General features: G+C 33.8%; 2 protein-coding genes and 1 pseudogene across 2 annotated transcripts; 1 reads left to right on the top strand and 2 right to left on the bottom strand.

Annotated features, from left to right (window-relative positions):
- Positions 1-50,868: 50,868 nt before the first annotated feature.
- On the bottom strand, positions 50,869-51,243 carry LOC118199005 (histone H2B-like). Its single transcript, XM_035370782.2, has one exon. It carries the CDS (start codon positions 51,241-51,243, stop codon positions 50,869-50,871), a length of 375 nt encoding a protein of 124 aa, XP_035226673.2.
- A 15-nt stretch (positions 51,244-51,258) lies between these two features.
- On the top strand, positions 51,259-51,766 carry LOC146995616 (histone H4-like; annotated as a pseudogene).
- Positions 51,767-57,446: 5,680 nt separating this feature from the next.
- On the bottom strand, positions 57,447-117,563 carry LOC118199006 (uncharacterized protein CG3556-like). The gene is made up of 8 exons (XM_085822891.1): positions 117,538-117,563; positions 117,000-117,241; positions 95,373-95,551; positions 84,210-84,405; positions 83,527-83,532; positions 73,960-74,122; positions 59,995-60,134; positions 57,447-57,799 (listed from the first exon to the last, which is right to left on the bottom strand). The coding sequence occupies exons 1-8, from the start codon at positions 117,561-117,563 to the stop codon at positions 57,732-57,734; spliced, it is 1,020 nt and encodes a 339-aa protein (XP_085679017.1). The 3' UTR covers positions 57,447-57,731.
- Positions 117,564-144,179: the final 26,616 nt, after the last annotated feature.

Below are 144,179 nucleotides of genomic sequence, written 5' to 3'. Positions count from 1 at the left end.
TTCAGAAAATCAATTCGTTTTTGATCCAGATTTAGTGTACCATCCCAGACAATTTTTGGCTATGATTTTTGTATGTTATATAATCTATTTTTTGGACGATAATCTGATTCAAAATTTTCTTTTGAGCGATAACGAGAGGTCTTCCCTGCACGCGCGTTTGAGAAATGTTTACAGGTTCGCCAGTTAATAAAACAGTTCAGAGAATAAGGGCTAAATACATAGTGTCAAAGAGAGAGCAAAAGTGTTCAAAGAAAGAGATAAAGTATCCTAAGGGGATTCAAAGAACAATATCGAGTATGGTACAGAAAGACAAGGGTGTCAAGTACAGTTGCCGAAGACAAACCGCTGGGACGGATGTTGTCCAAGGTTCAAGTATTATGGAGAGGAGCCAATTCCATGTGATTAAAAGCTTTAACGGTTTCGTCGTTTGTGTTCAAAGAACTCTTCCTTCAAAATGCAAAGAAGTGCTTGATTATAGAACTTTTTAGCTTGCGGTAATTATGACTTTTTGTTTCTGGTCATGAGGACTTCATTGATAGAAAGTTCAATCGTTAAAGGGGAAGAGAGCTGTGATTTTAAATAATTATTTTAAAATATTTTTTTATTTGCTTTTACTTATTATATTAATTTTTATCCATTAATATTATTGTTTTTCTTTCGACTTGTTTTTACTTATTTACAGTTATAAGGTATTTCTCTCGTCTTCTTAGCATGCCTTCGTAGTGTAGTGGTCAGCACGCTTGACGTGTACTCCAGAGGTCCTTGGTTCTATTCCCGACGAAGACGTTGTTGATTTTTTGTCTCTCCGGCTTTCAAAAAAGTACCGAATGTCTCTACAGTGGCGCCCGAATTGAAAGGGGGGGACTGATGATTCTTCATCACCAGGATTTGGCGACTGGGGCCCCTAATCCTCATTCGCACTTTAAAAGGGGGAGTATATCTCCCGCCTTCTTAGCAAACCTTCGTAGTGTAGTGGTCAGCACGCTTGACGCGTATTCGAGAAGTACGTGGTTCGAGGCCCGTCGAGGGCATTGCTCATTTTTCATCTCTCCCGCTTTCAAAAAATACCTAATGTTTCTACACAATTAATATTTACTTCTTTTTGCATGTTATTTCAGTGTAACCTAGTGCATATTTTTCTCATCACTTTAAAATGTTCTCTATTCTATTTAATTTGAGAAGAATAATTATATTTTTGTTCTATATGCACAATATATAAAAAAATGAGGTAAAAAATCTGCCAAAGAATCACACAACACATACGGCATTCTCAAACATTCTATCGGAATGGCTGGCTGCTTTTGTTACGTATGTATATTGGAGCATACCAGTATGAATTTGAAAAGGGTACTACCAACCAAATACACACTATTAAGCAAATACTCTGAAAAACAGAATAATATGACATGACATTGATACATACCACCTTTTCACTGATTTTAAGATTGCTTACAATAGCATTAACAGGAAGAAACAGTTTCAGGCGATGCTGGAGCTGGGAGTCCCTGAAAAATGGATGAATCTGATAAAGATGGATCCTTAGGAGAGTTAAATGCAGAGTTGAACTGGGAAACGAATTATCGTATGTATTTTATACTGAAAAAGGCCTAAAGCAATGGGATTCTTGTTCCTGGCTATTGTTTAATATCTTCCTAGAGAAAGCAATAATAGACACGAGCATACAAATACAGAAGATTGTTCAGTCTGTTCAGTTATTGGCCCAAGAAAACTAGATCTTACAATATGTATGCATGTACGAGTCTTTTACTATACTGAACAAAAGAGTTTTGTTAAATCATAAGCCAGGTTTTTAATTTCTTTAGCGAGAAAACAATTATTTATACACGTTCTTCTTAAATTGCTTGAATTATATTAAATTTTTATATAAAATATAAAACGTTTTAACAAATTTGAAAAATATAATACTTATTCCTTTTCTTATAGTACACTGCAAGCGGGAAGGAACTGGAAATTATTGTGAAGAAAATCAGCAATAATATGCCTTACAATCCAGAAACTGTGATCAATCCAGAATGTCTTCGAAATTTTTATAATATACCAGAATTGCAAGGTTTTTGAAGAATGAGCGGCACACAAATTAGTAAATTTGAATAAAATGTGTTTTCTGGTAGAAGCAAGTTTGGCCTTTTTTAGCATTATTCTTAAAGCGGTAGTAAAAGTTTGTACTGCAGTTAGTAGTCATGCAGAGTATGAGCATGATCTCTGCAGGCCTTTTCAGATATTTTCATGTATACAATTTTTCATAGATTAGGTAACATGCACACATTGAGAACTGGGTTAAATAAATTGCTTTAGAATATTTTAAAGCTACACAGAATGCGTTACTGAATAAATTATTGTACTGACATATAAACTTGTAAACGAAAATTACTAAAGACATGAAACAAGTCTTTTAAAATTTTATCAAAATTGTTGTTATTTATTTCCTGTATTTTAAATAGTTTAAAAAATTTTCAGCTGATGTAAAGAAACATTTTGCATATATTTTTTAAAAAGGAAAAGGCTAAAAATAAAACACTTCAATTTTATGAGATTTACAATTGAATGTCAATTAATCACAAGTACTAATTCTCATGTGTTAGAAATTTTTCAGTTTCCTTTTCTACTCAAGCTCCGAGAATTGAAATATAAAGCTGTAAAGTCAAATGCAATTCAGTGTGTTCAGAGCTCAGTTATGTTATGTTATGTAGAAGTGAAGGGGGCCACTTAATATTAACCCTAAGTAAGTAGGTATTAGTCCCACACACTAACTAGAAACTAACAACATTCTGGCATCGTTCCTGAAGTCGTGATAGAAAACAAGCGTCTACGGAGAGAAGGCAACTTTTGGGATCATGAATCTGATCCTCCCGTCTTACGCGCATCTCAGTTTGCGCATCATGTGACGTTAACAGATACGTCAAAAATGTGTCTGTTTACATTTTGCATTTGACTTCGTGCGTTTTATGCTTCGTTAGTATGTGAATTTTGCTTTCACATATTTATAATGAACTGAAGAATCTCTCAATAAAAGACCCTTCTCACGGCCAAATACTTAGGAATATTGTGAGGATTCTGCTTCAGAATATTAGAATATATAGCACCAATTTAAATGAGCTGGGTGGTGATATCAATGATCATTCAAGACAATAGATCTGAAATTCACATTTCTGCTTTGATTACGATTGGTAACATCTTTCAGAAAACTGTAATTTCAAAATCTTACAACTGTTCTATTTGCAAAAAGTGTTTTTCAAATGCCAGCAATTTATAGCATCATTTGAAGAACATACATTCCAATAAAAAGCATATTTCTACGGCTGAAATATTTAATTCCAATTCAGATCATGCATTTTATAAAGTCGTCAATGGTAATTCGATTTCATATACTTTTGCTTCAAAATCCAGTATAACTTCAAAAAAGTTTTAGCTGCCCTGATTCCAAAAAAATGTTTCTCAAGTAACAGCAATCTAAAATGTCACTGCATGAAATTGCATATATCACAACAAACAACATTACTCAAAGCAAGTAAAAATAAAGTTTTCCAATTTAAATGCAGTTTATATAGTCGTCAGTTCAACAATAATAAAAATTTATTATTTTCACAATCAGATAGTGCATTTACTGCCCTTGAGTGTTCATCATTAAAAAATTATATAAATGCACATTATGTGATGAAGGTTTTCCAAAGGAAAACTTTTCATTACATTTGCAAATGGAACATGAAATAGTCATTGAAAAAGAAGAGAGAGATTTCTCTGTGTTTAATGATTTCATGTTGTGAAAGGAGAATTTTGAAATGGAAACATAATCTAAATTTTTTTAACTTACAGAGAAACATGACCCATTACATGTAAAAGATATTTATTTTGTATGCCATCATTCAGGACATTATTTTATATCTAAAGTGCAAGGCATGGGACATTTAAAAATACAAGGGAGTAACAAAATTAATGCTTATTGCCCAGTAAGCCAGTTTAATAATGGAAAATGTACTGCTTATATAGAAAAACCCATTGTAAGTCATAGAAAGGGTATAGGGCATCTGTCTCTTACAAAATTAGAATGGCAGTTATACCATTCTAATGTTAATTTATGTAACTTAAATTGCTGGAAAAGTATCTTTTAATGAAATTTTAGATAAAATTCAAGATTCTGCATATGATACTGCATCTTTTGACAAAGAATGATTTATGGAATATTGAAAATTCGGTACTCTTCCGTTATCAGAACCAGAATCAGAAATGTATGCATGTATGGCTGGATGGATGTGTTCATGTATGCATATATATGTGTACATATGAATGTATACATTTCTGAATCTGGTCCCAGTAACAGAAGTGTACCGAAAATTCTTATAATCCACAATCAAATGCTGTAAGGCATAAAAATGATTGTATAAATGTTAATGAAATGCCTGGGGTTAATGAAATTACTAGTGAGGATAACAACTCTTTTATTTTATAAGCCTTAAAATAAAATTTTAGAAAGTTATCCTGAATTTTAAAATGATGATTTCACATTAATGAAAATGAATGACTCCCAGAGGCACTTTCTTCAGAAGTTGGGATCAGACTATATATGTATAAATGGTACACATAGGTTGAACGGTTACAGAATTGAATTAATCACACTGCTTTTACTTGATGCTTTGCTTCACGGCTTTCCCTGTGCATTTATTATTACAAACAGAACTGAGCAGGAAGTTTTGTCTGTTTTCTTTGCACATCTGAAAGATAAATATGTCAGTTAACACCCGAAGTATTTATGAATATGAATACAAGCTAGTTTTGGCTCACCAGCGGCCGAACGGTAAAGTCACTGAACGCTGGTAGTTTGGTCCGAGGTTCAAGTCCCTCAAATGGGCTGTCTGCATGGGCATTTCCACGTTTTTCCCCATGTGTAATGTGTATACGAGCCAGTTTCCCTTAGAATGCCCTCCACAAAGGCATTCCTTCCCTTAGGCAGATGGCCATCAAGTGCTTTGCCATAATAAAATAAACCAAACCAACAAACTAGTTTTGATTAAAAAGTCTTCCATGAAGGTATTTCTCCCCCCACATGATCTTTGCCATATTCCAGTTCCAACAATCAAATCAACACATTGTTATTTAACTACTTAATTTGAAGATTTTTGGGCCCACCAGCGGCCGAGCGAGCGATAAAGTCGCTGAACACTAGTAGTTCGGTCTGAAGTTCGAATCCCATGAACGGGCTGGCTGCATGGGCGTTTTCGTGGTTTTCCCCATGTGTAACGTGTATAGGAGCCAGTTTTCCATAGAAAGTCCTCCACGAAGGCATCCCTCTTCTTAGGCAGATAGCCCTCGAGGCTTTGCCATAATCACACGCACACATTTTGAAGATTTTATAGCAGATTATGAAATATACAATATTATATTGATGCAAAAATATATTTTTTACTCAATTCTGGAGGAGGGGGCAAGTGTTCATTTTCCCGTTTCCTGCAGATTCCTACAGTCTAGCATTTTCAAACCTAAAACATGATAACCCTAAGTAACATATCACCATCATTGGTACGCATTAGAGCAAACAGATCACTAGAATTTGCATATCTTCTATGTCTATTTGCTTCAATATTAAATCAAAGTCTGTAATAGTTAATGTGAAAGGCTTGAAATAAAGCAGTATGCATGATTGTTTAGAGCTCATATTAGCAATATCATTATTGTTTAGAGCCTGTTCTCTGGAAGTAATTTACAGACTTGCTGGGAATTTTATTAAAAATGATATACTTTTCTGTAGTTGCTGCATAAAAAGTAAAAGCCGTGTGTTGGCCATCCCTGGTGTAGGACGGTAAGGATAAAAATTGCCTTTCTCTCGACATGTTGCAATGCAGTGAATATAACTGAGCTTTAACTTCAAATATCTTGAGTTATACTTTGTGCAGCAAATGAATGACATATGTGTTATCCCTGTTTCATTCTTACTTTTAAGCAATTCTACTGCAGAACGTAGCTTGAGAGTTATACACCAGAAATATGAAATACTTGTCAGCTGGACTAACACCACAGATTTACACCAGTGGACAGGGCCGTCTCTAGGCCATTGGCTGCCTGTGTACTTTCCTAAGAATACAGTGCCCAAATTTAAAAAAAAAATTCTTAATGATTAGTTGAATTTTTATTTCATACTCACTAAGTACTTATATGTGACAAATTGTATAAAAAGTATTTACATGTGACAAGTACAATGAATTAAAAATATTTAGTCGTGGTATCGCGAGTGTTCAGCTGTTGCATAATTTTACAGCTGCACCGCGCTAGGAACGGCCCCGACAGTGGAAGATAACCATATTCAAATCATGACAAAATTACTTTGGCAACAACACAATTAACTGGCTATTAAATTGCTGGTGAAGGTTACTTATCAAGTTCCTATAATTAATAAATATCCTTATTCAGGACTTAATTTCTAAACTTAGAAGTGCCAGAACCCTATGCTAAACTGTCAGCAAAGGGGAAGAAAAGTAAATAAATAAATAAAATGACTGTTACAATCATTAATAATTTAAAAATTAAATAGTTAATTAATACCAAATTAATTCATTATTATTTAATTAATATTAATAAGTATCAATTATTTTTAATTAATGATTGTTATTTAATTAAATAAATTATTAAAGTAATTAAAATTAAGTAAAATGTAAAGAGATAAATTAAAATTTAATAAGCGATTTGTAATACAGTTTTACTGCAAAAAATTAAATGTTTGAGATCAAATTTTTGTTCAGTTGCATAAAAGAAGTGCCGGAGCCTTCTTATTTAGGGCTCCGGCTATATTTATGATTTATTCCAAAAACTAAGAAGTACCGGAGCCAGGCTCCAGTGCAATTTAAGCTCTGTCTCTATTAACTTTTTAATAAACTTACACATTTAGTCATTATGAATATCTTAAACTTCCATTAAGTTATAAGGTTATTCTTGGTCTAATAATGGAATTTTAGTCTTATAACCCTAATATAATTATCACTTGAGATATTATGACAAAGCTTTATGAAAGATTTTAAAACAACCTTTTTATTTAAACTGAACTTTTAACAAAACAGAGCATGGCCTGAACTTAGAGCATAACCACGGCTAGTGGCGATGCAAATAAATGCGAACAATCAAATAAATGAAAAATGTTGATCAGTAGTCTAAGACTACATAGTTAATTATTAAGCTAGCCACTAATTTACTGGCACATCAGATTAAAGTATCGGTGGCATGAGAACACAAAGCTGATACTTTTAATTATACTAGAGCTGGAAGAATCTGACCATCCAACACAGATGCCAGAAACACTCTCTAAAGATCCAAAATCCTCAATTTAAATAATGGAGGTAGAAATAAGAGGAGAGGTCTTAACTGGTTTTCCTCGTGTACTGCCCTGAAGCAGTAGTGCACCTCTCGTGGAAACCAAACTATTCAGTGACTATCCATTAAGATCAATAGGTTTTAACATAATCGGCGGTAAACATTTTGTAATTACATCGTAAATATACATATAAATATATATATTTTCTTTTTCCGTAATACTTCAAAGTCATAAGTATGTAAAAAGAAAATATTTTAAAACAATGTTTTATTCTGAGCGGAATTAAATGCTATACTTTCCCAGAAAAGTTTAATTTGAATGAAATATTTTCACACGTTCTTGTTAATTACATTACAAAGAAATTTTAAGTTAATTTGATTTTATTTGGTTAATGATTACAAAAATTAAGATCAAAGTTTATTATAATACTAAAATCAAAATTATGCATTATTTCTTTCCTATTTACAGAGCTTCTTCCTGAAATACCTTCTCAAATGCAGAATGATTTTTTAGCTTCTGAGGCATCCTTTAAAAATCAGAGTTACTTTATAATTAATGCTCAGTTCAGTTAATTTCAAATTAGAGCAGCTGTTATTTCCATAGTAAAATACGTTAAATATTGCTACTAATTTCCATGTACTTAACTTTCTATGAGTATTTTTGAAACGGATTAAAAAAGTTTATTTTTAATATTGTTTAAAACTTGTAACTGATTTATTACAAAATGTAAGGAAAGAATTCTTTTGATACTTACAGTCAAAAGTCTTTAATCTGGACGTCCATAATCCGGACCTCAAAGCTACAAACTTTCTGCGCATGCGTCAACACAGAAATTATGGTTTCATATTTTTAATTGTATAATTTCTGCATGCCATCTTCCCAGATTTAAATTTATGATCTATAATCTGGAAAAACCCCTAATCCGGAATCACTGAAGTCCCGACGAGTCCGGATTAAAGACTTTTAACTGTATTATATTTTTTTATATCCTTAATTTCAACAATGCATATTCTAAAAATTATTTTTTACTAATTCCTTAAGTACACATCTGTCTACCTCACTTTTATGTACTTTGTGTGTTTCTGGACAAGTCATGGACACTGCTCATCTGGACATGTGCTCTGCACTTTAATGGTCAATAGCCAGGCATTTGATAGATAAAAAGTACACATCTTGTAGACTGTGCTTTACAGCACTTTTTAACAGATTGCTTTCCAGTATGAATAATTCTTGCTGAAATAGCAAATAAAAAATTCCTGCTAAAAATTTTCAATTTATGTTTACAATTAAATGTTAAGGTTATTATATATTTAAATAATATTTATAATCATTATAAATTTAGATATATTTAATAACTAGATTTCTTCACAATAACGTTAACAGGGGTTTATGAAAGAATAAATCCTTCATTTCCAAATACATTTATAATAATTTAATAAATATTTATGTATTTTATGCTTTTTACAAGGATAATGTATACTCATATATTTAATATTTTTCGAAATGTGCAAATCTTAAATTTCTGTGTATTTACTATATTTTTCAAGTCAAGTAATTAACAGTAATGTAGCATATATCAGAATTTTTTACATATGAAATATGTATAAATTGAATGAAAATTAGATGTATTATTTTTTAATATGCACTCAAACGTCAGTTTTGCCTTGAAATTCCTCCATGAAGGCATATTTTCCTTTAGGCATATAGCTCTTGCATTCCTTACCTTATTTAAAAAGATTAACCTGACCTATGTGCCTAATTACAAAGTATTTAAACATCCATAATTTTATATTTACACTCAGCCATCAAGTTTCAAACTTTTGACTCAAAACATGTGTTTGGATACATTCATTATGAAATTCAAATTTTTTAGTAAACATATTTTCACGTAGCATTCAATACCTTCCTTGGCGATTATGCCCAGTTTAATAATTCTCTGATAATATAATAAATAACAACTTTCCATTTCACATTTAAACATTAATCTCATTGTCATCGGATCACAATCTTGATTTCCTTACTCTGCATAATATTGCTTCATTTTTTAAAACAGTTAAAACAACTAATTGATCTGAATTCACAAGTGCATACATTATACAAGTAATTAAAAATATATAAATTATACAAATTTTCACACTTAATACTATTTAGATGTAAGGAAACTGAGGTTTAAAGAGTGTTATATTTTTCCGAAATTTTGACATTTTAAATGTATCTTAAGGTATTTTTCATTTTTTACGCATAACATGAACATTTTGCTAAAATCTATATTTTTGTTATCCAGTAGCTTAGAATTTCCTAAAACAAATTTATAATCAAAATCACTGTTGCAAGTTATTGAAAAATAACCAACACATAATTTTTACATAAATGCCACCAAACTGTACAAAGTACTATTATCCATCCAACAATTGAATGTTTCTTTTATGTAGAAGTGTCCCCCATTTTCGATTTGTGTTGAACTGTCATGTGTGGAAAAAACACTATCAAAGAGCTCTGGATGTAAAAACAAAAAATACTGCCTCTGGAGACAGTAAGTGAAAATACATGCAAGATCGAAGTACTGTAGGCAGTTCAGGTAGAATGTTATAGCTAACATTCAACCTGAAATGGTCTTTACTAATATCTCAACTATGAACTAGCAATAAAAATGTTGCAAATTTACTAACTGTAGTCTACTACTATACTGTTATGTTACATAATCATTAGCCATTGAAAGGCTCCTCAATGATAAAATCACAAATATCTGAATTATTAAGTAAACTGCAGCTATGGCTCTTACAGTTATTTTAAAATTAGATACTTCTATTTAAGCTTCATGTCTATTAATTTCATTTTAAAATCCAGGTTGATGTATGTTTTTTAAGACAAAACACAGAGCATCAATGATAATTCTGAGCACCTTGTTCTCCAGCTGTTACACAGACAGTCGATTCATTGGCAGCAACCATCCAGTAAGATAATGTACATAAAAACACGTTATTCATGGATTGATAAACCTCTTTATTTTAGTACTGAGTAGTGAATCATGTTTAGTTACAGAAAGAATTCTTATACTTTCTTTGTCAACCTTGTCCTTGACATATAATATACCTCTTTTAAAATGATAAATTATCACAAATAATACTTAGGTATTATTAGCTTGACATTGTAAATATATTGAGAATAACATGATGAATATGAATGTCTAAAGTATTTATTTTTTCCAAAAAGTAACAGTTTTTTCAAAGAAATTGACTTTAATTTTCTTGTTTTCACACTATTGTAATAACAATTTAATGCATTTGTCTCACATGCACGACTTAATGATATAATTAAAATCTCTTGTACAGATGATGAAATGTCAATAGTTTAATTCATAGTTGAAATGCCACTTGTAACACCAACTTATCACATAGCTGATGCAACAGAATGTGCTCATATATGTCGTAAATAAGCTTTTTAATACACTTTAACGCATAAGCTTAGTATAAGCAATAAAGAAATTTCAGGAACAAATAATAGACACTCTCTATCATGGTCCTGTGATTACCTGCTAAGAAATAAACTAGCATAACGTATATTTCCTCATTATTTGCACATGTTTTAGCAATAATTTACAGAAGATAGGCATGCTTAATTAACAACAATCATAGGTAATATTTCATTATTTTTTAATGTATATAATTAATTTAATGTTTAATGTGTAAAAAGAAATAAACTTTTTTAATGAAAAGTGCACTACTTAATAACTTTCATTAGCAAAAATTTTATTTTTTTATCTCCAAGCATAAATTAATTTTTTTAACAAACACCGATTTATTAATTGAACTGTATTTCACTGTAGATCAAATACAGATGTAATACAATTTCATCCATTCTCAACACATGACGCAAATTTCAAAACCACAAAGTACTTCACGTAAATAAACAAAATTTCACGAAGTGCACGGCAGCATATGCGCAAATTGAGATGCGCACAGGAGGATCAGATCACGATCCCAAAAGTTGCCTTCTCTCCGTAGACGCTAGTGTGATAGAAATTGTGACTGCAGCCAACACTACAAGTTCTGCCACCGCCGGCAGCATCAACGGCACTCAAGGTTCTTTAATATACCAAGGTTACCTTGAATATACTAAGGTTAGGCCAGGAACGGAAAAAGCGTGCCATTGGTTGCTGGTAGTGACGTCACCCGGGAGACAAGACGCATCGGCCGACGCGTCTGCTACATGATTTTGGCAATGGAAAAAATGTAAACTAAAGCAAAATGATCATTTTATATGTGGTAGATACACCGGAAATACCGGGTATGTACTTTCCGATTAAGTATTTTGTTAAAGAAAATGTTTATTTTATGCACAGAATTCGTACAAATGCTGAAAATAATTGTAAACATTAAATTCTTTTCGTAAAGGAAAGCATTAGAAAATGAAAAATGATATTTAAGTTAATTAAGGGAAATAAATATTGTAAAACAAGGTATTTTTCAATATTTTTTCGTAGTATTGTTTGCACTAAATAAATCTTGTTGAACAGAACACATGATGGCATAACTGCTAAGACCATGGTAAAAACATAATCAAAAACTATTATTCTATTTATTTTCATTGCTCATGCACTTTTTTTGATACAAATGAACTTTGACATTCCATGAAAAATATATGATCTTGATTTTCAGTTTAAATTACATATCTCAAGCAAAAATATATATAAAAAGATTTGACTTAACAAATTCATATTTAAATACCATAAAATTCTACAAATTTCTTAATATCCGTCATTTATACTTTTAAATAGTATACTTATCACATTCTTTTTAAAGTGAAAATTCACTTCATACTGATTCACTTCAGATTTTAGCAGAAGTGCGTATATTTTCAGTATAATCTAAAAGTACTCTTATAATCCCTTACACTCCCAAGATTTCTATACAACATTTATCCTGACGTGATTATTTGCTATAGTAAATAATCTTCGATATTGGCATCCTATTCTTCCTTCCATACATTAAAAATGGAACAATTAAAATACATTTTCTTACACATATACGCACAATAATAATAATAATAAACTTACCCTACATCTTAGTTTCGGCCCACTAGCGGCCGACGGTACAGTCGCTGAACACTGGTAGTTCGGTCCGAATCCCGCGAACGGGCTGGCTGCATGGGTGTTTTCGTGGTTTTCCTCATGTGTAACGTGTATACGAGCCAGTTTCCCTGAGAAAGTCCTCCACGAAGGCATCATACCTATTACGCAGATAGCCCTAGTGTGCTTTGCCATAATTAAATACACCACCACATCTTAATTTCAATTCAGCCTGTACACAAATTAATAAAAATATTTTTAATTACTAATGTATTTTTATCAGGTTGTTTCTTAAAATACTTTTGTTATACTCGAAATATGTGTTCAATATTGAATTATTTTTCTTTCTCTTATAATTAAAAACAAGTTATATGGAATCAAAATTAAAACATATGCAGCAGTTAAATAACACTGAATAGAATATCTTACTTACTCTTTCGCTATTTGTATTCTAGCATTATACACACATTTTTCCTTCAGGTTCAAGCATCTGTAAGTTATATCAATTAAATTACATCACACATACCTGTATGCATCAGTTAAATAACACTGAAGGAAATATGTCACTCACTCATTCGATGATTGCATCATAGTGTGGTCGAGAAATTGTTCTTTCCTCACGATGAGTGAGGCATGTATCAGTTTACTTAGTTCGCAAAGCTTAACCCAGACGCTGCTTCAATACATAGAATTACGTTTAGGATGTAAAGAAAGTAACCAAAACATGTGAATGAAGTTGGATACGCGAATTTATTAACTAATCATTCAGGTATTCAGTATTGGTAAACATGACATTGAGTTTAAATATCTCACTACGATGTAAGGCTCATACACAAAATGAAGATTATGATAAAAAATGATTTAAAATAAGAAATTTTTCAATTTAAATGTAAAATAGCAGTAAAATGAAAAATAAATGTAAAATTACATCACAGTTATGTATGAAAACTACATAAATTCATTAAAAAAATAGTTATTTTATCTGGTTGTAAAGAGTGTTTTCCGCCAAAAAACGTATTAACGTGTATAATTCTGACACAACGCTATAGCACAATTTGCCACTTCCGCCTAGGTATAATAGCAAATTAACAACACAAATCAAATCAAACTGTTGATGCAACGAAAGTAAACAAACGCCAAGAACTAACGCTGTCACCCACATCACGTCATGCGTATGTGGCATAACTTTCTCCCTGCACTGCGCATCGCTCTTGCCCCCCTAAAGGGCACTCCTACCTTTCAGCGTTAAATTAGCTCAATTACAGCTTGTCTATCATAAGAAAAGCTCTCGCCAATTAGTCTGCAGCTGTCTGTTGCCGTAGAAACGAGTCTTGACCCATTTTCTGCAGGGGTGTCTTGAAAACGAATTTTGACGTTTGCTGACGTTGAAGACGACGTTTGCTGAGGAACTCTTTTTTCCTCAGCAAACAGTCGCCAGAAACAAAATAACAATAAAGCAAACCTTGGTTCACCCCTTTTTGAAATATACTAGCCCTGTTGCTATAGCGACAGCCATCCGCCAGACACTGTGGCAGGAGCTGTTCTTCTCATAGACAGACAGTAAAATGGATTACACTTCATGATACACATTGTGATATGCATAGTTGTACAGGTGCATGTTCAAGATGTTATCTACTGTAGTGGGTACAGGCATCATTTTTCAGGACATTATATATTGCAATAGAAACAGGAGTGATGTTCCCATGTTACAAATCATTTTTGCAAAGGTGATCTATTTACTATCAGAATTAAGTTAGAACTAAAAAATTGTTTACAAAGCTTACATTTAAGTATTGTTGTATAGTTGTGCTGAAATTTTAGCAGCTCAATTTTGACGATTCATTATGTACTGTAACGTATGTTTTTGTGATAACTGATTTTCAGAAATTAAATTATATCTAGCAGTATACTTTGTTTTAGCTTCCTGATTTTTTAAAGGGAAAATAGATTGATGTGTGTTTAGGGCAGTGCGCAATGCCTAGTTTGTGCCATTCTCTGATTTTTTTTAAGTGAAAATAGATCGATTCGTACATGAACACCGAGTTTGTCCAATTCTTTGACTTCTAATTTTGGTTTTGTGTAGTGGCCATCTTGAAATTGTGCCTTCCTGGCGCCGATCTTGGCGTCAAAAAAGAATCTCCAAAAAAAAACAAGGGGAACCTAATTGTAAACATTTTACCGTATATTGTTATTCACATGTAAAGAATGATCATGACATTATAAATTGTGGTGGCTAGAAGCAACTTATTTCTAATTTACATATCATGTTTACAATCATGACTTGTTTACATCATTATTTACAATCAGCAGTCAAAATTAGAAAAGAATATAAAATAATAATAAAAAGTATATAAATAAGTAAGTTTTAATAAGTTTGAATGAAGTCAGATGAAAAAAAAATAGCTTCATCTGCATACTTATGTGTACTACGTACTTTTAGATATATCTGCATACATATGCTGATACATTGCCAACTTATTTTTATCAGTTCATTGTATGCAATTTCGTGTGTTTTTACAATAATTAGTTTACAAGAATTACATTTCATGATGCATTACATTGTTAATATTTTGCCAGCTCAATGCTGGCAACTTATTCTATGTGCTCGCTTTTCAGGTGATGTTACCTTATGTTGCATAGAAACGTAGGGGGTCATCTATTATTTACTCTAAGTAAATAGATAGTAGCCCCTTACCCTACTTGTGAGTGTCCTATGTTGTGTTTCATATGCAGTGCTTATTTCTCTCCTGGCAAGGTACGCCCGCCCATGGTAACTATTATTCTTGCATTAAATTGCATTGTTTAGCTGTTGCTGGAGAATTTCAAGGCTAAATTACAACTACATAGCTCTTGACTTCAAGCAGCCAAAAATTCAAAATCCTTTCGTAATTTAATTCCTCAAGTGCTTATTCTTGACTGCATATCTTAGAAATGGGAATAAATCCTCTTCTGAATTCGGCTTATTTAGATGAAGGGAATCTGTAAGCGGGCAGGAAAACAGATAATGTTCGGGGTGACCTTTTTCACCACATGCACAGGAGTCTGATGAGGAGAGAGTTTTTGCATAGAAGCACACTGCGACAGTTCTATATCTCCCGTTCTACTGGGCCGATTGATGAAATTAAAATTGCGTTTTTCATTTCTCGAAAGGGCGACTTAGGCTATGTATTAGATTTATATATAGCATTGTTCTAATATAGATATTTTGACACAAAATCGGACTTTTTCTGAAATAACATACCAACATTTTCCCATACTTCGATTCTACTACTCAAATTACGCCAAACTACCAAGTTTTGTAAAACCATCTTAGATCCTCAATATTAATTGAATTTGGCATATATTTGTTAATCTCTCGTCTACTGTTAAACTTATTTGATTCTTCCTTTCACATTTCGAAATTCAGGTTCATTCCAAATCAAATTCACCCATTTTTTATGATTTATTTTTTAAATTTGTATTTTTAAATAATTTTTATAAATTTTTCAAAAAAATATTTTCAATTATAAAATTTTTATCACCATCTTAAAGTAGATATATTTTTAAGCACACCTGCAAAGAACTAAAGTTTTTTATTCATATTTTCCGAAGATATGCGTGAATTTATATATTGTCGCATTTTGAAATTTGGCATATATATTGAAAGCGATAAAACATCAAATGCGGTTTAGACACTTTGCGAATATTATTTGAAAGTTAGAACGATGTGACTTCCCCCCTGCCCCATGCACAATGTAAAAAGATAGGAACGAGGTGCCTTTTTTCCCGCTCCGGCATAATGGAAGGGAAAACAAATTTTGTTGCCATACATTAAGAAGTTCGCCAAGTGAATTATTCTTGGCGCAAACTAAAAAAAAAATGTGTCAAGATAAATATTTTAATTTCTCCGTAAATTTCGCACCAAATTTTACAAAATTTATTATATAGGCATAATTTGAGTCGTAGAATCGAAATATGGGGAAAAAATTGGTATGTCATTTCAGAAAACGTCCAAATTTCTGTCAAAATACCTATGTTAGAACAACGCTACATATAAATCTAATATATGTCCTAAATCGTGCTTTCGAGACATGGAAAATGCAATTTGAATTTTGTCAATCAGCCCAGTAGAACGGGAGATATAGAACTGTCCCTTTTTTTTTTTCGCAGTGTACGTGGGAAAGGGGCCGTGCCCCGTGATGGAGAGATCATGGAGGTCGGAAGTAAGTACCTCTCTTACCTCCATGGGATAGATGAATGGGGGAAGAGTCAACTTTCGGGAAGAGGCTTGTAAACTCTTCTTCCTGTATCTGCAGCGTCCCTCCATTGTTGCCATAATTCTTTAGTTGTGATTTGTAATTTTATTTTCAGATAAGAAGCTGGCCAGGGGATGTTTATTTTCTTGACATTGATTCCCTGTGCTGACTCCTTGGCTAATACGTCAGCCTCTTCGTTTCCCTTGTGAATACGAAGAGGCTGATATATTAGCCAAGATTATATTGAAATGTTGTCCTTGGGCATTGGAGAACTTTCTGAGAATTTCCTGAGCTAATGATGATAAATTATTTGTGTTCACAAGTGCATGCATTGCCAAGAAACAATCTGTATATATGTAAGTCCTTAGAAAATGATGATGTATGCTTCCGTTGATTGCCTGCAGGATCGCGAACATTTCCGACTGAAAAACACTATTCTCTTTGTCAAGTTGGAACTTGAAGTCTTTTTTGTCATGATTATTGAGATAGACTTTTATTAGCACATCCTTTTCCGTTGTTTATGCCAGAACCATCATTGTAGATCTTTGGAAATAATATCTGGTATTTAGTCTGCCTTATGCATAGTATGATATTATTTCGACCAGCTGGGTGTCTTTCATATGGATGGGTCGATGAGGTGTAGGACCTGGCAGCTACTTTCTCATTTTTAAATGATTTTTTTTTAAAAAAATAAAACAACCTCAGATTACATGATTTATCCAATTTAATTATAGGCAATATTGGTCCCCTGCCCAGCAGTGGCCGAGTGGTAAAGTTCCTGAACACTGGTAGTTCGGTCTGAGGTTCGAATCTCGCGAACGGGCTGGCTGCATGAGCGTTTTCATGGTTTTCCTCATGTGTAAGGTGTAAATACGAGCCAGTTCCCCTTAGAAAATCCTCGACGAAGGCATACCTCCTTTCTGTGTAGTGCCTTAGGGCGAAACACGTAAATAATAATAATATATTGATGCCCTTCACTTAACTGGGTGTATCTCTGATTAAGACATAGATAATTTTCATTACACTTCATATTTGCATTCGGTTAATTAAATTTCACAATTTATAAAAATATATGATTTAAAACACAAAAATTACATACAGTGTGTTTCAAAACGAATATGCAATTAGATGTCTTTGTTGGTCATGAACCTTGATTTCCATTTAAGAGCTGAATCAAATAAGCTGCACTTTAAGACCTATGATAATTTTAATTACGTGATACATTTTAGTGCAAACATACGAAATGCAAGATTTTAACGGAACCTTAATCAATAAATTTCCGGTTATTAAATTGATCCTTTTCCTATTTAAGATCATTTAAAGGGAGGGAACTGTTTCTATCTTAACGTAAACAAAATAGTATCTATTGATTATTAAATGAACCTTTTACATTATTTGTGCAAGCAGTTCTTAAGTGTCTAATTTTTATTTTTGTGTTCAGTTTTTCTTCGGTGTCTAATTTTTACTTATGAAAATCTAGAAGTCACATCGTGAGATGTTGCCTTTTTACGTTGTGTTTGTAGAGTTCTGTTCTGTTTGCATATGTTTGTCTTATTCACTGCCATTGGATATAATAATAATAAAAAAGTATGAAAATAAAATAAATTTAAAAATAAAAATAAAAAAAATATGAAAGTTTTCAGATTTTATATCACGCACAAAGGGTCTTTTTTTGGCGTATTATGTGTTACCTTTATATATTAAATATCATGTTCTTCGAACTTAGAACATAAAATTCAATTCAACAGCAATATCACAAAATAATTTTATAAGAGCATATCTCCAGAATTTTCGATACACACTCTGGCGTGCTGGAGATATTTTTTTCCATACAGTGTTGCCATTGCTCTCTTGGAAATCGTTGAGTTTGTTAATCAGAATTTCGTTAAAGTTTTACAAAATATGAAATAGATAATAAAACAAATTCCAAATTTGACCTTCCAGATGCACATATCCTGGTGTAGGATTACATTATTCAAAAATTGATGGCTCTAGGTATCGTTTTTTTATCACAGTGCGAAAAACATACATACATTTATGCATATTCTTCATTGTTTAATTTCTTTAAATATAATACCGGGCGTTAATGTTTGGTGGCAACAATTTGAAAAGTGGTACGCCGTTCATAGTGATTCGACACAAAATGCAAAATTAAAATTACTTCTGGGCTAACGCCCTTTGGGCTAAAAAATATTTCTAGCCACCCTGTTTTCCAAAGGCACAATTTCTCCAGAAGGTCTATTAATTTCGTTTTGCATTTTGCGTCGATTCACGATAAGTATTGTTTCACTTGTCAAATCGTTGCCACCATATATTATCACCCTATCTTATATTTAAAGAAATTAAATAATGAAGAATCTGCATAAATGTATGTATGTTTCTCGCATTGTGATACAACAACGGTACCTAGAGCCATCCAGTTTTGAATAACGTTATTTTCCATAGAATGTGGGCCTGTGGAAAATCTAATTTGAATTTGAAATTTCATTTATCATCGATTTCATATTTTGAAACACTTCAACGAATTTTTGATTAAAAAAAAAAAAACCAAACAATTTCAAAGCGAGAAATGTACGAAAAAAAAGAATTTTATCTCCAGTGCGCCAGATTCTGTATCGGAAATTCTAAACATACGCTCATTTTAAAATTATTTTGCCATATTTCTGTTGAACTGAATTTTATGGTTTGAGTATGTAGAACATGATATTTAATAAATAAAGGTAACACACCATTCGTTCAAAAAACGCCCCTTTGAACGTAATTTAAAATCTGAAACCCTTCAGATTTCTTTTGCTTTTTTAATAATAAAATACGAATAATTTTCTTCGGAAAGAGCAGCCTTCCGTCTATTGCTTTTTTTAAAGCGCCATTCTGCCTAAAAGCAAAATTTTTAAATAGCAGACGATAATTTGCAATTTCAAAAATGTAGTTCCAGTTTTTTTTTTTTTTTTTTTTTTTTTTTATGCAAGCGATTTTTTTATAGCAAAGTTGAGTCATTAGAAAACATGTGCGAACAGCTTTTGTATTTTAAGCGTATTATTAATAAAAAAATAATTTCAAAATAAAAGAAAAATTAGCGTCCTACATTAAAAATCATTGTGTTTCATTGATAAATAATTTGAAAATGTAATTTCCCGAGCATTATGAAACAAAATTGATTAGAAATCCATTTTGATCAAATGTACCTGAAATTTTATCTCGTGAACGAAAAAAAAAAGCAATTCACAGAAATTTCCTGTGATCGAACGCTGACTGAAGAATTAAAAAATAACACACTTGTTAAATTTTGGCTGAACCAAAAAAAAAAAAAAAAAAAAAAAAAAAGAGTTCAAAGACATTTCAAGTAAAGCTATTAAATTTTTATTCCCTTTTTGCAAATCCTATTTGCGTGAATAAGGATTTTCGTCCATGTTACATTTGAAAAATAGACAGAACAAAATTAAAAGTGGATCCTAATTTACGATTAAAACTAAGTGAAATAAGACTAGACGCAAAGAAATTCATCTCTCTTGAACAGGCCCAAATTTCACACTAAATTTTAGAATTAAAGTATTATAACTTAAATTTTGATAACTAAAATGGTAACCAATTTTGAGTCTAATATTTTTTGTGTGAATATATCATGCAAATAGCCAATAAGTTGTACAAACGGCAAAATATATATTTTTAAAAATATTTCTATTGAGAAATTGAAAAAATAATCATTGTAAAATGTAGTAGTGGTACTAAAGTTTTCAGATTTTGTTTAGATGTTACGCATTAGTCAAAAGGTTGAAAATCACTGGTCCAGAAGATTACTGAGTTTCAAACTAAGCGATTTAAAAGTAATAAGCACGGTTCTTAAAACATACATAATTGCTGAAATAAATAAATGATATTAGTCAGGAACAAAATTTATGATTCTTCTGGAAATTCTGCTGACTCATTTATAGACCATTCATATTTTCAGAGTTTCCTATATGCTTATTTCTATTATATCACAAGTAAACTTCATGTAAATATTAAAACCAAAATTGATATGTATCTTAGTTAATGGAAGTAATCGAGTTCCTTAGAATAATATTTTACTCAAGTTCTCAATAAAATATCACACAAAAATTCCATTAATTGATAACTACAAATAGTGTAATAATAAAATAATAGTAAGCAATTTATTATATTATTATAAGGGATATATTCATAAATATTTTGGAAATTTTTAATTTATTTTCGAAACTATGTACTAAAAATCATATGGGTAATGAAGAACAAAGCGAAATGAGATAATGTTTGTCCTTCCGCATATTTAATGAGCTGTTTGTACTATTTTTTAACTAAAATTATTAAATTAATTATTATATTAACTAAAATTTATTAAAATCAATGTCTTTCTCGATTAAAACATCAAGTTTTATAATACTTTTCACGATTCGCATTTAAAATTAGGACGTTCTTAAAAATATAGCAAGAAAAAAAAAAAAAAAAAAAAAAAAAAAAAAAACTAACACATAAACAACAAAAATGCTCAGTCTCGGCTTGTAAAGGTATTTACGCGCAATTCGACAATGGCCAATTCTAAAACTAGTTAAAAGGAGTTAAATTCTCTTCGGTTTCTATTAACCACCCAATTATTTGTTCTAGGTATCATAATCCAGCTTCTTAAGGAGCTGAGCTTTCGAGATTTACTGCCACTTATTCAGGATCTTCTGCTTAATGACAGCGTTGATATATCTGGAAGGAATAATCTGACTGGACACTTCAACAGCAGATTTAGGCGTGATGTCTGCCAGCTCGTGGCCGCTTAATCTTACATGTCTGAGAACCCAGCAGGAAAGAATCTCATATACAGAGTTCTTTAACGTTAAAATTTCTACGACTACAGAATTCTGCATACCGGAAAATGTTTCTAAAGCTTTTAGGGCTTTAAACAAGTAAATATAAATACAGTCGATTCCGGTTAATGGGACCACATTGGGAAGCGATCGTTTTGGTCCTAATAACCGGCTGGTCCGATTACACGAACATGTCCTATGTCGTAGCAAACAGTAAATGTACATGTAAATCATGTACTAAAATGTAATTATGAACTTTATTGTGCGGTGCACATGTTTGGCGAACACACAAGTACAAACAAGAGCTACAGTCGAACTTTTTTAATTGAGAAAATTAATTTAGAAACAAATTCTAAGACACGACCTCCACGATACTCAGCATGCGAAGCACAATAAAAACAAGCTCTTAACAAGTTCAAGTCAACACTTGAAGAACTTATCTAATGTGATCTGACGCGTTCTCTTGACGGATTGCACGTGAACGAAATCGCCACAAACGTCTAAAGCAGCAATGGGACTGCCCTCATTTCCCCCTGCATGAAATACCGACGCAAAGTTTCAATGCATTTCCTCGCATCCCGTATTGTGACTTGCACCAACTTATTAGCGGCATCATCATCATCACTTTCTTGGTCTTCTGATGCTGTCGTGTGTTTTGCTGCAACTCGAGCAACGATTACAGCGTCGTAATCTTCATTTCCATCGTAGCATTGAAGCTCGTTGTCAATGGATAAAATTTTTTTGCAATTTTGTATCTGTTGAAGTTCCATATGTAAATCATCATTTTCACTTTCAATGAGCATGTCCACATCCATCTCCAAAACCAAGTGCTTAAAGCCACAGTGAGGAAAACAGTTCTGAATTGTCTCACTGCTCACTTTTCGCCAGCTGTCGGCCACAAATGTAACTGCTTGTAAGATGTTGACCTTTGCACTGACTTCGCTGGCTTTTGACGATGAGGTCAACAAACTTTCTTCAATTGCTTCAAGGATGTAATTAACCAACCTTGCACGATAAAGGGTCTTCAAATTTTTTATGATGCCCATGACCATTGGCTGGACCAAAGCTGTGGTCCTGGGAGGTAAACATTCCAGTTGGACGTTCATTAAGCAATCTAAATGAGGATGTGCTACACAATTGTCAAGAAGAAGCAGCACTTTTCTCGACTGCCGTTTTAGCTCTCTGTCCCAATCCTTCAGCCATTCTTTAAAAAATTCAGAGGTTATCTACGTATTTCTGCTCGCACAATACACAACTGGTAAACTCTCCATTTTTTCCTATAACCAACAGCTTCCTGTTGTCCGTTCCGACATGTTTGAGCAGCACAAGACAGTTACGCGATCCATAGCTTTTTTGGAGCCAGAGAGTGCAACATGTTTGTAACTTAACGAGCCGTCCGGTTTAGCACGATAATACAGCCCAGTTTCATCAGCATTGTAGATGTCATCTGCTGAAAAATTTTCAAGAAACTCGGGCAGTTTGTTGATTTCCATTCTTCAGCATTAGCACTATCAGCACTTTCTTTCTCGCCATGTGCTTTCTTGAATTTTATGTCATGTCTAGATTTCCATCGAGACAATCAACCGTTCGTAGCTTTAAAGTCATCGTGGCCCAGCTTTTTAGCGAGTTCTTCTGCTTTGCATTTTAACATTGGTCCGCTTACTCGCACATATTGTCAAGAAACAATGGCAAACCATTCATCATTCATTAAGGGCCTCATCGACATCTGGGTCCTTGCTTTCACGTTTTCGTTTTTTGGAAGTTCCTCCTCGTCCTTCACATTGTGCACATTTCCTCGCAGCTCATTCTTTTGTTTTATCAAGCGCGAAATTGTAGTCTTTGCCAATCCGGTTATTTCCACCAACCGACGCTGACTAGTGTTTCGTGGTTGTTGCTTGATCCTATCCAGTAAATCAATTTTTTCAGCTAGCCTCAAGTCCCGTGTGGCATTTTGGCAAGGGAGACAGAACACGCGCACAGTTCACTGAATGGTCTAAAGAAACCTTGATGTTTCGGGTTCAAGATGTTGAGGTCAAGAGGGAGATAAAATGCTCGCTATTCAAAGCTTTGGCACTAAAATCATCCCAAAAAGGTGATGAAATGATAGCTTTCTCGTGTAAACTTTAATCATGATTGACAAGTGGGAATTCTTTCAAGTGGAGCCGGACACTCTATTGTTCATTTCCTCGAAACTCGGAGGCGCAGGTCAAAGAAAGATCAAAGGAAATGGTGCGCGTCTTCACCTTCCACCGGTTTTGCTTTTGTCATGCACTTTAAGGAATTCCTGACCTTTGATAAAGCATTTTCCTGGGAAGCCGGAACTACAGATCCTCCCATATGTCGCAGACCACCTGTACATCTGCTGTACGCGGCCTACTTGTGGCTTCTGTTTCTTATTCGCTCTCACGTTTTTTGTTCCAATTAAACGAAATTTTGGTCCAAATAATCGAATAGTATTAGGCTTATGTACAGGATGTAGGATTTGTTTCGCTTTTTTAGGATTTGGTCCGAAAAAGCGGCTGGTCCGATTAACCGGATTCGACTTTAATACATTTTTCTTGGCATAGTTTAGATGTGCAAGAAAGGTACTATTCAGCAGTAATTCAGAAGTCAAGACTCATTCATCTTCGTGATTCATTGATGAACACCTGTGCCCAACTTCAGGAGTCTTTGTCCTTTTCTTTCGCATCTTATTCTTTTTATGTGTTTCTTTCATTTGTTTCTCTTTATAAAATACGGTTTGCATTTACTTATTATAACTCTTCTATTTCCATCTGCAGTAATACATGCACACCTTGGAAAAGACAAGATGTTTTTATTTATCTTCTAGTTCTTTCCAATATTTTATTTTCAGTGGTTCCGAAGTCTTGCTCTGCTGTGACAAGCTTTTGGCACCTTTAAAGGATTTCTCCTCCGTACCCATTTTGGGCACCCAATTCATCATCAATGCATTCTTTGAAGAAAGTTCCAAATCAGTTCCTATTTACGTAATATTTACATGCGCTGATTTGGGCACCAAATTCAATAGTCCCAAGACCGAAACCAGCTTTGAAATAGTCCCAAGCCACTGACCGGCTTTAAAATAGTCCCAAGCCAATGACCAGCTTTGAAATAGTCCCAAGTCAATGACCGGCTTTGAAATAGTCCCATGCCAATGACCGGCTTTGAAATAGTCCCAAGACCAAAAGATTTTGTCTTGCGGGGTCTGATATTTTTAGGGTTAACTTGAAAAGATTCTTCAATAAACTAAATTTAATTTTTCATTTCAAATGAGAATCATGCAATAGTAAGCCTTTCTTTGACAAATGCGCTATTAAATCAGTCCAAAATATTTGTTACTATTGTTAGATCGGGAGTTCTCAACAGGATGAGGACTGAACCCCCGAGGCAGAATAAAATTTTTAAGGGTTCAGTGATAATCGTGGTGTCAACTGAGGGAGAGCCTATGATTGGTCCTTTAATACGCTTTAAATGAGTGTAGGAAGTCTAGCGAGCTGTTTATTATTTCACGTAAAACCTGTGTAGTTTAAATATGCTGATTAAATTTTTGATCAAAAAATTCATTTTGAAGAATTCTGTGATGAATGTTATTTGAAATTTATTCGGAGTCAGGCCTTTTGCGTAGTTGTTGATCACGTTTTAAAGTTATTAGATTTATTTGATGCTGGAGAGTAATGAAAATGAATAATGAAAATGAATGAGTAATGAAAATGAATTCTGAGCGTAATGAAGGGGAAAAAAAAGATAAAATAAAATCTATAAGCACTCTTTTTTTTAAAAGTTTTGTGTGTTACCTATATTTATTGAATATCATGTTCTTCGCCCGTAACCCACATACATTTGAAAACAGCATATCTTTAGAATTTCCGCTCTGGAGATAAAACTGTTATTTTCCGTACAATGCTCGCTCTGAACTCGTTGAGTTTGTTAATCAAAATATGAAATAGATTAAAACAAATTCGAAATTCGGACGTCCAGATGCCCATGCTCGGATAGAGTATTACATTATTTTTAATATTGTCGTTTTTGTCACAGTGCGAGAAACATACATATATTCATGCAGATTCTTCATTATTTAATTTCTTTAAATATAATACAGGGCGATACTATTTGGTAACAACAATTTGCAAGGAGACACGGACATTTATAGTAAAACAGCGCAAAATGCCGCTTTGAAACTAACAGCCTTTCTAGGCTACCGCCCCTTTGGGCTAATAAATTAAATTAACAGTAAATAAAAAAAATCTTATGCAGAACTAAAAATAAATTTAAAAAATAATCACTATAAAATACAAGCAAAACTAATTATTACGGTTAAATGCAATTTTAATATTAGAATTAAATGTATAAAAATTATTAAGGAGTCAAAAGAGTTTATCACTATGATGTAATATGAAATATAATTGAAATAAAATTCCCTTACAGAAATTGTGCTATAGTACTCATCTGTAATTTTAAAAAAGCAGCACAATTTAGAATTTTAAACAAAACTTTCAAAAATTCGTTTTTAAATATTTTACTATTTTTTACTTATTTACACCAATAAAAAGCATAAAAATTGCAAGAGAAAATTGCTTGTTTGAAATTTTCTATTAGTTCAGATTTAAAATATTATTTTCTAAAAGAAGTAGTAATTTCCTTACAGCATAGGAAAAGCTAAAAAAATATCCAGTCCTGAAAGCATGGAATAGCTTTATAATTATTTGGATCGTTAATTATGCTTGATAAATATGCTAAATTTTTAAAAATCAATCTCAATTTCAAAAATAAAAATATGTAGAAATTCTACTTTGCGAAATGAGGCGCTACAATCAGCTTTTTCTTGACAATTATACACGCTGCAATAGGCAACCAATGTTAAATTTCTGCAAATCGTCCCTACTCCTCCGGATGTGATCAAGGTGACAGCCGGCAACGCCTCGTACGAGGGAGAAAACCCGTTTGGGTTAGTCTATTTCTCATAAGGTCCATGGGTGACAGTCGTTAGTTCTTGGCGTTTGTTTACATTCGCTGCATGAACAGTTTGCTTTGATTTGTGCTGTTAATTTGCTATTATACCTAGTCGGAAGTGGCAAATTGTGCTATAGCGTTGTGTCAGAATTAAACACGCCAATACGTTTTTGACGGAAAACACTCTTTACAACCAGATAAAATAACTGACTATTTTTTTAATGAATTTATGTAGTTCCCATATGTAACTGTAATGTAATTTTACATTTATTTTGCATTTAAAATTGAAAAATTTCTCATTTTAATAATTTTTTATCATAATCTTCATTTTGTGAATGAGACTTATATCATAGTGAGATATTTAAACTCAGCGTCACGTTTACCAATACTGAGTACCTGAATTATTAGTTAATGTCCTGAATCATTAGTTGATACTTGAATCATTAGTCAGTGTTATTTAAACTCAGCGTCAAGTTTACCAATACTGAGTACTTGAATCGTTAGTTTATAAATTCTCTTATCCAACTTCATTCACATGTTTTGGTTACTTTCCTTACATCCCAAACGCAATTCTGTGTTGCGAACTAAGTAAACTGATACATGCTTCACCGTGAGGAAAGAACAATTTCTCGACCACACTGTGATGCAAACATCGAATGAGTGAGGGACATACTTCCTTCAATGTTATTTAGCTGATGCATATGTCTGATATAATTTAATTGATATAACTAAGTGAACTTACACATGCTTGACCCTGAAGGAAAACAAATCTGTATATTGTGCTGGAAAACAATAGCGAAAGATTAAGTAAGATATTCTCTTCAGTGTTATTCAACTACTGCATTTGTTTTAATTTTGATTCCATATGATTTGATTTTAATTATAAGAGAAAGACAAATAATTAAATACTGAACACTATTTTGAGTATAACAAAAGAATTTTAAGAAACAACCTGATATAAATACATTGGATAAGGTTCGGAGAACAGCCTTAACGCCAAAACGGGGAGAAACAGCATATTATGGTAGACTACGTTATGGTTGTCATCCGAAGACGTACTTCTTCTAAGAGGACAGCGTGATACTTTTTCCCTGCTAAGGGATTATCCGTTGCAGCAAATCGGGATACATATTCGGAAAATATTATAATGTTTGCTATTTGCTTATCAAGCAAAGAGAATTAAATTAGAAATAGCACATAATTGAATAAAATATTGATAACATATGTAAAAATAAGTGTCTTGTACCTGTAAATATATATTTAATGCTTTATTTTCTGTTTTCATTTGCTTTTTTACGCTTCCCTGTACTCATCGATGCTCAAACATGGTTTATTCTATAGCTTTTTAGTATTTATTTTATGTGCATTGATTGTAAGTAATCTATAAACATTTTCTTGTACTTTCTTTCTTGCAATGTGTGCTTTCATATCGTAGTGCAATAAAATAAGTCAATGTGTGCTTTCATATCATATTCATAGTTATGTACAGTAATCTGAATTCAGAGGAACTTTAAATTTGCATATAGAGTGGCAGTTTTACTTCAAAGTTGCTAGAAAATCTGGCTTAAACAGACCTAAGTTCTCAGACTAAACATATTTGCAGTACATTTGTTGTGGGACATTTGTAGCCTCAGTCTGATATTTAGTTTACAGCACATTTAATATTTTTAGTATTTATTGTACGAATTAGAAATAATAATAACATTTTAGAAATATGTATGCGATAAATTTGTGTGCTGTTAGAAATGGTAATCCTCTCAAGTCTTAATTGTTCAAAATTCGACAAAATGCAATTTCATTTTTTAACTGTAGTACTATAAATCTAAAAATTTCATTAAACCTGCTAGAAGGATACATATTTTATAGTATTTAAACACATATTTAGTTACACGCATTATGTAATGGAAACAGTAATTTGTATTAAACATTTCCTCATCTTAATAGTATTTTATATATATATAATGCATTATGAACTGAGAAGTCTCAATAAATTTTAATAAATTAATATTTCCTGGTGTCATAAAATAATGCTGTATGCAGTTAATAAAAGTGGATTTAAATACTATAAGAATAAACTAAAAATAGTTCGTTTCATTTTTGATTTTAATTATCATAAATATAAATCATCTCCAACTTACAGAATGTGATAGTGAAAATTTTGCAGTATTTCTTTCACGATTTATTTAATTTAATTAAGTAAACTGAAGTCCTTGGTAATTGTTTATGATTACAGCAAGATATTTGAGAATTATTATAAATGAACTGTACAAATAGATAATGCAAACTTCATGCATTACAATGACAGTGGATCTTGTTTACGAAACAGAGATTGATTCTACTGCAGACCTTGTTAGCCAATTAGCATCACTGCAGCAGAGACTTGCTGAATAGCTTTTAAAGTATATGCAAATCACTTCTTTGTCATTGTGATGCATGTATTGCAGTTAGTAACAGTTCATCTGAACAATTCTGATAAATATCAAGCATTATTTCTTGTAAATATCTATGATTAAAATGGCATTTTATTCTCTATGTTTTTTGCACTTAATATGTTTCTGTATTCATGTTTCACATTCCACAATACATTGTATTGCGAAAATTATTACTTAAGCCATGCTATATTATACCTTAGAGGGTTGACTATAGAGACAAATAAAAATTAAATTTTATGTATATTAGGAATAGTATTTATATGATAGTTGAATATAGATTTCATATAATAAGTCATATACATAACTAACTAAAAAAATTTTTGCAATGAAATTTATTATCCCACTTTTTACCAAATAAAAGCAAAATGAGGCATTTAACACCTGTAAGCTATGTAATTAATGAGGCATAGAAAATCTGCAAGGCATGTAAATAATGAAACATGTAAAATCTGTTACTCATGTAAGAGCAATACAGTTATTCAACTAATATGCTTAACAATAATATTGATTCTAGATTAGCTAATTGCCCCCCCCTTCTTAAAAAAAACATATAATTCATAGGACATTTTACAGAATTACAGCTAAACTCAAATTAAATACTTTTTTATTTACTTATTTAGTAATAGTTTGACTTATTTTATTGTGATTTTCATTTTTATTTGAATTTGATTTGGCTTGGTCTGCATGATTTGTTTATGGCAAAGTATGTGAGAGCTATTTGCATAAGCAGAAGCATGCTTTCATAGAGGACTTTCTAAAAGACACTCACTCGCATTCTCATTATACATGCAGCCAATCTGTTTACCTAGAATTGCAGTCAGGTCAAACTACCAGCTTTGTGCAACTTTACTGCTCAAGCACTGGTGGGCACATTTTTGTTATGATGGAATAAATTTTTGCATTGTATTTTTACATTTTCTTTGAACAGTTATGGACTTATTTTCTGTTTTTAAGCTGTGATATGGAGACTATTGTGGTGTCATTTTGCAAATGACTTGTATTCATGCATGTGCCCCCAATAATACTTGTGTAATTAAAAACTTGCTCAATGCTTATTATGCAAAGTATTCAGTTTAAAAGTGTACCCTTCATAATTGTACACATTCATAAGACATACCTTGTATATATCATACATTCAGGTTTCAGCCTTAGAAGGCCAGCGAGTGATGTCGTTCCATTTGGAAAGATTGATGGAACGATCCTGTGCGTGAATACTTCATAACAAGATAGATACTTCATTTACTGAAGAATACTACTGAATAATAAAGATATTGAAACTATCAAAGTGGTAGTACAAGAATTGGATCAGAGTATGGAATCATTAATCAAGGGATACTATGTATGGCTCGATAAATCTACTCCATAGATTGATCTTTGCATAAATTCACCTTTGAAAACTGCCAAAAATATTTAACAAAAAAGGGGGGAGAACTCTTAATGTTATGCAATGAAAGGAAATGGGTTTTTATTTCTATAGCAGGCCACACTTCCTGACAATAGATAAATTAAGTACAAAAAGTAATGAAATCTTGCATCTTAAAAGGAAACCAGATACTTTTTCTGATAGTAATGAAGAAAATCTAAAGGTTTTCTAAAATTTACAGAAGAAAACTTCCAAAAAATGCTACTAAATATGTTGTAACGTTCCTCGCTTCCAACCTGCACGCAACAATAATGGTGACTGCTAAGAACTGGAAGTAGACCAAAGTCTTGAGAAGGGTTTTAATCCCTTTTTATTCAACTTTAGAAATTACAAATGCGTGCTCTTGACGCTCACAAACAACGCCGACCCGGCAGTAAAATAAAAATAAGAAACTGAAAAGAGATAATAACAAGTGACTAACTACGAGGCTCTCTAAACGTAAGTAACCCCACCGTGTTCTAAAATACCGCTGATAGTTAAGCAAACTTCTGAATATTAGGTTGAAAGATTAACAAACTGCCGAGGCAAACACACAGGCCGAAACGCGTAGTTCTTCAATTTCTAACTATCCACCTCCACGCTCGTGAAGTAAGAAAGCACACTTTCGAACTCGTTTCCTTTCTATTTAACTCACATTACTTCCGCTGATAATTTGAATCCTTGCGCGTTCTACTAAAATTTACATACTCTGGCATTGGCAATTCTAGGGGAAAGTAAGGCTTGACAGGAAAGATAGTTTAAACTTAAAATAAATGTTAGTTAAAATAAATATAAACCCTACATTTGCCGCTGCCAGAGTTTGGTAAACTTGGAAGCAGGTCCTAGAAACGGCCTGTTGAAAAGTTTCCACATTCTGAACTAAAACCGAAGAGCCTCGTTTACATAAAACAAACTGTTTTCTCAAAAAATTAGAATAAATTTCTGTAGATACATCATTTTACCATCCCTTCTTACAGGAACCTTTCTTAGACTTCAGCAATCAATCTTTTCTCTTCCTTTCAGCATCTGGAAGGAATAAGTATCAGTATCTTCTAAATACATTATAATTTACACTTTCTTAACACTGGATAAAATTTTCGTTTTTGATCGTTTTATTTTCCTTAATTACTGCTTAATTCACATTCATTCAAGTATTCAAACATGAATTTAACTTTACCCTGGTTCTCCACTATGTGTGGTGTCAAACGGGAATATTCGTTTTTTAGTATTGCAACACTTCCCCTAACCACAATGATTTGTTAGAATTCAACGACCAAATAGACACACCTTAATCGACATACTGAAACGCGATGAGCTATGTTTAACATTCTTAAAATTCAAGTGTAGGTGGAGAACCCTACAAAACACATTCATTCTAAATTCCCCCTCATTCATCTTTAGACATGCAGGCTTTCGCTCTAAAGAGGGATTTTATCTACAGTTCAATACTTAAATTTGAATTCATTGCTTTTGAGCATTTACATTTAGCATCTAAAATTTTATGCTTCTAGACTAAATTCTACTTTTACATAACTTTCAAGTATTTAAGTATATTTACAAAATTCTAATACATATGACTTTTAAAATTTACCATAAAATGAATAAGAGAAAAATAAGTTTTTACTTTACTCATTCTTCGCCAAGCTGGTGGCACTGAAACTAAAGTTCTTATTAATACAGGAATACGAAGTTATTTTTATCTTCGGCTAAATTTTGGCTTTAACATAACAGAATTAGTCTTTCGACCAACAGAAACTGCTTGTTCTTAGATTTTATACTTAAGGAAAATAATACTTTTGCCTTAACTAAATAAAGTAAAACAAAACTAAGTCTCAACCGAGACACATTGACTTCCGTCAAAACATGGAACTTCGTATTTACGCATAACATTTCGGAACAAAGAAAAAAATTTTATAGAAAATTTTAACTTATCTTTGAGTTTTCGATGATTGGAACTCCGACATCCTTTTCTGGCAGAACTGCTCCCACGTTATAGATTTCATCGACGTCAGTCTTCTCCTTAGTGTCCTCCGAGTGTCGTCCACGTTACTTTTTCTTTTTCGCCCTCTGCATGCTGGCCTCTTGGAGTGGTAGTCGTCGGGTTGCTGTCTTTTCCGTTTTCCCCCTAAACTACTAGGGACTGTAGTTTAGGGGACCCCTAGACTACTGGACGGCTGGTCTTGGAGTCCTCCGGTCTGGGATCATGCTTGAATTTCTTCTGTTGTTGGTGGTCTTTTCGTTCCTCCTGCTGCCTTTTCTTTCTCGGGAACGGCGGCCTTGTTTGCAACGGACTCTCTGGCCCTGAAAGCTTTCTCCTCGATGTATAATTTCTACTGCGATACGTTGTAAGTGGTGTTTTCCTCTTTACCAAGGTTTCTTTACGCGGCGGCTTTATTTCTTGTATTTCTTAAATGCTGGAATCTGAAAGTTTTCATTTCTTCTTTTCGGTACCGTCGCATGGGTTGTAGAAAGGCTAGGTTTCTCTTCAGTTCTGTGATTCTTGGGTGGTGGAACGGGTGACGTTACTTCTGGACCTTCTACTTCTTTTACGCTTGAGTCCTGCAAGAAACTTTTAAGGATTTCAAAATCATTTTGATTATAATATTTTTTCACCTGGTCGGGACTTGCTTTACAGATTTCCCCTCTCTCATTCTTAAGGTACAATACGACTCCCTTGATTTCCTGAATTACATAGGGGCCTTCAAATTTTGGAGCTAACTTTGCAGTAAAATTGTCTGGGGCACTTGATAAAGAAAACTTCCGCTTCAACACTTTATCCCCAACTTTAAAATCTGCTTCACGGCGTTTTCGATCATAATATAATTTTTGCCTATTTCTTGCCGTATCCGAGCTTTTAACCGCCTGGTCAATAAGTGTTTGCACGTCTTTCTGTTTAAATTCTTGCTCTCTTTGTTGCACAAAGAATAATTTATCTAATGGCGTAATTAACTTTCGTCCTAAAAGTAATTCTGCTAGGGTTTTTCCCGTAGTATCGTGATTTGCCGTTCTTAAAGCATAAGCTAACTCATTTATGTAGCCATCCCAGCGCTTGTGATGTGTGCTAACATAACTTCGAATTATTTTTACAATGTTTTTATTCAGTCTTTCTGCTATGTTTGCCTGTGGTCTATACGGAACCGTTTTGATATGGCGTATGCCAAGTCCAGTGCATATGTTTTCAAATATTTGACTAACGAATTGTTTTCCGTTATCGCTAACGACTTTTATCGGTGCACGGTATTTTAAAATGTATCTGTGTAAGAATGCATCAGCGACTGTTTTGGCTGACGCGCGTTTAAGTGGAACAATTTCTGTCCATTTTGAAAAGTGATCTACGATTACTAAAAGAAAACGGTTTTTATTTAACTCGCTCTGGGGGAAGGGACCAAGAAGATCTATGCCTAAAATTTCATTCGGAAATGTAGCGCGAATGCTATTTAAGTACCCGGCCGGGCTGTAATTAATATCATTTATTAACTGACATTGATTGCAGTACCTGACATACGCAGTTACTATTTTGTATAATTGCGGGAAATATACCGCCTCGCGTACCCTTTTTAAAGTCTTTCTGACCTCAAAATTACCCGCTGTTTTCGCGTCGTGTAATTCCTTCAAATTGCTTAATCTAAGCGAGGCTGGGATGACTGGTTTGTACTCGAGATTTTCGTTTGTTGTTTTCATATAAAATAATAAATTATCTATTATTTCATAGTTTTCTGCTCTATTTCTTATCGCATCGATATCTGTGTGCTCAAAGCTTTCGGGGTCTTTCAAATATGCATATATACTTCCAAATTCAGGATCAGCTTTCAATTCAGCAATAATTGTATCTCTAGAATCTAAAATTTTTGAAGTCAACACAGAGCATTTAAGTTCATTTCCTTCATCGTCTAGTTTTATACGAGAAAGTGCGTCAGCTACATTGTTTTCCTTACCCGGTTTATATTTTATTATTAGATTATATTCTTGGAGTTTTAAAGCCCATCTTATTAACCTGGGCGTTAGGTTTTTCCCCGAGTAAAGGCTACCAACAGCCGCATGATCCGAAAAGACTGTTACTGGCGCTTTGCCGAAATAAACTCGAAATTTGTGTACAGCCATTAATACGGCTAATGTTTCTCTCTCTGTAGCTGTGTAATTCCTTTGCGTAGGGTTTAAAGTTTTACTAAAAAATGCCAAAGGAAGGCCATTTTGCATGAGAACCGCACGTACGGCATAGTCCGACGCATCTGCAGCAATTTCCAGGTTTTAGTCCCCTTCCGGGAATTTCAAAACAGGGGCATTGATGAGCGCTTCTTTTAATCTTTCAAATGCAGTATTTGCTTCCGCTGTCCACATGAATGTACTTTTCTTTCTTTTAATTACTAACAAGTGTTCAACAATAGTAGCAAAATCTTTTATGAATGACGGATAATAAGATCATAACCCAAGGAAAGAAGAAAGTTTCTTGGCGGTGTTGGGAGGTGGGAAATTCTTGATTGCTTTTATTTTCGAATCTTGAGTTTCTATACCCTTTTGCGAAATTTTATAACCCAGATATTTAAGTTCTTTAGTTGCGAACTTGCATTTTGAGGCGTTAATTGTAAGACCGGCCTCTTTTAATAATTTAAAACTTCTTCTAGATCTTTAATATGTTGTTCCAACGTACTACTCGTAATAATTATATCATCTAGATAGATTAAAGTCGATTTTCCTAGGACAGGCTTTAGCTCTCTGGAATGTTGATGGGTCCCCACACAACCCAAAGGGCATGCGTAAAAATGCATAAGTGCCCGATTTTGTTATAAACGCGGTTTTATGTATGTCTTCGGGTCTCATAGCTATTTGATAGTAGCCAGACGTTAAGTCCAAAGTAGTCATGTATCTAGTAGATTTAATGTTTCTAATAATTTCCTTTATAACCGGCAAAGGTTAAACTGGGAATTTAGTAATACTATTCAGTTTTCTGTAATCGATAGCAAACCTCCAAGCCCTTTTATCCGAAGGAGGAAACTCGTTCTTTTTCCTACATAGTACGACTGGACTCGCGTACTCACTATTTATAGGCGTTATTATTTTGTTCTTTAACATTTCCTGAATATGTTCTTCTATGATTAGCTCTTTTTGTTTATCATAGCGATAAGGTTTAGTCCTACAGGGTTTGTCGGCAGTTAACTGTATCTCATGCGTAACTATTTGACAGCTACCAGGCCGTTCTGAAAACAAGTTTGAAAAAGTACTCACCACTTGCTGGATGCCTTCACTTTCATGATCGTTCAAATGGCTAAGGTCAACTTGCGGTTGTTCCACTGCTTCCACCCCCTCCGGTCCTTCTCCATCACAACAGAACTGTCCTGAAAATTCAGTTTGGCCTTCGCGGCTTTTAAAAACTTCATACCTAAAATAAGTGGACTTTGCAAATGTTTTACTACAAAAGTTAATACTTTAAGGCTTTCATTCTGAACTTGTATCTTTAAAGATAGTTTTCCGATACATTGAGAAATTTGTCCTTGTGCTGTTATGATTTCTGTGTTTTTATCTTTAAACAATCGAAACCTATTAAAGTTCTTCTTAAAAAAATATCACTCATAAAATTACCTTCTGCACCTGTATCGATAAGGGCTTCTACTGGTACATTGCCAACCAGGACTTGTATAATTGGTAACTGGGAGTTCTTTACGAGGACCGTATTTAAGTGTCTTCTTGAGGGTTTTTTTAAAACTTCCGGGGTCTGGACCCTCGCTTTCACAGGCCCCTCTACTCGTTTAAAGCTTTCCTTTCAACTTCTGCCTTCTGGGTATGCGGACGTTTGTTTTCAAATTTCCTTTTTGGGCCTTGACCTTCGAGGTTCGATGAGTTAGCTTTATAGCTGTTTCCCCCATAAGAGCGGTTTGCATTTCTGGTCTGCTCATTTGGAGATTGCCTTCGGATACTTTGACAATACGATGCCCATCTAGCTTTTCCCGCTATTCTGCGATTTTGAAACTTGACCGCCAATTCGAAGAGCTCCTGCAATGTGCTTGGGTTTCTAATTTCGAAGTAGTCTTGAACAGCAGGTAACAATCTTGGTAAGATTATTTCAATAATCTCCGCGCCGGTTTCTTCCCATACAGCATATCCGTCAGCTTAATTTTTGCAGAATAAAGTCCGTCAACTCTTCTATATTCCGTTGATAAAAACTATACAGTTCGGCTTCTAGCCTTGCTCGATCTTTCACTATGGGGAAGGCCTTTAATAACGATCTTTTGAAATTTTCAAATGTATATGTCTGGCCTCCGAATTCCCATAATAAAAATTTCCCTATATTCTTCCACCATAGCGCGGCCTGTCCTCTTAGTGCAGATGTGGCGATGGCAACGTTTTGTCTTTCAGGCACACGGTAGAGCTGGAAGTGATTGTCTAGGCCTTCTAGAAATATCGCCACCGAATTTTTTTCGTCGAAATTGACGTTTGGCTTAATTGACGCTCTCATCGTCTGGACCAGGTATCCAAATCTTTCCAACTGGCTTGCCATTTTTTGTTGTTGTCCAGAAACTTCCATCCAATTTTAGGCCATTTTAGTTCGACAAGTGTTCGGGCGCCAATGTAACGTTGCGCGCTTCCAACCTGCACGCAACAATAGTGGTGACTGCTAAGAACTGGAAATAGACAAAAGCCTTGAGAAGGGTTTTAATCCCTTTTTATTCAACTTTAGAAATTACAAATGCGTGCTCTTGACGCTCACAAACTACGCCGACCCGGCGGTAAAATAAAAATACGAAACTGAAAAGAGATAATAACAAGTGACTAACTACGAGGCTCTCTAAACGTAACTAACCTCACCGCGTTCTAAAATCCCGCTGATAGTTCAGCAATCTTCTGAATATTACGTTGAAAGATTGACAAACTGCCGAGGCAAACACACAGGCCGAAACGCGTAGTTCTTCAATTTCTAACTATCCACCTCCACGCTCGTGATGTAAGAAAGCACACTTTCGAACTCGTTTCCTTTCTATTTAACTCAGATTACTTCCGCTGATAATTTGAATCCTTGCGCGTTCTACTAAAATTTACATACTCTGGCATTGGCAATTCTAGGGGAAAGTAAGGCTTGACAGGAAAGATAGTTTAAACTTAAAATAAATGTTAGTTAAAATAAATATAAACCCTACAATGTAACTAGTAAAAAAAGGTTGTCATTTTGATTCATCTAAACCCCAAGATAGCAGTCAGCCTTCTACAAGTAACCCAGATAATCCTAATAGTCAAACAGAATTTGTCACCTCAACCTAGTTCAGTTTCATGTATCAAATCTCAGAGAAGGCGTGAATGTCATATTCTTTCTGGCATGTAGGCATTTGAATTCTGCTGAAGCAAAAGTTTCCTAGAGCAGCCGATGATAGAGAAAGATAAATACAAGACCATTGGCTAATGAGTTGCACTTTATTTTGCATACACAATCTTATGCTTTCAAATATAGTTTCATTTCAGAGCACGTTTGCCAAAATGGGACCGTCATTTATTACTTAATTATCATTTATTATTTTAAAAAATTGTATTTATTACAGAATTTCGAAATTTTAGTGATCAGTTTATTAATTAAACTTACTTAACTTTTACAAAAGTAATTATTGAGATATCTCAGGCTATTATAAATCTCAGTATATCATAAATTTTAAGGTATGTATATATCTGAAACTGTTAATAAAAAATTAGGCACATTCACATTATGTAAGTAAATTCGTTTCATAAACTTGGTATATTTTTAATATATTAGATTTATTTTGAACTGTGAGTCATAATTGGTTTGGTTTAGTTGATTATTGCAAAGCAAACTAGGGTTCTCTTTCTAAGGGTAGGATGCCTTCGTGGAGAACTTTTTCGGGGTAACTAGCTCATATACATTGTACAGGTAGGGAAAACCATGAAAACACCCATGCAGCCAACACAATTCTTCTGAAATTGAATAGGAACTGCCCGTATTCAGTGATTTTTTACCACTCAGCCACTGGTTACTTGTGAGTTATAAGACGTGCTGTCATTTACACTGAGTAAAATAAATTCTGCTTTATCATAATTGATGACACTTTTGTATGTCTTGCATTAAACTCTCATTTAAAATTCTTTTACCGTAAATGCAAAATTCAAGGAGGGGAAAAACTATCTCTGTCAAAAACATTGAGATTAATAGTTTTAGAAATGTTTATAATACCAAGAGTAATTTCTTGTAAATAGTTATTCAAAATACCAAGAGTAGTAAATTACAAATTACAATGTTACATAGAGAAGGGAATGAAATTCTAAAATAAAATGCGTTATAGCTAGAACCATTGTACAGTATAGATTATCTTGTATAAATAAAGCAACAAGAAGAAGAAAGTTCACAAGGCTTTCAACTTTACATGTCAGTCTTGAAAAACATTCTACAAAAGGATGAGAAGTTTTACACTGAATTTTGACCATGTGGTTTAATGTTTTATTAATCATAAGCATATGCATTTCAAGTGCTATCTGCCTAGAACAAGATGCTTTTTAGCACCAAAACCATGGCAGCAGCTCAATTGAAAGCATCCTTAAATCTTCCATAGATTTAGAAATGAAATTATATAACTTTTTCTAAAATTACTTACATGCACAGTATGTAAAATTTAAAACAATTTAATGCCTTACTTTCAGATTTATACGCGTCTTTATCAAGAACTGCAAAAGAAGTTAATTTGATTGTCCTATCAATGCAAAACATCCGCAATGCCTTCTGTGTTATAGCAAATAAGAAAAATATTGTAAATAATCTTTATTACAAAAAGAAGATAGAATTTATATAGCTAAAGTATTTTTCATAAACAGCTGAAGGACACTGAAAAAAAGATCTGTCTTAATATGGGAGAAATTGCACTTGTGTCTCTGGTATTTAATGAATAATAAGAGGAAAGTTAAGCATTTGGGTAGTGAAGGAATTATTTAATGTAAGAAAAACCGATTCATTAAGCATAATTCTAACATTATTTTGATACCATTTATGAAAACAGCCTGTGAAAATGCTCTATTCTAGCTATAAGATATATAGCAGTCTATGTAAGATTTTATTAGAAAGACACACAAATAAAGGCCATTATTGGTTTTCGTGGTTTCCTCATGCGTAACGTAAATATGAGCCAGTTTATCTTAATAAGTCCTCCATGAAAGCATCGTTTCTCTTAAGCAGATGCCCCTTGTAAACATCGCCATATTCAATTAATTTAACCTACAATTTCAGTTGCATTTCTGTAACATATAAAACGACACACCAAAAAGGAGTTATCTGAATGAGACGAAAATCTGTAGATGGATTGAAAACGAAACTAGTATGATGGGAATTTAATTTTTTATTTAGGAAGTACAGCTACAAAAGCAAAATAAATAATGCAATGGCCCACCTTTAGCCCTATTGCAAGCTCTAATCCGGTTAGGCATTGACTCGTACTGTTGGCGGATGTGCTTCTGGAGGATTTCTTGGCATATAATTTCAAACCAGCAAGTTAGATCGGCGCCATCCAGGGAGGGTCGGACATGGCTCCTCAGGGCTCAAACGTGCTCAGTTGGGGAGAGATCTGGCGATCACGCCGGCCAGGGAAGTGTTGGAGACGCACGAAAACAATTAGTAGAAAGGCACGCCGTGTGCGTCCGAGCATTACCCTGCTGAAATGTAAGCCCAGAGATCCGCGAAAGGAAGGGCAAAAATAAAGGGCTAGAATCTCATCGAAGTGCTGCCGTGCTATAAGGGTGCCACACCAAACGAGGCCGGCTGTCAAATGAAATGGCACCCCATACCATAGATCCTGGTTGTCTCGTTGGCAGTATCCAGATGAGTACGCATTGCTGTTCTGAACGTCTCCAGACATGTCTTCGCTAGTCGTCGGAACTCACTTCGAAGCAGGACTCATCCCTGAAAGCAATTATATTCCAGTCTGTTAGATCCCAGATCGAATACCTCCGGCACCGCTGCAAACATGCTTAGCGGTATGCAATGACTATGGGTAGACGGAGCAATGCCTTCTGTGACTTCAGCCCCCGTTCTCAGAGTCTCATTATCACTCTAAATTTCGCAGAGTGGGATTTGGAGGGTGACAGCAGTTTTCGCTCCGTTTCGTGTCAAACAACGCAAATTTACTGTCTTGGTAACAGGACATGTTTTCCACTTGCAATAATAACCTTGGGGAAGGGAGTGAATTGAAGGAGCAGGATGACCCCCTGTCTTGCCATTGTCCACCCCGACTGACCAAACAAGTTTGCTAAGCCAAAGAACGCCATTTCAAGCGAGGACAGTCGTAACAATGGATACAGCTCCTTTGCCAAAAGTAAGTTCGCTTTTAAAATATATATACAATTATTTCTTAATATAAATATCTTAATTATTATAAATTATAGTTAGATTTATGTGTCAAAATTGAAGTATGTAATAAAAAGTAGTTTTAGTTTGCTCTTTTTTTTTAGGTGTCTGTAAATTTGCTTTAAGAGTGTAATGCTGTAACGTAGTTTTATTTATTACGTACTGCTAACACAATGAAAGCTGTACGTATGGATGGTACTTTTTGTAAATAATTCTTAACATTATTTTTATTTTTGAACAATTTACACAAAGCTATCGAATTTAATTATTTAAATTTAGTTTTGCATGCATTCCTATTTCAAATAGGAAGAACAGCGGTGGAAAAAAAAATGCATACTAAAGTTTTGATTTTTTTTTTATAACATAAAGTGTGTAAATTATTTGGTAGTATTGGAAGAAATAAAAACCGTATACTTTACTGAATTTCCTATTGAAGTCATATCGTTTTCAGCTTCCAGTAGATTTTAATAGATTTTTAACTTTCATTTTTTATAAATTCTGCTTATAGTTTGTGACAATAAAATTCACTTACTGTTGCAAAGCTGAATTTTTCCAAAATATAAATACTAGCACTACCTGGGTCATATCAGCACTCTAAAACTTATATTTTTGCAAATATGTTGTTATTCTCGAGAGTGTAGGTGCAGCTAAGGCCTCTTGAACATTCAAAAGTCCGGGAGGCCAATAAAGCTGCTAAGACGGCTTTCCGTTTACGATTTAAAAAAAAATCTTGCATTCTTTAAAAAAGACTTAAAGCTTCAGATTTTAAATTATGTCCAAAGGGGCGTTTTTTTAACATTTTGTGTGTTACCTTTATTTATTAAATATCATGTTCTTCGCACTTAAACCATAAAAACATTCAACAGCAATATCGTAAAATAATTTTAAAATGAACATATCTTTAGAATTTCCAATACAGAGTCTCGCGAGCTGAAGATATATATATATATGCCATTGCTTGCTTTGAAATCGTTTACTTTGTTAATCAAAAATTCGTTGAAGTATTACAAAATATTAAATAATAAAGCAAATAATAAAACCAAATTCAAATTAGGGCTTCCACATGCCCATATTCTATGGAAGATTACGTTATTCAAAATTTGATGGCTCTAGGTACCGTTGTTTTATTACAATGCGAGAAACATACATACATTCATGCAGAAACATACATACATTCTTCATTATTTAATTTCTTTAAATATAATGTTTGGTGGCAGCAATTTGAAATGAAACATATCGGGAATCGGTGCAAAATGCCAAAACGAAATTAACAGTCCTTCTGGGAGAAATTGTCAAATTTATCTGCCCCTTGTCTTTCTTTTAAACTGTAGCACAATAAAATACTTTTTTTTCAGGAGGCATTACATGATAGTTCAAAATTATCAGATTTTTATAACTGCAAGAAGTTCCCGAAGATGCTGTTAATGTCCTAAAAGGTAATTTTATTTTCTACTCTGTTTTAAATTAAAAACTATACCTAGTCCGGATTTTTGAAAATGTCAGATATTCAGTTGACTTTATATGCTATATACATGTATTTATTTTATGCTAAATATGTATTTACTGACAAATATACGTATATGCCAATATATAATATGTACACCAAATGTTTATTTCTTTTAATGCAAATAAGAAAATTAAAAAAAAACAGTATTTATTTTTAAAAAATGTAAGGCATGTTTTTCTCAGACTTAATTAAATAGTAAAATTCGTACATGTCTAAACATTTTTATTTCAACTGAAACAAAACGACTTTTTTATATGTAAGCCATAAAACCTAAATGTTTGATGCATTTTTATTTTATAATATGAAAATTAAGCAATATTGCCTTATATTTGTGGCAGCGCCTATCATATTTAAAAAATTAACTTATTTTATTAACAGATAATAGAATGGACAATTAAAAAACAGCTTCCCCTCCCTTCTATTGCGGGAGAAAACATAATTCGACGGGTTATTTTTATTTATTTATTTCCCCCTTCTAAGAAAACTTGTAGGCATACTTTCAAAATTGTCGAAATATATACTAATTTAAACATGATAATTCTAAAATGATTCATAGATTAATTCATATACATCAATTCAATAGTTAGAAAGTTAAACTAATGACATTTACTTATTACTTTTCAAGATTATTGCCTTTTCATTTCAATTAGTTATTATATCTTCTCCTAGTGATATTAAAATGAGTGAGAGGATCTGATGAAGTTAATGTTCAAAATAATATAATTGTTTACATTAGCAAAAGCTATTGTTGTATCAAACAAGTCTTGTAAACCTTTTCTTATCCACAGTCCTTTAAAGTAGGAAAAAAATGTAAGTAACCTGATCTTAATAAACTCATATGAATTCATTTTCTGGTTTAGATAGGATTTAAAGACCCAGGTAACACAGCTTGTTTACATTTTCAATAACTAAGTTATGCGAACACTGTTAGAGGTGTAGCCAGAGTTCTTGCTGCTTCGCTCAGTGCACAATAAAAAGTCTATAAAATGTCAAAATGATATATATAAAAACAAAATATCTGGGTTTATTTTTGAAATAAAACATTAATTCTAATACCGTAAAGTACTATTTTGTTTGTTTTCCTATACACAAAATCATTGATAGTATTCTAAAAGTTTGATTTACTACTCTATCAGCTGATTTGTAGACAGTATGGTACAATTTCTCAGTCTTAGGTGTTTTTTAATCCATTTGTACTTTGCAAAATTCTTCTCGCACAGTCATGAAAAAATTTTACAGATGTATATCAGTATTTGGAACTGCATTCTGAAATTTTATGAACTGCAGAAGTTCAAGTGCACGTCCTTCCACCTGCCTTCGAAAACACTACCGCAAAGAATCCAGTAAATGTAATCGCTGCAAAAGCACAAAGCTGGTAGAATTCTCTTGCGGCCTCCTCGCTTTCTTTCACTGCTGTTCAAAATTTATTTGCATGTGTCATTTTTTCTCAATTTATTATTAATTTGTCTCATTTCCGTGCTGTTTCCTAAAAGTGATTTTAAAGTGTTTGCAAAGAAAATTTACAAAACTGCATACTCGAGTACTTGTCTCGGCATGAAATTAAGCATAATGGTTGAGATACAGTCAACAAAATATTAAATTGCGTTTAAAGAATGTTTCCTTAAGATAATATGTTGCCGAAAATTTTCTTAACGGAACAGTTTTTGGGACAATTTTGAGAAAATGGGAGAAGGCCAAATTGATTTCAGTAACTAATATTTACTTTATGTAAATTTTACTTACGTATGCTTAATATTATATTTCTTGCTACTCATTCAGAGTCGTAGCTAGGGTTTTCAGCGCCCAGGGACAACTGAAGATTTCGCGCCCCCTACTGCTTGCCGAGGATGGAAAACATTTAATTCTAAAATGCCGTAACATCAGTTTGGCGCCCCTTGGATTCTGCGCCCGGGGACAGATGCCCCTTGCCCCCCTCTAGCTACGCCCCTGCGCTCATTTTAATTTATATGCCCTAAATACCATGTTTAACAGGCTGTTTACTTACAAATGCTTAATATTATGCTTTTTCTCCGAACATTAATGCACATCCGCTAAATATTACCCACCAGCGGCAAAGTCGCTGAGCACTGGTAGTTCGGTCCAGAGTTTGAATCGCATGAAGGAGCTGGCTGCATGGACTTTTTTGTGGTTTTCTCCATGTATAACGTGTATACGAACCAGTTTGCCTTATAAAGACCTCCACGGAGGCATCCTTCCCATTAGGCAGATTTTTGATGGCATGTTAGCAACTAAAGGACAACTAAAGGCTTTGAAAAGCTGTCATAATTTTATCGAACCTGTCGAAACTATGCTTGGCAGTAGATAGGATCAAGCTCTGAATACAAAAACAGGTCAATTTGAAACCAAAATTGTAAAAGAAACATTTCAGTATGTTTCAGTCATAAAAACAATTGAAATGGTTTTGTCTAATAGCCATGTAAGAAATTGTATCGAAACTGAAACAATTTCTAATGATAGACATTTAAAAAACAGTTTTCATCTTTTTATGTCCCAAGAATTTTGAAATATGTGGAAACGAAACGCCCTGATCTTCTGGTACCAAGTATTGCTGATTTCAGTGGTAAAAATCTCTAAAAATTTAACTAGGATTATAAATGATAGAATTTAATTAGGATTATAAATGATAGAATACTTTAAAACTTTTCTTTGTTTACTGTTTTAATTACCTAGAGTAAAGTAACTTTGCATCTATTACTCACATTGAACTTTATTCTTAAATGGCTTATAGTTCTTTTCTTCTGGCTCGTAAAGGTAAGCTGTAAATGCATGTGCCTCTAGTGCCAAAGGCCTTTTTAATGATATTTTTGTAATCATTATGTAATAAACATGTGTATTTATATATATATATATGTATAGATGACCTAAAAGCATTAGTTTTGCTCACAGAACTTTTGCTCAGCTAAAATTATTGGAAAGATGAGGGAAAAAAGTTTTATTCATTATTAATGAGTAAATATTTGGCATAAGTCTATGCATAAAAAATAATTTCATATGCTTAGCTATAAAATTCTTTTCATAGGATAATATTTTTAGTTTGCAGTGTATGTATATGTAAATAAGCTATTGATACTATATGTAAGTGAGTTGAGCTGCATATCCTTTGAAATTTGCTACATATTCTATCTTGAAAGATTCATGTGTGATATTTATATAGTTTCAATTAATTATTACATTTCACATGCAATTTTTATCCAGTATATGTCTTTTATATATACTTTTATTTTTATTTTTGTAGGGTAAAGGCAAAGCAAGTATTTTAGCATCAGGCTGTTTTTTGAAAAAAAAAAAAAAAAAAAAAATCCAAATTCTGCACTTCTAATATTTGCTAAATGTAAGTATTGAGGAATTTTGATATGCTTTGCACTAACTTTCATTTTAAGAGGGCAGATTATATTAAAATAGCCATTTTACAACAGTGAATGTATTTGGCCTCATGTGGCTAAAATTCATCTTCTCAGGCTGCTTTCGACTATTGTACCCACAGATGATGCATGGTCATTTAGCTAATTTCTGTAGAATTGGAATTGCATTGATTTGAATGTCACCTACATACTAGCAAATATTTCGAGAGAATAAGATGGTTTGTAATATGTGTGATGCCTTTATATGATCTAAATCTAAAGCAGATGATGCATGGTCATTTAGCTAATTTCTGTAGAATTGGAATTGCATTGATTTGAATGTCACCTACATACTAGCAAATATTTCGAGAGAATAAGATGGTTTGTAATATGTGTGATGCCTTTATATGATCTAAATCTAAAGCATGACACTAATCATATATATGCATGTATATACAGTGAACATAGATTTTTTTTAAAAAAAACTTGTAAAGTGATGGAAAAATTGCTTCAAGGTGAAATTCAAAAGATACACTTCCAGCCAGACTATAGCGATCATGAAATCAAGAACAAATATCTTTACAATAACAATAGTTTATTATGAAGGGATAATACTTGTTTTCATAAGGAAAAGACAGACTAATTCTCCATATAGTTTGTTCGTTTTACATTTTTATGTACATTATTTATTACATTTTTCATTAAGAAGCAACGCACAAATAGCAGTATGCATTACTATCCTATTCTATATTTGCATCAATATAATATTTACATATTCCTATATGTATTTATACTGCATTTTTTACAGAAACTAAAAGCAAAAGACCTCTATGTGAATGGAATTACTTATTTTCAAAAGAAGAAAAAATTTTCTGGCGATATTTTTTAATTGGAAAGATAAACTTTCTAGTATGGCTCATTGGTATTTGACTTGTCCTAATAGATAGGTAATGGATGTATTCTTAATAAAGAAATTTATTTTCAGGGAATAAAAGACATGGAATCTCTTGGACCAGCTCAGAATAAACAGCCCATGATAATGTGTATTACAAGTTCATTCTATATTAAAGCAGTAAATCACTTAATAGCATGCCCAAATCATGCCATGAAGGCATTTGACATTCTATTTAAAACTAATTTGTATTTAGCATTCAATATGCACATACATCAACAAATTTTTATAATTTTGTGGCAAGCCATTTGTATAATGTCAGCACTCCTAGAGCTTGTGTGGACTCTTTAAATACACGTTTTAGTATGAATTTATTGCATTCTGTACATCCATTACATTTCATATTTTTAATGTCATTTTATTGTCATATTTTCCATTTTTATACGATTTTAGGTTAACACCATTAAATGCTACAATGTATTACATGTCACAAATATAGATTACTGATTTCAAGAGAAGTTAAAATTTACTGTATTACTATGATTGTTATTAGTGATACTTTGATCCAGTATTTATGGTATAGTGTCACATACACTGAATGTGTACTCATAATTAAACAAGTTAATAATCATTATTGAATATCCAGTAATACAATTTCATCACTGAATATAACAGGTAACAACTGCTAATGCTTGATTGAAACTTTCTAAATATTTTATGAAATTGATCTCTATTAGCTAAAATATTTTTCAAAATGTACTTTACTTGATAAAACACTCACTTCCCAGTGACGAAAAAATTAACATACATACATATTAATAATCCTTAGAAAAAACCCTTTAGCCAGGTATATATTTCATAGCAGCCATCCTTTGAATGCTTTTGTGAGGTAAACATTCAACTTGATTTGAAAAATATGTTACTTTTTAAAAAATTTTCTTTCCTCTCCTATCTCGATATATCTTCTACAACAGGGATTTTCAACCAATGGGGCTTCAGGGGGAAGCCTTTATTCATATGTTAAGTATTTAGTTTTAGTTCATGAATATCAAAATATACTTTTGTTCAAGTTTTGCACTTATCAACATTTTCTACACTTTTGTTGTTTAATTTATAAAACAAGTTGAAACATAGTCTGAATCTAAATAAATGCATATGCATTTTTCAAGAGTTGGAGAGAGGGGAAGGATTTTCTAGGAATGGCGAAAGAGATGCATGGGGCAGAATAGGTTGTTTTATTATTTTTAATACATATATGTCATAGTATTTATTATAATTAAAGCCATGCCTTTCAGATACTTTTATAATTGATGAATCAATGCAATATCCTTTTAATCTTCATTCAAAAAAACATTACCATCATAAATATTCATCTAAAATGTGTACGTAGGAAGTATTTTTGTGTTTTTTGTGAAAGGGAAGGAAAAAGAAAGTCCATAAAGTACTGTACTTCCTTTGTATTCTCAGATTAGTCATGCTACTGTAACATTTATGTTCTCAAAACCTGTGCACTATATTATCATTTTCCAGGTTACAACTTTAGTTTGACTAAAAAGAAAAATAAATTCACAAATGTTTTATTGCACAGAACTTATAAGTTCACAAAATGTTGAGTGGATACTAAAAATTAAGAAAAGTTGAAAACAGTAAAAATCATGCTATGCAACCAACTCCAGAAACCACCTGTTGGTGTTTAATGATCTTTTGCACATCTTGGTTCATAAAGACTGAACAAGTTTCACAAAGATTTAAGAATATTTGCATAGGCAGTTATATTCCTGCATTAGCTAATTCTGTTTCAAAGTCATCAGATATCATGTCAGTAAGAACTGCATGTTACAATTCAGAAATATTTAAGAAACACAATTAGGTATTTATCATGTTTCAAAATTAGCAAAGCTTTGCAATAAAAAAGAAATATTTTAAGTAAATAGCCAAGGGTTTCTTATTTCAACAATAATGCTTACTTACACGAATAAAGAAATAGCGGTACTGTTCTGTTATCAGGATCGAGTTCAGAAATGTATGTATGCATGTATGTGTTCATTGTATGCATAAGTACAAATATATGTGTGCATACAAATACACATAGAAGCACATAGTACATACCAACACACGTTCATACATTCTGAATCCAATCCCTTGATAATAGAACAGTACCAAAATAACTGTTACTGCTTTTGCTCAGTATCCGAGGAAGCATATTCCTTGGATGTACGAATTGTAAATTTTACTTTTTAGCTAATAAATAAAGCTTTTAAATAAAGCTTCAGATTTTCAATTTTTCTTTTTCGGTTATAATTAAAAACAGATTTTAATAGCAGTAAACTGAAAATAAAAGAAGCGACTGTAAGGGGGAATGAGACTGTAAGCTGTCAAACTATTGGAGTTATAGAAAAGTATAGTTAGTTTTTTGCTATTGCGTGGGCCTTCAGCCCACTTCAGGATCAATATAGGGATCAAACCTCACTACTGCATCACGTAACAAATAATTCGTTTGAAGTTTGGATCATTAGATATGTTTTGTATTTCCTGTTGCAAATCACAGTACAGATATTTATAGGACATTCAGTACGATTTGAGGTACATTATGAATGCAGGTGCTACCAGGATAAAAAACATTTATCTTTTCTGCTAGGCTGATGACCACTACACATTTCAAGAGTAATATCAACATGGTAGTTACAGATATGGCACTGTTTGACTTTTGTTTTTATTTATCAGAGATTAGCAAATAAGGCATAGTTTAAAATTATTATACACACAGTGTAATTTCAAAAAATTAAATTAGTAATTATTAAAAAGACACACAAATTCTGTTTCAAATGACAATTATGTTTCAAAAGCAAAACAACGCGAGTTGCTTATTACGTGAGTAAATTACAACATGAGTAAATTATGAATACAACGTGAGTAAATTATGAATTCCGAGTCTCAGTTTGGCCATGCTTGATCTTTACATAAAGTATATGGCATATAATTAAAAAAATAACTTCTAAGAAACAGTATATTCTTAATTTGTTTTAAGAATATGTTCTGAAAATTATTAAGATTTTTGAAGTTTTAAAAAAAACACTTTTTTTCACTTTCATACGATGTATAAATTGCTATTTCAGTGTCAATGAAGTATCAGACTTTCAATACTCAACTACATAAATTTCTATCCATAAAAATTATTTTCTTACTTTTTCATCAGCAACTAATAACAGATTTTATTTTAGATATAAAAATGCACTCAGATATATCTGTTCTGCTTTACCACTCAGAAATAATACTTAAACGAATTTTGTGGCATGGGCTACACTTTCAGATCATTTTGAGTTTATTAACTTTCCTTAGAATATGGTCACTTTTATCTGGTTGCTCGTGTAGTCTGCCTTTTATTTTGTTTGTTTATTATCTCTGTCTTTGAAATATATTGAACTCGCATTCTCTAGATTGGCCCACCAGCGGCCCAGCGGTAAAGTCGCTGAACACTGGCTGCATGGGTGTTTTTGTGGTTTTCCCCATGTGTAACGTGTATACGAGCCAGGTTCCCTTAGAAAGTCCTCCACGAAGGCATCCCTCCCCTTAGGCAGATAGCCCTAGTGTGATTTGCCATAATTAAATACACCAACACCATTCTCCACATTGATTACATATTCTTTATGAAAATAAATATTTAGACAAAATAATGCATAAGACAAATAACATTATATAACATTACAGAACGAATTCTAGAATGGCTACTCTGCGAAAGGCTATCAAATACTGCATTTTAAAGTAAATAATAGAAGCAGGCATCAATAGTAGTTATATGAGAACTGAATAATATGAGATTATAGTATAGTTAGTTATACGAGAATATCTGAAATAATATTTTCACAAGCATACACATAATGTTTCAATACTTGGGTTTTCAAAGCAGAAAAAGTTGTAAAATAATACACATTCAGAAATAAGTGTCAAAAGTAGCTAGTTATCTGATACATATGTAGATCATATGAGCAGGAATGTGATATATTAATACATATATAAAATCGCATCGAAAAGTAATTGCCCTGCGTTTTCGCAATAGACGCACATTAATGCTAATTTAGCAACATAACAGAACCAAATCAGCAATCAGATACTAAACAAATATAAACACATCTTAATCCCGTTTTTCCCCATGTATTATCTTTTCTCCTTAGCACCTATTCCCCACATGATATTTACTTCCGTTGGCATAATGAAATGTCGCCCATATTCTTAAAGGAGCCAAGTTGGCGCAACCAAGGCTGTTCTCCGAACATTATCCCTTTTATATTTTGCCACGAAAAGACTCGCATTTTTTTTTTTTTTTTTTTAGACATTTAATTCTAATTCCTTTAAGTTCCTCCTTAAAAATTTCATCAAAATGGATACAAATATCTCCTGTTGTCTACATTCAGATCAATTTAGATTTTAACGTGAAAAAGAACCAGAAAATTACACTCTTACGTGCATGTCGCAATTTTTTCATTTGATGCAATTAAGCATTATCTTTTTCATATATTTTCTGGCGCTAAAAAGGGCCCTTTTTTATGCTGGAAGCTTTACAAATTTACTTCGAGCTGGTGTACTTGGCGACAGCTTTAGTACTTTCCGCAACAGCATGTTTTGCCAAAGTACCAGGCCACAAAAATCGTACCGAAGCTTGAATTTCTCGGCTGGTAGTGGTGCCCTTCTTATTGTAATGAGCTAAACGACACGATTCTGCTGCAATTCTCTCAAAGATGTCGTTAATGAAGGAATTCGTGATGGACATTGCTTTACTGAAAATACCAGTGTCAGGATGAACATCCTTGAGAACTTTGTAGATGTAAATAGCGAAAGATTCCTTCCTGGGCTTTTCCCTCATTTTCTTGTCACCACGTGGAACGGCCTTCTGGGCCTTTCCGGCTTTCTTAATAGCTTTCCCAGATGCTAGAGCAGACATTTTCAAAATCTGTGAATGTTTTCGGCACGGCCGGCGCCTTTTTACACGATTTTACCATTTGGTAATCCTATCAGCACTTGATTTTGAGTATTTTTCCTGTTGGTCGAACGCAGACTTTTTGTCACGTGACGCACACTGAAAACCTACTATAAAACCGATATATATATAATTTTTTTCATATTCTGTTGATCTTCGGTCCTCTATTAGGTAGCTACAGAAATGTCGTGAAAAAGGCAAAGGCCTTGGTAAAGGGGGTGTGAAAAGGCATCGCAAGGTCCTGAGAGATAGTATCCAGGGCATCACCAAGCCAGCAATCAGGCGTTTGGCAAGACGAGGTGGAGTAAAGCATATTTCTGGCCTCATCTATGAGGAGACCTGAGGAGTACTTAAAGTTTTCATGAAAAATGTGATCCACGATGCTGTTACCTACACTGAGCATGCCAAGAGGAAAACTGTCACTGCTATGGATGTCTTTTATGCTTCGAAGAGACAGGGACACACTCTATATGGATTTGGTGGCTAAATCTCATTACCTTGCCCTCACCTCCCCGAAAAAAGGCCCTTTTCAGAGCCATACAAATTTTTAAAAAAGTTATGCCTTTATTATTAAACTAGCTTCGCTCACGCTGATGTCCTTAAAATAAGCTTCAACTCCGCATGAATTTTAAAAATACACTCCGCGTAAAACTTCAGTAAATAATTCCCTTATTCAATACCTAATAAGCAGCGGATAATTTTATATTTATGCCTGACCAAAGAGTTATTTTTTAAATAAAGAAAATTCGAGGGCCTTAAAATGATAAAACGATAGTTGTTATCGCACAGCAGTAAAGTCGCTGAACACTGGTAGTTCGGTCCGAGATTCGAATCCCGCGAGCGGGCTGGCTGCATGTGCGTTTTCGCGGTTTTTGCCATGTGTAACGTGTATACGAGCCAGTCTTCCTTAGAACGTCCTCCACGAAGGTATCTCTCCCCTTATGCAGATAGCCCTCGAGGCTTTTCCATAATCACACACTCACAAGTTAAGACCGTCACCAGCGGCTGGGCGGGAAAGTCGCTGAACGCTGGTAGTTCGGACAGAGGTTCAAATCCCGCCAAACGTTCGCTGCATGGATGTTTTCGTAGTTTTCCCCATATGTAAATAGTGATACGAGTATGAACACAATAGAATCGAAATCAGAACTGAATAATCTGAACTTAAAACCAGTTTGCGATATACACTGCCCTCCAAACGTTAAGGAAAAGCACGTCTAATTTAAAAATAAAGCAACATAGAAAAAAGAACATTGGAAGACATGTTCACTAAACAGTTATTTATTCAATGCGACAGAGAATTTTTCTAAAGAGAAAAAAAGTTAACTAATATATTAATGAAAGATTCCATTTCTACGTTCCCGCTATCTCTGTACTATATGTAATAAAATGTTGTAATTTTACAACTAACTTAAATTAATTATTAAAAAAATCACTCTAAATAAGCTGGAAATAAATGAGTTTTGAAAATTTTGAAGCTTTGATAGAAAATTTAGGAAATAGGACATAACTTGAGGAAAAAATAATCAAAATCTAATCTGTTTCTGATAATTATAAAAATTGTTCGAAGCATAAATAAAAATATAAATGTTTGTATATAAATCTTAAGTTCCACCGCAGGTCTTCGGTGTTATTATAAGCACGAAAGTACGTGCCATTTGTGTCAAGTGTTTGACGAATGAAAGGGTTTATTTTACCTATTTTCTGTGCTATTATTCCCGCCTGTGCGAGAAATGGCCAGGTTTCCTCGTAAGATCAGTTTACTTTATAATAGCGATGAAAGTCATATCTGACAATGGAACTTTCCAGTTATATTTTAGGGACAGCATGTGGAAATTCCATCGGAATATGCAAAGTAAATTTAAAGTACATAAGAGGAAAGAAGATCTTTTACAGTTTTTCGTCATTAGTAGATTCCAAGGCTTTCCTATTAGGCAGTCCTTCAATCGTATAGCAAAACAGAAACTGGCCTGAAAAAACTCAGTTGATATTTCATGAGACGAAATCGTTTATTAAATTTATAGTTCTTAATTAAAAACCGCACGAATTTCAGTGAAAGCATGCCGATCTAAACAAGCTTTGTGCTGTATATTGGAAATGAAGGGTAGCTGACAATATACAACAAAAACATTCCGGAGTGGAAGAAGAGGATTATTTATGAAAGGATATTTGCTCTGTTTAGGTTCATCACTATCTGTAACTATCCTTATGATGCTTAAAAGTAAGGAGAATTCTTTGCCCAAAAGAATTTCTTGTCACCTTGTTGTCTTTTAGCAACTCCAGATACGCTTTAGATTGCTATCAGGAAATGATGATTCGGGACCTCGGTTATTATAGCATTTATTTGAAAGTGAAAACGTATGATTCAGCAATAATGCTCTTCGTTCGGTTAATGTTAATTTAAGTTATGAAATCTTAAATAATCGTAACTTAGAATTTTTGTTATTTAAAAAATATAGTTTAAAGTACTGAAAATAATTAAAGCTATTATTAATTATGCATATTTAGTCTAAAGAGAAGAAACTGTATTATCTTCTGGTTTCCAGGAAATGATAAAATATTTAAACTTTAGATAAATACAAGGAATACAAAATTTTAAAAAAGAAGAAAAATATATTAATTATTAAGCTTATTTTTCTGCATAAATCAATATGTAACACAATGACATAATAACGACATTTTCACAACTGTTGCAAAAAGGTGGAATTTGGCCAACATTTAGGCGTCTTTAAGACGTCGTGATATGATGCTTTCACAACCAAACTATCACCTGGGAAAGACGCAATAACGACGCCTATACGACAAAAACCTCATCTGAAAAGACGTAATAAAGGCGTCTTTGCAACGGTTGCAAAACAGTGGATGTTCGCGGACATCTGGGCGTCTTAAACACGACATATTGCAACGTTTTTGCAACGACATCCGCGATGAGTTTGCGACGTCGTCACGACGTTGCTGTGCTACTTGGGTAATTAAATCACAGGACTACTTGTAATCAGGAAGGGCTGCTCCCCACAGCAAAATAAACAAACCTTAGTCAATCGATGAAAAGATACCGGGTGTTATGGCGTTTCGTTCACCTGCGAGGTGGACTTCTCTACCGCAGGTGGGAAGCTCGTGACTGAAGAATAAAGGGTAACTCATCTTACCATGATTTCCATTCCATAGCCTTCTGTCAGAATTTGATAGCAGCTGTTTTCCTAAGGCCAGAAGTGGAGGCTATTTTATTGTGAAGGCATTTAATAGGAGGCCACCATTGCCTCCTATGAAGAGACGATCATGCCTTCTCTGGGATTCGTACCTGGGCCCTTCGGTACCGCAGTCGACTCTGGACACTATCTACTTTAATAGAACACAGGACTCGGGATTTGCAAATGGTGTTTTCACTGATGGCTCTAAAACTCCAGGGGCACGGTAAGCGGATTCTGTAAACTTTCTGGAGGAGCTTTAACGTATGAGTGGAAAGGAAAGCTCGCTTCTGAAAACTCTGCCTTTCAGGCGGGGCTCATAGCAATCAGAGCAGCACTTCTCCACCCGAAGAATAATCCCACAGTGCCCAATATCATCTACACAGGCTCAGCCTCAAACCTCGCTGCGATAGCTGGAATTCGTTCTCGCCATCCTAGCGTCAGCAGCATTAGAGACATTCTAACACACATGCCTGCTTCGCAAAAACCCTCACTCATCTGGGTGCCCGCTCATACGGGAACAGAAGGAAATGAGAGAGCAGATGTTGTCGCAAAGGAAGCAGCGGATTCATCCACTTTTCGAGAAGTCCCGACCCTTAGGCGAGTCTCGGACCTAAAGAGTCGGACATTCCATCAGCTCCTAAGAATATGGTAAGAACGTTGGGATCAAGTCTCCACAGGGAGACGTGTTTACAATCTCATTCCCAAGGTCAAGACAACAATCCAAACTAATAGCAATTACATGACGTATTTCCTCACTGGTCATGGGCCCTTTCCTTCATACCTCTGCCGCTTTGGCTTGAGAGAGAATGGTAACTGTGGATGTGGGAAGGAGGGTCATCCAGATAATTTTGTGTTCTCCTGCCCACACACAGCACTTAACGGCCTCAAGCAACCAGGAGCCAGATTCTGGCCAAATTGGTTCCAGAATCTACAAAGTAACAGAGTTGCCCAGCTGAAACTGAAAACATAATTGAGTACTGTACTAGCAATTACTCTTCTGACGCTGGAAGATAGTAGTCATAAAAGTCTATATAAGCTAGTTCAATATGTCACCAACAGAGTATATGATATGTATGTTCAATATATAATTTTGTATTTATGCTGTGTCAGGTTCTCATACATAAATTTCGTACTGTATCTCAATACTGTAATGTATCTGTACATGTTTGTAAGTTTTATTTATGGTACCTAATTTATACTAAGGATCCCGCGTACCTCAATGGCATGTTTCTTGTAAACTTTAACTATCATGATAACGTATTTGTTTGGATGTATATATCAATATGAGTAAGAGTATGTATACTTTTATTTGTTTCGAAATATTATGTAAGTGTGTATATATATGTATATTAGTTGGTATTTATATGTATATACATATATTTTGATTGTACTCTTCTTCAAGTGCGTTGTATGCACATGTATATCTCTTTTTTTGCATTTTATAAATGCCGTCTGCTCAGTCGGGGCTGCCCAGGGCTGCGGCCTGGTAGCTAGTGGTTGACTCCCGCCGAGTTGGTAACCAATTCTGCATGGATATATCTATATCCTGGGTCGGAAGCCAACTCAGCGGTTTGCCTCCTCTAACCACTATATCATATGGGCGGCTGATGGTAGCTCTATAGAAGGTGAATTTGGTGTAATAAGGACATTACATAATATTTACAAACATTTCTTCTGGAACAACTCAACAAGCAGATGTAGAGAAGTGGTGTAAATACTATGCTTGCCAAACTAGTAAAGGCTTCCAGACACGTACACGAAGAAGATTGAGCACTGCAACGTCGAGTCACCATTTTAAAGGATGGCTCTGTATTCGCGGACATTTACCTATACAACCAAGGCTAACAAGAACATCCCTGTTGTCATGGACAATTTTAGTAAATGACCGGAAGCCTACATCATCACTGATCAATTAAATTCACGCGTTGCCAAATTCCTAGTAGAAAACTGGATTCAAGGTTTGGATATCTGTTCTTATTCACTCTGACAAAGGAAAAAAACTTCATATCTGCCTTATTTAAAGGAATATGTAGAATTTTTCATATGGAAATTCTTTAAACTAGAAAAAAATTATCATAATTTCTAATTAATGCAAATAATATTACGAGTTTCGTATATGACAATATTGAAGCCCGCAAATATTTTCTAGAACACGAATTCTACAAAACCCTCCGAATAATACCTCTTTTTTTAAAAAAAATACATTGATGAATTCGTTTCACAATAGCAAAGAACAACACAAAATGTTCTTAACACAAAAAACTTTTTTTTTAATCTGCTATATTATTTTAACTATATATAACTCTTCAGTTAGTGTACAATGCTGATTATGATTACCATCATTAAAACTAAATAAATCCGTCAATTTAGATCAAGCGAAAGTCACACGTTTTTCATTTTATTGCTTATAATAAGTAAAACATTTTCCTAAATGTAAGTGTAAAAGACCAGAGAAAAGTATAAAAATTTCAGTTTTGCAATTTTAATTTTTTTTTTTTATTTTTTTTAAGTTTAAAATGCTTAATACGAATATTTGCATCATTTAAAGCATTTTAATACTTGGAAATACATATCTACGACCAACGGTGGCGAAAAATATTTTAGGTAAAAAGTTTTGTGGACACTGTGTATTATGTGCAGCATATCATCATAACAGTGAAACACTTCTTAGCATTAAAACTAATTCCGCAGTAAAGCCACTAGGGATTGGACATAACACATTCAGCAGTTTGAATTTTGAGACGAATAAATAATAGTCAAGTTGTACAAACATAAGGAAATTTCAAACTTATCAAACTACCGGCTTACTCTTTTATGACATGAAGTTGGTGAAAAACATGAAAATGAGTTAAATATACTAGAACTAAATCTGAAAATTAAATGCTATCTGCTTTGTAATTGAATTTGGAAATCAAAATTGTAATAAAACAATGTTTGTAAAATTTGATAACTAAGATGCAAGATAGCTGTTAAAATCTATTATATTTCAAGTAAAATATTTTATTCCTTTAAGATTTTTTTATCTCTTCTAAAATCATGACTTTTGACATTGCAAATGTTCTACATTTAGTTTTTACATATATTAGATAACTCATCATTCAATGAAGAACATAATGTAAGTTCTGCTCTACTTCTATATTTATAATGAAGCTTATTCGATTGGAATTTTCATTTGAACTTCCCATTCGATGTAGTCCAAATCAACGAATAGTTTCCTTTCACGATAAACATCCCTACAATTTCTTCTGCAAGTAACAAGGTAGATTAAATATGCGTAGTTTTGTACCACATTATTAAATGCTCTTGATCTTGCATAAGTAATCTATCAGGACCTGAAGAAATAAAAAATAGAAATTCAAGCATGGCATATAAAAGATTTCACAATTGAATTACATGCATAGTTTGCTTTTAAAATTTAAATTACTGCTTCAAAAATGTATTTGAGTTTATGATACAGAGATAAAAAATGAGAATGATGAGAAACTTCAAAATTATTACTAATCAAATTTTAAGTACAAAATTCATGCATTGAATAGACGAAGTTATTAGATTATAATTTAATTCAACCAGTTATAGGTAGATAGATAGATAGATTTCAAACTTTACTATAACTTCCGCTTTTCCCACCAGAATGCGAATGAGTTAGAAAGCGTTTTAAGTCAGTTTCGAGTAATATTAAATAGTGCAGTCCTTGACTACTCTTCCACATTTAACTTAATTTTGACTGTTCAGCTTTGTTGAATCATCACGGCTTGTCGCTGATACTGTTCACACAAGAACGTGCGTTTGTATTCTAAATTCTGTTTAAATAAAACGGTTGTTTAATTTTTCTAAAGACTGTAATTACTCGAGATGCAGCGACAATTTGGACTAACTACCAGTTCCATAAAATTTAAAAGAGGAGTCTGAGCAAATTACTGATCATGTCGCAAGACAAAGCAGCATTTAATCTAAGACACAATAACACGCCGAACAAATACTAATTCAGAAGTCAAACAACAAAAATCAGCGAATCATTTGCGCTTTTGCAGCTGAGGATGGTGGTTCGGTAAAACCATCGAAACTAGACCTGTGACAGTTTGAAAATATAACGCTGATTTTTGTTGTTTGACTTCTGAATCAGCATTTAATCTGTCCTTCCTCCCAGGATTACAGCCTTCACCGGCACCAGGAAATCCAATGGAAGGCTTCGTGTTCATTGTAGATATGATGCAAGAGCACATGGAAACAATAACTATTGTTACGTTTTTCTATTCTTCTGACACCAGTTGTTACGTTATTTTCTTCCTTCACGTTCGTACGGAGTTCGTGTGGATTTGGCGTGAATAATGATGACATTGGATGAAGTATCGAAACACACTTTATTTAGCCAATACTGATCAGGACAGCTCCAAAGTCACGTTTTACAGTCTTCGAAGATCTACTATAAGCACGCTGACACGATCAGCGGACACAGCCTCCAGATTATCAGGCTATCACGGTGGAGACGGCTTCACGGCAAAGCATTTGAGTACCGCTCGCAACCCTGCTCAGTCGTTCTCGGAACTACGCGTACTCTGGAGACTCTCCACGGAACAATTCGCGATGCATTCGAAGACACACAGAGCACAGCTCCTGACTCTTCGGTTTAGTCGTTCCCGGAGCTGAACACGCTCTCTCGACGATGCATTAACCGCTATACACTACGAGACTCTTTCGGTTCACTCGACGACCCACTTGGCACTCGTTGCCCGGCTGTCAACTCGATCGACTCCGCACGGACTAACTCGCTATCACAGGCTTCACTGACGAGACACACTCTCAATACTACTGACTGACTGCGGACCAGCAGGGTTTATATAGCTTTCGGCTTGTGTTCCAGAACATTCTGTGCTAAACCGGTAAGAATTCGTTCCAGAAGGTTCTCCATCAGTCCATTGTATATCGCCAATTTTGTAGCCAAATGGGCGGTTTCTCGCCAAATGTGGCAACCCTTCCTTCCTTTGACATTTTGTGGCAATCCTAAAACTGCTTTGCGGGGAAGCCATATTAACGCACCTGTACATTTCGTAACACTATTTTTGATGGAAGAAGTACGATAGTGACCTTCCTGAAACAATTAGAGACTCACCTTATTCAGTTCCAGAAGTACAGAATATCACCGCATCAACCGCCCCGCAAGAAAATTTTATGAAGTTGTGAATGGTATGTTGGAAAGTCATCTGTAAACTAGGCAGTTCTGACCAAAGGTTCCTGGGTGGAATTGCGCTAACCTTATCGATTTCATGAGGCACTATTCGATCCTTGAAAAATAGCATTGCGCGGGAAACGATACACAATAATTTCGTTGTGTAGCCGGTGATGTTGAAGGAGTTTACGAATGACAAAACGTCAAAGTCACTTTGCAAAATCTTAACACTTTGTAAAATGTCGATAGATAGCGCAATTTAAATACAATTGAAGTGACTCTTATAGATAGACATAAGGATAATACATTCAAAAGATTTCATACACATTAAAACCACAGTCGTGAAATAGAAATACTTACTCTCAGAGTAATGAATTGCTGCAGTCGAATTGCTTATTGGACTTTTATACAATATCCAGAATTTCCCGTCTTCGGGATCGTTGGTAATTTTCGCTATTTCATAAACGTACATTTTCCCGGCCACTCGTTTACTTTTGAAACTGAAAAAGACAAAGCATATTGACTTCATCTATAATTACATTTTGAAAAAGCATTAAAGAAATTTCATTAAAAATACTGTTCTCTTAAACACTAAGTTGCTTATTCTTTCTAAATGCTTAGAATTTTCTCGATTATTTCAGATTGAACTTTACCATTCGAAAGAAACAAATATGACGATAATTTAAAAATGACGTTTTCTTAAAATCTCTATCACGAAGGCATTTATAACGCATATAGCTAAAAAATGTAGATAATTTAAATTTTGGTTTTGATCACATACTGCCTTTTATTTTTTCGATGCACGTGCTGCAAACTTATGATGTCATCAAAAAGAAAGATGCAAACTAGAATTCGGGAAGCTTAAAATTTTACGTCAACTTTTCCGGCAAACACTACTCACAGTCAAAAACACATTTCTTATTTCTGTTCCATGTAGATTTTATTTCATATAGATTTGACATTTATTCCATCCTCCCTTTCTTGTAATATGCTGTTATGCTTTTTAAAATTTTATATGTTATTTAGTGTTGGCAGGTCATTTCGTAGGTTTGAGAATGCAAAAGTATCTTTTACCTCTCAATTCATAGCTAACTGCTTTTTCGTTTTATTCTATTTTAGCTCTCAAGAAAGTTTTCATAAGAATTTTCAGTTTCTAATAGCAATATCAAATTCATTCATCGCTCTCGATATTCTTGATATGTTACTATATTAAAAATCTCATGTGTACATCACATGACTTCCTTTTACAGAATATTAAAATATACGCATTTTTTCTTGCATTTCATTTAAAGTTATTGGATTAAATTAAATCTGCTTCCCCGACAGCGCAAAAAACACAACAGAATAAATGCATTCTTTAAAATTCACTCTAGTATTTGTTTACCATAGCGACACTCTGGCGCTAGATTCACTTAACAGTATTATATTTTGTTCATATTACAACTCAGAATGCACAAAATTTACATCATTTAAAGAATAGAATTATCTAATCTTTGCCACATGTTCTATTCAAATACTATAATAAAGCTAGAATGATGTATAAAAGAAATTAAGCAAACAAAACAACAAAGAAACAGTTTTTCCCAGACGACTGTGTATTTCTCATTCAATTAATTCAGTTTTCACTTCGCGACAAGGCAAAAATACATTAAAAACTCAAAATATCTGTATTAAAAATTACAAAGTAAATCTTAAACGCTTATTTCCTCGAAAAAATTCCAGAAAGGATTAAGCATGATTTAAATATTAAAAGAAGGCGTTATCTTTGTTGTTACGAAGATAAGTTTCTCTAGATTGGCAACAAATCCGCTATCCTGCTGTTTCAAATGTAAACAAGCCATTAAAAAAATTATTAGGCTTAGTGGTCCTTAAACAACTTTAAAATTGTTGATAATTCTAAACATATTGCATACAGATTTACTAAAGGCATAAAAACCTTAACCGGAAGATAAAAACAACATAATTCAATCATTTTTAAAGCAAATAATGTACAATTTACAAACATATAAGAGTAAAGAAACTGAGATCACTGAGCTGGGTAACAGAGTGGATATATATATATATATATATATATATATTTATATACGTTTGGTGCGGCCGATTGCAACCAAAATACGAGGTGTATATCTACATGTTATAGCAGTCCTATATACAAAATTTCAACGTTCTGAGGCTACTCGTGTTTGAGTTATGCGAGATACGTACATACATACGTTCGTACAGACGCCACGAAAATTTCTCTTCAAATTTCATTTTAAAGCAGTTTTATAATTTTTTTGGAGGAAACGAGTCTTGTATTCTGTCCTTACGTACAGATATCACGCAAAACCATCGCTAAATTGCATTCGATAGCTGTCAAAATGGATATTTTCGTTGAAATATGCTGCCTAAAACTTTTCGCCATTACAATACTTCCTTTTTACTTCGTACAAGGAAGAAAAAATGAGTACCTTAAATTCTGTTGAGAATCGTTAATTAAACTATATTTAAGCAAAGTGACATAGGTTGAAAACCCTAGCAGTTGATTAGTTTTAAAGTGCATACCAAGGGTCGGCAACCTTGTTGTTGTGGTGTGCCAAACCAGTCTACCAATACGATTCAGGGTGTCGCACAGTAGAAATATTTGAAACATTTCGATTGATTCCCTTGGCAACGCATGCAGAGTTAGAAATATAGAACAAGAATACAGATTTAGAGTTTTATTATATATTAATTATGTACCATTTAAACATATTTATTAACATAAAACTAAAATATATATATATATATATATATATAACTATTCCTTCAATATAAATAAAAAAATAAAATATACGTACAGTATTACGTATTATGTATCTTTCAAACATAGTTATAAAAATAAAAAATAACTGACATAAAATATATGTATTCCTTTAATAAACAAAAATTTTAAATTTTAATGGAAACCTCGACCTTGTACCTCTGTACTTGATATCGCAATATCAGGAGTATAATTTGTGACCATCAATTTGACTCGTGGTTCTGAATATTTAATTGTTAAACAAATTCTCTGTAGACACAAAATACTTTTTTATATTATAAAGTATTTCTCCCACTTCCCTAGCGCGCCTTCGTGGTGTAGTGGTTCTGCACTCTGAGCCGGTATTCCAGAGGTCCGTGATTCGATTCCTGGCGAAGGCAGTTGCATATTTTTCATCTTTTCTGCTTCAATTAACCTAATGACTCTACAAGTGGCGCCCGAACTAAAAGGGTTGGGGATGATGATTCTCCGCACCCAGGATTTGGCGACTAGGTCTCCTAAAACCCTAGACACCCTTTAAAAAGGGGAGTATATAAGGTATTTCTCCCACTTCCCTAGCGTGCCTTCGTGGTATAGTGGTTCTGCACTCTGGGCCGGTATTCCAAAGGTCCGTGGTTCGATTCCCGGCGAAGGCGGTTGCATATTTTTCATCTTTTCTGGTTCCAATTAACCTAATGACTCTACAATACATAGATATGTGGAACCAAACGCGTAAGCCCGTGCAATTCTCTTCAAACAATTAAATCTCTCTGTCACTGACATCCAACAACTTAAAGTAGCTATCGATTTATGGTTAGAGGTATTTTCCAGATTTTTTTGTATTTCATAAGTTTTGCTATCCGTAATTGGGAAGATTTTAGTTCAATTAGTTCCATTTCAAAATGAGCAACTTCCATCCACTCCAAAATTGACAAATCGAATGGGATTATTAATAGGTTTATTAAACCTGTTTTGATTAAGAAGGAAAGCATAGGCATACAAGCTTCAAAATTGTTGCATCTTTTGAAAAATTGTCCCTTAATGCTTCAACGTAGGTTTGAAATTCACCTTTGTCTAAGGTCGATGTATTTGCAAGCGCTTTACATTTGGTAAGAATTTATAGATACAAGTATTAATATCACGGAAAAATATATATAATTTTGTAGCAAAGTCTTTCCAACATTCAAAGAGTTCAAGTACTGTTTGGCCTTTTCCTTGTAATCTTTAGTTCATCGTGATTTAGTTATATCAGTTAAAAACATTAATTTGCATAACCATTTATTATCGTTCAATTCGGGGATTTGTTGTTTCTTTTCTTTAAGAAAAACGTCAGTGTGTTCAATTCATGACACATACTTATTCCAGACATTACCTCGACTAAGACAATGAACCTGGTTATATTAGGGAAGATCCACATATTCGCTTTCCATTTCTTCTAAAAAAGATTTAAATTTCCTGTGTACCAATGAAGAACAAGACACTATGAATTAACGTTTTTGCAACAGTGTTCATTTCTGAAATTAAGCGCCGTGACGAAATTTTCTGACGAGTAAAAACATTCCTGGTGGGGCAGAGGGGAGAGGTATTGTCTTTTGCGATTACTTTGCCTTTTCCTGATAACTTTGCAAAGTGATGTAGAGTGTCACTGAAAAATGTACCGAGCGCCAAACTCAGTCCGCGTGACATAGGTTGCCGACGTCTGGTGTACACTGATTAAACAGACGATTTTAACAGAGCTTTAAACTAAAATGCTGAAACTCATATTTTTCTTTCGATTTAAAAATGCAAAAAGTAACAGAAAATTAAACTCGTATCCAAATTTATCTTTAAGTACCCCTATGCAATGATATTCCGTCAAATATTCAATTGATATAAAGCATTTTTCTAGAAATTTCAAGACATTATCCAAATAAAAGTAATCAACCGGATTCTGATACGCAAATCATTACGTTGCATCATCTAACGACGAAGTAATTGCTTTGCGCAAAATTAACATTTGAGTGAATTTTTGCAATACATAGTTGGCATCATTGTGTAAGGTCTCAAAATGGTTTGCTATAGCTCCGAAGTGAAAGAATTTGTGAAGTGGCTAGTAATCGGTCGTTTCAAAGCAGGACAAACAATTATCCCCCATAGCACAAAACATCCTCAGAATGTCCTATTTAAGTTGCAATATCTCGGGACATACTTAGGATGTCCTGAGTATATTGATTCACAGATGTCCTGAGGACATCGTAATGTAACATCCTGAGGATGTCTTATTTAAGTCGCTATGTCCCGGGATATGAGAGGATGTCCTGAAGATGTTGATTCTCAGATGTCCCGAGGACTTCACCAATTTCACATCCTGAGGACATTCATACTGCATTGTCCGGAGCACTTCGGTTCTCAAACATTCTGAGGATATTTGTTCTCAAATTTATCAGTTTTAGTTTTTTGACATTGCACATCGGAAACTTGCACATTATTTAATTTTCATATGTTATAATTCTAAAGTCAAGTTGTTTCTAAATGCTGTACATTAAAAATATTGATATGATTGATAATTTATTCTTGTTATTTTGTTATTAATTTTAACTGCTATTTTTTTCTGACGTTTTTAAAAATTTATTTAGTCATGAAAAAGATTTTTTTCAATGGGTTAGCATTTTCTAGAATATTTGCTAAATTCCAAATAACATATATTTTTTTATAAAAAATGTATAAATTACATTTATAATTACTTACAGATTACAAACCCTACTATAAATATAGGTAGAATTAGAATTTTTTTTTAATTACGGAAACGAATTTTTTTTAATTAGGGTGTAGAGACATTAGGTATTTTTTTAGAAGCAGGAAAGATGAAAAATTAGCAACTGCCTTCGCCGGGAATCGAACCACGGACAGAGTGCAGAACCATAGAAGCAGTGACTGGGAGAATGTTTTGAGACGGACAAGCTCTACGCTACAGAAACAATGTCAGAATTCTGAAATAGTTGTACACAGGCCTGGTAGTGAAAGAATAACAGCTGCTTCATATGATCGATATCTAGCAATAATGGCCTCTTGTAACAAGAAGTCTACTGCTCAACGTTTAAGTTCAGAGATTACAGCCACCATTCGAACTATTGTATCTCCGCAAACTGTACACACTTCACGAAGAAGGCCGTTGCACCAGGAAGCTAAGGGTATTTGTGTTTTCTCAACGAAACAAGAATCACTTTAATCTGTACAAAAAGCATCAGAACTAGAGTGAATGCCACGGGTCTCATGTTCTCTTTACTGATGAGTGGAGGTTTAGCTTAGCATCTAGTTCTAAACATATTTACATCTGAAGAGATTCAGGGACGTGAAATCTTCCTTCCAGCATTATGAAACATAAACGCTTCGATAATGCACGTCTGATTGTATGGGGAGGAATATTGATCGATGTACGTATCCCCCATATATTTTCCACAGCGGATCTGTGACTAACCAGAGACAATGAGCGAATTCCGTGGCCAGCAAACTCTCCTGATGTTAACACAATAAAAATCTTATATGAATGCTTTGGAATGTATTTTAATCTTAATTAATGAATTTAAATTGAACTTTTCCTTTTTGTAAAACCATTATATTAAATAATCTCTTTTATTATTACTATTCGTAAAACATATATCCTACAGTTTATCACATAAGGAATGAAATTTTTCAGAGAACTAAAATGAAATAGTTCATTACATGAAGTGAAGGACAATCTCTACATATAATAAAAGAAAGAGTCTGTCTGTGTGTCTTTCGTTCGCGCTGCGCGTAAGTTAATAGACCCACGGCTACGAAATTTGGTGCATAATTGCATCTAGACAAGAGCCAGTGCACATCGAAGCGATTTTTTACGAAATTCGGATTAGAATTTTTTAAATTTTATATTTTGTGACGAAATCGCGTCATTTTGAGACATAATGGGCTATAGGAAAGCGAGATTTTACTCTACACATTCCATTTTCACATCGTCATGAAACGTAGGCACTTAGCTATTTTACGAACTTAAAATAAATTTCGTGTTTCAATAAATCGAGTAAATACAAATTTATTTAACAAAGGGAGCTTAACACCTTTTCAACGGTATTTTTTCTAAAAAAGTTTATTTTTAAAAATGTACAGTTTTTTTCCCTTTGATTTTTGTACACGTTAAACTTTCATCCTTGCGAGTGCTTTTACAAAAAGAGTTTTGGAAAAATGATAATATTTTGTATTCTTAAAAAAATTTTTAAATGAAGCTTCCGAGTACACTTCTTACATCTCACATCTTTAAAAATGTGATTTTGGCAACAATTTTCCTGCCTTATTGTTGTTGATAGATTTTTGATGAAATCGCATCATTTTAAATAGTTTCATTCTTTTAGAAATATGGGTTTGGCAACAATTTTTCATCGTATTTCTTATGTCACTCTTAAGAGATTATCATATTTCATTGTCATTTTTTTACATATATAATACATTTCTATTGATGTTTTTTACTTCATTGTACGAAGTAAAAAGAAAGTATTGTAATCGCGAAAAGTTTTAGGCAGCATATTTCAACGAAAATATCCATGGTTACCTCTTTCAAATGCAATTTAACGATGTATTTCCGTGATATCTGTATGTAAGGACAGAATAAAACACTCTTTTCCTCCAAAAAAATTATAAAACTGCTTTAAAATGAATTCTGAAGAGAATTTTTCGTGGCGTCTCTACGAACGTATGTATGTACGTATCTCGCATAACTCAAACACGAGTAGCCTCAGAACGTTGAAATTTTGTAAATAGGACTGCTATAACATGCTAATGTGCACCTCGTATTTTGGTTGCAATCGGAAGCACCAAACATATATAAATATATTTATATATACTATATATATCCACTCTGTTACCCAGTTCAGTGATCTCATTTTCTTTACTCTTATATGTTTGTAAATTGTACATTTTTTGCTTTAAAAATGATTGAATTATGTTGTTCTTATCTTCCAGTTAAGGTTTTTATGCCTTTAATAAATCTGTCTGCAATATTTTTAGAATTATCAACAATTTTAAAATTGTTTAAGTGACGCTAAGCCTAATAATGATTTTGATTGCGGCCATTGCTCTTGTTTACATTTGAAACAGCAGGATAGCGGATTTGTTGCCAATCTAGAGAAACTTATCTTCGTAACAACAAAGATAACGCCTTCTTTTAATATTTAAATCATGCTTAATCCTTTCTGGAATTTTTTCGAGGAAATAAGCGTTTAAGATTTACTTCGTAATTTTTAATACAGATATTTTGAGTTTTTATGTATTTTTGCCTTGTCGCGAAGTGAAAACTGAATTAATTGAATGAGAAATACTCAATCGTCTGTGAAAAACTGTTTCTTTTTTGTTTTGTTTGCTTAATTTCTTTTATATATAGTTCTAGCTTTATTATAGTATTTGAATAGAACATACGGCAACTATTAGATAATTCTTTAAATGATATAAATTTTGTGCATTCTGAGTTATAATATGAACGAAATATAATACTGTTATGTGAACCTGGCGCCAGAGTGTCGCTATGGTAAACGAATAGAGTGAATTTTAAAGAATGCATTTATTCTATTGTGGTTTATGCGCTGTTGGCGAAGTAGGTTTAATTGAATCTAAAAAGTTTAAATGAAATGCAAGAAAAAATGCGTATAATTTAGTATTCCGTACAAGGAACTCATGTGGTGTACAGATCAGTTTTTTATAAAATTGTTCTGCAGAGTAAAATTGTGCGCGGAATTTTTGTTTTTGAGTTTCTTTCATGTTATTTTTCGCTTATTTCACTGTTTGTAAGATATTGTAAAGTTCTGCGTGATTTTCTTCCTTCAACGGAAATTTTTTAATTAGGATAATTAATATTTGTATTAAAGGATATAGCTTATTTCATTGCAATTTTTTTTCTCTTGAAATTATAAGATAAAATATCATTAATTATGCTTTGCTTTTCAGAATTTTTAGTATTTTGTATTCTTTTATGTTATTTATTGCTGAGAAGTAGTTCCGCAGAGTGAAATTCTACGCAGTTTTTAAATTTAACATTTAGTGTTCCCATCAGCCATTTTTTCGGTACATTTAAAAGCAAGACGAAGGCTGGCAGCGAAGCTGCTAGTAATGATTATAAATTTATGATTAGCGGTTTAAGGAATAATATTGGTTAAGACGTTTTTCAGAAACAGATTAGAAAATGTAGCAAGAACTCCGTCATGAAATGAAACTGTTTATCAATACATTAAAAATTGTCAATGATTTTGTAGGACTCAGTTCTCTTGTTTTACTTGTGGAATGTCAGTCTTAATACATATCTGTTGATATAGGGTTTCTCAATGAGAATACCTCGAAGAGGAAACTTTTATACTCTCGTGGCAGGCGGGACTGATCAACCTGACACTGGTAGATTTATATCATGCAAAAGAGAACTACGACATGGTTGAAATTTCGCAACATCAAAACGGCTGAAAAAGTTAACTTTAGGCCTGATGAGAATGATCAGAAATCAATGCAAATATTTTTCTCTTTATACAAAGGCTGTTCACACAATTTTTATGCAATGTATATTGTATTCACAAAACTAAATTACATAAAATTCTTGTGTTTTAAATGTTATATTTGACACCCCTTATTCTGAACTATCTTTCGACACAGCAATTTCCAGGATAATAATGCCTTTTGAAGTGGCAGAAGAGATATTCTATCCCATTCCTCCCGAACAGATTTCCAGAGTCCTATTAGGGTTTTGGGACAACGTTTGGATAATGCAGTTTTTAAAAGTCCGAAAGCACAAAAATCCATAGGTGACACATCGGTAGATTTAGTAGGGATATCAGTGAAGGGTATGGCATGATAATATTTGGCTCTTTTCTTGTTACAATCACTTAAATACACCCATGCTTCATCTGTTGTGACAATTGTTTTCCATTTTTCTTAAGAAAGTGTTTCTCATATAGAATTTTGCAGCGTGACCTGCGTTGAGCGATATGCTTTGGAAGAAGACGATGCACATTGCGTTTTTTCGCTTTCTTAAGATTTAACTCAACGTTTATCATTTTGTTTACAGTGGACACCAAGCATTTTAATGATTTTGCAACTGTCCTTTGACTAAAGGGATTTTCTTTTAACATTAAACAACGTACCTTTGCAATAGTCGAAGATGTCCGTTTTTTCCTTGGATACTTGTTTGGAATTTTTGTCCCACTTGAGGCTCCAATTTGACGTTTTTTTTTTTTTTTTTTTTTTTTTTTTTCCCTTTTTGGTTGATGATATTACCTATCGACGCTTTAGATATCACAAAACCATGACTCTCACATCGTTTTTGGATAACGGAGTATGCATATTTCTCTTCTTAAAGAGCGTAAATGTAGCCTTCGAACCACTGCTTTCTTAAATTCGCCATTTTGAATAAAAACAAAACTTTCAAACCACAGACGATAATTTTGACTTTTAAAAACATAGTACAATTGCAATTACTTCTTTTGCAGCAAATGATTTTTTATTACTGCTTACCGAAATCGTCTAAAAAATGTGTGAACAGCCTCTGTATTTATTAAATGTGGTAATAATGCATATATTATCGTAGTACATAATTAATAAACTAATAGTTAATTACTGTATAAATATCTTTATATTATGCCTTTGCGGTACATTAAGTTTCAGTATTCAGTTTTATACATTATGAAAGTTTAGACTTCCTGTTGAGATAGCCTATTTAAATAAAATATACTTAAAGAAATGACTTTTTGATTGTTGGTGAAAAGGTATTATGGAGCAGTAAGCATCAAAATCCACACCGTGTAAACATCGTACGAGTTAAATTTGAAGCAATTAATTTGTTTGATTCGGTTATTAAAATTATCGTCTGTTTATCATATAGTATTGACTGTTTGGTTACGTGGTCAGAGCGGACATCGCTACATCGGACACGTAAGGGTAGCTGGGGGGGGGCAGAGCGGACATCCTGCATCTATTGTGTTGTTTTGAGCTTTGCAGCTGCTGTAGAGATAAGCCGATACTTTTAAGAGAAAAGGTTTTTCTCAATTTCTCAGTAGATGTTTGATCCTTATGAAGTATGCATATCGTTTTATAGAGTCGAAAAAAATCTGTGATGGAACCCATAGCCATTTCAACAAAATTAGTCTCTACAAAAAAAGGGAAAGAATGTTTAGTTGTAGATGATTACCCAACCGTTTACAAAGAAAAAATAAATTAGGAATGAGTTGGGTATGTATAAAAGAAAAGACACATCGTTTCAGAATTATATCAGAAAGGGGTTAATCTTTGGATTATGGTAACTTGGCGATTTTTTGGCGAAAATTTGGCGACCAACCTTGCTACAGCAACCTGCTATTTTTTGTTTGGACTCCATTTTGTTTTCACAAAGTAAAGGCTTTTTTTTTTTTTTTTTTTTTTTTTTTTCCCTCAACATTTTTTTCCAACAATCTGCTAGCCGAATTACGCTTATGCTAGAACTTTTATGGAACAAAAGTGCTTAATCATGACGAAGATTAGGTGCGAAATTAGGAGAAAGTGCAGAATCGCAAACTGCTTGCCGCGTTTTTAAGAATTCCACATACATGGTATCCATGTACACGTCGACCTATTTTCACTTAAAAAAACATCCCAGAATTGCACAAAAATGGCATTGCGCACACTCTTGACTCTATCCATGTACACTGCTAAAGACCTAGTAACCTTTATCGCCTTACCAAAATGTCGCCAAACTACCTGTTACCATATTCCAAAGATTAGCCCATGAAGATTATGATTTCGTTACTAAAACACCGATACACTCCAGTGCCAAGACTGTTTTATGTAAAGAGAGGAGAAAGGCTTTGGGAGCTATCCCAAATCCCCAAAATGCCAACGACAGTCAGTCTGCAAACGATACACTTATGCTTTTTAATGGAGGAAAAAACTTTCTTCGTTTTAGACTTTAAAAATTACCGAGATAACAGGATTTTAGTATTTGGAGGAGAAAAATCTTGGCACCTTTTGGAAAATGGAAACTTTTTTTCTTAGATGGAAAATTTAAAAATTGTCCGAAACAATTTGCTCAAATATATACAACACACGTCGACTTAAGGAGTTCAGCAACTGATACCAACATTAATCCAGCCCTTTTTGCATTTCTGCCTGATAAGAGACAAGCAATTTACATTGTTATGTTTCAGGAAGTGAAACGTTGGTGCCCTAAGCGGAAGCCGGACATTATAAAATTGGATTCTGAAGCCGCAGCCATCAATAGCTGTATGTTAGAATTTCCCAGTTCGACTATTTCCGGTTGTAACTTTAATTTTAATCAATGTTTGTGGCGTAAGGTACAAGAAATGGGTCTAGTAAAGGAACATAAAGAGAACAAAGATATAAGAAATGTCTGCAGATTGATTTCTGCACTAGCTTACTTGCCAATAGAATACATAGATGATGCTTAGAGCATTTTATGGGGAAATTCTTTTAGCATTTACAAACGTACCACATCCATTGATTATTTTGTTAAACAGTGGATGGACAATCCAAAATAAGCCCATTAAAGTATTCGTCCTATGACAACGTCATAGGACGAATAATTCTGCTGAAGGTTGGAATTCCAAATTAAATGCAACCACTGTCAGAAACCAGCCAACAATTCACTTATTAGTTAAAATACTGAAAGATGAAACACAAAAATTGTCTTTTAATTTGAAAACCAGAGAATTAGGCAACCCTGAAATAAAAAGCAAAAAAGCATATGTAAAATTGGATGATAGAATTGAAAACATCCTAAAAGAATTCGAAACATCAAACGATTTAGAAAAATGTCTAAAATCTTTAAGTTTTGGAACTAGTTTGTCAAATAAATTTATGCCTTTATAATAAAGGTTAGTTAATATTTATTTACTTGTATTTATTTTTCTTTTATTTATATCTTTTATTTATATTCTTTTATTTACATTAATGAAACTAATTAATTTTAGGACAACTGCACCTGTTCTAATATTTATTTGACTCTAAAATACAGTTTTCCACAAAATCCCTAAAATTTGTTCATATCCTTCATTATGCTGACTATTAATTTTTAAATACTTAATAATCTAAAAGTTCTTATCTTTATTACATTTCGCTATGTTTAAAATGCATTCGCACTATAATATCATAGCAATTTAAATATAAATAATTCAATTTGATTGGCAAAAATTTATTTATTATTATTATATAATCGAGTGCAACAACAGAAAACTTGGGTAAAAATAAAGTTGTCCCACTCGAAAGAGATTTGCCACTTAAAATACTGTTTTAAATAATATTGTTGGTTCTGGAAGCTGTGTGAAAGAACTCTTTTCTTGCTGGTGATAGAATTCAGACGATTCACTATTAAGATGAAAGACGCTTGTATATAAAAGACGGCAACTTCTCTACACCTGTAAATAATATCCTTCTACGAATGTAATCATTTCATAGATTATAGTTACTATTCTTGTTTTCATTAAATATTCAAGTTATTTATAAACCGAACTAGTAGTTTATTAGCCCCTTTGACAGCCATTTCTGATGTTATGTTTACAGACAGCATACTCATAGATAGTATGTATCTGTCCCACATTAATTTTGCTTAGCATATATAGCATATAATATTTGATTTTAGTTCTAAGTTTAAAAAGGCGAGCGAGCAATTTATATTATAATTACCTTTAAAATATTATTTATAATCTATTTAGCTAATTTAAATTCATTAAAATCAGTAACAATTTTATGAAGCAAGCTTGTATTATTTGTTAAGAGTTAAATTATATGTAAACAGATTTATACCTTTTTAACGTTTATTGCTTTGGTATTCCATTAAATTTTTAAACTAATAATGTTAGATGACAATAAAGGATACAGATTTCATCAGTAAAAGGCGTATTAAAATTCATATTCGATTATAATTCGAATAGTGTTTTGGAAAGTGCGAGATGTATGTTGGGATACATCAGGTTATAAAGCTAATGAGATGTATTATATAATTCTAATGCGAGTTATCTATTTCGAAGCATTATTTCCACTTCTCAGTTAGCTTAACTTGTCGAATAACGAGTGTTGGAGGTGTTAAAACTCTTGACAAAGAGCTAACTTAAAGCAGGTGTTACCGACAGAGGCTTTTCATCTAACATTATTGACCAAGTGGTTCCAGAACTATCGTCTCAACGCATCGAAAAATCACTCTCTCGTTTAAAAACATTTTAAGAATTCTCCTGTCATATCTTTCTTTCCATCTAGTAACTATATAAGGTATTTTCCCTCTCCTTTCCACATGCCTTGTACAGACATTAGGTATTTTTGGGGAAGCAGGAATCATGAAAAAAAGAGCAACGCCTTCGCCGGGAAACAAACCACGGACCTATGGAATACGCGCATAGCATGCAGACTACTACACCACGAAATCGTATGTGTTCGCTCTAACCACGTCCGCTATAGCCACACCACCGACTGTTAGTTATGTTTTGCTGCATAAAACATTCAGAATCTATTTCTTAAAATAACATTGAACATTTATATTTAACTGCTTAATATTAGCAGTGTTAGATAGAAGTGTTAAAATAAATTCTCACTTATACTTATCGTCAGCAGCTTCCGCAATTTCCATTATCTCATATGCTGTGATGTTTGCAGGAATTCTAAGTGACAAGGTGTAGATGATATCCTTTTCATCTCCAACATACAATGAATACTGCACTCTCATTTTGGGTCCCAGTTTATTCTCAATGCCAGCCACTTGGTTTGTTGAATGTTAAAAAATATTGGAATCATATATTTTCTGACATGACAACGCAAATGTTCCTGGTTTTTGACGACAGCATATTTTTCGATTATCAAAGCATATTATCGGCACCTTACAAATTCCTAATCTTAAACATCTTTGCACTTCAAACAAATTCCTTTAACGATCTAGTTGCTATGGTAAAAATAGAATTTGATTTCAAAATAATAAACTTTTATTAAACTGCTTCTCTCCTTGCTAGTAGAGTATAAAATTTTAGAAAATAATTTAAATAAGCATTAAAATAACACAATGCATCAAACACAAGGAAAAAACCTGAAAATGTATTTAGGTGGGAAAAGCGGATTTTTGTTTTCAGTAAGATGTCGATGATATGCATAATACACCTGCCTATTTGACTATTTATATCTACATACAGTCATGCGTATATTTAAAATAAATTTACGAACATACATAAAGGATGTTTCTAAAAGGAGTAACAATTTTTTTCTTGCAGCTAAATTGTTACTTCTTATAAAAATTATAAAACTTAAAAACCAACTTCTTTGATTTTAGAAATGATCATGAGCTAAAGTATGAAAACAATTTAAGAGTATATATAGTCTATCCTCAAATGCACCGAAGCCGACTTACCTAATTTCAATAGAATTAATTTATTGAAGTTTCGAGGGAATTTTCTTCATTGTCAATACTCAACAAACAATACTAAACAAACTAATACTAAACAAACTCAAGCAAACAGTGCTTATAATCAATGTGCGAAAGCATGCTTTTTCGCAATATATCTAGATATAAATTTAGCAGTTTTTTCTCTTCTCTGTCAGTTATGAGACCATAAGTCTTTGCTTTTAATTCTACAAATTCTGTAGCGAGAGTCTCTGAGAATTCATCTTACACTTTTCCTAGTTTTTTTTTTTTTTTTTTTATTTTTTTTTTATTTGAATATGCAAAGTGTTTTCTAGAGAAATTAAATAAATCAAAATAATCTTAATTTTTAACACTTCTTCATATATGTCATCTGTTTTAATTTCATAGCATAACGAATATGTCAGTAAACAATAATTTAGTATGAAATCGTAATGCGAAATCATAATATGAAATCATAATTAAAGTCGTGAATAAGGATTTAACTAACATCTAATACGGAGCATCCGATATCTATAGGTCGATCTAACTTAAGTGCTCTTTTCTTCATGTTTATGCTGCAAAATCATCACTAAATATCATACTCGTAATCATCACTAAATTAAAACTAAATAACTAAATTAAAACTCACTAAAACAGAAAACATTAACAGAAATATCGTTCATTCTTTTATTTTTTTTTAATTTGAAAGAAAAAAGAGGTGTTTCCATTCCATATTAAAAAGAAAGTGAACAGATTTCACGTGAATCTTCTGTTTTTGAATGAGAATGAAAAAAGTTATTATTGCTTCATAAATAATAAAATAGGCTTCTAAGATCTCTGCCAAAACAAAATGGCATTGCATTTTACTGTCCGTATGGTTTGCATCCGTTTTCGACGCAAACTGATTTTTCATGTATTGTGCAAAACTGTCAGATTCATGGCCTTCAGAAGAAGAAAAATGTTGCTAATATGAATTAAACCTGAAAGGATTGTTGCGTGAGTGCGGTTTCGTAATGGATTGAATGCACAAATCTTCTAATAGGTTAGCAAAATTTATTCTGATCAATAGAAATATAACAGAACGCTGGAATTTTCCTCGGAGATATTCGTACAAATGTTCACAATATCACGCAGTAATAATCAGTAGTTATAGTTCAAACTACTAAAACTGTTAAATAGAACGTAATGCACGGCACATTTAAAAAAAAAAAAAAAAAAAAGCTAATCCGATTTATCTCAGTTTACGCTGAACAAACTCCAACAACAATAACTAAGCAACTATCTAAACAACTGAACTAAGATTTTCTCTCTCTGACCTATAGCTTTCAATCATTCGTGAGAAATTTCTAGTAATTTCTGCTTCTCGATATTTGTGGAAAGCAATAAGGGGATGGAATTACGATTACAGCTAACACAGTAGTCAATAACATTTATTCAATTTAAATACAAATTACTGAAATATCCATTTATTCAATGTTAAATGCACGTGCTCCTGTATTTTTATATTTTCCAGTTAGCTTTCCCTTAAAATTTGTCTCGCGCTGCATTGCACGAAGAAATACAATGATTTTAATTATAATTCTACTAAAATTATTTATTCAGATAGATACGAAATTCGTAACAGTATCCTTTGACATATACGCGGATTTTGAATCGCTTATCTCCAAGCTTGGCGCATGCATAAACGGTCCGAACACTTCTCATTCAATAATTATGTCTCACCATATTCGATGTAGGGATTGCTATTCTGTTATAGGCCCTGATGGGAGAAAGTTAAAAGAGCGCGTAGTTTATATATAAGAGGTGAAGTTGTTTATCTCTCCCTTCAAGCTACACTTACGGAAGAATAATTATTATTTTAAATACTAAAAGACCGATAGAAATATTTTTTAGAAAACGAAGCTCTTTTTTTTAGCAAGCTAAAGTTTGCCACATAATGGAAGGGGAAGTCAAATCAGTTCAAGAAGGTACTGAAGCAGGTCAAGAGGAAATCAAACGAGAAATTGCTACCATAATAGAAACAAATTTGAGGCTACGGAAGGCAGAATAGATACAGTTGAAACAAAATTGGAAAAGTTGAAGAAAGAGTTTCTGCTGCCGAACAACAAATTCATTAAAGAGTTTCTGATGCAGTCGCGAAGGAAATTGACAGGTTAAAGTAACTTGTACCGGAAGATCAAATTGGATGATGGAAAGGCTTTCCGATGGCAATTGATAATTCCAAGATTCCCGAACCCCGGGTGTCCTCAAAGAATTACACAGCAGTCCAATAGGAGACCACTTCGAAATAATGAAGATAATACACAGAGTTCGAGAGCGCTTCTCCTGGAATAATGCAAGGGATAACGTGAAAAAATGGTGCCAATCTTGCGATCCCTGCGAGTGTTGGAAAGGATCGAAGAAGGAACGCAAGCGAGGAGAACAGGAATGTTACAATGTAGGAGAGCCTTTGGAACCCAACGCCTTTGACATCCTGGGACTTCTGCCATGAAATGCTGATGGAAACAAATGCATTCTGGTTGTCATCAATAACTTCACTAAGTGGTCTGAAGCGTATCCTATTCTTGATCAAGAGGCTATCACATAGCAGAGGTAATAAAGCATTGGATTTCCAGGTTCGTGGTGCCTCCACAGTTACATTCCGATCAAGGAAGAAATTTTAGCTGGGCTGTAATTTAAGAACTCTGCAAGCTACTTGGTATTAACAAACCCAAACGATACCTTTACATCTCCAGTCAGACGGCATGGTAGGGAGGTTTAATCGAACTATCCTTAATAATCTGTCATTGGTGGTTTCCGGAAACCAACAGGACTGGGTTAAGAAGTTACCTCTGTTTTTATTGACCTATCGCACGAGACTACCGGCTACATTAATTTTTGTTGCCAAATATGAGAAAAAATCTCCAAAAGTCCCCAAACGGGCCGATCATTTGGCGATATTTGGTGCGACCCTTGTGTCACTGCAGTAGCTACTCTAATTGAATAAATGTATTTGATCGCTAGATTAACTATAACCGTAATTCGATTTGCGTGTTGTCCTCCAGTAAATTTGAGAAGCAGAAAGTACTAGAAATATCTTGGCGGCAAGGTGAATACTCTATAAGGCCGGAGAGAGCATCTGCTCTCAGTTCTTGTTGTTAGCTGTTAAATCAGCGTCAGTTCTGAGTACTATCTAAATCTATTAGAACCCGTACGCAAGCAACAATATTAAAATTTTGTTCATTTAAATCAGCACATTAATTGAGAGAATTTTTCGTGAAATCAAACTTAAAATATGGAAGACAGTGAGTTATTTTACACGAAAACTGAATGCAGATATCACATCACAGAGTTATCAGTTTTTTTACAAAAACACTTAATATACAGGATGGACAGTTTTTATGCTAACTGATATATTTTGCATGCATAAAGTAAATATGACCCAATATGCCTTAGAAAGTCTTCCATAAAGACATAGGTTTTAAAGCAAACAGTGCTCGTTATATTCAATTTACCTAAACTTTTATGTAAATTGATATAACTTTATTTGGAAAGTTTATTTATTCCTCCTGGATAAAGGACAGTTTAAGCAGTGTTGATGTATATAAATAAAGCGTAAGAGGAACTTAATTTTTATATTTTGAACATGGATTACTTTAAAAATTTTACTCGGAAAATTTCTCTTTGAAAAATTGGCACGAATCAATATAACATCACCGATTATTATTGACAACATTTGTGGCTGCCAATATTCACTAGAAGAAGACACCGGAAACTAAATATTTCCGGAATTTTGGACATTTGAAGCTAGTAGCTTAAATTTTTCAATACACTGTAGGGTTTATATTTATTTTAACTAACATTTATTTTAAGTTTAATCTATCTTTCCTGTCAAGCCTTACTTTTCCCTGCAACTGCCAATGCCAGAGTATGTAAATTTTTAGTAGAACGCGCAAGGATTCAAATTATCAGCGTAAGTATTCTGAGTTAAATAGAAAGGAAACGAGTTCAAAGTGCGCTTTTCTTACTTCACGAGCGCGGAGGTAGTTGGTCAGAAATTGAGGAACCACGCATTTCGGCCTGTGTGCTTGCCTCGGCAATTTGTTAATCTTTCAACGTAATCTTCAGAGTTTGCTGAATTATCAGCGGTAATTTAGAACGCGGTGAGGTTAGTTACGTTTAGAGAGCCTCGTAGTTAGTCTCTTGTTATTATCTCTTTTTAGTTTCTTATTTTTATTTTCCCGCCGGGTCGGCGTAGTTTGTGAGCGTCAAGAGCACGCATTTGTAATTTCTAAAGTTGAATAAAAAGGGATTAAAACCCTTCTCAAGACTTTTGTCTACTTCCAGTTCTTAGCAGTCACTTGTCGAACACTTGTCGAACTGAAATGGCCGAAAATCGGATGGAAGCCGCGGGACAACAACAAGAAATGGCAAGCCAATTGGAAGGATTTGGATACCTGGTCCAGACGTTGAGAGAGTCAATCAAGCCAAACGTCAATTTCGACGGAAAAAATTCGGTGGCGATATTTCTAGAAAACCTCGATAACCACTCTCAGCTCTACCCTGTGCCTGAAAGACAAAAAGTTGCCATCGCCACATCTGCACTAAGAGGACAGACCGCGCTATGGTGGAAGAATATAGGCAAATTTTTATTAGGGGAATTTGGAAGCCAGACATATACATTTGAAAATTTCAAAAAATCGTTATTAAAGGCCTTCCCCATAGTGAAAGATCGAGCAAGGCTAGAAGCCGAACTATATAGTTTCTATCAAAGGAATATAGAAGAGTTGACGGACTTTATTCTACGAAAAATTAAACTGACGGATATGCTGTATGGGAAGAAACCCGACGCGGAGATTATTGATATAATCTTACGAAGATTGTTACCTGCTGTTCAAGACTACTTCGAAATTAGAAACCCAAGCACATTGCAGGAGCTCTTCGAATTGGCGGTGAAGTTTCAAAATCGCAGAATAGCGGAAAAAGCTAGAGGGGCAACCTATTATCAAAGTACCCGAAGGCAATCTTCAAATGAGCAGACCAGAAATGCAAACCGCTCTTATGTGGGGAAAGAGCTATCAAGCTAACTCATCGAACCTCGAAGGTCAAGGCCCAAAAAGGAAATTCGAAAACAAACGTCCGCGTACCCAGAAGGCAGAAGTTGAAAGGAAAGCTTTAAACGAGTAGAGGGGCCGGTGAAAGCGAGGATCCAGACCCCGGAAGTTTTAAAAAAACCCTCAAAAAGACACTTAAATACGGTCATCGTAAAGAACTCACATCTACCAATTATACAAATCCTGGTTCGCGATGTACCAGTAGAAGCCCTCATCGATACAGGAGCAGAAGGTAATTTTATGAGTGATATTTTTTTTAAGAAGAACTTTAATAGGTTACTACTATTTAAAAACAAAAACACAGAAATTATAGCGGCGCAAGGAAAAACCTGTCACTGCATCGGGAAATTATCATTAAACATACGGGTAATAGAGGAAAGTCTCAAAGTATTAATTTTTGTAGTAAAACATTTGCAAAATCCTCTTATTTTAGGTATGGAGTTTTTAAGGGCCACGAGGGCCAAATCGAATTTTCAGGACAGTTCTATTGTGCTGGAGATGGACCAGAGGGTGGTGGAACCTGTGAAACAACCGCAAGTTGACCTTAGCCATTTCAATGAGCATGAAACTCAAACCATCCAGCAAGTGGTGAGTAATTTTTCTAACTTGTTTTCAGAAAAGCCTGGTAGCTGTCAAATAGTTACGCATCAGATACAGTTAACTGCCAAAAAACCTTGTAGGACTAAACCGTATCGTTATGATAAACAAAAAGACTTAATCATCGAAGAACATATTCAGGATATGTTAAAGAATAAAATAATAACGCCCATAAATAGTGAGTACGCGAGTCCAGTCGTACTATGTAGGAAAAAGAACGAGTTTTCTCCTTCGGATAAAAGGGCTTGGAGGTTTGCTATCGATTACAGAAAACTGAATAGTATTACTAAATTCCCAGTTTATCCTTTGCCGGTTATAGAGGAAATTATTAGAAACATTAAATCTACTAGATACATGACAACTTTGGACTTGTCTGGCTAATATCAAATAGCTATGAAACCCGAAGACATACATAAAACCGCGTTTATAACAAAATCGGGCACTTATGCATTTTTACGCATGCCCTTTGGGTTGTGTGGGGCCCCATCAACATTCCAGAGAGCTATGGACATTGTTCTAAAGCCTGTCCTAGGAAAATCGACTTTTATCTATCTAGATGATATAATTATAACGAGTAGTACTTTGGAACAACATATTAAAGATCTAGAAGAAGTGTTTAAATTATTAAAAGGGGCCGGTCTTACAATTAACGCCTCAAAATGCAAGTTCGCAACTAAAAAACTTAAATATCTGGGTTATAAAATTTCGCAAAAGGGTATAGAAACTCAAGATTCAAATATAAAAGCAATCAAGAATTTCCCACCTCCCAACACCGCCAAGAAACTTTCTTCTTTCCTTGGGTTATGTTCTTACTATCGGTCATTCATAAAAGATTTCGCCAATATTGTTGAACCACTGTTAGTAATTAAAAAAAAGAAAAGTAAATTCACGTGGACAGCGGAAGCAAATACCGCATTTGAAAGATTAAAAGAAGCGCTCATCAATGCCCCTGTTTTGAAATTCCCGGAGGGGGACGAAAACCTGGAAATTGCAGCAGATGCGTCGGACTATGCGTGGGTGCGGTTCTTATGCAAAATGGCCTTCCTTTGGCATTTTTTAGTAAAACGTTGAATCACACACAAAGGAATTATACAGCTACAGAGAGAGAAACATTAGCCGTATTAATGGCTGTACGCAAATTTCGAGTTTATTTCGGCAAAGCGCCAGTAGCAGTCTTTTCGGATCATGCGGCTGTTGGTAGACTTTACTCGGGGAAAAAAACCTAACGCCCAGGTTAATAAGATGGGCTTTAAAACTCCAAGAATATAATCTAATAATAAAATATAAACCGGGTAAGGAAAACAATGTAGCTGACGCACTTTCTCGTATAAAACTGGACGATGAAGGTAATGAACTTAAATGCGCTGTGTTGACTTCAAAAATTTTAGATTTTAGAGGTACAGTTATCGCTGAACTGAAAGCTGATTCTGAATTTGGAAATATCTATGCATATTTGAAAGACCCCGAAAGCTTTGAGCACACAGATATCGATGCGATAAGAAATAGAGCAGAAAACTATGAAATAATAGATAATTTATTATTTCATACAAAAACAACAAACGAAAATCTCGAGTACAAACCAGTCATCCCAGCCTCGCTTCGATTAAGCATTTTGAAGGAATTACACGACGCGAAAACAGCGGGTCATTTAGGGGTCAGAAAGACTTTAAAAAGGGTACGCGAGGCGGTATATTTCCCGCAATTATACAAAATAGTAACTGCGTATGTCAAGTCCTGCAATCAATGTCAGTTAATAAATGATATTAATTACAGCCCGGCCGGGTACTTAAATAGCATTCGCGCTACATTTCCGAATGAAATTTTAGGCATAGATCTTCTTGGTTCTTTCCCCCAGAGTGAGTTAAATAAAAATCGTTTTCTTTTAGTATTTGTAGATCATTTTTCAAAATGGACAGAAATTGTTCCAATTAAACGCGCGTCAGCCAAAACATTCGCAGATGCATTCTTACACAGATACATTTTAAAATACGGTGCACCGGTAAAAGTCATTAGCGAAAGCGATAAACATTTCTTTAGTCAAATATTTGAAAACATATGCACTGGACTTGGCATACGCCATATCAAAATGGTTCCGTATAGACCACAGGCAAACATAGCAGACAGAGTTAATAAAAACATTGTAAAAATAATTCGCACTTACGTTAGCACACATCACAAGCGCTGAGATGGCTACATAAATGAGTTAGCTTAGGCTTTAAGAACGGCAAATCACGATACTACGGGAAAAACCCCAGCAGAATTAATTTTAGGCCGAAAGTTAATTACGCCTTTAGATAATTTATTCTTTGTGCAACAAAGAGAGCAAAAATTTAAACAGAAAGATGTGCAAAAACTTAATTGACCAGGTGCTTAAAAGCTCGGATACGGCAAGAAATAGGCAAAAAATATATTACGATAGAAAACGCCGTGAAGCAGATTTTAAAGTATTGATAAAGTATTGAAGCGGAAATTTTCTTTATCAAGTGCACCAGACAATTTTACTGCAAAGTTAGCTCCAAAATTTGAAGGCCCCTAAGTATTAAACTGTAGATAAAATCGTGCTTTAGAGCGAAAGCCTGCATGTCTAAAGATGAATGAGGGGGAATTTAGAATGAATGTGTTTTGTACGGTTCTCCACCTACACTTGAATTTTAAGAATGCTAAAATAGCCCATAGAGTTGTAGAATGTCGAGTAAGGTGTGTCTATTTGGTCGTTGAATTCTAACAAATCATTGTGGTTAGGGGAAGTGTTGCAATACTAAAACACGAATATTCCCGTTTGACACCACACATGGTGGAGAACCAGGGTAAAGTTAAATTCATGTTTGAATACTTGAATGAATGTGAATTAAGCAGTAACTAAGGAAAATAAATCGTTCAAAAACAAAAACTTATTCAGTGTCAAGAAAGTGTAAATGTATTTAGAAAGATACTGATACTTATTCCTTCCAGATGCTGGAAGGAAGAGAACAGATTGATTGCTGAAGTCCAGGAAAGGTTACTGTAAGAAGAGAGAGTTAAATAAGTATTTACAGAAATTTATTCTACCTTTTCTGAAAAAACAGTTTTTTTATGTAAACGAGGCTCTGAAAATTTAGTTCAGAATTGTGGAAACTTTTCAACAGGTCGTTTGTAGGACCTGCTTCCAAGTTTTCCAAATTCTGGCAGCGGCAAATGTAGAGTTTGCATTTATTTTAACTAACATTTATTTTAAGTTTAAACTATCTTTCCTGTCAAGCCTTACTTTTCCCTGCAACTGCCAATGCCAGAATATGTAAATTTGAGTAGAACGCGCAAGGATTCAAATTATCAGCGGAAGTATTCTGAGTTAAATAGAAAGGAAACGAGTTCGAAGTGCGCTTTTCTTACTTCACGAGCGCGGAGGTAGTTAGTCAGAAATTGAAGAACCACGCGTTTCGGCCTGTGTGCTTGCCTCGGCAATTTGTTAATCTTTCAACGTAATCTTCAGAGTTTGCTGAATTATCAGCGGTACTTTAGAACGCGGTGAGGTTAGTTACGTTTAGAGAGCCTCGTAGTTATTCTCTTGTTATTATCTCTTTTTAGTTTCTTATTTTTATTTTCCCGCCGGGTCGGCGTAGTTTGTGAGCGTCAAGAGCACGCATTTGTAATTTCTAAAGTTGAATAAAATGGGACTTAAAACCTTCTCAAGACTCTGTCTAATATCCAGTTTCAGCAGTCACCACTTTGTTGCGTGCAGGTTGGAGGCGCGCAACTGTACAACACTATAAGAAGAGATTTTTACCTTCTCTGTGCTTTCTAGGATTGCCGGAGCAGTTGATTTTGGCAATATCGACGAGAGTTTTTCCATTAAGAATGAGCAAGGTAAGATAAGTGGTAAGGAAATCTACAGAAGAAGAATTCAGTTGGGCCATCAAATACCTAATCGTCGCATTGAGATTCCTGTCTTTGCTGTTCTCTTGACCACCACTTAAGAGTGCCTATAAAGATAAATGAGCCAGCGATCTTATCGAATCCGGTATGCATAAATATTAAGTTAATAAAAATAAGTTTGCATTATGCATTTGATTATAAAATTATTTATAAGTGGCTGCTAATACAAATGGTATTTTCTAGGTGTATTGAATTTTGTGAATATGCCTACACTGTGTCGAAATCATTGTAAACATCCTTTCATTAAAGAGCTCTGTTACAAAAGTATCAATTTATGTAGGTTACCAGTTTAAACTTGAAACCACTTTTTTGTTAAAAAAATTGAAATCAGAAATTATTATCTATTTTGATTGTGGTTTATATATAGATACTAAATTTGCATTTATAAGTAGAAATGAAGTAAAAGAGGCAAACAAGATCAAAAATAAAACTGTGAGGATAATTTATGCTTCAAAGTCATTTATTTAGCTTTCAATATAAAATTTAAGAAATCATGCATTGTAGGCATTTCGAAGCTCGAATACTGAAAAGTAAATTTATTACTGAGAAACAAAATTTTTTAAATGAGATGAGCATGTAGTATTTGAAACTTATAAACCTTCAGGGAATAAATTAAATTGTATGAAACAATTCATTTATTTATCACTCAGGCTTAAAAATTAAAACACTTGATTGCAAAAATATTTTTTTATATAATTAAAAGATAAATCTATGATATTTAAATAGACTGCATATATCTTTATTAAATCTGATTCGATATATGATACTCCTGTTGCTTTTTAAAGGTTTCCAAATTATATGAACTTCTTTTTACTTCCTTTTATGAAGTAAAGAGGAAGTATTGTAATCGCAAAAATGTAATCGGGTATCATATTTCAACGAAAATATCCATTTTGACCTCTATCGAATGCAATTGAACGATGTTGTTGCGTGACATCTGTAGGTAAAGACAGAATAAAGGACTCTTTTCCCCCAAACGGAATTATAAAGCTGATTTAAAATGGATTCAGAAGACAGTTTTTTCGTGGTGTCTATACGTGCGTGTGTATGTATGAATGTATCTCGCATAACTTGAAAACGGGTAACTTCGGAATATTGAAATTTTGTATTTGTACTGTTATAACATGTAGTTGTGCACCTACCTTTTTAGTTCAAATCGGCCACACCAAAAGTATTACTCTGTTACTCAGCTTAGTGAGCTCAGTTTTTGTTTTTTTTATATGCTTGTAATTTGCGCATTTTTTGCTTTACAAATAATTGAATTATGTTGTTCTTATCTTCCGATTAAGGTTTTTATGCCTTTAGTTAACCTACATGTTATAGTTGCATAATTATCAACAATTTAAAAATTGTTTAAGTGCAGCTAAGCCTTATTTTTTTTTTTTTTTTTTTTTTTACCTTAGCAGCTATATTTGTTTACATTTGAAACATAGCAGAATAGTGGATTTGTTGCCAGTCTAAAGAAACTAAGTTTCGTAACAACAAAGTAACGTTTTCTTGTATTATTGCGAATTAATTATTATTGCTTAATTCATTCTGGAATTATCACTTAAGTTCTTTCTTAAATTATCCCATATACTGACTCAGCATAACCCCCACAACAAATTAAAACAATTTCTACGCCTTCGGTGTCTTTTTGCAGCGAGATAAAAAGTAAACTTTCAGTTTCGTGCACCGAAAAATCTGTCTTCTTACAGGCTGACCGAATTGCTTTTTTTTTTTTTTTTTTTTTTTTTTTTTTTTTCGCAGAAAGTGTAATTTTAATTATAAATAAAATTTTTAAAAAAATTTTTAACTGTATTTAATGTTTTATGTTTTTCTATATCTTTAAATTTTTAATGAAAATATTTTGTGCTTTTATTATTTTTGCCTTGCCGCGAAGTGAGAGCTGAATTAATTGAATGAGAAATACATCTGTAATGAAATTCGAGGAAATAAGTGTTTCATATAAGCAGAAAATGCTGTTGCCAGCCTGCTTCGGACAGAGCAGAATGTTTACGAGTAGGACATGCGCATTAGGTGAGTAGCGCTAAATCCTCTGTGAAAAACTGCTAATTTTTTATTTGTTTTATACATCGTTTTAGATTTATTGTAGTATTTGAACAGAGCGTGTGGCAACGATTAGATAAGTCTTCAGACGATATTTTTTATTATTATTATTCTGGGAGATGTAACTCTGTAAAGTCAACCTAGCGTAAGAATATCGCTATAGTAAATAAATATAGTGAATTTTAAAAAGCGCATTTATTCTATTGTGGTTTATGCGCTATCGACGAATAGATTTAATTCAGTTCAATAAGTTTAAATGAGATGCGGGAAAAATGCGTCTAATTTAATTTTTCGTATAAGCGTACATATCAGATTTTTTTATAGTAACAAAAGAGAAAGCTGCGTAGACCAGAGTTTGGAAGGTACAGAATTAGTTGACGAATTTCGGCCCAGACAAAATTTGGCACAAACATGATCCATAACCACCGTCAGCACAGAGAGAAAATTAATCTCTTTCAAAGTCCAACTTTCTCTTTCGGACATTCGACGTCACAAGAGTGAGAAAAATGAGAAATCTTGCTTGTAGAAGAGTAACCTTGAGCCATACGAGGAATGTGTAAAATTCGAAATGATAGTTTAAAAATTAGGGTTTTTTTAATTAGTTAATTTATTTTATTAAAAAATAATTCAAGGTTAAAAATGTTACTAAACATTAAAAAAATGTAAAATAAAGATAACTTTTCTATGGATTTTCGCATATATTCGTTCTTAATGATCAAACTAATAGGGGAACCGGAAAGTAATGCCGCTTTTTTACATTAAATTCAAATGAATAAATTTGTAACAAGTTTTTATTTTTAATCAATAATACAATCACCCTCATTATCAACAACCTTTTGCCATCTAATGTGCAGATTTTCAATCCCGGACCGATAAAAATCAATTGGTTTTTGAGTAAAATATCTCGAAAGGACATTTTGGACATCATCAAAATTTTCAAATTTTTTGCCACTAATAAAATGTTGTAGGGATCCGAATAAATGAAAATCCAATTCTGCGATATCGGCTGAGTATGGTGGGTGAGTATGGCCGCACCTCCCACCCCAATTCATTAATTTTTTCCAGTGTTCGTCTTGCACAGTGCGGTCTTGCATTGTCGTGTTGCAGAATGACGCCTTTTCTGTTGACAATTGAAATTTTTCGATTAAAGATTGGTTCACGCCATCCAATTGTTCACAATAAAGGTCTGCATTAACAGTTTGTCCAGGTTTCAGCAATTCAAAATGAACAATTTCACGAATACTCCGCCAAACACTCAGAAGCGCCTTTTCGGGATGTAAACCCCTTTTAACCCCTATTAAGACTGCCTTTTGAGTTTTGTATTATCATATAGGACTCATTTTTTTGTCTCCACTCATCAGGCGATCAAAAAACGGTTCTGTAGAATGCCGTTGAAGCAATATGTTGCATGTGATGGATAGATTGGCTTTGTTCTTTTCGTACAGATTATGGGGGACTCAAACACCTGCTTTGCTTATTTTTCCATTCTGCTTTAAATGCTCTTGGATGGTCGACCATGGTTGGTTAAGAGTGTCTGACATGGATTTACTTCCACTTCTGCCCTTAGCATGTTGTTGTCGACATGCGCAGAAACGACATTACTTTCCGGTCCCCCTATTACTAATCGTAGAGTTTTGCTGTTTGCATTGTTGTGGATGAAACGAGAAAAAATAATATCTTAAATCAAATTTATTTTGAATCTCTAGAATGATGATTTAGAGAATTGTCGGGAATTTTTCAAAAGTTATTTGACTTTTTTGACAACTGCATGTCCAATTTTTTAAAAAAATTGAAAAGAAATGTGTCTGCTATAAAATCCATGCATTTTTTGCAGGTTATCAAGTGTGATTCTTTATCCGTTTTAAAAAGTGGTATTAGTTAAAGGCATTAAATACGCTATTTTCTACAATCCTTTTCCCTAATATATCATGCAACGACTTCCTCATTTCAGAACTTCACTTGGAAGAAGCTCAACGTTTTTTTGCAATATAATATCTAGTGTCTATTGAAGTGGTGTATTTCCTTGATCAAAAAAGTTTAATAATTTCATTGTTTTTCATTGCCGATACATATCTGGGGATAATTCTTTTGCTTTTCCAAGTATGTATGAGCATTTAAATAATAACTTGATTTCATAGCCACAATACTGATTTGATGTTCTTTACGTTAACGCTAATCTCATTTTGTCCTGTACTTTAAGCGAATTGTTCTGAATTATTGGCATTTTTTTTTTCAATCATTTTAAATTCTGTTACTTCCTGCTTGAAGTCATTGAAACGATTTGTCTATTAATACTTTCTGCAAACATCGTGAAAGTTTTAGTGTGGAATTTCTATTGATATATATATATATATATATATGAAATGTAATTTCTCATACATTATTTGTTTTGTGCAGCCGGGGCAACAGGAATGAGACAAATTTTGGAATATAAAGTGCTAGGTTTATTTTAGCATCCATCTCACAAGCGTTCTCCTCGTACCTTGAGCAGAAGCCCTACTTATACATATGTGTGCGTCACGAGGCTCATCCAATCAGCGATATTAAGTGAAATCACGAGGTGACGCTATCTTCTCATCAGGAGTGTTCTTAAGTACTTTATGTAATGTGACAGATTTATGAGTTTGGCGATTTGGCGGGCGCCAACAGGTTAATATATTTTATACTAAAGAAAGGATTTCGCCAAAATTTAGGAACAGGGATGCAATTTAGGTAGAGAATTGCCAACACATTATTAAGCAATATTATTAGAATTTAATTTAATCAATTGATTTAAAAATATCATTACAGATTATCCTCCCCATCTGAAAAGGCTTGCAGTCGCGGCCGTCGACCCAAGGCAGTCCAGACAGTGAGAGCAGAAAATTTAGTTATTAGGAAATTAAGTGAGTAGGAAAACTGATTGGATTTACCTCAAGGCAAACAAAATGTTTACATATAATATGACATAAAATATTTGAATATAATTAATACAGTATATAAAATATAATAAATGATTAATGAAATTATAATATAGTAACTAAGTGCAGAACAAATAAAGCACTAATAACATATTGCTGGTTAGCTACGCGGCAATAGGAAATAGTAATATAACTGAATTTGTAAGTTTATGTCTTAGGGCATGCCATTCACAGTTTGTGTATGAGTCCGTACAATCATTAGAGTTGTCATTCAGGCTCATCTTCAGTCTTTTACTGGTCTTTGGAGATCTCCGGATCATTTAATTAGCGCTAGAATTATGGATTAGCATTGGCACTGAAAACATTTGAGTTTTTATGTCACGATACTAGAGTTCTTATACTCTTGTTGAAAATACACATTTTGCTAGGTTTTTAACATATTTTGTCACTCTTTTTTTCTCTTATTAATGATAACAAAACAAAATTTAACTTCCAACATCCATACCAGTTTTTTGTACACTATGCTGCAGAAACATAAAATGAAATTCAGAAGTTTCAACAACTGAAATTTAACTTTTTCAACTGTTGTTACAATTTATAACACAAACATAGGAAAACATGAGCTCAAGGAAATGTGAGGGTATAGTACTCTACTTGTAGTATAGCCTCAATTGAGTGTTTCCCACACGGAAAGTGCATTGAACCTGAAACTCAAGTTTGAAGGAGCCCAGTTAAAGAAAAGGGCAGACAAACTTTTCAGACACTGAGAGATAAATCAACTATTAAGGTGGACAACAGGATGAAAACTAAAAGAAGGGTTATGGATAGTTTATTGATTTATAAATTTTGATTTATTCATGATGTAATTTAAAGTTCTCGGGTGGATAATAGAACCTTAATTTTGACGCATGTACAATCTCAGTTGATTTCTTCGTGTGAAAATTTTCCCTGTCGATTTCATAATTAACTTCAGATAATTTATTCATAATCCGATAAGGGCCTGAATAGGGTGAAGTCAATTTTCTAGTATTTGGGTATTCGAATTCCTCGTAAAGGACAAAATCTCCAGGTTGAAATTTAGATTCTACAAATCTGATGTCATATCTAGTTTTATTCTTTCGGTGGTATTCGATAGTTCTTTTTCTTTGCTAAAGCCCTTGCTTCATTTAAGGAAGGGTATTTATTTTGATCAATTGGAGATTCAAAAGGGAGCCAAATAGTAAGTATGCTGGGGTGAACTTAGTTACCGTATGAGGGGAGTTGTTATATTCGATAACAACTTGCTCTAGCACTTTAGTCCATGGTACTTTTTAGAAGAAGAATTTACTTTACATTTTAGTCGACTTACTATTGATTGATTTACTCTTTCTACTTTACCATTTGTCTGGGGATGGTGAGATGAAGTTAAAAGTTGTTTAACAGTATGCTTTTTAAGAAATTTTTTGAATCTAGAGGAAGTGAAGGCTGCATTCCTGTCACTCAGAATTTTTTCGGAGACTTGTATTTGAAATATTTGTTTTAGACAATTGGCATAGGTTTCTGAAGTTACACTTTTAGAGGGAAAAGCCCAGACATATCTTGTTGCATGGTCAATAACTATATGTAAATATTTTTTTGTAGAATTATAATAATTAAATCCTCCCACAGTGTCAATAGAGAGACATTCGAAAGGTTTTTCGGTTGGGGGTACGTCTTGCATAAGACCAAATTTTTTCTGTTTTTTCTTTTTATTAAGTTGACAAGTATGACAATGTTTAAAAAAATTTCCGATATCTTCGCTAATATGAGGCCAATAATATTGAGGGGTGATTAAGTTAAGCATAATTTGAACTCCCGGGTGACCAAAATTTTCATGGGTTTTATTCAACAATTTTAATCTTAAAGATTTAGGTACTACAATTTTATAAAAATTCTTTTTCTTAATTACCATCATATCATTTATCTCTTGGTAATTTTTTCCGCAGACATTATCAGTTTTTTGTTGTTGGATTATTTTATTTCTATCAAGTAAATGTACATAATGTTGGAGGTGCTGTGAAACAAGATGTCTAGAAAGCATGTCAGCTTCAATATTGGTAGAGCCCTTCTGATACTTTACTTCATAATTGAACATACTTAGTTTGAGTGACCAACGGAAGAGTCTACCTTTTAAATTTTTAACATTTTTGAGCCAAATGAGGGCCGCATGGTCCGTATGTATAACAAATTTTGTCCATGCAGATAGTAATAGAATTTGTCTAGGGCATCTACTATGGCCAAACATTCTAACTCAGTAATCGTATAATTTTTCTCATAATTTCTTAAAGTTCGGGAATGATATGATACAGGGTGAAGGACATCATTTTCATCTGGTTGTTTCAAAACAGTTCCAACAGCAGTTTGAGAAGCCTCAACAAAAATATGACATGGCCTACTGGAATCATACAATTGTAAAACAGGTTTGGAAATCAGAATTCGTTTCATTTCGTCGAAAGCTTTTTGACATTGGTCATCCCATTCCCACTTGACATCTTTTTTCAAGAGTCTGTTTAATGGAGCTCTAATAGTTGCATAATTCGGAATGAATCTATGATACACATTCACACTTCCCAAAACTCTTTGTAACTCTTTGGTGTTACTGGGGTTTTTAAGTTTCTTAATAACTTCTATATTATGGTTATCGGGAATTATTCTACCATTTTTTATTTCATAGCCAAGAAATGTGATCTGATCACTGGCGAACACACATTTGTTTCGATTCAATTTAATATGCTCCTCTTTAAACACCTCAAATAAAATTTTTAAATGTTCTAAATGTTCCTTCTCAGAGGAAGAGTAAACGATTATATCATCAAAGTAACTGCAAGCGAAATTAATTTTATTTTTTGTTAATATTCGTCTAATTGTTCTGTTAAAAATTGCAGGAGCATTTTTGAAACCAAAAGGGAGTCTTAGCCATTCGAATAATCCAAAATTCGTGCAAAAAGCTAATTTCTCAGTATCTGCAGGGTGAATCGGGATATGCCAGAAACCAGATCTCAAATCAATTGTAGAAAATACTTTTGCTTTACTTAATTTGTCTAACAAAGTGTCAATGCGAGGAAGAGGGTTTGCATCTGTTTTAGCCAGGGAATTCAATTTTCGATAATCTATACACAATATAGTTTTCTTACCTTCCTCACGTTTAAATACTAAAGTCACGGGGGACGAATATGGGCTACAATTTTCTTTACCTGCTTGTAATAATTGATCAGTTTGGGTCTTAATTTCCTCTTCTTCCATAGGGGATGTTCTATAAGTTCTTAATGATACAGGCAAATCAGAATTTAAATTAATTCGTTGAGGTTCAATATTAATTTTTCCTACATCATACTTATTTTTAGAAAACACAGATGAATAATCATTTAACAATTTTTCCAAGTTATAATCTTTGTTATCGACAGTATTAGAAACAGCATTTTTCACATAAATGTTAGACTGAGAAACTAATTCCTTTGGATTTGTAGTCCGAAATTTACAGGTTGGAAAATTTCTTACATCATCATCATTATTAACACATGGATAAACATTTGTTGTACCACCTTGAAGTTGGAGGTATAGAGATATGGGTCGGCTGTCAAAATGGCAGTCATCATTAAGTACAATATCTCTCTGTTTAATTTTTAAATTAGTACAATCAATACTCAACTCAAATAATTTGCATTCATAAAGTCCTAATTACATAATTCAAATTATTATCAAGAGCAAACAAGGTAATTTGGTTACTAATCCGTCCAATTTTCATTTGTATACAACATATTTTGTTGAAGATTATTTTTCCTTTAGTTTGGGTTACTGAAAATGATCTAACTCTTTGCACTTTTAAACGTAATTGTCTAGCTGTTTTGGAAGAAATTATTGATATGGTGGCACCACTGTCTACAACACACTCTAGACTTTTCTTATTGGGCAAATATCGTGACACCTTTAATAGTCAACTACTGTGAGGGGTTTCTGGGGTTGGTTCTATTGCAAGGGGCGTAACATTAGGTGTATCAGATCTCTCCCCTCTGAAAGGACAAACCTGAAACCAGTGAAAAGCATTTGGGATTCCGTTCTGGGTGCAAAGTCTACAGGGACTGGGTGGCAATGGCAATCTATTTTGAGAATTATAATTATGATGGCTTGTAAATCTTGGACCACTGAACCGATTATAAAAATTACTTGGTCTCTGAAAACGTTGGAAATTGTTGGGTCTAGGAGAATCTTGTTTCACAGTAGTTTCATAGCTTGAAGCTGAAATTCTACTTAAATTAAATCGATTGTAATCTTGGGGACTGTTCCCAATCGGAGTAACAAATCTGGGAGGTGCACTTTTGATTTGTTGATTTTCGCTAATCTTAATAAGCTTATGGATATGAATAAGCCAAGAGATGGGGTCAGAGGGTGCGTTGATCGTCATTAAGGATTTTAATTCTATAGGAAGGCCATCCGTCAGACCCTCCAAGATCATTTCATGAGTTAGATTTAATTTTTTACCAATATCTAATTTTTTGCGAAAATATTGCGTTATGTCCTCTTTATGATTGTACTTGTAATTGGCAAAATGACCAAAGGTAGTTAAAGTAGGGTCGAAAAAATTTTCCTTTAAAATTTGGACTAATTCCACATATTTAGTAATTTTATGGCAGTTTTTGCCATATACGCTAAGTGCATTACCTTTTAGATATCGAGCTACATTATTAAGCTTCCACGTTTCATCTTTATCTAAATGAGTTTTGTTAAAGTACTCAAGCCATGAATTTATATCCATATCATTCTGCGCGTCAAAGGGAATTATACTTGTTTCAGGTTCAGCGCTAGCTGCCCTTAATGAATCATCAGGATCAGAGATGTTTTCCTTAGCCATTATTCTCTTAATAATACTTTCATAAATAAAACTAACTCAAAAATAACACTCTTTAAATTTTCCCAAAACAATATTAAAACCAAAATAATCCTTTAAATACCAAATTTAAAATACATTTATACCAAAATAATACTTTTTAAAATTTTCAAACTAAAAACACTATTATTAAATCAGTAATTATAATTTAATAGTAATAATATCATTTGCATCTTTTTACTAATTGCTTCTGTTTGCCTTATTGTGACGAAAATACGAGTGATGAAATAGACACGAAAATACACATTTTTGTGCACTCTTGATTAGATTTTCGCAAAACACGATCAATCACCACACAAGCACAAAGGTCTCGAGTGCAACACAGAACGGCGTAGACGTAGGGAAAGATTTTCATCCCCAAAAGTAGGCCAACGGTAAGAGCACATTTGATGAACGACGAACTTTCGATGGAAACACAGATCACGCATCACAGGGGCCAGAAGGATGCTTCTCTGGACGTAAAATAATCTGCAGGTGACGCTATCTTCTCATCAGGAGTGTTCTTAAGTACTTTATGTAATATGACAGATTTATGAGTTTGGCGATTTGGCGGGCGCCAACAGGTTACTATATTTTATACTAAAGAAAGGATTTCGCCAAAATTTAGGAACAGGAATGCAATTTAGGTAGAGAATCGCCAACACATTATTAAGCAATATTATTAGAATTTAATTTAATCAATTGATTTAAAAATAGCATTACATATATATATATATATATATATATATATATATGAAGTACAATTTTCTTCAGTAAATTATATCCCTCCTTTCTGCATGCATTCGTAGTGTAATTGGAAGCATACTCGCCGCATATTCGAGAGGTCCAAGGTTCGAGTCCCTGCGAGGACACGGTATATTTTCCCGTCTCTTGCTTCTAAATAAACTAAATTATCCTAGAACGGCGCCCGATGAAGATGACGACATGAAAAGTCAGCTGTGCTTTCACCGGCGTTCCAACCACGAATCTTCCTCTTGCTGACTGGCCATGTTCAAATATTGCACCGCAAGAATACACACACAGGAATGCGATAATTCCTTTCGTGTTGCATGGGCTTTTGCTTTTTTAGCATTGACTTTTTCTTTCCGGAGGAGGGAGGGGGTATGAGAACTTTTCTGATACTTTAAAAGTTTTGTGAGATATATTTTCAAAGAATACATACTTGAGTTACTACGGCTGTCTGATATACATTTCCAAAGCTACCATCTTGATGTTGCATTGATTTAAATTGCTTGAGGGTTGAATGGTAATTATGCATGATGAAAAAATTCCCTTCGCTGTCAAAGCCAATTTTTCGATTTTTCATGCAAGAAGGGGCCATAGATGCCATAGCTTGGAAATCTAAAATTCAAGTTTGTAAAAAAAGTTAACTAAGCACATATAATGCATTCATGAAGTTAACATAAATTAGTAAATACGCCAAAAAATGCAGAAAAATAATACAGAATTAGAGATTTCGAGAAACAGCCATTTCAGTTGTAACGTTGCGCGCCTCCAACTTGCACGCAACCAAGGGGTGACTGTGAAAACTGTATAAAAGATAGAGTCTTGTGAAGGGTTTAAGTCCCTTTTTATTCAACGTAATAAATTACAATTGCGTGCTCTTGACGCTCACAGACTGTGCCAACTCGGCAGTCAAATAAAAATAATAACCTGAAAAGAAACTAAAGACAAGACTCTAACTACGAGGCTCTCTAAAATAACTAACTCACCGCGTTTTACAATACCGCTGCTAATTCAGCAGACTTGAAGCTCACTTGAACGATTAACACTACTTCCCGCCAAGCACAAAGGCCGAAACGCGGGGTTCTTCAATTTCTCGCTAACTACCTCCGCGCTCGTGAAGTAAGAATATCACACACCGAACTTGTTTCCTTTCTATTTAAATCATAATACTTCCGCTGATAATTTGAATCCTTGCGCGTTCTACTAAAATTTACATATTCTGGCATTGGCAGTTCCAGGGGAAAGTAAGGCTTGACAGGAAAGATAGTTTAAACTTAAAATAAATGTTAGTTAAAATAAATATAAACCCTACATTTGCCGCTGCCAGAATTTGGAAAACTTGGAAGCAGGTCCTACAAACGACCTGTTGTAATTAAGACACAATAACACGCCGATAATAAATACTAATTCTGAAGTCAAACAACAAAAATCAGCGTTATACCTACAAAATTTTCACAGGACTAGTTTCGATGGTTTTACCGAACCATCATCTTCAGCTGCAAAACCGCAAATGAACAAGATAGGAAATAATGATTAGATAAGATAAGAAAGCCTGGACAAGAATAAGCAAGTGGCGCCATCTGTTGGCGAAACCAGAACTAAAACATAATTTCTCTAAAAGCCGAAGGCAAATTTGGATTGGAATTAGGATCGTTAACTAGAACAGAAAGATTTTTTTGAATGTGAAATGCCTCTAGAAAATCCAGTTCTCCAATGGAAGATGTTTTTTGAATAATTTTGGCAGCAGAAAAATTGAAAGTGTGATTTTCGGACCAACAATGTTGAGCAACAGAAGACTTCTGTGTTTCCTTTTTTCTAACATATGCCTCATGTTCTTTGACGCGAAATTTTAAGGCTCTCTTAGTTTGGCCAATGTAAATTAAACCACACTGGCAAGGAATCCTATAAATACCCCAGGAATTCATATCGGGAATGGGGTCCTTGAGTATGGAACTCGGAATTTTATTGATGGGAGAATAAACAACCCGAAAGTTAAATTTCTGCAAAATATGTGCAACTTTATAGCTAATTGATGGAAAGAAGGGAATGAGAACAGAATTTTTATAATCTCCTAAAATAAGAGTGTGGCTTTTAGTGTGTTGAAATGAGAATTTTTTAACTGCTTGATTAATAATGTTGGGTGAAAAGCCCCTGTCAATAGCTATTGCTTTTAAATAATTTAGTTCTTCATCAAGGGCTAGTTTGGAGGAGCAAACTTGAAGAGCACGGAAAACATAGGAATAAAATGAAGCTAACTGTTGTTTAGTCGGATGACATGATTTAAAGTGTGGTGGAAGGCAAACCGATGAAGGTTTACGGCAAACTGTAGTACTGAAGTTGGATGTGTTACGTGTGACCAGAATGTCGAGAAACGGAAGAGAATTGCAAGTCTCAAGTTCAAAAGTGAACTGAATAGCAGGATCAATAGAATTCATTGTTGAAAGAACTTTATTTAAATCATCTTTATTACCTTAAAACAGGGTAAAAGTATCGTCTACGTAGCGGAACCATGCCGGGAAGTTTAAAGTTTCAAACAATTTTGATTCATAATAATGCATGTAGATATCAGCCAGGATGGGACTGAGGGGGCTTCCCATGGCTAATCCCTCAGTTTGCTTGTAATATTTATTTTGGAAAACAAAATGTGTTTGTTTCAAACAGAGTTGAGTGAGAGAAATTAGCTCATCAATTTCGATGCAAGAGAAATGAAATTCGCGAAGTCTGGTTTCTAGACATCTTAATGCACCCTCCACTGGGACATTGGTGAATAATGATTTTACATCAAAAGAAACCATGAGTAAATTACTAGGAGAAATGTTTTTAACCTTTTTTACAAACTCTATTGAATTTTTTACGGTGTAAATGTTATTGTCTAATAGAGTGGAAAATCTAGACACTAAATATTTAGCTAAAGGATACGAGGCAGTACCTAAATTTGATACAATAGGGCGGAAAGGATTACCACTTTTATGAATTTTGGGAAGAGCATATAATCTGGCACAATTCGCAACAGATGGGATAAGCGAATGTTTTAAGTTGCTTGAAATGATTTGCGAAGATTTGATCGCAGTTTTTATTTTGGATAAGTCCGAAGGTGAAGGATCTTTAGGGATCGGATTATATGGTCCTTCGTTTAAGAGTTTAGTGACACCATCGATGTAAGTGTTCTTATCCATGACGACTATCTGGCCACCTTTGTCGGCCTTTGAAATGATAATATCCGGGTTAGAATGAATTTCGCGCATTGTAGCTCTTTCTCTCGCAGTTAGATTTGGTTTCAAAGGTTTATTATTGAATTTCACATTATGAGCGATAAGATGCCTAATCATTTCTTTCTGTGAATCTGAAACTTTACTGAACTTGAAAGCTTTTTCGATAGCAGCCAAAATCTTTGGAATCGAGGGTTTACAGGTTTGTGAGAAGTTAAAATTATATTTTAGAATTCTCTCTTGTTCTTCTGAAAGACTAACATTAGAAATATTAACTATTGGCTTGATGTTTACAATGGGAAGATTTTTTTGAACTACTTGAACTGGAAGACTGTAAAAGAAGTTTTTCGAATTTAACTGCAAGGGTGTTTTTATGACGGTTAACTGCATTCTCCGTTCTAGACCAAGACTTTTGTTCAAGGGCAGTGAATTTTGGATATGATCTAGCGAGTTCCAGATGAAGCTTATAGAGTTCATGTTCAATTTTGGACAATTGTTGACGTGTATCCCTTATCACGGACCGAAGTAAGGCAAGCTTGCAATTTAACAGAATTCTTGAAACGCGACTCGAAGGTTTTTGATTAGATTTGATTTGAATAAAATTGGGGATCAATTTTTTACATTTACATTTAAGTAAAAAGTCAAGATGATTCAGGAATTTTTGCCGTTTCAGGCGTAATTTAGTGAAACGATTAACGGATGAAGGCATGATAAACAATGCAGAAAATCAAACTAAATTAACTGAGCAATAATAAAGTACACACAAAACAGCAGAAAAATCCCTCAGTGAAATGAATAGAAAACAAAACGTTTGTAAGCAAAATGCATGAAATCAGACAAGCAAAGCACAATATCCAAATGTACAAAACATAAACATAACTTGAAAATTGCAAAAATGTACTCACCGAAACTCCTACAATCACAAAATGGCGGCTACACCACGTGCAAAAAAGAAAGCAAAATATAAGCCTGTTTGGGGCTTCTATAATTAAGACACAATAACACGCCGAATAAATACTAATTCAGAAGTCAAACAACAAAAATCAGCGTTATACCTACAAAATTTTCACAGGACTAGTTTCGATGGTTTTACCGAACCATCATCTTCAGCTGCAAAACCGCAAATGAACAAGATAAGAAATAATGATTAGATAAGATAAGAAAGCCTGGACAAGAATAAGCAAGTGGCGCCATCTGTTGGCGAAACCAGAACTAAAACATAATTTCTCTAAAAGCCGAAGGCAAATTTGGATTGGAATTAGGATCGTTAACTAGAACAGAAAGATTTTTTTGAATGTGAAATGCCTCTAGAAAATCCAGTTCTCCAATGGAAGATGTTTTTTGAATAATTTTGGCAGCAGAAAAATTGAAAGTGTGATTTTCGGACCAACAATGTTGAGCAACAGAAGACTTCTGAGTTTCCTTTTTTCTAACATATGCCTCATGTTCTTTGACGCGAAATTTTAAGGCTCTCTTAGTTTGTAAGTTTCTCTAATTCTGAACTAACTGGCGAGAACCTCGTTTACACAAAAAAAATCTTATGTAACAAATTGTATACTAAAATTCTGTTGATCGTTATAAAGCTCTCTTCTTACAGCAACTTTTCCTGGACTTCATCAATCAATCTTGGTCTTTCCTTCCAGCATCTGGAAGGAATAAGTATCAGTATCTTTCTACATACATTATAATTTACACTTTCTTGACACAATAAATTTTTGTTTTTAACAATTCGTTTTTCTTAGTTATTGCTTAATTAACATTCATTCAATTTTTCAAGCATTAATTTAACTTTACCCTGGCTCTCCACCGTGTGTGGTGTCAAACGGGAATATTCGTGTTTTAGTCTTACAACACTTCCCCTAACCACCATGATTTGTTAGAATTCAACAACCAAATAGACACACCTTACTCGACATTCTACAACTCAATGAGCTACTTTAATATTCTTAAAAATTCAAATGTAGGTGGAGAACCCTACAAAACACATTCATTCTAACTTCCCCCTCATTCATCTTTAAACATGCAGGCTTTCGCTCTAAAGGATGACTTTATCTGCAATTTAATACTTAAATTTTGACTTCATTGCTTTTAAGCATTCACTTTTAGCATCTACAATTTTATGCTTCTAGACTAAATTCTAATTTTACATAACATTCAAGTATTTACGTACATTTACAAAATTTTAATACATATGATTTTTACAATTTCCCATAAAATGAATAAGAGAAATCGGGAAATTATCATTAAACATACGGGTAAAAGAGGAAAGTCTCAAAGTATTAATTTTTGTAGTAAAACATTTGCAAAATCCTCTTATTTTAGGTATGGAGTTTTTAAGGGCCACGAGGGCCAAATCGAATTTTCAGGACAGTTCTATTGTGCTGGAGATGGACCAGAGGGTGGTGGAACCTGTGGAACAACCGCAAGTTGACCTTAGCCATTTCAATGAACATGAAACTCAAACCATCCAGCAAGTGGTGAGTAATTTTTCTAACTTGTTTTCAGAAAAGCCTGGTAGCTGTCAAATAGTTGCGCATCAGATACAGTTAACTGCCAAAAAACCTTGTAGGACTAAACCGTATCGTTATGATAAACAAAAAGACGTAATCATCGAAGAACATATTCAGGAGATGTTAAAGAATAAAATAATAACGCCAATAAATAGTAAGTACGCGAGTCCAGTCGTACTATGTAGGAAAAAGAACGAGTTTCCTCCTTTGGATAAAAGGGCTTGGTGGTTTGCTATTGATTACAGAAAACTAAATAGTATTACGAAATTTCCAGTTTACCCTTTGCCGGTTATAGACGAGATCATTACACAGATCAAATCGACAAGATACATGTCTACTTTGGACTTAACGTCTGGCTACTATCAAATAGCTATGAGACCCGAAGACATACATAAAACCGCGTTTATAACAAACTCGGGCACTTATGCATTTTTACGCATGCCCTTTGGGTTGTGTGGGGCCCCATCAACATTCCAGAGAGATATGGACATTGTTCTAAAGCCTGTCCTAGGAAAATCAACTTTAATTTATCTAGATGATATAATTATAACGAGTAGTACGTTGGAACAACACATTAGTGACCTCGAACAAGTTTTTAAATTATTAAAAGAGGCTGGTCTTACAATTAACGCCTCAAAATGCAAGTTCGCAACTAAAGAACTTAAATATCTCGGTTATAAAATTTCGCAAAAGGGTATAGAAACGCAAGATTCAAAAATAAAAGCTATTAAGAATTTCTCACCGCCCAACACCGCCAAGAAACTTTCGTCTTTCCTTGGACTATGTTCTTACTATCGATCTTTCATAAAAGATTTCGCTAATATTGTTGAACCACTCTTAGTAATCAAAAGAAAAAGGGGTAAATTTACGTGGACAGCGGAAGCAAACACAGCATTTGAAAGATTAAAAGAAGCGCTCATTAATGCCCCTGTTTTAAAATTCCCGGAGGGGGACGAAAACCTGGAAATTGCAGCAGATGCATCAGACTATGCGGTGGGTGCGGTTCTTATGCAAAATAACCATCCGCTGGCATTTTTTAGTAAAACATTGAATCAAACACAAAGGAATTATACAGCTACAGAAAGAGAAACATTAGCCGTATTAATGGCTGTACACAAATTTCGAGTTTATTTCGGCAAATCGCCAGTAACTGTCTTTTCGGATCATGCGGCTGTTGGTAGACTTTACTCGGGAAAAAACCTAACGCCCAGGTTAATAAGATGGGCTTTAAAACTCCAAGAATATAATATCACAATAAAATATAAACCGGGTAAGGAAAACAATGTAGCTGACGCACTTTCTCGTATAAAACTGGACGATGAAGGAAATGAACTTAAATGCGCTGTGTTGACTTTAAAATTTTAGATTCTAGAGATACGATTATTACTGAACTGAAAGCTGATCCTGAATTTGGAAATATCTATGCATATTTGAAAGACCCCGAAAGCTTTGAGCACACAGATATCGATGCGATAAGAAATAGAGCAGAAAACTATGAAATAATAGATAATTTATTATTTTATACGAAAACAACAAACGAAAATCTTGAGTACAAACCAGTCATCCCAGCTTCGCTTCGATTAAGCATTTTGAAGGAATTACACGACGCGAAAACAGCGGTCCATTTATGGGTCAGAAAGACTTTAAAAAGGGCACGCGAGGCGGTATATTTTCCGCAATTATACAAAATAGTAACGGCGTATGTCAGGTCCTGCAATCAATGTCAGTTAATAAATGATATTAATTACAGCCCGGCCGGGTACTTAAATAGCATTCGCGCTACATTTCCGAATGAAATTTTAGGCAATGATCTTCTTGGTTCTTTCCCCCAGAGTGAGTTAAATAAAAATCGTTTTCTTTTAGTATTTGTAGATCATTTTTCAAAATGGATAGAAATTGTTCCACTTAAACGCGCGTCAGCCAAAACATTCGCAGATGCATTCTTACACAGATACATTTTAAAATACGGTGCACCGATAAAAGTCATTAGCGATAACGGAAAACAATTCATTAGTCAAATATTTGAAAACATATGCAATGGACTTGGCATACGCCATATGAAAATGCTTCCGTATAGACCACAGGCAAATATAGCAGAAAGAGTGAATAAAAACATAGTAAAAATAATTCGCAGTTACGTGAGCACACATCACAAGCGCTGGGATGGCTACATAAATGAGTTAGCTTATGCTTTAAGAACAGCAAATCACGATACTACGGGAAAAACCCCAGCAGAATTATTTTTAGGCCGAAAATTAATTACGCCTTTAGATAAATTATTCTTTGTGCAACAAAGAGAGCAGGAGTTTAAACAAAAAGATGTGCAAAAGCTGATTGATCAGGCGCTTAAAAGCTCGGATACGGCAAGAAATAGGCAGAAAGTATATTATGATAGAAAACGCCGTGAAGCAGATTTTAAAGTTGGGGATAAAGTATTGAAGCGGAAATTTTCTTTATCAAGTGCCCCAGACAATTTTACGGCAAAGCTAGCTCCAAAATTTGAAGGTCCCTATGTAATTCAGGAAATCAAAGGAGTACTATTATATCTTAAGAACGAGAGAGGGGAAATCTGTAAAGCAAGTCCCGACCAGGTGAAAAAATACTATAATCCAAATGATTTTGAAATCCTTAAAATTTTCTTGCAGGACTCATGTCTAAACGAAGTAGAAGGTCCAGAAATAACAACAACTATTCCACCACCCAAGAAGCAGAGAACTGAAGAGAGACCTAGCCCTTCTACAACCCGGACGTCGGTATCAAAAAGAAAAAATAACTTTCAAACTCCAGCGTTTAAGAAAAACAAGAATACAGATGCACCGCGTAAAGAAACCGTGGTAAAGAGCAAAACACCACCTACAACGGATCGCAGGAGAAATTATACACCAAGGAGAACGCGCACACGGCCACAGAGTCAGGTGCCAGCAAGGCCGCCGTTCCGGAAACTGAAACGGCAACAGGAGCAACAAAAATATCAAGAACAGAAGAAATTCAAGAAGGAATCCAGACCGGAGGACGTCAAGACCAGCCGTCCCAGGGAAAAACGGAAATGCCAACAACCAGACGATTACTCCGCCAAGAGGCCAGCATGTAGAGGACGCAAAAGAAAAACTAATGTGGACGACACTCGGAGGTCAGTAAGGAAAAGATTGACGTCCATGAAACCTCTAACTTGGGACCAATATTGCAAAAAAAGAATGACGGAGTTTCAAGCAGCGAAAACTCAAAGATAAGTTAAAACCTTCTATAATTTTTTTTTTCTCTTTTGTTCCGAAATGTTATGTATAAGTACGAAGTTCTATGTTTTGACGAAAGTCAATATGTCTCGGTTGAGACTTAGTTTTGTTTTACTTTATTTAGCTAAGGCAAAAGTATTATTTTCTTTAAGTGTAAAAGATAAGAACAAGCATTTTCTGTTGGTCGAAAGACTAATTCTGTTATGTTAAAGCCAAAATTTGGCCGAAGATAAAAATAACTTCGTATTCTCGTATTAATAAGAATTTTAGTTTCAGTGCCGCCAGCTTGGCGAAGAATGAGTAAAGTAAAAATTTATTTTCTCTTATTCATTTTATGGTAAATTGTAAAAAGCATATGTATTAAACTTTTGTAAATGTATGTAAATACTTGCATGTTATGTAAAAGTAGAATTTAGTCTAGAAGCATAAAATTTTAGATGCTAAAAGTAAATGCTCAAAAGCAATGAAGTCAAAATTTAAGTATTAAATTGTAGATAAAGTCATGCTTTAGAGCGAAAGCCTGCATGTTTAAAGATGAATGAGGGGGAAGTTAGAATGAATGTGTTTTGTAGGGTTCTCCACCTACACTTGAATTTTTAAGAATGATAAAGTAGCTCATTGAGTTGTAGAATGTCGAGTAAGGTGTGTCTATTTGGTCGTTGAATTCTAACAAATCATGGTGGTTAGGGAAAGTGTTGTAAGACTAAAACACGAATATTCCAGTTTGACACCACACATGGTGGAGAGCCAGGGTAAACTTAAATTAATGCTTGAAAAATTGAATGAATGTTAATTAAGCAATAACTAAGGAAAAAGAATCGTTTAAAAACAAAAATTTATTGTGTCAAGAAAGTGTAAATTATAATGTATTTAGAAAGATACTGATACTTGTTCCTTCCAGATGCTGGAAGGAAAAGACCAAGATTGATTGATGAAGTCCAGGAAAAGTTGCTGTAAGAAGAGAAAATTATAAGTATACACAGAATTTTAGTATACAATTTGTTACATAAGATTTTTTTTGTGTAAACGAGGTTCTCGACAGTTAGTTCAGAATTAGAGAAACTTACAACAGGTCGTTTGTAGGACCTGCTTCCAAGTTTTCCAAATTCTGGCAGCGGCAAATGTAGGGTTTATATTTATTTTAACTAACATTTATTTTAAGTTTAAACTATCTTTCCTGTCAAGCCTTACTTTCCCCTGGAACTGCCAATGCCAGAATATGTAAATTTTAGTAGAACGCGCAAGGATTCAAATTATCAGCGGAAGTATTCTGATTTAAATAGAAAGGAAACGAGTTCGAGGTGTGATATTCTTACTTCACGAGCGCGGAGGTAGTTGGCCAGAAATTGAAGAACCCCGCGTTTCGGCCTGTGTGCTTGCCTGGAAGTAGTGTTAATCGTTCAAGTGATCTTCAAGTTTGCTGAATTAGCAGCGGTATTGTAAAACGCGGTGAGTTAGTTACTTTTAGAGAGCCTCGTAGTTAGAGTCTTGTCTTTAGTTTCTTTTCAGGTTTTTATTTTTATTTGACCGCCGAGTTGGCGCAGTCTGTGAGCGTCAAGAGCCCGCACTTGTAATTTGTTACGCTGAATAAAAAGGGATTTAAACCCTTAACAAGACTCTGTCTTTTATCCAGTTTTCACAGTCAGCTCTTGGTTGCGTGCAAGTTGGAGGCGCGCAACGCTACATCCTTTTGTAAAAATCCTGTAGTTTAGGTACGGGAAAGGGAGGTTCCTGAATTATAAAAGGCAAAAATTCTAAGTAATATTTTTGCACCCTAATTTGTTTGATTTAACTCGATAGTTTAATTACATTCCTTTTGTTAAAAATTGAAATGACTAATTCCAGAAAAATTTGCTTAAGCGATGTTTTATATTTAAAAATTTTTTATTCTTAATTAAATGATTAAAAAAGAACAGAAAAAATACACTAAAACAGTAATATCAGTGAAATGATATCTATCCTTAATGGTATGTATCATTGAGATACGTATGATCATTGAGATATGTATCCTTAATGGTTCACTGCAATTACACAGTGGTAAACCTTGCAAAACAATCGAGATTCTTATTTAATAATTTGAGTTTATTAAAGGTTCTCATTGAGTTCTTCTGAAATTTCTACAAAGCCTGAGAAAAAAAAAAAAAAAAAAAAAAGAGGTCTTGCCTTTTGTACTAAAAGTTATTTTACAAGTATATTTGCTACTTTGAATAATATTTAATGTTTCAAAATTATATAAATGCAATGAGATCATATGAAAAAAAATATGTAAAGTTAAACAATTCTTTTCTCTCAACTAGCATTAAATTACTATTATATGAGTTCATGTTAACAGGATTCAATATATAAAGTAATAGACATAGGAAGATTCCATTCAGAGCTAAATGATGGACATTCTTAATCATGAATATGCATATAATTATGCTAGTATATAAGTATGAGTCAAGTTCTTACTTCTGTATTAGTTCTTGAGTTATACATTTAAGGCATTTACAAATTTTTCTTATGAAGTTTAAGAAAATAATGGAGTTTCATTAACAGAGATTCGCTAATATTTTAAATTAGATTCTAAAAAATGTATTACACAAGCATAACTAAATTACATAGTTCTAAAATGTGTTTTCATTATAGTTTCTTAATAAAGAATTATTAATTAATAAACAAGGCATGAATATTTTCACTAAAAAATTAATGCAAATTGTTAACACAAGTTCCAAAGAACCAGAAAAATTACATTAATGAATTCCATAAGCATTGTGTGCATTAAGATATGTTGGGAAACCAAAAATAAATTCATGTATAATAAAATTCTCATATATTTATTGTAACAAGAGCTGTGATAATGCATAATTGTTGTGTTGTTGCTTATAGTTGTATTGGTTTTCTTATAATTTCGATAATATCGTTTATGTGACTGATAGTCCTATATCTAAGCTACTCTAGATAAGAGTTGTAGGTGAACACCTGTTTTTATATAAGGCAGGCCGGATCAGGTGGAAGAAATTGTGTTTGATGATTAACTAATAAGTGTGGTTTGAAACAAATTAGCAATTATACTTTGATATGTATGTTTATTTAATTGATTTCAACAAACTCCGCTATCGCCAAATGCCGAAATGGAAAGAACCTCTCCAGTTTCTAAGTCCTCTTCGTATTTAATTTTACAAGCAGTTTTACAAATTTTACAAGTATAAATTGATACCGCACTGTTACCACTAAATAAAAAAATTATTTGCAGTATTTCTATGAGACAAAGTTTGAATTGAAACTCTGAAAATAATATCTCTTAACCACATCCTTTTTCGTCAGCTCCGTTCTCGCAGTCCTTAATGCCATCGCATACCTTATACTTTGAAACGCAGGAATGATTTGAACATTGGAAAGCGTCAGGCTGTGCACAAATAATATTCTCTAGAATAGAAAAATGAACATTTACATAAAAATATATGCCACTGCACAGTATATTGGTATGTAGTGAAAATAAGTACATTTATATGTAAAAAAAAAATTAAAAAAATAAGAAATCATAGCAGCTGATTAATTTTATTTAACACATACTTAACTGATTGGATAGAAAATTATTCAAATTTAATTAAAAGTGTTCGAGAAATTGTTAGAATAAATTAGTGTCATTTCTGCATAATGAAACTTGGCAACATTATAAAAAACAAACAAGCGCCAAACGATATATATTGGTAAGAGAGGATTCTATTTATGCTCTTGATTAGGCCGTTTAGTCGACGTCCTCTTTTTTACCTGCGATTTGCACCTGCATGTTGTACCCGTACTTGGATGACGTGTTTTCCCGCCTCAGTGTTGGAGATCGTCTGCGTTTTTGCCTTGTGGTGCTTATCTTGTGCCGTTAATTGTTCACCACTGATTTATTGGATTTCGATCCTTCGAATTTTTACTGATCTGGATTGTTTCCCACATATAGTTACCCTACATATAGTGTCTGTGCTGAAGTCAAGGGCCTTGTGAGGTTCCGCAGGCTCATCCGTTTGCCAGAACATCTTTATGTGGGTCTGGTTCCGGGGCGCCGGACTCCATCCATCAAGGTTTTGGTATTTGTTGAAATTTGATGTTGGCTCCATTTGTTGAATTTGCTTATGGATGATGGAACCATTTTTTGAAAGTTTTTGCGGCTACCGTTGAGGAGCTGAGAATCAAGAAACAAAATGGAAATCTTTCTATCAAAGAAGACAAAGAATTTGGTCTACTTCAAAAACTGTATGGTGCCTTAACTACTGCTCACAAAGAAATTGAACAGTCATTAGAACATTAAGAAGAAACACCTTCTACAGCTACAGAAAGTGAATGGAAAATTGTCAAAAGAAAACGTATGAAAGCCTCACCTAGTAAGCCAAATAAAGACAATTCAAATAAAATTCCTTTAGAACAAGAAACGGATAGTTCAGGTAACAAATCTAAACAAAAACCCAAAGGAGATCGTACCGTGGGTAAAAGGGAAAAAGGTCATTTTCGTCCCATTGATCCTTCTCAGCACAAGCCAGTTGTTACACCTTCCATAAGTAGCCAAGAATCAATGGACACTAGTTCTGTTGTTCCAAATGAATCTCAGATAAATGAAGAAATACAAAACGATCAAAACAAAAAAGGCAAAGCGCACCTGCTATATATATATAAATGACAAAAAATTGAATTGGAAACAACTGAAAGCATTATTTGCAGAACATGAATTATCAGACAAATCTGATTACACAGGTTACATTCAAAAAGAAGGTTTTTCAAAAATTAAAGTCTTTACGTTCAAAAATTAAAGTCTCTCATGTCAACATTCATAGAGAAATGACAAGTATTCTGAACAAAAAGGAAATTAAATATCACTCCTATCTCTTACCTTATAACGTTGCGCACCTCTAACTAGCACGCAACCTAGAGGTGACTGTGAAAGCTTGTATAAACCACAGAGTCTTATAAAGGGTTTAAGTCCCTTTTTATTCAACGAACTAAATTACAATTGCGTCCTCTTGACGCTTACAACTGTGCCAACTAGGCAGTCAAATAAAAATAAAAACCTGAAAAGAAAGTAAAGACAATATTCTAACTACGAGGCTCTCTAAAATAACTAACTCACCGCGTTTTACAAATACCGCAGCTAATTCAGCAGACTTGAAGCTCACTGGAACAATTGCAACTACTTCCCGCCAAGCAAATAGGCCGCAACGCGGGGTTCTTTAATTCTCGATTTCTACCTCCGCGCTCGCGAAGTAAGAATAACTCTCACCGAACTCGTTTCCTTCTATTTAAATCATACTACTTCCGCTGATAATTTGAATGCTTGCGCGTTCTACTCAAATTTACATATTCTGGCATTGGCAGTTCCAGGGGAAAGTAAGGCTTGACAGGAAAGATAGTTTAAACTTAAAATAAATGTTAGTTAAAATAAATATAAACCCTACATTTGCCGCTGCCAGAATTTGGAAAACTTGGAAGCAGGTCCTACAAACGACCTGTTGTAAGTTTATCTAATTCTGAACTAACTGGCGAAAGCCTCGTTTACACAAAAAAAATCTTATGTAACAATTAAAATTCTGTTAGTCGTTACAAAGCTTTCTTCTTACAGCAACTTTTCCTGGACTTCATCAATCAATCTTGGTCTTTCCTTCCAGCATCTGGAAGGAATAAGTATCAGTATCTTTCTACATACATTATAATTTACACTTTCTTGACAAAATAAATTTTTGTTTTTAACGTTTCGTTTTTCTTAGTTATTGCTTACTTCACATTCATTCAATTTTTCAAGCATTAATTTAACTTTACCCTGGCTCTCCACCATGTGTGGTGTCAAACGGGAATATTCGTGTTTTAGTCTTACAACACTTCCCCTAACCACCATGATTTGTTAGAATTCAACAACCAAATAGACACACCTTACTCGACATTCTACAACTCAATGAGCTACTTTAATATTCTTAAAAATTCAAATGTAGGTGGAGAACCCTACGAAACACATTCATTCTAACTTCCCCCTCATTCATCTTTAAACATGCAGGCTTTCGCTCTAAAGCATGACTTTACAGTTTAATACTTAAATTTTGACTTCATTGCTTTTAAGCATTCACTTTTAGCATCTACAATTTTATGCTTCTAGACTAAATTCTACTTTTACATAACATGCAAGTATTTACATACATTTACAAAAGTTTAATACATATGCTTTTTACAATTTACCATAAAATGAATAAGAGAAAATAAATTTTTACTTTACTCATTCTTCGCCAAGCTGGCGGCACTGGAACTAAAATTCTTATCAGTACAAGAATACGAAGTTATTTTTATCTCCGGCCAAATTTTGGCTTTAACATAACAGAATTAGTCTTTCGACCAATCGAAAATGCTTGTTTTTAGCTTTTACACTTAAAGAAAATAATACTTTTGCCTTAGCTAAATAAAGTAAAACAAAACTAAGTCTCAACCGAGACATATTGACTTTCGTCAAAACATAGAACTTCGTACTTATGCATAACATTTCGGAACAAAAGAGAAAAAAAAAAATTATAGAAGGTTTTAACTTATCTTTGAGTTTTCGATGCTTGAAACTCCGTCATTCATTTTTGGCAATATTGGTCCCAAGTTAGAGGTTTCATGGATGTTAATCTTCTCCTTACTGATCTCCGAGTGTCGTCCATATTACGTTTTCTTTTGCGTCCTCTACATGCTGGCCTCTTGGCGGAGTAATCGTCTGGTGGTTGGCATTTCCGTTTTTCCCTGGGACGGCTGGTGTTGACGTCCTCCGGTCTGGAGTCCTTCTTGAATTTCTTCTGTTCCTCGTATTTTTGTGCCTCCTGTTGCCGTTTCAGTTTCCGGAACGGCGGCCTTGCTGGCACCTGACTCTGTGGCCGTGGGAGCGTTCTCCTTGATGTGTAATTTCTCCTGCCATCTTTTGTAGGTGGTGTTTTCGTCTTTACCACGGTTTCTTTACCCGGTTCATCTGTATTTTTGTTTTTCTTAAACGCCGGAGTTTGAAAATCCTTTTTTCTTTTTGATACCGACGTCCGGGTTGTAGAAGTGCTAGGTCTCTCTTCGGTTCTCCGTTTCTTGGGTGGTGGAATAGTTGTTGCAGTCTCTGGCCCTTCTATTTCGTTTAGACTTGAGTCCTGCAAGAAACTTTTAAGGATTTCAAAATAATTTGGATTATAATATTTTTTCACCTGGTCGGGACTTGCTTTACAGATTTCCCCTCTCTCGTTTTTAAGATATAAGACTACTCCTTTGATTTCCTGAATTACATAGGGGCCTTCAAACTTTGGAGCTAGCTTTGCCATAAAATTGTCTGGGGCACTTGATAAAGAAAATTTCCGTTTCAATACTTTATCCCCAAATTTAAAATCTGCTTCACGGCGTTTTCTATCGTAATATAACTTTTGTCTATTTCTTGCCGTATCCGAAGTTTTAAGCGCCTGATCAATTAGCTTTTGCACGTCCTTTTGTCTAAATTCCTGCTCTCTTTGTTGCACAAAGAATAATTTATCTATAGGCGTAATTAACTTTCTGCCTAAAAATAATTCTGCTGGAGTTTTTCCCGTAGTATCATGATGTGCCGTTCTTAAAGCATAAGCTAATTCATTTATGTAGCCATCCCAGCGCTTGTGATGTGTGCTAACGTAGCTGCGAATTATTTTTACAATGTTTTTATTAACTCTTTCTGCTATATTTGCCTGTGGTCTATACGGAACCATTTTGATATGGCGTATATCAAGTTCATTTCCGTTATCGCTAATGACTTTTATCGGTGCACCGTATTTTAAAATGTATCTGTGTAAGAATGCATCTGCGAATGTTTTGGCTGACGCGCGTTTAAGTGGAACAATTTCTATCCATTTTGAAAAATGATCTACTATTACTAAAAGGAAACGATTTTTATTTAACTCGCTCTGGGGGAAAGGACCAAGGAGATCTATGCCTAAAATTTCATTCGGAAATGTAGCGCGAATGCTATTTAAGTACCCGGCCGGGCTGTAATTAATATCATTTATTAACTGACATTGATTGCATGACCTGACATACGCCGTTACTATTTTGTATAATTGCGAGAAATATACCGCCTCGCGTACCCTTTTTAAAGTCTTTCTGACCCCGAGGTGGCCCGCTGTTTTTTTTTCGTGCAACTCCTTCAAAATGCTTAATCGAAGCGAGGCTGGGATGACTGGCTTATACTCAAGATTTACGTTCGTTGTTTTCGTATAGAATAATAAATTATCTATTATTTCATAGTTTTTTGCTCTATTTCTTATCGCATCGATATCTGTATGCTCAAAGCCTTCGGGGTCTTTCAAATAAGCATAGATATTTCCAAATTCAGGATCAGCTTTCAGTTCAGTAATAACCGTATCTCTAGAATCTAAAATTTTTGAAGTCAACACAGCGCATTTAAGTTCATTACCTTCATCGTCCAGTTTTATACGAGAAAGTGCGTCAGCTACATTGTTTTCCTTACCCGGTTTATATTTTATTGTGATATTATATTCTTGGAGTTTTAAAGCCCATCTTATTAACCTGGGCGTTAGGTTTTTTCCCGAGTAAAGTCTACCAACAGCCGCATGATCCGAAAAGACTGTTACTGGCGATTTGCCAAAATAAACTCGAAATTTGTGTACAGCCATTAATACGGCTAATGTTTCTCTTTCTGTAGCTGTATAATTCCTTTGTGTTTGATTCAATGTTTTACTAAAAAATGCCAGCGGATGGTTATTTTGCATAAGAACCGCGCCCACCGCATTGTCTGATGCATCTGCCGCAATTTCCAGGTTTTCATCCCCCTCAGGGAATTTTAAAACAGAGGCATTAATAAGCGCTTCTTTTAATCTTTCAAAAGCTGTGTTCGCTTCCGCTAACCTTACCGCTATGACAAACAAAAAGACGTAATCATCGAAGAACATATTCAGGAGATGTTAAAGAATAAAATAATAACGCCCATAAATAGTGAATACGCGAGTCCAGTCGTACTATGTAGGAAAAAGAACGAGTTTCCGCTGTCCACGTAAATTTACTCTTTTTTCTTTTGATTACTAAGAGTGGTTCAACAATATTAGCGAAATCTTTTATGAAAGATCGATAGTAAGAAAATAGTCCAAGGAAAGACGAAAGTTTCTTGGCGGTGTTGGGCGGTGGGAAATTCTTAATAGCTTTTATTTTTGAATCTTGCGTTTCTATACCCTTTTGCGAAATTTTATAACCGAGATATTTAAGTTCTTTAGTTGCGAACTTGCATTTTGAGGCGTTAATTGTAAGACCGGCCTCTTTTAATAATTTAAAAACTTGTTCGAGGTCACTAATGTGTTGTTCCAACGTACTACTCGTTATAATTATATCATCTAGATAAATTAAAGTTGATTTTCCTAGGACAGGCTTTAGAACAATGTCCATAGCTCTCTGGAATGTTGATGGGGCCCCACACAACCCAAAAGGCATGCGTAAAAATGCATAAGTGCCCGATTTTGTTATAAACGCGGTTTTATGTATATCTTCGGGTCTCATAGCTATTTGATAGTAGCCAGACGTTAAGTCCAAAGTAGACATATATCTCGTCGATTTGATCTGTCTAATGATCTCGTCTATAACCGGCAAAGGGTAAACTGGAAATTTAGTTATGCTATTTAGTTTTCTATAATCGATAGCAAACCTCCAAGCCCTTTTATCCGAAGGAGGAAACTCGTTCTTTTTCCTACATAGTACGACTGGACTCGCGTATTCACTATTTATGGGCGTTATTATTTTATTCTTTAACATCTCCTGAATATGTTCTTCGATGATTACGTCTTTTTCTTTGTCATAGCGGTAAGGTTTAGCCCTACAGGGTTTTTCGGCATTTAGTTGAATCTTGTGAGTCACGATCTGACAGTTTCCCGGTTTTTCTGAAAACAAATGAGAAAAATTACTCACCACTTGCTGTATTGCTTTACTTTCCTGGTCATTCAAATGACTAAGGTCCAATTCAGGTGTCTCCACCGGTTCCACCACCCTCTGGTCCATCTCCAGCACCACGGAACTATCTTGAAAATTTAATTTGGCCCTCGCGGCCCTTAAAAAGTCCATACCTAAAATAAGAGAGTGTTGGAGGTGTTTCACCAAAAAATTAATACTTTGAGATTTTCCTCTTTTACCTGTATGTTTAATGATACTTTCCCGATGCAGTGACATGTTTTTCCTTGCGCCGCTATAATTTCCGTATTTCTGGTTTTAAAGAGTCGTATCCTATAAAAATTCTTTTTGAAGAACTTTTCACTCATGAAATTTCCTTCTGCTCCTGTATCGATGAGGGCTTCTACTGGTACATCGCCAACCAGGACTTGTATAATTGGTAGCTGTGAGTTTTTTACGATGACTGTATTTAGATGTCTATTTGAGGGTTTTTCTAAAACTTCCGGGGTCTGGACCCTCCCTTTCACAGGCCCCTCTAGTCGTTTAAAGCTTTCCTTTCAATCTGTGTCTTCTGGGTACGCGGATGCTTATTTTCAAATTTTCTTTTTGGGCCTTGCCCTTCAAGTTTCGATGCGTTAGCTTGATAGTTCTTTCCCCCATATGAGCGATTTCCATTTCTTGTTTCCTCCTTCCTTCTGGTACTTTGAGAATATGTTTCCCCTCTCGCTCTTTCCGCGATTCTGCGATTTTGAAACTTCACCGCCAATTCGAAAAGTTCCTGCAATGTGGTTGGGTTTCTAATTTCAAAGTAGTCTTGGACAGCGGGTAACAATCTTGGTAATATTATTTCAATTATCTCCGCATCGGGTTTCTTGCCATACAGCATGTCCGTTAGCTTGATTTTTCGTAAAATAAAGTCCGTCAATTGTGCTGTATCCCGTTGATAGAAACTATATAGCTCGGCTTCCAGCCGTGCGCGATCTTTCACTATGGGGAAGGCCTTTACTAACGATTTTTTGAAATTTTCAAAAGTATACGTCGGGTTTCCAAATTCACCTAGAAGAAATTTGCCTATATTTTTCCACCATAGCGCGGCCTGTCCTCTTAGTGCTGATGTGGCGATGGCAACTTTTTGTCTTTCAGGCACAGGGTAGAGCTGAAAGTGGTTTTCTATACCTTCGAGAAATACCGCAACCGAATTTTTTCCGTCGAAATAGACGTTTGGCTTGATTGATGCTCTCAAAGTCTGGACCAGGTATCCAAATCCTTCTAACTGCGTTGTCATTTCTTGGTGTTGTCCAGCGGCTTCCATCCAATTTTCGGCCATTTCAGTTCGATAAGTGTTCGGGCGCCAAAATAACGTTGCGCGCCTCTAACTAGCACGCAACCTAGAGGTGACTGTGAAAGCTTGTATAAACCACAGAGTCTTATAAAGGGTTTAAGTCCCTTTTTATTCAACGAACTAAATTACAATTGCGTCCTCTTGACGCTTACAACTGTGCCAACTAGGCAGTCAAATAAAAATAAAAACCTGAAAAGAAAGTAAAGACAATATTCTAACTACGAGGCTCTCTAAAATAACTAACTCACCGCGTTTTACAAATACCGCAGCTAATTCAGCAGACTTGAAGCTCACTGGAACAATTGCAACTACTTCCCGCCAAGCACATAGGCCGCAACGCGGGGTTCTTTAATTCTCGATTTCTACCTCCGCGCTCGCGAAGTAAGAATAACTCTCACCGAACTCGTTTCCTTCTATTTAAATCATACTACTTCCGCTGATAATTTGAATGCTTGCGCGTTCTACTCAAATTTACATATTCTGGCATTGGCAGTTCCAGGGGAAAGTAAGGCTTGACAGGAAAGATAGTTTAAACTTAAAATAAATGTTAGTTAAAATAAATATAAACCCTACAGCCTGATGAGAAGAATCATGAAGTGGTCTTCCACCATCTTACAATGGACACAGATCCTGATGAAATCAAAGAACATTTAAGCAAAAATTACCAAGTGTCAATCAACTTTCTCATAGATTTAAAGGAGAAGTTAAAACAATTCCACTTTTTCTTATCACTCTGCAGAAAAATGAAAAATCTAACGAAATTTCTAAAGGAACCAAAATTTCTGGATTACATATCAAAGTCAAACCATATAAAGGAGGCTCTGGACCAGTCCAATGCTTTAAATGCCAAGGCTTTTATCATTCTCAAGCTGCCTGTTATAATGATTTTAAATGTGTCAAATGTGGAGACAAACACAATTCTAGAACATGACAAAAAGATAAGAACGCTCCAGCTAAATGTGCTAACTGCGGACTGGATCATACCGCTTCCTTTAAAGGTTGTGAAATGTTTCCCAAACAAACCAAAAAAGAACCTGTTAAAAATTATGCCGACAGATTTATCATGAACAAGTTCTTTGCGGATGCCATCAAAACCACAAATGGATCCACACCTAATTTCATCAGTGAAACTAAAACGATCTTTGAAGATATTAATATCTTAGTTAATTTCCTGAAAAATTCAGGAACACAACTTTTAGCACAAAATATCAGAAAACAAGAAACTCTCACAGAACCATATATCTCCAAATCAAATGAGAAAATTCAATAATTTCAAACATCCTCTCAAATTGTGCTATTGAAATGCAGCTGGCATATTGAACAAAATTGATGAATACACGAACTTTTTAGCCGAATATAACATCGACATCGGCATGATTTTGGAAACATACCTTCTTCCGGCCGATAGGCTTTATGTGCCAAATCACCGTATATACAGAGGTGATAAAACCACGCAATGCCGTAATGGAGTTGCAATCCTTATTAAAAACTCTATTCAATCTTGCCTCGTCTCCTCAGTTTGTACTGACAGATATGAATGTGTGATAGCAGCTGTTGTGCTTCCAAATAAAGAAGTCATACATTTTACTGCTATTTACACACCACCTAAACATAGACTCTCTGATAACATGCTTAAGAACTTACTCCCAGAAGATCAACAAGTAATCATTGCTGGAGATATTAACACCAAACATATTGACTGGGGATGCCACCAAACAAATGGCAGTGGACGTATTCTACACAATTTCATATGTAACCACCCAATTTTCCTGCATGTCCCGATTGAATCTACTTATAGACAGCTACTCCATGCCACTAAGATATCTTGGACATTATTGTCTCTAATACTTCTATTCTCATCGCTCTTGAAGTCAAATCTGAGCTTACCTCCGATCATGCACCAGTTATTGCTACTATTGGTGTTATGAAAGAAGACCGTCCAATTATTAAAAGCTATACTGACTGGATCAGTTTCCACAATATCCTGATTAAACAGCACTGTAATTTCCATGCTCTTTCTACCAAACAGGACATTGACCATGTCATTAAGATCTTCACTGACAACATTTTGAAAGCTTTCCGTGAAGCGACTGTCACTAAGCAACTGACTAATAATAATGTTAAACTCCCTAGAAGCATAAGAGAAATTATTAAAGAACGCAATAGAAAACTTAAACACTGGCATCGTAATTGGGATCCGGCTTTAAAACGAGAAATTAACATTTTAAACAGAAGAATTATACAACTTATTTTCGATTTCAAAACAGAATCCAAGGAAGAATTCATCTCCAAACAGAACATCAATGATGGCTCATTTTGGAAATATCTTCAAAATTTCAAGAAGACCATTTACAATTAACCTCTCCATTCTGGTTCTACTACTGCATATTCGATTCATGATAAAGTTAACATTTTTGCTGATTACCTTGAAGAACAATTCACTCCAAACATGGACCCGGGGAATCCTATTTTTAAAGATACTATGGAAATTTATGTACATTCATGGCTCTATTCTTCCACTGCTCACAATCCCCCAAGTTCACAACTCCACTGGAGGTTATTAACATCATTCGTTATCTAAACGGTAAAAAGGTTCCTGGAAATCAAATCACCAATCAAATGCTTCGAAATCTCCCAAGAAAAGTGATTAGTAAACTTACTTGTATCTTTAATGCTTGCCTTAATTATTTTCCTAACTCTTGGAAGCAAGCCAAAATTTTTCTTTTGCGTAAACCAGGCAAAGATGTTTCTAAACCAGATTGATACAGACCAATCAGCTTATTATCGAACCTTGGAAAAATTTATGAACGTCTCATCCTCAAAAGATTAGAACCTTATATGCATCTTCTGATTAATGATCAATATGGTTTTCGTAAAAATCTCAGCACCACTCATCAACTGGTCAGGATTGTGGAATTCATCGGTTCTGCTTTTCATAACAAGCAAAGTGTAGTGCTCCTTATGGTGGACGTGGCAAAAGCCTTTGACCGCGTCTGGCATGAGGGGCTTGTTTTCAAGCTCATCAACCTTGGATTGCCTAGAGAATTAATTCTCCTGATTTATTCCTGTTTGCAGCATCGTAAGTTTTTCGTCTCACTAGGCAATGAAACCTCTAGTCTGAGACCTATAAGATCTAGTGTCCCACAGGGAAGCAGCCTCGGACCAGTTCTTTACCTGTTTTATATCTCGAACTTTCCTCATCCTGGACTTGACAACTACTCTCTTATTGCATGCTACGCCGATGATACGGCGGTAGCCATCAAGTCTATCAACGCTAATCACGCAATTAATAAAATGCAAGATTTTCCTTACACTGTAGAGGACTGGTGAATCAATTGGAGAGTTAAAATTAACGCCAGTAAGTCTCAGCTTTTAATCTTTCGCAAAAACAAAAAACGCACCAAGTTTAAAGAACTTTTCCTTTTTCAAGAGCTGTTCCCTTAGTTACAAAAGCCAAAAACCTAGGAGTGATTCTTAATCATAATCTCACTTGGACCAACCATATTAAGAATGTTAAAAATAAAGCAATTGAACCAAGAGACATATTTATATTACTTGTATCCAACCTATTCTTTGTTATGCGTCTCCAGCTTGGAATACTGCCTCTCCTAATCAATTACATCAACTTCAAATAGTGCAGAATAAATTTCTTCGTATTATCACTGATGCTGATTTTCTCATCCGAAACGAACTTCTTCATAGAGATCTTAAGCTTGAAATTATCACAGAATTTATTAAAAGAATAAATGAGAAATTCTTCTCTAAAGCTGTCAAATGCGACTATGTGAACTATTCCCAAGTCTTCCACTACGAAATACTCAATGAAGACCGCAACATAAGACCACTTGCTGCTCACACCTACGTGGGATGAGGCTTCTGCTTCATCTCTTGCTCCTCAATTGGTGGCTGTAATTTCTTTCATTTTACTTACGAAGACAGTGCTGTACTCTTATATATTGCTAGTGTGATGTTGTAATAACCGTTGTGTGTTGATTTTCTGTTGTCTGGGTTGAATTTGTGTAGTTTTACAGTAGTGTTAAACTTTTGTTGTTCTTGTAGTATAGTATTTTGAACCATGTTTTGCATTTGTCGTTTCTCTGAATTGTGAAGGATCCGTTCGGATTTTCTTCATCTTGTCAAGTTTCGTTCATCTGCCAGATGGCTTTGGCATTTTTCCTTTTGGTACCCCTCTCAATTTTCCTTTTCTTCTATTTCCAGAATTCATTATGTCATGTGTCCTTGGGCTTAATTTAAGGAACCGGCAACGTTGCGCCTGCAATAGCTCGGTAATATAGAACTGTCTAAGTCTATTTATGTTGAGATGCAAAATAAGTCTTAAAAAGTTTTTTTTTTTTTTTTTGTTTTTTTTTTTTTTTTTTTTTTTCCAGCGTTGCATTTGTGCTTCATTCTGTTCAGCATGTTTCTTTCTTTTATAGTTCTTCTTTACTTTCTTATAACATTTCCTAATAGGTAAGCCTGAAGATATTTAAAACTTATAAATGTATCTCTTGTAAGTTCTATATTTCAACACTTCGATTTAAACGTTTAAAAAGACTGTTAACTCTGATTTGTATTCTATTTGTGTTCTATGTCAGCTAAACAAACTCTAACGCGTTAAATAAAAATTTCATAGTTATTCTAACTTATGATTCTTTAATAAAATCGTGCTAAATAGAGGGTAGTGTACTCAGACGCCTTAACTGTGTTAAATGCACGACATGAAGAAATAATATTAACTATTTAAAGATGGATTTTATAATTGGAAGTTTAAATGTTTTCATTCAAGAATGTTGTAAAGAAGAGAATGCTATTGTAAGGATCTTAAGTTTTACTAACGTTTATTTTATTTTAAATCTTTACTATCACTTCTTATTTTCTACTTCCGGCCAGAATTATAAGCGTTAAGGATTTTATGCAAAGTTTGTCTGGCGAACGCCAAGTATTTAAGTGTGGCCTTTTTGCCAAGCAGAGGAGAGGAAGCAATGAGTTCGAAGCAGGCCGCTTACCTTAGAAGTTACGCAGTTGCTATTTGCCTTCCAAGCCAGAGGTTTTAATCCTCTTGATAAATTAAACGTATTGTAGTGTTCACAGTCTCTGTGCTACATACGCTTCCTGTTATTATAAGGCCAATCTTACACGTGTATTATTCTAAAGTTAAATTAGAGTTTAGTTTCATTTTTGATATCTTTTACGTTAGACCCCGAGTGGAGGGTCATTGTATTCCGAAGTACGGAAGTCATTGTATATAAAGAAAAATAAAGGGTTTTGTATACCCTTCGTCTGTATCCTGTCTACTTACTACAATTAGTGAACATAGCTTTAGTAAGCTCTCTGTTCTAGTCAGGTCATTGTATGTTTCCGAAGAGGGTTGGAAGAGGCATTGAACCTGATACTATTACTAAGGATTAATCAAGGAATATAAAATGGAACAACGAAATGATTAAAATTAAGTCACCTTATTTTAATTGCATATTTTTATGAATGCTTACGCTTTCTGTACGGGAAAAAAAAGACAAACAAACTGAAAAATGAAATTTTAATTGCCTATTTTTGAAGGAAAAATTCATATTTCAAGAATGCGATTCAAAATTTCTTTAACGGACATTTCTTATATTTTTCACAGTATTTTTATTCTTTGAAGCTGCACGACTTCTGTTAAATTCTCTGGAAATTCATGTAGCGTATCTCGCAAATTAAATCTGGTCCTAGAATGAATTTTACCTGCGTTCAAATTTCTATGATTCTCTTATATCTGTTTATCTTGCGAAATTTAAGCTAATAGTTTGCAGCGAAAATACAGAAATTTTTAGTAGAAAGCAGAATAAAATGAAAGTAAAGAGATTAAAGTAACAGTAAACTGGCCAAAATTGAAAGGAAAGAAAAGGAAAATTATTTAAATGTTGAATATGAATGATAAAGTAATAATCTTTTGGAAGGTATCAAAATCTTCATGGCGCTCTTACTTTTAAAATAGGAAATAAGGCTATTGATTTATGAAATTTCTGAGTGAATGAAGTATCTCTATAAAAAGGTTTGACGTCACCAACACTTTTAAAGGGAACTGTCCTTGATGAAAATAAATCGTTCAATAATATAAAAATTTTAGATCCATGTTTTTGTCGTTAACTTTACCACTCAAAAAATAACGGGGGGAATCCGTCTTGATAATATTGAATTCTCCTCAATGTTTAGGCATTTTATTTTTAATCATCGCTTCAGCGACTGTACGAATACCATTTTACGTGCGAGTGTAGAATTGAAATATTGAAAGCAATTGGTATGTTATTTTAGAAAAAGTCTGATTTTGTGTAAAAATTGCTTTATTAGAGCAGTGCTATATATAAATCTGATACATATCCTAAGTTGCGCTTTCAAGACATGAAAAACGCAAGTTGAATTTCGTCAATCAGCCCAGTAGAATGTTATAGAACCGTCCCTCCTTTTTTTGTGCAGTGTGCCATTAATAACACATGGACTATAATTTGAGAAACTGTGGTTTATGTTATTAGGGAAGATGGTATTCCTTAAATGCTAGTGACATCTGTAACTTGTTCTTGTCACATCAATTTCAAGTTAAGATTATTGTGTACTGCTTTGAGGATCCTTCATGAAGTTGTCACAAATATTCCTTTAGTTTTTCTTCATTTCGAAAGTGTGTCGCTGTGCTTGTCATAAAGTGATCCCATTTCGTTTAATAGTTTGGCTATAGCACTGTCAGTAATATTTGCTGTGCTAGGATGAAGGTTATTCAACTCATCACTAATAAGAACGATCTTAGATTATTCCCGAATCCTCGCTACTTTACAGAATTTCCCCAGAATCATCTCAGAGCTAAAGAAACTTAGAACCTACCCAAGACCAGTTAATAACCATTTGGAGAGAGAATATTAAGGATATATAACGATGATGAATAATATCAAGATGCACAAAAATCTCAATGGTCTGAAGTACTATTTAAATTTTTCTAAATAATAACAAAATTTTAAAACGCACTAAAATTACTTTTTTTTTTCTTTTGAGAATTAAATGTGAAAGAAAATTATGTGGTAAGCACTTAACTAAGATTTTCATTATATTTCCAGGGAAAAATATCAATTAACAGAATAACACAAATTTTAAGCTCAATATAAGATGATTTAAAAATTACCTGTATTATAGAACAGCTCAAAGCTGGAGCTATAGCGGAAATGAGTATTTTTATATATTATCGTTACATGATTCAAACTGATTATTGGGTTCTTAATATCATTGGAAGAGCAAAACGTGTACTGTTCATCAGTTCCCGAAATGTTTATTGTCACGTATCCATAGTTGCAACTCTGGAAAAGAAAGTTTAGAGGGGGAAAAGTGTTATTTTGAAAGATACTTCTGTTTACTGCTTCAACATTAATAATACAGTCAAAATGATGAAAAGAATGTAATCTTATTAAAATTTAATACCTTAGTAAATTAGTACCTCAAATTAAGGTAGCAAAAACATAGTGTTTAATATCTCAAAAGGTAATATGCCGATTTGGAAAAAATTCCATACAGAAATATTTTATGATAAATATTTCTGTATGGAATTTTTACCGCACGGTTTCACTTCTCATGACACAGAAACCTATAAAATGATGTTATAAACATGATGTAGAAGCTGTTCCGGAAATGTGTTTCCAGACTGTTATTAGAAAATCGCATTTGTTGCCTAGTTTGGGGTACTAATCTATTTTCGCTCTTCAAACAAATAAAGATAAAAATACAAAAGAAAACCATTAAGAAAGAATCCAAAATTTAAAGCGCTAAACTGAAATTAAATCGGAAAGAAAAAATTAATACATAGTTGGTAGCACAGGCTTTATATCTTCATTTAAACATCATTTTAATGGCCTTTTAAGAGTTATATTTAAAACAAATTTATAATATTTTAAAATTTCTATTATATTTCGTATTTTTGTAATACTTAAATGTTAATTACTACATTACCGCGCTGCCTTATTAAAACAAAAGCTATATCCTAGTAGTGTTAGGCGGTTTGGAGACAAGATGAAAAAGTAAATTTGATTATTATTTCAGCACCAAAACATTAATAAAAAATACAAAAAAAGGCAGAAACTTCAGCATTTCCCTTGTTACCCATCGTCAAAGCTATCCTTGAAAGAGAAGTATATATCACAGGTTGAGTTACGAAATCGTAACTGTAGATGTGTATGAATAATCGTATTAACTGATAATTAAAAAAATGGAGCAGGAGAGAGATTAACTTGATTTTTTTTCTCTCACTCAACTCTGTTTGAAACAAAACATTTTGTTTTCCAAAATAAATATTACAAGCAAACTGAGGGATTAGCCATGGGAAGCCCCCTCAATCCCATCCTGGCTGATATCTACATGCATTATTATGAATCAAATTGTTTCAAACTTTAAAGTTCTCGGCATGGTTCCGCTACGTAGACGATGCTTTAATTCTGAATGTAATACAGATGATTTAAATAAAGTTCTTTCAACAATGAATTCCATTGATCCTGCTATATTTAGTTCATCTCTGAACTTGAGACTTGCAATTCTCTTCCATTTCTCGACATTCTGGTCGCGCGTAACACATCCAACTTCAGTACTACGATTTACCGTAACCACACGTCAAATCATGTCATCCGACTAAACAAAAGTTAACTTCATTTACTCCTATGTTTTCCGTGCTTTTCAAGTTTGCTCCTCCAAACTATCCCTTGATGAAGAACTAAATTATTTAAAAGCAGTAGTTATTGACAGGGGCTTTTCACCCAACATTATTAATCAAGCAGTTAAAAAATTCTCATTTCAACACACTAAAAGGCACACTCTTGTTTTAGGAGATTATAAAAATTCTGTTGTCATTCCCTTCTTTCCATCAATTAGCTATAAAGTTGCATGTATTTTGCGGAAATTTAACTTTCGGGTCGTTTATTCTCCCATTAATAAAATTCCGAATTCCATACTGAAGGACCCCATTCCGGATATGAATTCCTGGGATATTTGATATTTATAGGATCTCTTGCCAGTGTGGTTTAATTTACATTGGCCAAACTTAAACCTTAAAATTTCGCGTCAAGGAACATGAGGCATATGTTAGAAAAAAGGAAACATAGAAGTCTTCTGTTACCCAACATTGTTGGTTCGAAAGTCACACTTTCAATTTTTCTGCTGCCAAAATTATTCAAAAAACATCTTTCATTGGAGAGGTGGATTTTCTAGAGGCATTTCACATTCAAAAAAAATCTTTCCGTTCTAGTTAAGGATCCTAATTCCAATCCATCTTTGCCTTCGGCCTTTAAAGAAATTATGTGTTAGTTATGGTTTCATCAACAGATGGCGCCACTAGCTTATTTTCTGTGCAGGCTTTCTTATCTTATCTAATCATTATATCCTATTTCGTTCGTTTGCACTTTTGCAGCTGAGGGTGTTGTTTCGGTAAAAACCATCGAAACTAGTCCTGTGAAAATTTGAAAATATAACGCTGATTTTTGCTGTTTGACTTCTGAATTATCAAATATGGCTGCTTTAGTTAGGCTTAGTCGCACATAAATAACTTTTAATTTCTTGATAATTCCACAACTATTGCATGCAGATTAACTAAATGTATAAAACCTTTAACCAAAAAATAAAACCACATAATTCAATCACTTTTAAAGCAAAAAAATGCACAACGTACTATCACATAAGAATAAAAAAAAAAAACTCAGCTCACCGAGGTGTGTAACAGAGTGGGTATGTATGTGTATGCTTATATTCTTTGTGGGACGGCCGATTTGAACCAAAAATGTAGGTGCGCAACTATATGTTATAAAAGTAGAAATACAAAATTTCAACATTCTGAAGTTACTCGTTTTTGAGTTATGTTAGATACATACATAAGTAAGTATGTAAGTAGCGAGAAAATCTCTTCGGAACAAATTTTAAATCAATTTTGTAATCTGTCTTGGGAAAAGGCGTGCTTTATTCTGTCCATCGTTAAATTGCATTCGATAGCGGTCAAAATGGATAGTTTCATTGAAATATTATACCCGAAATTTTTCGTGATTACAATACTTCCTTTACTTCGCACAAAGAAGGAGAAATAAATGGTGCTGATTATATTTTTAATTTCAAAGGAAAAATTATTAATAGACATTATGATTGAGAACTGGACAAAAGCACTTAACAATTAGAGCATCTAAGTAAATATCAATTGATTTAGGTTAAAATAACACGCCGAACAAAGATTAATTTAAGTCAAACAACAAACGTTAACACTTTGGCAGCTGCTGAGGATGGTGATTAGATAAAACCCTCGAAACTAGTCGTATGAAAATTTGCAAATGTAACGCTGATTTTTTGTTGTTTGACTTCGAAATTAGATTTCAAGTGGCCAGGAATTTCGAGAAGAGATAAATTATCTCAATGTTCGGTCAGAAATTTTAAAAATGTTATGGATTGCACAATTATTTCCAAATATCAGACATTATCATAGCCTTTCATCTTAGAATATAAACACAAAATAGATTGGCATAATATTTCTGCATATCAAAGACTATGAAAAAGATTCGTCTTCAAGAATGAACATTTAATTAATTAGGATATCATTTCTGGATATCAGACGTTATCTGAAACGTTTATTATTGAAAAAGCTTCTAAAGTACATTGGGAAAAACATTTCAGAGTATCAAACATTAACTCTTTGAAGGGCGATGGGTTACCTACAGTAACCACCTTTCCATTTACCGTCTTACTCACTCGTGTGAGTGGTTTTCAAGACTGACTGTTTCTGAAGTTCCCTTAAACATAATTAAGAAACATAATCAAAAAACATAAGCCAGTAGTTGATGCAGCAATTCGCCTTTAAGAAAATAAACATTAGCCATCGAAGACAACATCACGATGATGTGCACTCCGCAGCACCAAGAGAAAGCCTTAAGTACAGTCTGGGAATGCAGCACATGCAAAGTTGCACTCTGCTTGAAAAAAGAAAACTGTTTCCAAATGAAATGAAATGAAATGAAATGAAGTAACTATGAGTATACAGTCCTGGGGACTTTGACTCAGAAGTTATTTACCCTACGGGGTACGTCTTAGTGATGAAATAAATCCACTTTAGTAATTTAAATTGGAAAATTTCTGGTAGTAACATCGTCGCTTGGGTGTCGCCATCTGTTCGAGAGTTAGGAAGTAACAAGAAATAAAATTCAGAACTTAGTTTTCCTCTTCTGCGAAATCAAGAGCAATCTTCACTGCCAAGAAAGCGATAGAAAGTTTTTCTGTACTGGATTTTGCTGATTTGATTTTAACTGCAACGTCGTTCATATCTTGAATGAATTTAAACACTTTAGGATTTGAAAATGTGTGTGTGTGTGATTATGGCAAAGCCTCGAGGGCTATCTGCCTACCGGGAGGGATGCCTTCGTGGAGGATTTTCTAAGGGAAACTGGCTCGTATACACGTTACACATGGGGAAAACCACGAAAACACCCATGCAGCCAGCCCGTTCTCGGGATTCGAACCTCGGACCGAACTACCAGTGTTCAACGACTTTACCGCTCGGCCGCTGGTGGGCCTTAGGATTTGAAAAAACTTGGGATATTGGATCATCATCTTCTACCGGGATCTTCTGTTGTTTAAAGACGGCGCTGAATGGGATGTTCCTTTGAATTTCTTTAATTTCTGTTTCAGATTTAGATGCGAGTGCTGGGAAATCTTTAAGAATGGGAATTTATTGGGTTTTCTCTGCAGGTTTAGGACTTTGTGCGTGTGATTATGGCAAAGCCTCGAGGGCTATCTGCCTAAAGGGAGGGATGCCTTTCGTGGAGGACTTTCTAAGGGAAACTGGCTCGTATACACGTTACACATGGGGAAAACCACGAAAACGCCCATGCAGCCAGCCCGTTCGCGGGATTCGAACCTCGGACCGAACTACCAGTGTTCAGCGATTTTACCGCTCGGCCGCTGGTGAGCCGGTTTAGGAGTTTGAAAACGCTTTTTATAGATCGGGCAACCACAATATAACGATACGTGTTCTCCACGGCAAAAATAGCAGATGGGTTTTTCTTCGCGTTTTAAAGAGCATGTATTAGATCGGTGATTTTCCATGAGTACCAGAGAGACTGATTTGTAGGGATATGTTCTGTGGGCGGTAATCACTGACACTAGCCAGCAGAAGTGTTCATTTTTTCACGCGTCTTGGACAAAATATGTGTAATTGTCGCAAATAATTTTTTGTAACACCTAATATGGTAAATAAAACAAAAGTTTTACTGAAAAAGTTACTTGCCTTTTCCTGCTCCTCAAAATGTTAAGCGATAGTTTCACTACAGAGAACTCTAAATAAAATATGACATTAGTTAATAGATATAAAGTATTATCAGAAAGTACTATACAGCTATGGAAAGATGTTACAGATTGGAAAGAGGTTTTCAAATATCAAACACGTTCAAAATATTTTATAAGTGTATTGATAAAATAAATTTAAGTATTTTGATAAAATAAATTTAAGTATATTGATAAAATAAATTTAAGTATATTGATAAAATAAATATAAGTATATTGGTAAAATTAATTTAAGTATATTGATAAAATAAATTATTGGGACATCATATTGAAAATTGACTTGTTTGAAGAAATTCGTAAAAGTTATTTTTAAGAAAATGGTTTTGAAGTATTTGAGTAAAATTTGTTCAAAAAGCTAAATTTTGTTCTTACTTTTAATTTTTTTTTATTATGTATTCCTTTTTATGGATTTTATACAGTTTCTAATTTAATGATTTTACTTATTTTATTTTTTCAGAATATACAAATTTTCGACTAATTTTACCTTTTAAAATATTTTGTTTTTCAACTTAGCTTCGCTTTTGCCATTTAATTTTATTTTTAAATTAATAATTTATTATTTTTACCTACTTTTTAAAAAAATGATATTTGTATATAAAAACTACTTCTGGATTGATCTTCTCATCAAAGTTCTAAATTTTGTTAATATAAACTTAATTCTGAATCTTTCTAATAGGAATAATAACTCTTTTTAAATATTTTGTTAAAATATATTTTCAAATATGAGTTTATTTCTCCATTTAAAAATATTTTTTTTCTGAAATAATGAGCGTCTCTGCGAGCCAATTTCTTCTGCAACGGGGGGGGGGGAAATTCTTTCCCTTCAAGTATAAAACTCGGTACAGAACCAACTTTCTTGATCAAGAAAGTGATATTCAATAAATTATGTAAACACATAAAAAGTTAATGATTAAAAAAAAAAAAAAAAAAAAAAAGAGTTTTGTAAAGCCGTCTTGGTAAAAAAAAACTGAGCATTGACATGATAAAATGAGAAAAGACTAAAAAAATGGTCAGAAAATTGTATTCCAACATTTACCGCTGCATCGGGAATTCTAATGTGATTATACATGGCGTAAGTGCGAAGAAAATTATGCTTAATAAAAAAACTAAAAAGCAAAAAAGGAGATGGGTTAGAAGTGAGAGTAACAGCAGACTGGTCGCTGCGATACCAGCGAGAGCATACGAAACCTTAACAAACCCTTTTGAGAGACTGTTAAAATCTGAAACCTTTCAGATTTTCATTTTTATTATTATTTTATGAAATGATAACGTTCTTCCTCGCGAAGAAAAAAAAAATATTCTCTAGCAAAAGATTGTGACACTTATTGTTGCTTTTAATGCAGGGCATTTTATTATTCATCCATTAGAAAAATTTTATTTGTTCTTTGAAATAGTTAAAAAAAATCTAATATTCATTATTTTTGAACAAATGGTAAAAACGTAAGAACTTATTTTTATTTTTATATAATTATAATTTATTCCTGTCATTTTTCATTAAAAAATTTTGATTTTCTATCTTTTGTTTAAAAACGTTGCTAATTTTTTTAAAAAGTTGCACACATTTAACCAATTTTTGTTTTTAAGGCTTCCTCTTAGAAAATTTGAATCTTCCTCAAGTATTCTAACTCGATCTTTAATATATTTTTAATATGCAATTTGTTCTACCGTTATTTATTATTATTACTTATTATTTTACTTACTTCGGAATAAAGTTGCTTGAACTGAAGACGCACATAATTGCCTACTGGAACTTGAATCTTCCAACATTTTTCCGTATCGTATGAAGCCGATTCCTTCACAGAGCCTGAGAGCTCAGTCTTGTTCTCACATTTCACGCTTTGTGCCTTGATTGCTGTAATAAAGAATTTCGGTAGTACACTCTTATATTTTACAAAAATATATTTTATTTAACTGTATCTAAACTTACTAACTTCCATCAGCTTTAAGCTAGTTTTTGTAATTTTTAATCTGAGTGATTCACTTTTTCAATTTAAATTTTCATTTTATTTTTCAAATGGTTATGGGTAAGTTTAAAAAACTCATTTGTAGAGTCATTACGTTTTTTGTTTATGCTGAAGACATAAAAAATGTGCAGTGCTTTCGCGGGATTCTATTTCTTGATTTCCCGAATACTTGTCGAGTGTGCTTCCAGAGCTACATTACGAAGGCATGCGGAAAGGACGGAGAAAGTACCTTATATATTCTCCCTTTTAAAGGACGACTGGGGATGAGGGGACCTAATAGACAAATCATGGTTATGACGAATTATCGTCCACCACCTTTTAGTTCGAGCGCCAATGTAAGACCTGGCCTTCTTAGGTAGTATGCAATTAGAACAGAGCTGTAAAAGGCAGCTTGTGAGTTTTGTCTGTGTCTTGTAAGTATCGCAGCGACAGGGAAATAGTATAAAGGACCTTTTATTAATCCAAATAAAGTTCAACAGAAGGCATCAACTCGTGCTTACAGAAGCTTTGGCTTTAAATTAAATGTAATAAATGTACTGAAATTAATGAGTTGACTAGCACGCAAGCTGGCTTTGACCGAAATCGGCGTAAACATGCTAAATGGCAAAAATAATTCAACGGCGCAGAATACTGATCGCTAGAGAATCAAACTTAGCAACATGGCCTTCAAGCAGGCTAAACACGATCTGATTTCACCTTCCAAAACCTTCGTTCAAATACTTCCTTCTTTCAACCTATTTGAATATCGCTCACGCTGGAAATTGACATTCTGGCAGGAAAATGAAAACGAGGCTTTATAGAAAAATAAATGAACATAAAATAACTGGTTAGAAATTTAAAAGATACTCTATACATTACCTTGCATAGTCATTTTAAGGTTAAAAATAAATCTGCTTTGAATGTAAAGGGCAGCAGATAACTTTTAAAGGTTTAACAAGTTTTTAGAGCTTTTTATTACAGAAACTTTGCTGTTTATAAACCGGTGAAATCATTTAATTACCCTCCGACGGATGGTTTTATGTATTTTGGTTCTTTTTGTAGTTAATAGAATATTTTATATTTCTTACTGCATACCTTCGGTATCGTTCACCGACTAGAAGTTGGACGATCCGAAGTTCGAATTCCGACAAGAGAATAGATGATTTGGTTTTCTAGCTTTTAAATTCTAATAGGTCGACAAGAGGCACATGACTAAAAATACAGCGCACGATAATTGTTTGCTAAATACTCAGTATTTATATTTTCGGCGAAAATGTTATTAGAAAAAGAAAAATTATGATAAAGTATGGTAAGTCTAGACTGATTTTGACATGTTGCCTTGGAGTTCTTTAGTTTTTAAAGACGAATTTAAACATGAACAAAGCACATAGAAATGCTTAGGAAATCCCACCAAAAGTAACATCATTTCTCGCTATTGACGGCATGAGGAAATTAACATCTTCATTTGTGGAAGAAATTTGTGACCTAATATGAAAACTTTCGCAAATGCTTTTAAAACAGCATGCAAATTTTTTAATTATTCCTGTACGAAATAAATGTTAACAACATTCATAGTAAGTAGAACGAGTTTTTTTTTTTTCCAAAGTTTTTTTTTTAAAACAAGTGTTATTACCTTAAATATAGTATTATGATATTTTATAGGCAATGTTACTTTGATAATAAAGTGAATAATTGTTATCGTGTCCTATAGTTATATTTCCCGAAACTAATGAAACTCTACAGAATCTATTTTGTCAAAGTGACGTCTTGTTATAACGTAATTTTTCTGTATTTCTTTCACCAGCAGAAATTTTAGCCAGCATTGACCCTATTCCTTTGAGTTCCAGAAATTTACGCAAAAGTCATGATGTAAAAAAAAAAAAATGACATTTTTTATTTAAGGATTGATTGTCGATGTCTTCAGGCTTAGCTAAACTTTACACAAAAGATTAAAAGCTGAAATTAGTGACTGGTATATTCGACATAACTGCAATTCAGAGTTACAAATAAATTCTATTGCTATAATCAATAAAAGGGAACTTTTAGTCTCAGATATTGAAAAAAGTAAGTTAATCTAGAAAGAAGCATTAAACCATATATATGTTGTGACATAATTCGTAATATTTGTATGCTCTTAGCAATAAAAATTTATATTTGTATGCTCTTAGCAATAAAAGTTTAAGAAATAAACCACTTTTGCCGGGATCGGATAGAACTTAGGTCAAATAGTGAGTGAGTGAGTGGTGAGTGGGGTTTTTGGCGCAAAACCAAAGATGATTATGACGCGCCAAACACAAGGTGAGATGATCAAAATTTATGAAATTAAAATACAATAAAGGAAAACAAGCGGACAAATGTACCAAATCCAGAGGATGCAGTCATATAAAGCAAAGTAAACGCACACATTAAAATCCAAGACACAATCCTTTAAACAAATTAAATTAGGTAGTAAAAGCCAGTCTCTTTTAAATAATAAAATAATTTACAATTGACCTCTCTTCCTATTAAACGGTCTAGAGGTAAGTCACAACTATTAAAATGTTTCTGACGAAGACTATTAAAATATGGACACTCAATTAAAATATGACGGACAGATAAACAAACATTACAATTTAAACAAACAGGCTCATTTTCAGCTTTGAGAAGATAGTTATGTGTCACTCTAGTGTGACCAATTCTGAGGCGAGTCAAAAGAACTTCCTCCTTACGATTTCCAGCAAAATACCAATGCTCAATTCCAGACTTGACATTTCTCAACTTGTTGTGATTGCTATTATAGCAAGACAGCGATCTAAACGAATTTTATCGGCTGCCGGATGGATGATTGATAGCAGCAACCGCTGAGCTGTTGTTATATCGCTCAGTACTGTGGCAGGGTGTATCAACTGTACCTAAAAAGCGGAATAATTTGCGTGAATGGTGCGAAATGTGGATAAAAACTAGCGGTTGATGTGCTTGGAGGCTCAGTAGTATGATATCGACGGCAAAATGTGAGGCCTTACATATATGATATTTTGAAAGATTATAATGCATTTTCGCAATTCAGTCGCCGATAGCTGTCTCCAGCAGTGGCGTAACTAGAGCTCTTAGGCCCCTATGCAAAAAAATTTCCTGGCTCTCCTGATAAACTAACTGTGCTTAAAAAATGGAAAGTTGAAAAAAATCAAGTATTCCAGAAGCCAATGTTTTGATGATGATTTTTATCAGATCTGGAATAATTATTAAAAAATAAAAACACGTTTTTAGGAAACCTGTTGAAAGATACGTAACATAAAGAAAGAATAATAAGGAAAATATTTTCCCTTCACCAAGTGTAAAATGCAAATTTACTTTAGTCTGGGTGTAATATTTGATATCAGATAATTTTAACAAGTTTATTTAAGATATTTTGTGTGCGCGTGTGTGAGTGTGATAAATTTTTCTCTACTTTCACTGAGATACATACTGATAACAAATGAATAAGTCTATACAGTCAAAAGTCTTTAATCCGGACTCGTCAGGACTTCGGCGATTCCGGATTATCGATTTTTCCGAATTATAGATCATAAGTTTAAATCTGGTAAGATGGCATGCAGAAATTATAAAATTAAAAATATGAAACTGATATTTATGAAATAAAGAGCAATTATCATCTAAAGGGTATCAAAATTTACAAAGCAAAGCTTAATATTTATTTGTTTACTTTATTAAAACATTTCTTTCAACGCGCGCTTGTGTAAAGCATACAATACGCATATAGTCGAAATTATTGCAACCAGAATACTATTTGATGTGTATTCGTGATATTTATAATGACGAGGAATTTGATTTAAATCATATCAAAAACTCAGTACATAGAGATGAAATACTGCATTTAGCCGAATAAAATAAAAACATCTGCGCTGAAGATAAGGGTAGTGCTGACAGATCAACTTCCAGTTCATTGCGCGCCGCGACGTCACCCCCCCCCGGCGAGCAGCGTGAAATTGATAAACAGATTTCGGAATGGTTAGAGAAGCAAAGAATTTGCCTTTATCCATTTTTTTTTCCAGCAATTCCACTTTTTGTTTGATGAACATCGAAACATGCTTTCGCTTTGTAGATCCTTTGGCAGCTCCAGAATCGGAATTTTTTTTTTTTTTTTTTTTTTTTTTTTTTTGACATAATCGAAAGTTCAAGCTTACTTTTAAAAAATTGCTCTAACAGTCTGCAAAAAAATAATAAGCCGGATCCAATTAGAAGATTAAGGAACAACGCAATTTGCAACATTAACTGAAATAGATAATTACATAATTTTAGCTTAGCTTATATCTTCCGTTATACATTAAAAGAGCATGCGTAAACGTATTATGCGCATGCGTAAAGGTATTACGCGCATGCGTAAACGCATTATGCGTTTACGTATGCACAAAACGTTTGTAGGTTTGTGGTCCGGATTATAGATCATTCCGGATTATGGACGTCTGGATTAAAGACTTTTGACTGTATAAAAAATGAACATGTCTATGTAAAGTATAGCATTAAGAAGACGAGAAAATCCTAGATCTGCAGAGTTTTTTTTTTTAAATAATATCCAGTAAGTTTTACATACATATTTTAATATAAATAATATATAAAAATATTTTATATAAAATCTGCTCCAATCTACTTTTTTTTCGTTTAATTTAGAAAACTAATAAATCACTGGTTATTCTATAAACTCAGAATAATAGGTCAATGTACAAATAAGAAATTACACTAATATATAGTGCTCTGTGATTTACTCTCTGTGCTCTGTGAACATGACTTACGCAATGATGTACAAGTAATAAATAAGAGCTTTCATAATGTAAACGATACATTTGTTAAATATAAAACATATTTATCATAAATTTCATAAGAAAATATGGTAAGTTTGGTAAAGTTTTTTCCCTCTCTTTTTAAAATACTTTTTGGTATACTCAACTAGTTAAATACATGATTTTCTTAAAAATATGTACGGTCAATTTTTCACTGTTTTCTTTTAATTTTTCTCGGTCCGTACTGGTCTTCTCTAACGTTTTTCATAATTAAGTATAATTATAACACTGGTGGCCAAAATTCGTCATAAAGAAAAAACTTCTTTATTAAAATTTGCGACTCCTAACCTCCATTTCCGCAAAATTATTTATCAATACCTGGACGTCTATTTTCTCAGACATCTCAGCTTCAACACTCTATAGTGATAGGTTTGACAACCTATCTTATGTAATAGTGTTTCTTAAATATGTTTTTATTACAGTTTTGAAAATAACCTCTCACTCGTGACTGTGGTTACAATTAATGATAAACACAATGCAAATAAATTGCACACTTCTGAATAACTGCTTGCCATGTCATGATATTTTACCACTGATAATATAACCAAATCCTTAATTCATTTTTGATCTGAAAGTATTTATAAATCACAGCAGTTTACTTCCAGTGCATGAATAGTCTCCTTTATATGTTTTCTGTATTTTTGAAATATTACTAATAATTTCCGCATTTGTTAATGATGACAGATTTTTAGGCTAAAAAAAGGAAAACGTTATTGTTACTTTAAAAGATATTTCGGAATTTTCAAACCTGTTATCCTCACATTAAACCATAAAACATTTTTTGTCTTTATTTATTTTATTTATTAGTCCAAAGGGATTTGAATCCCGAAGGACTATTAGTTTCGTTTTGGCATTTTGCGTCGGACTCATAAATGTCGGTTCACTTTTCAAACTGTTGCCACAAAATGTTAGAGTCCTGCATTATATTTGAAGAAATTAAATAATGAAAAATCTGCATAAATGTATGTATATTTCTCGTATTGTGATAAAACAACGGTACATAGAGTCATCGAATTTTGAATAACGTAATCCTCCAACGAATATGAGCATGTGGGAGACCAAATTTGAAATTTGAAATTTGTTTTATGATCGATTTCCTATTTTTTAAAACTTTGATGAATTTTTGATTAACAAACTCAAGGATTTCAAAGCGAGAAATGGCAACGTTGTGCAGAAAAAACATTTTTATCTCCAGCGCGTGAGTCTCTGTATCGGAAATTCTAAAGATATGCTCGTTTTAAAACTATTTTGCGATATTGCTGTTGCACTGGATCTTATGGTTTAAGTGCGAGGAACATGATATTTAATAAAGAAAGGTAACACACAAAATGTTAAAAAACGCCCCTTTGGACGTAATTTAAAATCTGAAACATTTCAGATTTTGTTTTTTATTTATTTATTTATTTATTTATATATTTATTTTTCATTTTCAAGTTTTGTTCATGTGCTCCATTTATTTGCAACAAACTCAGCTTCTTTCATAATATATTCGAACTTGTTTCTCATATTTTGCATACTGATAGAAACACCTTTTCATATTTATAAGATTTATTTTCTTTGTAATACTTGAGACACTGCATTAGTAAAAGACAAAACGTTTTTCATAAAAATTGTTAAGAATAAAAATTTAAAAGGCTCAATTTTTTTAACCTATTTGCAATGGCTTTCCTTTGAGCTTTCTTTGAAGTTAACATAACTTATTGTTTTTAAGATGTCAAAGTATCTTAGTTTAATTGCTATCAAACATGATAATCGTCCAGCCCACCTTGTAGGATTTACAATTTTGAAAGTAGTGTCAGAGTCTCCCGAAGAAAGTAAACTCCATCTTTTTAAACTTTCTCCGAAATTCTCGTAAATATTTTGAAGAATTTCGAAATATTTACATAACTCTCTTACACCTTGGACTGCATCTTTCTATTGCCCATCTCAAGAAATTTAGTTCGCACAATAGACGAGCAACAGCCTGGCCTCAGTTATTACTAATAACTTGAAAGCTGTCTTCTAGAGTGACTTTCAAGTTTCAAGGACTCTGTCTTTTGTTTTCCTTCAGGTGAAATTTGGGTGTCTGTAACTCTGTATTTAGCTGTTTCATCTGCTTTCAAGGTCCCCCTATTTGTGTCGTATATTAGGGGGCCCTTAAAAACTAAAAGAAGGATTCTATTATGTATGTGTTGCTAGATAACAGAATCCGTGTTTTAAGTTTAAGCATGTAAATGTAGTTCAGTAGGACACTCAAGGGCCCCCTAAACCTTTGGGTCCCTATGCGACGGCATTCCTTGCATACCCTTATTTACGCCACTGGTCTCCAGTTTCATTGCTAACGGGAAGATATCGATTGCTCATGTTGCCACTTTTCCAAATTGCACCGCCAGGCAGACTTTGTACATGCCAGTGGCAGCACTTAAAAGTATCTGAGTCATCTTTAAGCTGTCCTCTTTTATCCTCTCATTCTGATGACTTCGGATTACATTGAAAGTATCTCCTAAACTTCTTCATAAGCGTATCTTTCCCATAGATCAACGCGCTTTTTCAACCTGATAAGAGCCACTCCATATGTTGCATAGAAGTAGTTGAACCAGTGCTTAAATTCCGCCGGTACTTCTCAATTTTTAAGAAAAAGTACAATTCTAGCCGGAGCTCACCGGAGCCCTAAATAAGATGAGCTCCGGTACTTCTTTTTATAAAACTAAGCCACAATTTCAACGCCACAATTCCTAACGTTTTAGTTTAACAATAAGTAGACTTTGCAATACTCTATTTGCCTAGAAATACGAACTCATGGGAACACGAGACGTTCAAATAAAGTCCCCTCACTCACATGCGGAAACCTTTCCCTTTAAGAAGGGCAATAAATTTGTGGTAGCTTGTTTAGAAACGCGTAAATCTCTCGCCATGCCATCGTATCTAGTGTATTGTTATCTATGGTTGCAGTTAGTTATTCTCGCAGGAAGGAAAATTTGTGTTCTTAAATGTGCGTGAAGTGACAGAGAGTTCAATAAGAGTGAAATACTGAGATAAACTGCTCAAGCACGTCCTATACATCGTCTTCCCACAGTATCCACTAATGGGGGGAAGCGTAACCAGCAACTTTACATTCATCCTTTAGGAGTCAGATTCAGGACTCATTTTAACCCCGACATACATCCGCTTGATCGCTATAATTATATCAGCAGAGAGCTGAGGTAAAAGAGAACGCTCTCTCTCAAAGATTCCCCTCATTTTTTGTTTACATCCACTCATACGCTCACGAACTCATTCTGTTTCGCCCTGTTTTTAGCATTATCTGAATTTTCATCAGTTATATTTTAAGTATATTTAATTTTTTTGATGATAAAAGAACTTTTTTTCCATTATGATCAGAGCTTAAATTAGGCCGGAGACCACTGGATACCGGCTACGGTGCTTCTTAGTTTTTGCGCCATGCGCCCTTTTCACCATGGCTAGAAGATCATTCGCTCCCTCCTTTTCGAAACATCAAAGATACACATTTATTTAAATTTTTAACATTTCTAAATTTTAAATATCTTCTAACATGTTTTATAAATTAAACAGCAAAAAGTATGAAAAATATTGGTAAAATACCGAAATTTTAGTTCTGTTTACATCATCATAATTACGTAAGAGAGTCATATGACATAGATTTTTCTGTAAATGACACAGGGAAGAGAGGGGTTACTATTTTTAGAATAGAGAAAGGAAATTAATTTAGGTTGCTAATTTAATCTTTTATATATTCTTTTTCTTACACACACACACACATATATATATATACATACATACATACATATATATATATATATACATACATATAATAATTTATTTCCTAAACAGTATTGATTAATTGATTAGATTATAATAACTAGTATTCGCACTAAAGGGATTTAAGATTATACATATATATATATAATCTTCAATAAAAGGTTCTCAACAACGCGCTTCTGTCAGCGCTTATAGAGATCCTGGAAGAACGCAAGACACATGCCTGCTTACCTATGTTATACATCAGGCGTTCCCGTTCTCCGTCACCTACCTACCGGAGGCCTTTTGTCTGCTTTTGTCCTTTTAACACGGTCTTTTGTCTGCTGCGATCTTAACAAAATTTCTGCTAGTATTAAGAATCTGCGAATTTCTATGATTTTGATATCGTTGCCTGCCTTGAGAATTTCTGAAACATCTAAGGTTTTTAATTTTTTATCAAAATAAAGTGTTATTACTCGTTCTCGAGGTTTCTTCAGTTTCTATTTAAAGTTTGCTCAAATATAAACGATGTTATCCTGATCACTAGAGGCTTCTTGATATACCTTATTGATAGGTTATTTTATGCACATATCATTTATGATGAGTTATAACCCTTTCATGCCCTGCCTTTATTCCGATGGATTAAGATTTTCTGACAGACCAATGGTATTGAATTAAATAACATTTTAAATTTTTCAATAATAACACAATAGGGAAATATTTCTGTAAATGAATATCACATTATTGCTATGATATTTAACACTTTATGGTATGATATAAGGAAATTCGACATTCATACAGACGTAATGTTCGTTATTCTAATGAGAAGACGCATAATTTTCCAACTTTTTGTTTGAGGGTATCACCCTGAGGTTTTACGTTACACACAAGAAATATTTATCTTAATAATAAAGTACTTCAACTATTCTGTTAGTTAATTAGAACAAGGTAAATCGTTAGCTTTCCATCTTTTCCATTTAATTTGTACCAGTCTTGTGATTTTCTGCCATAATTCGAACTAATATTAACATGTGTGAGATCTAGCTCGGTTAGTATTTAACTGGCCAGCCTATGGAAAGGTTCCTCAGAAATAAGGCGACTTCAATGTTCAAAGCCAAAACTATTAGAAATGGGAACTTTGAAATTCCTTCAGTCTGAGTTACAATGATTCAAAATTGTTCGAAGGTTATATTAATATTTTATTACCCATGATACAATTCATATGGTTCTTAAAAGATTTAACTCCATTGTCCCAACTTCTACTGACAGGAAAGAACCTTTTACTTCTACTAACAGGAAAGAACAAAGTCGGTGGCATTATCATTAAACTGTATCGAATATTTAACTCTTCTGTCAAGGCAGTATTTCAAGAAAGCAGTTAATGTTTCGGACGTTTGATTCTATACTCTTTTCGAATAAAAGCCCTTAGTGATCCTGCTAGGGATACATACACCTTTTGATATATACGTTGTAAGGATCTTAAGTTTACTAATGTTTATTTTGTTTTAAAACTATAATCTGCCCTTTCTTATTTTCTACTTCCGGCCAGAATACAAGCGTGAATATTGTTGCGTGCGTACGGGTTCGTTATGAAATGAATGCACAAGTCCGATGAAAAATGAACAAAAAAATTTATTATTATCACAACAAAAATGCTTAAATTTTCTCAAATTATCATGCAGTATTACAATATCTCACAGTAGTTTTCTTTTAACTACTCAAATGTCCAGTAGAACGTAATTCAAAACAGCTAAAGAACGCTAATCCGCGAATTCGCTACAATCAACAACAGTAGTTTTCTAAACAACAACAAACTAAGCAACTACTACAAACTGAGATGTTTTCCTCCTTTTATAAGATTTTAAAATCACGCGCTAGAATTTTCCAGTACTTTCTCGAAATCAAAAAGAATATTTATTTATTTAATGCACGCGCTCTTGTATTTTCAATTTTCCGGCTTAGCTTTCTTTTAATATTCGTGACGCGCTGCACTGCGCGAGAAATAAAACCATTTAATTTATAATTGAACTAACATTAGCTTTTTAAATACCAAATTCGTAACAATATGTTTATGTAAACTGCACTTGCTAACGCCTAAGTATTTAAGTTGTGGCTTTTCGCCAAGAGCAGAGTTAGATAGAAAGAAAGTGAGCCGCCTGCTTATTCACAAAAGCCTGCAGACCGTTTCCTCTGCTGTTTGCTCCGATTGGTTAAAGCAGGAAGTGGAGGGTTACAGAATCTAGTGCTTGGCGACTTTTGGTTCATCGCCTTTAGAATTTCTATTTGAGCGTCGTGTATCAAAAGGTGTGTATAACCCATTGGAGAAACCGCAGCTCAGCGGTAACGAGCGCGGGAAAAATTCTCAAATTTCTAGATCGTCGGTTCTATCCCCGCTCGTACCTTTTCTAAACTCTGCTCTACACGGATTTATTTTTATTTTAACTTTATTGAATGACTTTGTCATTATTTGTCTTTTCGCCTTCGGGTGCGGTGTTAAAAATTAAACAAATTTATTTTCTCTATTTTTGTTAATGTTAATTTTTCTTATTTTTATTTACGGGTTTGTACTCTTTGTAGTGGGTACCAGTAGCAAGATTACGATCCAAGATCCCGTAAAGCGTTTCAATAGAAATAGCGCATAATGGAATAAAATATAATTTTAGTTATACTTACTCATAATTTAGGTAAAAAGAACAGGTATCCGACGCTCTTAAATGTTTACTGAATGTTTTCATTTGGTTAATTTTTTAACATTCCTTTATTTGTATAAATTAATGCGCTATGGAAATCTACACAACAGACTCTTTCTAACAGAAATGACGAAAAAGTGCATATGCTATCTCCATGTAAACACCTTTTTCTTGTAAAACAATTACGTACTTTTAAAAGTTTAAATCCAAATACAAATAAACTATTAATAAGATCCGTAGGTTATTTAAAATATATTCCACACAATTCCTCTAAGCTTTCATTCATAAACTAAAAAAATATCGAATGAAATAAACGCTATTTCTGTTTGTTTGGCGTTAATTACCACGCCTACAAGGCGATAACTCGCCATTCCAAATATGGCCGCCAAGCAGATGTTTCATCCAATGAGAGCAGACCGCAAAGAAATGGTCTGTAGGCTTTGTGAATATGCGAGCCGCCTTGCCACTGTATTATTACACGCGAGTTTCTAATCAGTTGCTGTCAGCCTTTAAGGCCAGAGGCCGGAAGTTTTCGTACTACATACGTAATAATTTAAAAGGCCAGTCTTAGCGTTAGTCAGTTGTGTAAAGTACTCGCAGTTAACTCTTATTTTTAGTTAGTTAGTAGTTTCTATATTTTTAAGTTCAGACCACAAGTGGTTCGTGTCTGTACTCCGAAGTGTGGGAGCACCTGTAATTATCGTGCACAATAAAGGGTAAAGTTAACCCTTACTGCTTGGGTCGTCCATTCCACACATATTTGAACATAGCTTGAGTAAGCTTCCTGTTCCTATTCAGGACACGTCATATTCCCGAAACAAATCAAAAGACATACAAGTCCTTTCGTTTTTGCTTTTAAGAATGGGTAAGGTAAAATTGAAAGATAAAATTAGCTTTAGCTGCATCTCGTTAGATAAATCATCTGTGGTTTGTTAAGCTATTTTGGTTTACATTATGCACATTATTGAGCTCACAAAAGGCAATTTTTTGACTCTAGAGCAGTAACATAGAATTTTCCTTATTAAGTCTCAGTGCCTAAGTTTCTCATCCGCGTGAAATACAGTTTCATTGTCAAAGAAGGAACTTATTCATTTTATTTAACCTTTAGCAGAGAGCCGTTTGTTTTTCAACTCTTTAACATCTATCTGAAATGTCTGAGCTTGGCGTTCGTGCACCAGGACCTCTCTGCTCTTTGAAGCTCATCGGGTTTAAGATGGCAAGATCTCTTCTCATCTGGTTATCTACAAATGTAAGAAAACTTTGAAAGGTAACTTGAAATTCACAGGGTATTACAGTAATTGTTATTAATACTGAAAGAATGATCAATGAAAGATCATTGCAGCTCAAATAATAAAATAGTTATCAATCCTTGCTTTTTCACTCTGGGTTATATTATGCCGTAGAATCAAATTTCGTGGTCTTCCAGAAAGATCTGTCGACAGCAAATAAAAATTAAAGCCTATTCCATTCAGTTCATCGTGGAGAATTTTCGCTTGATCTAAGCCCTTCGAAATTTGCTCTGTTATAATTCTAATGAATATGATAATGAACTTGTCATGTCTAACCTGGGCTCATACATCTTTGGTCTTAAAAGCTGCAGACAATGCCATCACATCCAGTTGGATGATATGTTCCCAGAATCCGGTCTACGTGCGATTATACGTGTTGTATCACTCTCTGAGGATACATGACCTCATTCTAGATTCTCGGTGACCTGCTGTATACTTGAAATACTGTTGCTTATAAAGTCAGTGACGAGACGTATTAATCCCCACACGGACAATAGTGGAGTCGTGGATAAACTTGATCTAATCGTAATTTCAGTGATGACAAGAGTCCTAGTAACTAGCTGAGATAAAAGTAAGCACCATGACAACTGAAGGCTGGTAATAATTGGAGCACCCGGCAAATTACTGCATAAAAGATCGCTGGATACAAGCTTTTCTTCTGAAATAGTTTGGACGAATACGTGCAAAAAACTGTGAAATTTTTTTTTCTATATTGCTGCCTTACATCTCAGAATACGTAGATCTTCGATTACAGGAATCGTACAGACGAAGTTTTGCCATTCAAGAGATATCGTTCTGGAAAGTGGATCGTTCCAATCAATTTGAAGTAACCATAACCTTTGCATAGATTTGCTTTTAGTTCTAGCTCTGGTGGTGATTAGTCCACAAAAATGCGATCTATAACCCACAACATTATTAGTTTGATGTATGTTCTGCCTAGTTCAGTGAACAATTTGATGAATAAAGTATCCATATGAGTGTTCCATTGAGCTCCTAAAACTTTCACAATGTTTTCTTCAGTTTAATGCTAGAAAGGAAAATTTTCGACCACTCATCCATTCAGTTTAGAATTATAATCATGCCATTCGAGAAATCTCATTCCACCATGTTCAAACAACTGGGTCAACTCTGTCTAAAGATTCTTGCCTTGAGTCAAGTCTGAAGAGCCCAACAGGACATCACCTATCTATAAATCGATTAAAATTACGAATGGGGCTAGAGGGAAGTCTTTTCCTTCGTCTGAAGCTATTTGACGAAGTGCACACTGGGCTAAGAACGGAGCACACGTTGTTCCATAAGTAATCATTTGAAGAATGTAGGCCTTTATTGAAGAGTAGAAGGATAATTCAGTTACTGGTTGAATTTTTTAGTATTAGATATACGCCAAATGAAGAAATAGGATTATTCATCGCGAGGATAAGAATGACTGCAAAGAAGTTGGCTGAAGCTGGTCACAACTTGGCAGATCTTTTTAAAGGTTTTCAGGCAATAAGGAGATTACCCCCGGAATACTTCGGCATTGTACAGTTGACCTATAGGTGGAAGGACGAAGATTTTACGCTGGAAAGAATTGCTGAAGAACTGGTAAGGGAAGAAAGTCGACTTCGCCAGGGAAATGCCGATTTAGAAGACAGCAAGGTAAGCGTGCTTAATACTATCGACTCAAATGCAGGGAAAGATAAAGTTCAAAATAAAACTAAATCTAAGAAAAAGATGAGGGAATATGAAAATATGACGTTGTTTCAGATGTCATAAATTTAGGCACTTAATCGCTCAGTATAAAGAAAATGTAAGTAAAAATCAGAAGTTTAAAACAGACGATAAAAATGGACAGTTTAAAGATAAAGAATTAATGCTAGTAGAAAATTATGTAACAATTACAGATAAAGGAGGTAACGCAGATAAATTTAATTGGGTCGTAGATACTGCAGCTACAACTCATTTCTGTAATAATAGAAATTTAATGACAAATTTTGAAGAAATAAACGATATACGTATGTCTTTAGCTGTAGGAAAATGTGAAAGTAAAGTACTAGGAAAGGATACCGTCAAATTTGCAGTAAAAGTAATCAATCGAATAAATTGGATTGAGTTAGATAATGTGTTATATAATCCAAATCTAAGAAGAAATTTATTATTGGGAGCAAGGTTAGAAAGGCAGGTGCTTGTGATTTCAAAAGGGAACATGTGGATATACTTTAATAATTGGGATAGATTATGCTACGCTAAACGATATGACGGACTTTATCACGTAAAACCATTTAGATATGCA

This window comes from Stegodyphus dumicola, chromosome 8 (genome assembly GCF_044657685.1).
Source record: "Stegodyphus dumicola isolate Sdum_Otavi_A_Nest chromosome 8, ASM4465768v1".
In the NCBI taxonomy this organism is placed as follows: Eukaryota; Metazoa; Arthropoda; class Arachnida; order Araneae; family Eresidae; genus Stegodyphus; species Stegodyphus dumicola.
This window is presented reverse-complemented; position numbering and strand designations above follow the sequence as displayed.

Coding starts and splice junctions, on each gene's coding strand:
- LOC118199006 (XM_085822891.1), bottom strand. CDS start 117,563: ATGTTTGGAGTGAATTGTTCTTCAAG. Junction 84,406..95,372: donor AGACAGCCGTAGTAACTCAA/GTATGTATTCTT, acceptor TTATCTTTATAG/GCACTCTTAAGTGGTGGTCA. Junction 60,135..73,959: donor GCTGCTGACGATAAGTATAA/GTGAGAATTTAT, acceptor TGTCTTTTTCAG/TTTCAAAAGTAAACGAGTGG.
- LOC118199005 (XM_035370782.2), bottom strand. CDS start 51,243: ATGTCTGCTCTAGCATCTGGGAAAGCTATTAAGAAAGCCGGAAAGGCC.